Raw genomic sequence first — 124,206 nt, forward strand, 5'->3', positions numbered from 1 at the left:
CATAGCGTTGCCTCTATCGGCTCCACAGGGTGAGGCCTTCAACCTCTCATCTTTTTTATTGTTGAGCATACCAAAATATTAAAGAACGTTGTAATGATATTCTTTATTTTCAACAGAAACGATACTGAATCCCCCCGCATGTCTCCGACACCCCCCGCCCCGTACAGCGTCGCCGTCCTGGGTGCCCCGTCAGTCGGGAAGTCTTCTCTCGTATCTCAGTTTATGACCTCAGATTTCCTCCATGCCTTCGAGACTTTCACAGGTAAATGGAAAATACTGAGTAAACACTGACAAAAAGACACTGTTTTCCAGAGAAATGATGCAAAACTACTGAACACAATCTGAAAGAAGTCTAGTAGTTTAAAACTTGGTTTCTTTGGATAAAAAGCCTTATTATAATTTTCTACTTTGGACTAACTGGCAAATGTTTGTTTCCTCAGGTGACCGCAGTGACAAGACAGTTACCGTATTGCTGGATGGTGAAGAATCAGAGCTTACTTTCACAGATCTGCCGTACGCAATTCTCAAGGTAGGCTACCTAACAACATTTTCCTTTCGCTTACATATGATGTGCTGTCATGCTTTATCTTGCTTTATAAAGAAAGTGGACGTATTTTTACTATCAAAAGGTCTCCTTAATTCCCTTGTGTCCAACATGCCCAAGGATGGCCTCTTTGGATAAGTCTTGAAAGCCGTTGGTAGTGGCTTATACTCGTAGTTGTGAAAAGGACGTCCTGAAATATAAACCTTTAGTAAAAATATTTTTGTTTTCAATGTTTTTTCGTTGAGTTAATTCTTTCCAAAACTCAGAATTTTTAGATCTGTGTTGATTGAAATCCCTTAGAAAGGAATCTCTCAAAAAAGACGCAAAACTCTCTACAAAATCATTATTTCTAGAGATGCTCAATTAATTGTGTTTTTGGAGTATCATCAGATGATTTTGGATTCTTGGTAGATCATTGCATTTAGTCCCTTCGCTAAGATCCCATTCATTGTTACAGCGAAGGGACCTACTCCAGGCAATCCACGGTTTCTGCGTGGTCTACTCTGTCACCGACCGGGCCAGTTTCCACCAAGCAGAACTGACCTTGCAGCAGCTGGCCGCCGATGGATCTATCGACCACAAGGCCGTAATCTTGGTGGCCAACAAGGTGGATCTAGCCCGTGGCAGGACCGTCTCCGAACAAGGTAAGCTGAATCTCGCACTTTACCACTTTTACCAATTGAATTTAACCATAGCAAAATGCTCATTTATGTTCACGTTGGTTCATTTATATCAACTTCTTCCATGTATAATCAAACAGTTTTTTGATATCGGAGTTTACACACTGATGAGAATGTATATGTAGAGAACCTAGGATTTATAAAAAGTCATTTTGTAAAATCTTAGCTAGTGTCACTTTTTGCAAATCTAACCAAAGAGAAATTCTAAATTATTTACGAACGATATTTTCATCGTCTTTATGCTGACGCTAATTTTTCTCAATCTTACAGAGGGTCGAATCCTCGCAACGGCCTGCAACTGCAAGTTCATCGAGTGTTCAGTGGTGATCTGCCATCACGTGGACGAGTTGCTGGTGGGGCTGGTGGCACAGATGAGGCTCAAGTTGGGTGTAGCGGCAGTGGGGACAGCGGGATCAGTGGGGACAAAGCGTGGGAGAAAGTACAGAGGAGCCAAGACATCCTCAAGTTTCCGCGGCATCCTCAGCAAGCTCCGCCTCACCAAATCTAACTCGTGCCATAAGCTCCATGTCCTGTAGTTGAGGCAATTTTGAGGACACTCAATTAATTCCAGTTTGAGGGAGCACACGGTGAAAAAGACTGTTCATTCGGAAGAGATATTCTTTTCAGAAAATAATGCTTTTATTCTTCAAAGCTAATGCCACTGTAAAGTGTACTCAGAATTCTACGAGATGAATCTAAATTTAACTGTAATCCAACCATTTTCAAACTAATATTTTTATATTCTATTATTTTTTTGTATCCTGACGACACATCAATAGTCCTTTTGGATATATAAATCAACTATTGAAAAGAAGAAATAAGTACTTCAAGTTCCTATGCACAGTAATAACTGATTTTATTTACAGAAGATTATTAATAGAAGGTATATTGTAACAGAATATTTAAATTTTATAATATTTGTGTTATTCTATATTATTTACTTATGATTATTGTAATTATTGTACTTCTTAGAGACTAACACATTTTTATTTATTATGTAAATCAATATTTTATATTTTGTCTTTTTGTAATTCATACATCGTGAAGAAATATTTTAATAGTTTAAATATAAGTTAAAATTAATTTTAGTTGTATTTATAGTAATTTCATTATTAAATAAGTTATTAATTAGTAAATTAGCCTACTGCTAAACTACTTACTCTTACAAAGTACCATTTAGCATTGAAATGTAGTAGTTTTTATTGTTTTATGATAAGTAATAAATTGTGTACACGTTATACATTATTTATAAATAATTATTATAACAATAATTAATTAATCGTTTATTACGAAGGATGTGAAACAATTGTCAATAGAAATGCGACTGACTGTTAATGTTGTTACAAACTGTTGTTAATTTTATATCAATATTTTATATGTACTTTATATCGTTTTATAAAAAATATACTATTTTATAGTTTTTTAAATCGCAGTCATTTATTTACTCCCGATTATCCCATTGAATAGATCAGTTACATTTCAGAACAAAAAAAAGGATTTAAAATCAATCTCACAGAATTATTGTAGCAAATGTTTATGGCTGGATTCTTGTCACAAACCAAACCACTCAATTAAGGTATTTTTTTGTTTACTATGGGTTATCTGAATTTTCATGCCGAAACTGTTTATAAAATTACTTAAGAGACTCAGCTAATTTGTTACTTGTGATTGTTCGACGAAAATACCGTGCCCAAATCTGTATTCGAACCTGTTCTCTGTAGTGATAAGCTGAAAACCTAACTATTCTACCATCAAGGGAATCATTATGTCATTTAGATGTTACTATTGATACAGGAGGGCACTATGCATTTACAGTAAGATCTAAATAAACTTGCTTAGTCAACTTGCGATTTAGGGTTTCTGGCCCTTCTGACAAACTTGCAGCAGATAGAGCACCAGATAATCTTGGTCCTCAAAAATCTTTTTGAGTGGTGTCAATTAAAAACTGATCATTTATAACTTACACGAACTTTAATGATTCCACCACGTATGCCTATATCCCTTTTCAGTGTAAATCTAATCTAATATACTATACAGCCGCATGTGAAACCACTCACTCACTGATGGATGTATACAAATTCTAACCTACTTCTAGAAGTGCTGCAAACTTGAAATTTGGCACGCGGGTACCTTTTGCCGTGTAACCGACAGGAAAAGTCTGAAAACAAGGAATTTTTACTTTTAAACCCCTCAAAAAAATTCCCAAAAAATCGCGCATTCTTCAACCCTGCAGGCATTTTTTGTAAGCCCGATAGCGGGCGAACCGTTGGAGCTAGCTCGGATCTGATGAAAAATTCATAGTCAGGAATGAAGTGAACTACAAAAAAGGTCCAGTGACTTTTTGCTTTATCTTCCATGGTTAAGCGACAAAACGCTCGAACATTTGAAATTCCAGAGATTTTTTTCGATAAAAATAATGTTTCGAGCCCGATAGCGGCCGAACCGTTGGTCATAGCTCAAATCTGATTGACCAATCAAATTAGCAAATTGCGCGAATCTACAGAAAAGGTCCAGTGACCTTTTGCCCTATCTCCATTGGTTTGGCCGAAAAACGTGATTATGTGAAAATATTTTGGAAATTTTCGCCTACAAATTTACATTCCGGGCTTGATAACGGCTAAACGGTTGGTCGTAGCTCAAAACAAATCTTCAACGGAATTAGTAAATGACGTGATCTACAAATAGTTTCAGTAACGGTTTGGCCGAATAACGCGTTTTAAATTATTAATTTTTTCAGTTTTACTTTAGAATTTCGATTCTGGGCTTTATTGCGGACAAACTTCTAATTGTAGCACAGAATAAAAATTTTATTTTAATACTAAATAAAGCGATCTACAAAAAAGGATCAGTGACTTTTTACTCTATCTCTTTTAGTTCGGCTAATAAATGTAAATATTTCGTAATTTGTATTTAAGAACTTTGTTTCTAGAGTTGATAGCGGTCAAACAGTTGGTATTTTAAATGTAAAAGTTTTTATGACTAACCATTGATAAGATCTACAAAAAAAGGTCATGTAACTTTTTGTTGTACATCCTTTAATAAGCCTGGAAAACTCTATATATGGTAAAATATTTGTCGTGAATTGGCAATTTTTTGAGTTTTAAATTTATGTGCGATAAATAGTGTAATTCATTCCAGATTCAGACTGCACTTGCTTTGCTAGGTTAACGAGTAAATACAACCCCACATTAGAAATTAGCTGAGCGTTAGCTAAGCGTCAGTAGTAGATATGGACAGAGTGAAGTTTTGTTTTGTTCACAGACACAGCACCCTCTAAAATAGATCCCAGTGTGTCATTTACCCCCGGTAACATTAAACCCCCCCCCCGGGAATTTACTGGTAAGACCAGATAACCTCCTGGGTAAATTAAACCCCCTGATGTCTTAACCCCCGGTAACATTAAAAAACCCCCCAGGGAATTTCCTGGCATGACCTCATGTCCGAATTTTTTACCAATCACCAAATCCCTCTCATCCCCGATTTTTGCTAGCGTACATCAGATCTCTACCAATCACCAAATCCTTTAACCACGCCCCGGAATTTCCTGTTATGACTAGATAACATCCTGAGTAAATTAAACACCCCCTGATGGCATAACCTCGGTAAGATTAACTTCCCCCCTGGGAATTTCCTGGCATGACTATATAAACTCCTGAGCAAATAAAACCCCCTAAACAACTTTAAAAATGTTGACTTAGGGTAGGTTTTTTACTATATTTCCACTCAACAATTTACAATAGTTGACAGGTGCAGACTTTACTACCACGCTCTGTACCTCCTAAACCAGAACTCGTAGCTCAAATCTGATGGCATAATCGTAAGACAAAATTAAATTTCCGACAAGAAAGGTCCAGTCACTTTTTTGTCGTATCTCTAACGGTTTAGCCGCAAAATGCCCTCAAAAATCAAAAGTTTGGACGAATCCGGAAAAAAATCAATGAAAAAGGTCAATTTTTAAATCCCTTGTCATTTACCTAATGAACGGACTTAACCAGTCACCGAATTCCGCTTATCCCCGAATTTAAAGCATTTACTTTGGGGGCCTGGGGGCATAGCCCCCAGCGAGCCGAAGGCGAGTTTCTTTGATACACTGGAATACCTTGACAACAGAAGTGTGCGTGTATGTTATAACCTATGTTCTTTTTTATATCGTTTCCACTCTTGATTGACTTGAAAAAATTCAAAACCACTGCACTTACTTCATTTATGGACGTAATTAGTGAATATAGAGAAAAGTCAAATAAAAAAAAAACCAGTACGGTATAGTTATAGAAAGTTTAGTAGACACTAACTGTTATAAAACTTTTATTACAACTCCAACGATACTTGCTTCAACGAAATCCGTCAATGCATAAGCGATCACGACCACTTTAAATGTGGGCTTGCACAAGCAGGGAACCGCAAACATTTTTGTCTTTTGATAGGCATCAGCTGTTTACATCAGTTACAAAAAACTGTCAAGATCCCAACTATTTTGAAATGTTATTTATAACAATTCCAACAATACTTTTTTCAATGATATCCGTCAACGCATAAGCGATAACGACCACTTTAAAAATACGCCTGCACAAGCTGAGAGAAATAAACAACTGATGCCTCTCAACTGTGACATGTTTGGCGCTCCTGGCTTGTGCAAGCGCATCTCGATATATATATAGTCAGATTGCTTGATAATTACTCTGATCTTAAGATAACTCACTAATTCTTGATAATCATCTGCACCATCACCTCTGGTTTTCACGTGATATGTGGTACTCTTCCACGGTCGATATTCCAACAAGCATAATTGTCTTTGTGGTTGAAAACTTAACCTTCGCCTTGCGAACCCAGAATTCAAATTTGACGAAGATCTTGGCCACAGCTTCGACGATGGGTCGTGATTTTCCCTGGACCTAGGCAGTAATTGATGAACCTTCAATTCTTTCCTATGTTTGAGAGGCAAATTTTCATCCATCATAGAGTAGCTTCTGGTTGAATATCTTCCAACATCTTCTTTAACATTTGAAAGCTTTTACAGTCAAGTTATTTAAAACCTCATATCGTATTTTATTCGGCTTTGTGGAAAACAAATTAGGAGGCTTTAGCAAAGATTTTACGTGAGGGGCAGGATTATTTAAGTCTGTGTATTGATAATTAATATATTTTATTTTATGGCAACGTTCTTTACCAAATCTCGTTAATTTCTTTTTATTGGAATGGAGAATTTCCACTCTTTCTATGAAAAAAATCAATAGTAAATAACAAATTATCGCAAGGTTTATAGCAATTATTATAAGCTCAAACTGAAAATCATAGCAAATTATTTCTAATTACAACAAAATACTAAATTGCAAAATAAAAATATTTGTGAACTTAGAAACCATGTGCAATAGTTTGCAATAATACTAAAAATAAATCATAACAAACAATAACGCTTCATGAATTTCTGAGTAATTTATTGAATGAAATATTTATAAAACTTGATTCAACTATACTTAACTTACGTGATCCTAACTAGTTAAAACCTACGATACTACCAAGATATAAACACAAAAGATAAATCAATATTATTTATATATCAAAAAAATAATTGTATGTACTTTATAAGCTGTTTAAGAGTTCATTCCACTTTGAAAATAATACAAACAATTCCTATACAAATGTGCTCCATGATATTGTAGAGGACAAATGGTGCAGTGCATTAACACCATCAAAGAAGAGGATTCAATTAAACAGTGTTAATATGATAGGCTCTATAGCGAACCATTGTATGGGCTGTGTAGAATCAATTACACCAATTAATTTAATTGAATTAAACTCAATTCGGTCAGTGACTTTAACAACAGGGGTTTCAATAAGTACCTTGCTTGTGGTATTTGATTTGCACGCCAGATGTTAGTATGTTGAGTACAGATTTTCCCAGTTTATCTTTTTCTTTCTCTTTTTATTCCATTTCGTCCAGTTTTTCATTAAATTTATGCACCTGACAATTGAATATAATTCTTTCACTTTATCTTTCATTTCAGCTAGCTAATTAATTAATAAATAATATTCATTAAAGATCATTCAAATCAAAGATTTTTGCCGATTCTTTAGAAAATCGTCTTAAAATTTTGACTTATAGGATTAGAATAGAATATATCCTTATTGCAAAGATTCTTTAGAATAGAGCAAATGTCATAAATGTTTATGTTACAACTGGTGTATGTGTCAGTGTTTGTCAAAAGTTGTGTATACTCCATTCAGCAAACGCTTCAATAGTGTAGGTTGGATGCTCCAACAGCCAATTTCTCGAGAAAGTTTTTAAGGTTTTCTCTGGCACTCCTATAGATTCGGGTAGAATGTTGAACAACATTGCTCCTCGATATGAAATTTTCTCCAAAATAGGCTGAGATGATGATGATGTAGAAGGAAGTTGCTCCTACGTCTAGCGTTGTAGATAGGACTATCGCCAGTCCTTGATTTCCCTGTTTGTATTGTAAAAATGATTGACTCCAGAATATAGAGTCCTACAACAGTCATGATTTTCAAGGAAGTTTTAAAGGATTTCTCTGGCAATCCTCCTAGGGATCCTAGGGTAGAATGTTGGACAACATTGCTCCTCGATATGACATTTTCTCCCAAATAGGCTGAGAGGGTGATGTAAGAGGAAGTAACTCCAGCGTGTAGAGTCCTAAAACAGTAAGGATTTTCAGTTCCTTGTTCGGCATGTTTCTAATGGTCTTAATCCTCTTAGAGCTCTGATTGTCCTCTTTTGTATAATAGTATAAAACGCGTGCTGCGAAATGCACACACATTAAACCCTGGGAAAAAAGCTTGAAACCAATATTAATACGTTAGTAAAATACAGACTTGTAGCTGAATTTGTAAAATTCTCAATTTTGATTCGTGCTCATTCTAAATTGTTCTCTCGTTTAATAGAATTTAACCACATCCTTCTAGAGAATTCGGTTGTGCTTCATCTGCTTGAAAATCCTTCACTTAAATAGCACATGATCATTTTTGGCAATATATGTATTTAAATGATAATAAGATTTCGGACATTGGCGTTCTTAGATGTTTCGAGGATTGAAATCTACCCTCTTCTTCATCTTACAAAAAACTCTGAACATTAAAAAACTAAAATATTGACTGCGACTCATAGTTTAAATAATTATTAAATAAATCATTTAAAATTCATATTTCTTTCCTTGAAACGTAGTGTTCAAAACATATATCGATGGAAAATCTTCGAAATCCTTTTAAACCTTCCAACTTTAAACAAAGAATATTTATATGACTAACACACCCTTTCTAAAGATTAACCAGACCTTATAAGAGGAAATAACTAAAATCGTTAGGTTGCCTAGGACTTGTGTTAAACTTCAGATTTAGTATTTACAACTGAGAAGGAAACAGGAGTTTTCCTAACATTTGGCATCGGTTGGTGATGCAATACAATCAGCAACACTACGTTTCGAGATCTGCAATCTGATATAGGTATCCTTCTGGTAAATGACTTGACTAATGCATGAGTACAATCGAGGTCAAAATAAACAAAAAAGAGTGCTGTGACTCGCATAAGTCAGGAACCACAATAGGCATTTTGTGTGTTTATCCGTGAGGATTAAAAAACACAAAGAAAACACGAGAAAAGTGCTCAAAGAAAAGTAAAACATTTTTGGTCCAAAGACCATCTTATGAGTTGGGATGAAGCTAACATATTACATCGGGAACCTCATTGTTTCAAAAGGAAATTAATTTGAGGCTTCTTACATTAAATTTGCAAACCATCCGATTAGTCAACCCTCAGTTGAAAACAGGCCGCTTTGGTTGCCAATTTTTAAAAATGAACTAACAATAAAACCTAAAGTATCAAACAGATTAGAGATTTGTGATAAACCAATGCGGAGTCACAGTATGGTTCTAAGAAGTTCAACTAGACTGAACCAATAATAAAAAAGGCCGACTCCCGTCCCTCCTTTTGCCGCCCTCTTGTTTCTGCCGTGACGATCGCCATTTACTAGTGGCCTCTGGTCAGTTCTATTTGGTTGGCCGGTGAGTGCAGACCTGTATTCTGTACTTTAGTTTTAATAAGTAGTGTTTAGTTTGTATTAAGTGCATATTTTAGAGTTAGTGTGAATGGAACAGATACACAACATGGTTATTTAGAACTGTCTATCTCAGGATAGTATTGCTATAAATGGACGTACGGTAATTTAATTTTTTCGTTTTCTTCCAAAAACGCCGTGTGCGACAGGAACTTAACCTCAACAATTCCCTGCTTACTGCTGGCACAAAACGTTATCGTCAGCAAATCTGCTGTTTCCGCCGGCCATGACGTCATCAATCTTGCAGTGTATCAGTGGAGTACTGACGTCAGTACTCGGAGCCACAGTCACTAAATCTTCGCCAATGAGGCGACTATTTCTGTCTTCAACAGTTTACAGATTCTGTAACCCAATAGTCCACAGTGGTTCATCCGTTCTGATCTTTATAGCCAATTGTAACGCCTTGCGTGTGGCAGTGCTCTAGTTTTTCTCAGTATGACAGCATGTTTAGGTGGAGCCCCAGAAGGTGTGAATATCACACTGATATGAATCTACTTTATAGATAACACAATTAATTAAAATCCCTTTTACAGACTAGCCCTTTCTGAGATACAGATGGTTGACTGCCCAATCCGGTCAAGGTGAAAGAGCAAATGGAAAATATCTTACTTCACCTGAACAGTAAGAATTATTCACCATCACATTTTCATTAAGCCGGTAATATTCAGTTAAGGATAATTTTATCGAATCGAAGCTATTGGGTAGTCCTGATTGTAAAAAAATGTAGAAGTGGGTTTGAGGAATCAATTGATCAAGTATTCTATCAGTGTGTTGGTTATGTTACGGAATGTAAAAATATGTTTGAAAACTTGACGAAAGAACATTTTTCAACTCTGCCACATTTACCAACCCTTCTTCAAACAGATCGTTAACATTTTTTAGACATATTTTGAAATTACTAATAGACGCAAAAATAAAGATATGAAATGATAAATATATAATGGTACATAAATTTAACTGACCAGAGAATATATGAAATGACTTATAGAATCAATAATTACACTGTTAATATAAAAGTTGTGCGGCTTCGTGGTATAAATATAAAGCCCAAAAAAATAAAAAAAAAGAATAGTTCAATCAACTGGCTGCATATCGGATTGAAAAGTTTAGACCGTGTTCTGTAGTATTTCTGTGAATTTTAATCCTAATAATAATATAAATGTGAACGTGCCTTTGCTTGCTTTGCTTTTATGCGTAAACTACTGAACAGATTGCACTGAAATTTTACATGGACATTCTTACGGTTCCTGGGATGAATATAGGCCTATTCTTATTTCGAAAATCTCTCCGGACTACGCCTCACTAGTCTTTGAATTAATAAAGCCCCCCATCTTGGTCTCTGTGTAAACATTGTTTATTATTTCAATTTATAGTGTATATTGTACATTTAGAGTTAGTAAATTTTGTAATAAGTAACTATAATTTTTTAACTCCTTTTAGCGATTAATTGGTACTAATGTACCAATTCCAGCACTAAATGTTCTAAAATATTAAAACACTTTTACCATAAATTTAAAGACTATATAAAAGCCTTCTTAATTCTTGGACAGAAGTAGGCTTCTCTGATCTGTGTTATATATTTTCTTGATGGGGAAAAAACAAACTCAGCTATGGAACTAAACATACTAAGAACGAAGTAAATTACAATGCACATAATTATAAACCTTCAGGCGTATTTTCTTGATCGTGGCAACAAGGTAAACTCAAAATTGGCTTCGGAAATATAATTCACTCGAACCAGCAGCGGCCATAACCGTAAAAAGTTTAACTTTTACTATACATTTAAAAGACTGTTATGAAATCTATCTAAGTTGTATTTTTACAAAAGTAGGCTTCTCAGAGCTGTGTATGTATATATATATTTTCTTGATCGGGGGAGAGGCAAAACCAGCTTTGGAGTAAATAATACCAAGACCGGGTGAATTAAAAGAACCATAAATATACACTTTTCAATATATTCTCTTGATCGTGAGAAGAAAGCAAATTGAACATAAACGTTGTAAATCTAATTTACTCGAACCAGAAATGCTCATACAGGTGTAAAACCTGCGAAATTGTGAGCGAAGCCGCGGGTAACTGCTAATAATGTTCATAATTTCACTCATAAATAAACAATCAGTTCACGACAAAGATGCACTCAAACTGTGTACGCCTACATCTCGTACATAGCTTAACGGCAGACCACGATATGCACAATCTCCGAAACTTGTAACCTATGACAAAACATCATTTTTGTTTCATTTTCCGGGGGTAAGAATACTTAATTAATTAACTTAATCCAACAAGGGCATTGTCAATTAATTTAAATCATATAACAGTGCTGCAATTGTTACAAAGAATGTAATAGTGCTCTTCTTATTTTATACATACAGTAAAACTAGGCAAATCTTCAAAACGTACTTTTAAAATTCAATCAATGTATCCATTTTGGGTCCCTTAACTGAAATCGGTGGAACATTTGTTTATAGCGCATATCTATGTATTTTATGATGGCACGTGGTCTATGTTAAAGTGCAAACTTAAATTTTGTAATTTTTATAAAATTTGCCAAACATTTTTTATTTTAACAGAACGCGATCAGATTCCGTTATATGCCCCCAACGCTTGAACTTTTTCCAATGAACTTAGAACGTTATAAAACGATGTAGTTGAGTAACAGAACTAACATTATGCCCCCAACGCTAATTTTTCATTTACGGATGATTATAATGAATTACAATTGGTTACTAGATAAGAAAAAAGGGTACTTACGTATTATATCGACCACACCCCCACATTTCTCCAAACACAACAATTCAACAAAAACAAACATTACCAAACAAAAACTAACTGTTTATTGAAAAAAACACACGAAACTTGTTTTTATTCTTGATCACACTCCGCCACCCAAAATGCGAGTGCCTCCGGCCATCAGCGCGGGCTTTGGCAGTGCCCCGCGCTGATGTCAACGAAAGAAAAACATCCCTCGAGATAGTACCTATCAGTAAAATATCAAATTTTAGAGGGGCTGATCAGAAATATAAATTGAATTGTAATGGAAAGGCAATTATGTACCGTACAAAAAACTTAAATAATCATGTGATGCCGCACGGCCTGCCGTAATCGGGATTCTCGAGAAAGATAAGATAACAGCGACAACAATACCGATCGCAATACCTGTAAATGCTTGTTGATTGATGGAATGTTAGTTCTGTTACTCAACTACATCGTTTCATAACGTTCTAAGTTCATTGAAAAAAGTTTAAGCGTTGGGGGCATATAACGGAATCTGACCCAGAACGCTATATACAGAGTTGTAACTAGGCAAAGTAAACGTATTACACGTAGTGTCTATAATTTAGAAAAAATGGCAAAACAGTTGAAATACATTTAAAACACATTAACTTGAATAGGTACAAATTAAGTAAAAAAAAATGGGTTAACATTTTTATATAAACGTATGAGATAGGATGTTGAGTTTGATTGTAGACAAACCTTAAGATTACACGTAGACCACATGTTTATTATCCTTGCCACCGATTTGGCTGTTATTGTGAACCTTCTATTCAAGATCATTGCTTCGATATAGGTTATACCTATTACTGTCTGTTTCTTTTCGCCAAAAATAAACATTGGAGTGGAACTGTGACCGCCAAGCAAGCCATACATACCAAATTAAACCTCTTATGATCTTAACAACAACAAACCTAACTTGGATACAGCAGTTCGTTTATTCTCAGTTGTTTTTTGTAAACAGTTAGGGTGTTTTATCGAACAGTTAAAAATTCTGGGATTCTAAAAATATGAACACTGCTTAGTTTTCTGAATTAATACAATAATGATCATAAAAACTGGCCAGCTAGTTTAATTCCGTTCATAGTATTACACAAAAAGATTCCATAAAAAATGAATGTAATAAAAAACACTTTCAGTGTACTTTACTTACACCGTTTCAAGTTTTATGAAAATATTGTAATTGTTTCTTGGTGGAATAACAAAGTTATTGTTACCCAAAGATACAAACATGTAAATTTCACTCCAATATTTTGCATTTGACACTAGTTTTTCAAAAACTGCTTAACTTACAGTTCTGAGACATGTTTTATTCAATTTATCAGGTCAAAACCATAAGAAACGATCGAATTCTCCCCTTTATCTACCTTACCAGAATTTCAGGAAGACCTCGTTTTAGATGGTGAGGTGAAATCCGGGCGAAATTTTTCGCTAGCCGTAACTCGCTAACAAAGCATTTCCGGATCCATGTAATGTAAACTTTTTTATTACTTTTACTTGTTGAATGAGCTCCCACAGTTTCTTTGATTAGGGAAATAAGACAAAATTAGCTTCGGCACAAAAAATACTAAAACCGAAAAACATTGCACTTGGCCATATATATATATATATACTGGGTGATTCATGAAGTTCTCCCCCCACTTCTACAGCCACATTGTACTAGTTAAAAAATAATGAAAAAATTGTATATTAAATTATAGGTCCGAAAACGCTTCGTTAGATAGAAAATTACAGCTAGCGAAAAATTTCGCCTGAAATTTCCTGGGTAAAGAGTAAAATAAAGCCATACTGAACTTTTGGAAAAGGTTAATTAAGTAAGAAATATCGTGGATTCTTATGTATTTTTTACCTGATAAAGCTAATAAAAATAGGTTTCAGAACTGTACCTGTAGTAGTTTTTGAGGGATTCAGGGGTTAAATGGAAAAAATTGGGGCACGAAACAATGTTTTTTTAAGTTTGATGTACAATTAACTTTGTTAAATTGGTAATAAATACATAAAATCAAAAAAACATTAATTGTAGAGAATTTTAATTCTGAGAAAATTGATATAATCAAAGTCTAAAATAAAACAGAAATGAGTACCAAAAAATCGATTTTATTCAGTAGAATACATTATTAACTGTAAAGAAAATACCGTACGGTATTTAGTTAAAAATGAAACAAAAACAAAATGTTTGTTCCTTAATGATGAGATAAATTCAGAAAACAAGATTAACTGTTAAATAAATTTGTTTGTAAATAAAAAATCATGTTTTATTACGTTGTATTTTTTTTTTAAATAAAAATTACATCAAATGTTCGAAATAAAATGAAGCAAACATTTTCCCATTATTGTTTACTAATCATCGAAATGCAGTTTTTTGTTTTATTAAATTTCTAAGTTGGGAACGCGACGAATAACAGCCTGATCAACAATGGTATTCTGTACTGTTACGTTAGAACTGTGTATTAGTGGTGTTTTGCAAGCTACAGCAGGAGATCGGGTTCTGTGAATCGTGTTATTAAATGCAATTTTTCTGTGAGTTATAATTCGATTGTTTATTCAGCGAAAAAATGCCTTACTTATTTACATCAGAGGAATACGCTGATATGGTTTTTATTTTGGATTACTGTATTGGTAATGCTAGAGCTGCTGCTAGAAGAATATGAACGACGTTACCCCTTAATAGGAGGATTCCAGATACCAAAACAATTTCAGGAACTTTTCGTACTCTTCGGGAAACAGGATCACTACCAAGTACTAGAACCAATTATGAACGAGCTGTCCAACTTGATGATGATATTGTTATTAATGCTGTTCATCGCAGTCCAGGTGTAAGTACACGACGTATTTCTAGGCGGATAGGAGTTTCGCAGTCAACGGTGTGGAGGTCACTTAATCGAAACAAATTTTATCCGTTTCATAAACAAAAGGTTCAACATCTACAGCTAGGGGATGGTCCGTTTCGCTTGGAGTTTTGCAACTTTTTGAATATTAATAATCAACTCTACAAGCGTATTTTGTTTACGGATGAGGCAATAGATTCACTCGGGATTGGTGTTGAATAACTTGCACAATGAACACTCATGGGCAGAAGAAAATCCACATGAGGTAGTGGAACAGAACTTTCAACACCGACGATTTAGCCGTCAATGTCTGGTTGTGGCCTTTTGCACAATCGGCTGATTGGACCTTTCATATTACTGGACGCCTAAATGCTGAGTTCTATTTGCATTTCCTTTCAAGAATAGTTGCCGTAGCTGTTAGAGAATGTTCCTTTATATCTCAGACAAAATTTGTTACTTGCAGCATGACGGAGCACCTCCCCACTTTTCACGTGCCGTTTCTGCTTACTTAAATCATCATTTTCCTGGACACTGGATTGGTCGTGGAGGGCCTCACCCTTGGCCACCAGATCACCAGATCTATCTCCATTAGATTATTGCATCTTGGGGATGGATGAAAGACATTGTATACAAGACAAAAGTGAATTCTCGTGATGAATTAATTGCCCGGTTATTATGGATTCGGCTGTGCAGATACAAGGAAGTCCTGAAAAATTAAGAAAACTCAACAAAAGCAATACACAAAACGTGCTGCAAAATGTATTGATAATGATGGCCCTCATTTTCGAACATCTATTATAAAAAGGTGACGTACGGTTGGCCCAACCTGATTAATTTTGCTTAAAACTAGTAATGTATTATACTGAATAAAATAGATTTTTTCGGTACTTATTTCTGTTTTATTTTAGACTTTGATTATATCAATTTTCTCAGAATTAAATTCTCTACAATTAATGATTGTTGATTTTTATGTATTTATTACCAATTTAACAAAAGTTATAGTACATCAAACTTAAAAAAAAAAACATTGTTTCGTGCCCAATTTTTTGCATTTAACCCTGAATCCCTCAAAAACTACTACAGGTTTTTTTTTTTTTTTTTTTTTTTTAAACAGTTCTGAAACCTATTTTATTAGCTTTATCAGGTAAAAATACATAAGAATCCACGATATTTCTTATTAATTAACCTTTCCAAAAGTTCAGTATGGCTTTATTTTACTCTTTACCCAGGAATTCAGGCGAAATCTTTCGCTAGCTATAACTGCTAACGAAGCGTTTTCGGACTATGTTTATATAACATTTTTTCATTATTTTTACTAGTACAATGTGCTGTAGAAGTGGGGGAGAACTTCATGAATCACCCTGTACATGTATGTATACATACATGTTTAACAAATATTTTTTTGATCGTGGCAACAAGGCAAACTCAACAATGGCATGATAATATTATTCACACTAGAATTGTTCATACACGTGCCTACGAAATTGCATGCGAAGCCACGAGTAACTGCTAGTTATTAATAAATACCTTGTATAATAATAATTAAAGTAGTTTCAATTTAATTCCGGTCGATTTTAAAATTGCCTATTCCTAAATTACTGTTATATTCAATATATTTCGAAGTAAAGGCCGATCTCCTTTTAACCTTATTCTGCCCGTTCTCCTAGACTTCTGGGTTTATGTATATGTTTCACACAATGTAAACCCTCCCCCATCTTTCTGAATTAAAAAAAACAGAATTTGGAGACGTTAATATGAGTGAAAAGGAAAACCCGTTTTACTGTTGAAATTTAAGAGTAAAAACTCATTATTATCTGAAACCATGCCACGCCACAAACCACTGATGCCCAACCCTCCCACTACAAGCAAATAATTTTTATTACATTACATAAGCTATCCAGTAGTTATTCCTATCTCGTATTACGATTGTCTATACGTCTTATAGAAGTTAGTAAATACGGACAGTCGACAGTATTCGCTAGTGGTGCGTCATGTTCCTAGGTCTGGCCATCGGAAGGCGCTGTGAACAGTGTTCCAGTCTAATTTCTGTGCTCTATCTTGTCTGTGATGTAACAATTGTAGCTCTAATATACCGCAACAAAATAGCAAGTTTAGTGAGTATTTCCCTCAGACCATTGTCAGAACAAAATGAGCTATCTAAGATCTCGGAATTTGTAATAGGAAAAAGTTCTGTAATATTTTGCCTTCATTTATTTCCACGAATGCGGAAGGATAATAATTAATTTGGGACAGTAAGATAAGTACTTTGCATTCAAAGAACAATAGGAAGAGTGGTCATTGTTGAGTTTGCAATTGAATCATTGCCAAAATTGTCAACAGTAGTACTGTTATAGTACCAAGTTCCGTCACCTGCAATTCCTGAAAGAGATATGAAATTGAAAATCACGATTACGTAGAATAAATTGTGGTTAATTTGAAACAGCGTTGTTTTTTGGCACTTTCCAGACCTTGAGGACAAATCCAACAACAAAATCTTGTTTGCGAATATCGGTAGAGACGAGGCATACATTTTATCCCCTCCTACTTCAATCTGTTTATTTTTTCCTACAGACAATAAAAATATAAAACACTTTTATGGGTTCTGAACAAACCTAAAAGGTTTATTCTGAGCATACTGTTAATCGTTGTTCAAACATGGTTTCAATCGTTTAAATCAAACTTTCAGGAAATGTTCACTAAAACATAGAAATTGTAGGGTTGTATGTGAACTTTACCAAACATTAAAAAAATTTATATTTTACATTAAACAGAGTTAAATCAGGTTTCTTATATTTTAAATATATATGTTATTCGCTTTTGATTGACGTAAAAAATATGTGAAGTTAAATAATATATAACGACTAGCGGACCCGGCGCGCTTCGCTGCGCATTTCAATAAGTTTCCCGCGGCTTCGCACGCAATTTCCCGTTGAAAACAGTACACTATATTCACTTATTCATTTTCTATCACATTCTAAACATTGCTGAGATAATTGATAGTCGTTCCTTCGTGAGCTTCTTGGGCGCATTATGAAGGTATGTACCACATTCCTGATACTTCTGTCAAAAAAAACAACTAAGGTTGATTTTATAACATTCTTTATATTTGTAGCCAACGTAAGATAGTAATTATGATATCTGCATTGCTCTTCTGATCAAGCATGAGCATGGTTTATATTAAATAAATATTGCAGTTAAAGGTGAATTTTTACGTCAAATTTGAATTGTATTATCTGGATAGTAAAGTCTATGTTTAACAGTGATTGCAGAAACAGTTTAAACAAAATTTGTCGTTTCTCTTAAGCTTACTCTATGCTTTAAAACTATAAGTGTAGTAATTAAATTATATATAAATATATTTTTTGTCGCATTATATATGTTTACAAAGAACAGCTGATTAAAAATTTGAAAAGACTCTTTCACTTAATAACATATGTTTGCTGCAATGCATTTCTTACGGGTATTTCTGTAACCAGTGGGGCGGAATCCTGAATCGGGAAAGGGATAAAAAGTATCCTATAACCTTCTACAGATCAAGACGAACAAATTAAAAAACAAAATTAGGCGAATCCGTCCAGCCGTTTGTGAGTGATGCTGTTACACACGAACAGTTTCATTTTTATATAATAGATATATAATTATACATCAGGTGTGTATACACACTGAAGAGATCTACAAGATCTATTGGAAACTACAAGAGATACAGCAAAGATTAAATGGGTAAAGTAAATGGGTAATAATACGACTAACAAATTAATATGGTTAATTATGTGGTTCCGTCGTTCACTCGCTGCGCTCAAAATCTGTTTTTTAGCTCTTTTAAATATATATTTTATTCGCTTTGGATTGACGTAAAAAATATGTGAAGTTAAATAATATATAACGATATATAATTATACAACAGGTGTGTATACACACTGGAGAGATCTACAAGATCTATTGGAAACTACAAGAGATACAGCAAAGATTAAATGGGTAATAATACGACTAACAAATTATTATGGTTAATTATGTGGTTCCGTCGTTCACTCGCTGCGCTCAAAATCTGTTTTAGCTCTTTTAAATATATATTTTATTCGCTTTGGATTGACGTAAAAAATATGTGAAGTTAAATAATATATAATGATATATAATTATACAACAGGTGTGTATACACACTGGAGAGATCTACAAGATCTATTGGAAACTACAAGAGATACAGCAAAGATTAAATGGGTAATAATACGACTAACAAATTATTATGGTTAATTATGTGGTTCCGTCGTTCACTCGCTGCGCTCAAAATCTGTTTTAGCTCTTTTAAATATATATTTTATTCGCTTTGGATTGACGTAAAAAATATGTGAAGTTAAATAATATATAACGATATATAATTATACAACAGGTGTGTATACACACTGGAGAGATCTACAAGATCTATTGGAAAACTACAAGAGATACAGCAAAGATTAAATGGGTAATAATACGACTAACAAATTATTATGGTTAATTATGTGGTTCCGTCGTTCACTCGCTGCGCTCAAAATCTGTTTTAGCTCTTTTAAATATATATTTTATTCGCTTTGGATTGACGTAAAAAATATGTGAAGTTAAATAATATATAACGATATATAATTATACAACAGGTGTGTATACACACTGGAGAGATCTACAAGATCTATTGGAAACTACAAGAGATACAGCAAAGATTAAATGGGTAATAATACGACTAACAAATTATTATGGTTAATTATGTGGTTCCGTCGTTCACTCGCTGCGCTCAAAATCTGTTTTAGCTCTTTTAAATATATATTTTATTCGCTTTGGATTGACGTAAAAAATATGTGAAGTTAAATAATATATAACGATATATAATTATACAACAGGTGTGTATACACACTGGAGAGATCTACAAGATCTATTGGAAACTACAAGAGATACAGCAAAGATTAAATGGGTAATAATACGACTAACAAATTATTATGGTTAATTATGTGGTTCCGTCGTTCACTCGCTGCGCTCAAAATCTGTTTTAGCTCTTTTAAATATATATTTTATTCGCTTTGGATTGACGTAAAAAATATGTGAAGTTAAATAATATATAACGATATATAATTATACAACAGGTGTGTATACACACTGGAGAGATCTACAAGATCTATTGGAAACTACAAGAGATACAGCAAAGATTAAATGGGTAATAATACGACTAACAAATTATTATGGTTAATTATGTGGTTCCGTCGTTCACTCGCTGCGCTCAAAATCTGTTTTAGCTCTTTTAAATATATATTTTATTCGCTTTGGATTGACGTAAAAAATATGTGAAGTTAAATAATATATAACGATATATAATTATACAACAGGTGTGTATACACACTGGAGAGATCTACAAGATCTATTGGAAACTACAAGAGATACAGCAAAGATTAAATGGGTAATAATACGACTAACAAATTATTATGGTTAATTATGTGGTTCCGTCGTCCACTCGCTGCGCTCAAAATCTGTTTTAGCTCTTTTAAATATATATTTTATTCGCTTTGGATTGACGTAAAAAATATGTGAAGTTAAATAATATATAACGATATATAATTATACAACAGGTGTGTATACACACTGGAGAGATCTACAAGATCTATTGGAAACTACAAGAGATACAGCAAAGATTAAATGGGTAATAATACGACTAACAAATTAATGTGGTTAATTATGTGGTTCCGTCGTTCACCTCGCTGCGCTCAAAATCTGTTTTAGCTCTCTTATAACGCATATGGTACCTACAATGGAAAGATTTTTACATGCAATCTGCATGAATTTTTTCTATTATTTTTAATATTATAATGAAAGTTTTGTCAATACCATCAATCAGTAGGTGTAGGATTCGAGTCAAGTGCAACGACCCGTTTTCCCTCATCAAAACAAAGTATATTTTATCGATTTCAAAGGTAATTTTTATCCTACTATTGGGATAGTTGGTAAACCTGACTGATATTTCACTGCACACAGTGTTGGAATCAGCTGTTTAGGGAAATATAGAAATTATCAGACTAGGTCAGCCTAAAAATTACTGCTAATTACATGTTACTAACTTATTAGCACGTCTGTTTCAAATTGTATCATATTTTATAATCTTTTGAAAATAAATAAATACCATAATATAAAAATAACTAAACAATCTAATTAAATTTTCCGTCCTGAAAAATGGCGACACTGGAAGTTTTTATTAAAAAATTAAAAAAAAACACCAACAAAGGTTATACGCGCAGAACAGCGAGTGAACGGCGCAACCATTAATTAACTTAAATTATTTTGTTGGTCTTGTTATTAAGCACAACTTTGCCATTTAATCTTGGCTGTACCTCTTATAGCTTACAAGATCCCTTTAGTGTGCATTAAATTTGGAACACCCGGTATATATAAGGCCTAATATCCATATTTAACATGGAATAACAACAACGAATGACGTACGTAGGTTGATAACCTTTTCGTTTCTTTCCCACAGCAGAATTTTAAAACATTCTCATTGCCTGTGATTAATAAGACTCGTCGTCAATAAGTGTGAATTGTAATCATCATCTTCCCAGACCATCAATACAAAAGTTAGATATTTTTGTAAGTGGAACAAAAAATTATCCACTTTATTTAATTTTTACTCTAATGTGTATAACAAGTTCTTTTGTTACATTACTATATTAACAACTAAATATAACGAAAGCTGCGGTCAGAATCTTTTCAGTCACATTTGTATCGTTTTATAAGCCATAACATTGTGAACATAAATCATTATTTAATTTTTGCCGTCGATAGATTCTTTACATTCGGAATTCTTTCTTACGTTCCCGGAATTGATAATGTTTCCAATCATCTTAATTTTCGACACCATGTACAATCAGTAGCTTCCAAGAATGCTGCCACCTGTCACCAAACAGTTACCGAAAAAATAATAAGCCTATGTAAGCATCTTGTATTACATATCCTTTAAATATCTGGGGTAACTTGTTATTAACTCTGAAACGTAACACATTACGTAACATTCCCTCTCCCTTCAAAAGAATGCAATAAACAATAATAGGTCAGCGTAATGCATATCAAAAGAATTATTAATAATACACCGTTACTGTTTTGGGGGCTGCTATTTATAACAATGGCACAGCCTAAGAATCTGTTTTACGAGGGAGTAGAACACACATCAAACAACAAAGTCTGCCAAGCAAACGCGGCGAAAGTATATTTATTTCGTCTCCTGTTTTACAGCCTGACAAGGACCAGAGGCTAGCACAGTCCAAACTTAGCTCTGTAAATAATTACCGTGGTAACAAATTAACGAGGAAGACAAATTTGATTTTGAGGAGGCTCCACCCGACCTTCAACCAATAGTAAACCCTAAATGGAAGAATCCTGTTTTTTGTTTGTTATGCATCTTACAATTCATATCTATTTGTTTCATTATGTATTCTATTGCTTTTAAAACTTACTTGTTAAAATGGTTATGCCGTTGAAATAATAAAAATAAATAAATAAATCCTTAGAAAATCAAATTGTTAATATTTAAAAGACAAGAAATTTTGTCTAAGACAGGCATACGAACTATACGCTCTCATAGATACGGTAAAATCTGCCAGAAGAAAATGAACTTCAATCAAGAATTAAAAATTTTAGGTGTGCTACGGAGACTACAATTTCGTCAAGTTGCGCATATGTCATCCATATCATCGAATTTTAATCGATGTTATCAAAATTACAATTATCAACCCTATCTTAACTGCAGTGGCTTCTGATTTACTATGGTAAATACAGTTATATTCTGCTGCAACCACCAATAAGAGTAGTCTCACGAAGAACATGCATTTCCTATACCGGATGATGATAATGGCAATCTCTTTATTGCAAAGAACAATAGCACAATTGCATAGCAATATTTTTACTTATTTATTTAAAGTTTGTTTTTGACGATGGAAGGATTGCGAAAACAGGATTTTTTCCCGACATTTCCGAATCCTGTTTCCTTTCTTAGACAAAACAACAATAACGTTTAGGTCAATAGGGTTTCGGACATTTGCTATCGTTATATGTTACAAATGGTATAACACAACGCTTGACCCCTTTCAATTCTCGTCTTTTTTCATTTCTTTTCTTTCTTATTGCATGAACTAATTATATCCTCACCTGATGAAGTGGATAGATTTCAATCCTAGAAACGTTGTATTTTATATTTTTTTAACATATAACGATGGCATATGTCCGAAATACTATTAACCTTTCAAACCGTCCATCGCCATTAACAAACTTTAAACAAAGAATAATCTCTAAAAAATCTTTTTTTTTAATTTACAAAAAATAAAAGTTTTTTCAATAAAAAATTATTTATCTTTAGTATTGCTAGTCAAGAGAAAAAGTTAATTTTCTCACCTCAATGCGACTATTAGATCATAGAGAATTAACATATGATTACCATTTCTCAGGCCTATAGCAAGTTTAAAATTCTTAGTCTTCAAATAGTAGGTCCTATTAAGGACAACAAATCATTAAAACAGTTTAAATTCATCCTAGAATACTTAAAAAAGGTTAGTTAGGGTCGTTACTTAAGAACCGGCTTTAGGGAATCGACCTTAAGTTTTACACCTAAGTCTTATTTTTTATCGAATAAGATAGGGGGATAACTCTTTTTATAAACTATGATGTATATACATCAAAACAAATTTTATTTTTCTTGTAAAGTGTACACATTTTGAGTATTTTAATCTGTTAAATACAGAAGTTCGAGATTTCTTTTCTAAATAACAAATAAAAATATCGAATAAACGAAAATACGTTTGTATGCGAATTAATCATATCTTTAAAATTAGAAACATGTTCAACAACTCTACGATTGCAAAAAAGAAAAAGGTCGTAAAAGTGTTTGAAATGTAACACTGTTCTCGAGGGGTTAAAAGCAAAACAGCAACCAGTACCGCTGACTTTTGAATCGTTGAGCAAAAAAACTGTCCTTTCGTTATTCTTCCGTTTTATATAATATATACCCCTACATTCACCAGTACATTCCATCCATTACGATATAATTTTATTTATTGATATTGTAACGATATATAAATATATATCGATATATTTTATATATATATATATATATATATATATATATATATATATATATAATTATATTCTGTATGGATATAATTGATATATAACTGATTACTATTGTAACGATAGTTTTAACTTTAATTTATTCTAGTTTTTTAGTTATTTCCATTACTCTAACATTCTTATTGCCGATTTGTATACAACTTAAATTATGTTGTGCACCACAATAAATGAAGTGAAATAATTAATTTATCGCTGACGTCCATTGATCATGCTACATTTGACCCGCCTAATGTACGATAGGCCATTGTCTGTTGAACATTTGTGCACTACTTTACACCAGTCAGTGGGAAGTGGGGATGTATCTGTCGCAGAGCAATTGCTAGACAGTTTCTAGACTATTGCACGCCTTAGCCACAGGTGTGACCTTTGTTTTACAAATGTAACTGGAAATATCTGTCGTAGAGAGTATCCAGACAGTTGTGCAACTGTTGATCGACTTAAAGTCACAGTTGTGCTTACTGTATTACTTTACAACTGTCACTGGGATTCTTCTGTAACAGAGACAGTTCTCAGACAGTAGTGCAACTGTTGATCGACTTAAAGTCACAGTTGTGCTTACTGTATTCCGTTACAACTGTCACCAGGATTCTTCTGTAACAGAGACAGTTCTCAGACAGTAGTGCAACTGTTGATCGACTTAAAGTCACAGTTGTGCTTACTGTATTCCGTTACAACTGTCACCAGGATTCTTCTGTAACAGAGACAGTTCTCAGACAGTTGTGCAACAGTTGATCGACTTAAAGTCACAGTTGTGCTTACTGTATTCCGTTACAACTGTCACCAGGATTCTTCTGTAACAGAGACAGTTCTCAGACAGTTGTGCAACAGTTGATCGACTTAAAGTCACAGTCGTGCTTACTGTATTCCGTTACAACTGTCACCAGGATTCTTCTGTAACAGAGACAGTTCTCAGACAGTTGTGCAACAGTTGATCGACTTAAAGTCACAGTCGTGCTTACTGTATTCCGTTACAACTGTCACCAGGATTCTTCTGTAACAGAGACAGTTCTCAGACAGTTGTGCAACAGTTGATCGACTTAAAGTCACAGTCGTGCTTACTGTATTCCGTTACAAACTGTCACCAGGATTCTTCTGTAACAGAGACAGTTCTCAGACAGTAGTGCAACTGTTGATCGACTTAAAGTCACAGTTGTGCTTACTGTATTCCGTTACAACTGTCACTAGGATTCTTCTGTAACAGAGACAGTTCCCAGACAATTACATAACTGTTGCTCGACTTGAAGTCGCAGACGTGTGTAATGTATTCTTTTACAACTGTCACTGGGATTCGTCTGTAACATACAGTTGCCAGACAGCTCCCAGACAGTTAGGTAGCTGTTGCTCGACTTGAAGTCGCAGACGTGCGTAATGTATTCTTTTACAGTTGTCACTGGGATTCTTCTGTTACATACAGTTGCCAGACAGCTCCCAGACAGTTAGGTAGCTGTTGCAGACTTGAAGTCACAGATGTTCGTTCTGTATTACTTTACAACTGTCACTGGGATTCTTCTGTAACATAGACAGTTGCCAGACAGCTCCCAGACAGTTAGGTAGCTGTTGCTGACTTGAAGTCACAGATGTTCGTTCTGTATTACTTTACAACTGTCACTGGGATTCTTCTGTAACGTAGACAGTTGCCTGACAGCTCCCAGACAGTTAGGTAGCTGTTGCAGACTTGAAGTCACATATGTTCGTTATGTATTACTTTACAACTGTCACTGGGATTCTTCTGTAACGTAGACAGTTGCCTGACAGCTCCCAGACAGTTAGGTAGCTGTTGCAGACTTGAAGTCACAGATGTTCGTTATGTATTACTTTACAACTGTCACTGGGATTCTTCTGTAACGTAGACAGTTGCCTGACAGCTCCCAGACAGTTAGGTAGCTGTTGCAGACTTGAAGTCACAGTTGTGCGTACCGTATTACTTGACAACACTGTCACTAAGATTCATGCGTCGCAGGGACAGTTGCCACACAGGTCCTAGAAAGTTGTGATCTGTTACTCGACTTGTTCAACAGTTGAAGTCGTAGAGATGTGCACTAGGCCTAAACACACACCTCTACGCTGTAAAGTAGTCGGACACTAGAATGTAAAGGCATTGTTCACTACAGCTTGCATAGAGATTATATGGCCTCTTTCATTCTTATGTCAAATATTATATTATATTCACAGTAAACACTCCTCTATATCGAAATGTAACAAGACACCTGGAGTGAATGAAAGGTTCATCTGGAAGTGGAAAACGTGAAATAATTTAAATAATTTCGTGTAAAACTCGTTTCAATCAAAGTCATAAAACTTCCCGAAAAAGACCTTTGCCAAGAGGCCTTCCCATTGCATTGACGTAGGGATTGGCCGCGACCCAGAATCGTTGCCAGTTCTTCAACACACACGCTGTAAACAAATTGAGTATTTCAAATCTCCCCAGTTGCAAGTCCATGCATCTTCTCTGGCTTAAGTGTTCCGTTTGTTTCAAAACACCAGCTGGGCTTTGTCTCGACTTCTTGCACCACTTTTATTGCAGTGAGTTGCCAATTCTTCTCTCTATGGCCAATTTCATTTTTGTAGAACTAGAAATGATCAAAATTGTTCTATAACTATCATTATTGACTTTAGAATTACGTAATGTGTTTTATGGCTCAAAATTAATTGAAATAAAATACTATCGTTAATAGGCATTTTTATTTCTTTGAAAAAAGAGTTGTTCTATATTTTTAATTAGGGAGGAAAGTTATCATGTACTTTTCTTGAAAAATGAGTAGGGGCGGCCACCTGAGGAAGCATCTTCACAAAGTCGGCACTCTCCGGGACGTCCTCCTTTAGTATTACTCTGTAGGATGTGTGACGAACAGGAGGAAACTGCTGAACACCTGCTCATTGACTGTCCTGCTATAGCAAGGGAGCAATACGCCATCTTTGGTAGTCTGGGCAAGAGTAGTGAATTTTCCCAGGAGGACCTGATCGGTTGTTTTCAGTTGTTTCTAGAACTGCTGAAACTGTAAACTGGTAGACTACTTGGTATAATTCCGTGATGTGCAATAGGGCCTCGAAGATTAATCGGATAGCAATAGACCGCCCCTTAGAAGAAGAAGAAGGGGCAGACATCAATATGGGTTACAGCAGATGGATTCCAGTCATAATCGATACTATCATTCATTGATTCGACAGTTTAGGCATTCATTACTTCAATCAAGCAGCATCCACAGGTCTGTTGGTTAGTTCATGAGATCTATTTTAATTTTATACGATTGTATCAGAAAATTCTAGTCCTGATTCTCCTAAGCAACCAAATGTAAATCTAAATCACCCATGAAACTACGTGTTTTGCCAAACACCAACCCACATGGAATGTTATTGGTTATAGAACCAGCCATTTTCTTGAGATGGTTGCAAGTCCATGATCATAGCTCCTATTGCTGCGAACTGAGGGTTTTGGTGCTTCCCTAACTTTAAGTACACATAAAGTTACAGACTGTGACAGATCCAGAAATTTTCTGGAATCTGCCTCTCTCATAACCAGAGGCACAATCCATACCTACCAACAACAGAGACAACTGGGCAGACCATCCAGCAGTATTCTGGATATACATCACCAGAACTCTGCAGGTCTGAGATCTCTGGTGACTGATGACTCTTCATTGTCATCAGTCTTATTTTTTTTCTTTTGGCAGGGTCAAAGCCGTTGTATTTTTTCCCCAAAGGGTTTTAAACAGCTTTAACTGTGGTAGTCTGTGGGTATTCTATAATGTTGTGTTTTGTTCTCCCACTTCTTCACATCTTTTTTTGAAACTAAATGAATACTATTGTAAAAGACAAACACAAATTGTCCAATAATTTTGAATTTATTTTACGATACCAATCTATCATCAGGTGTGAATCATTGGATTCACAATAGTTATCTTATATCCAATAAAGAACTCCTCCTTCAATTGAATAAGGGAACACTAATGCGTTTCAGGTTTGTTAAGGGAGGCCTGATTCCTTTCTTGCCATAAGTTCTCTTTATCGTTTCATGGTATGTCAGCTCTAACTGATTGAATTTTTAATTTACTTTAGCATTTGATGATTGCTTATTACAAGCCATAAATCATTCTTGTAAACCTTGTTACCCTCAAGCTGTTTGGCTGTTTAAAGAATGACATCCAGTCCCTTCTCTTTTCAGAGGGGACACAGCTTCATCTCATTTTTTTTCTCATAAGTCACATTCACACTGGAAAATACCTGTAGTGCACAGGTATTTTCCATTTACTAATCGTTCTATAGGACTCAAAGGCCGGCTATGCTGGTGGCCATTTTGATTATAGCACCATAAGAACAATTTTAAACCTCATATATTTTTAGGACCGTATTTTAAGTTGTAGAATTATGGGAGGTGTCTCGTTTTAAAAATACAATAAATTAATAAAGGCATGTCCAAATGTTTTTTTTAAATATTTTTACCGGTTATACAGGAAAAATCTAATTTTTTTGCACTTCCATAATTTTAATTACCAGTATTTAAAAAATTTACTTTAAAAAACATCTTATGGATGTATCTTTAAAAAACTGCCATAATTGTAATCACTGCCATAACACTGCGAACATAAATAAGGGCGTAAAAATGAATGAGGTTAAACATTTTTTAAGAAAGAAAGAAAGAAATACTTCTTTATTGAGGTGAAATTAGGACCATATGGTCCTTTCTTACATTTAACCTCTTCTTTAACCATTGTTAAGGGGGAAAACTCAAGGTCGTTTCACTATAGCCGATTCTTAAGCTTGCTGTTATCTAGCTACACTTTTAGCTGAACTATACTCTACAACTCTTGGATTTTCCTTCTGTACATATGACATGGTGATTGATATGTAATTACAAGTTACTGAACATCTCATCCGTCCTATACCCATTCATAACTTTTCATGTTGTTTTAATGAAATGAGGCCAAGAATTATTGAGCAAAGTGAATAAAAAGTAATAGTTGCTAGGCGGTAGTTTCTACCAAGTATCAACTCTTTGTATGAATCCGTAAAACTGTAATAGTATTTACTAGCCTAGTGGTAGTAGTTGTTACATTGCATGATCTTCAAGCTGTTACCACAGACCAGCTGTTTCTGTCGACAAACATTACCGTCCTTGACGCTAATATAATTTGTTCTTTATGCAGTGAGCCCCTGTATGTTAGTTATGTAATTTTTGAGTGATTAACATCATGTCAAGTGATGAAGAATGTACCAAATGAAAATGAGAATAAGGTGGAAAGAAAACTGTTTTAAGATTGTTGGCAGAACATAAAATTATAGTGCAAAAGTCAAAATTCCTTAATTTGTTCACATGACTGAGGCAAGGGTTACTGATAAAGCGAACAAAAATTTCCATCTGTTTCCTATTAGACACTTCCTTGCTTTTCATTTTGTTCTGGTAAAAACTTTCTGAGAGGCAGAAAGTTCACACCGTCATTCTCGAACTTGAAAAGTTCCTTGATTTACACAGTTCTTCCTTCTTTCATCGTATAATTTACAGTCACGAATATGCATACACAGAGCTATAGTTGCAACAAACACTGATTACTGTAAACACAAAAAGCAACCTGCCTTTGTCAATCTTTTAAATATGAGTATTCTAGTACCTTCTACACAGCAAGATGTTTTTATTTTTTATTCAACACAGTTTTAAGTGAATACTAGTCTCAGAAAAACCCAACTATACCTAGCAATTTACTACCTCAAACAAAAGCATCATCAACTTAAAAAAAAAAAAAACACCTAGTAGTAGTAAATACTACCTTTTTATTAACTTCCCCAATGGTTTATTGGATTTAGCAACAAAATAAAAGAAGGATCTTACTCAAAGGTGACGCTTTCCCTCATTTATGAAATTGTTCATCTCCACAACTTTGGAATATACATTAAAAGTCACAATTGATGAATAAACACTATATTTGCCCCTCTTTACACTGTAGATAACAACGATTTTGCTGCTAGACCTTAAATGTTAAGGCATCTGATGTTCCCAACCACTTCATCTTTCTTGAAGATTTTAACCAAATTATCTTCTGGCTCACACTTCCAGCCATAAATGAAAGTTCCCCTCCCCAAGTACAGAAGCTTCAAGAATTAGTTCCCAAGCAGCAGGTTAATTGTTTCACTTCTATTTCTGCTACTAAATGATGATCCTTCTGTAAGACTTTTATACTCTTGAAGCTTCTGGAGGGGCTCCATGTTTACCAAATTTTCAACATGTTGGCTATGAATATGACTAATTTTAAAACGTCTTTGCAGCATCTAAAGAAACAATTATAAATACTGTCAGATAATGAAACAAGACTAGTGAAGTTACAGAAAGGAAAAGACGGTTTTGTTTATTATAGTGAAGCAATTATTTACTAAAATATTTAAATGCAATTTTTAGAGTTAAAAAAATTACTTCAAATCTTGCTTTAAGCCAAAAAATATGGTGCTGGTTGTAGGATTCAGCAAAGGAAAAGAAGTAATTTGAAGGATTATGTCTCACAGCAATAAGTCAATCATTTGTATTAACTCCAGTCTTCGTTACTTTTTTAATAGATCGCGTACTTGAATTACTTAATCAACTTTAATCACACCTGATTTAATCAAAGCTAAGATTTCAAATTGACAACACGTTTTGATTCCTACAAAGTGCACACAGTACAATAAGAGTTAAGGGATTACAAAGAAGACAAGTACAAATATTTGTAATGATTATTTATATACGACAACACTAACTATACAATATATACACTAAAGTCGTTCAATGGCCTCTGCTGCCCCATCATCATCTTCTTCCTCCTCTTCTGTGTCTTCGACCTTGGCCTTCCTGTTGTTGTAACGCGCTAGAGTCGGCTCTCGTCGTATGATCTCCGCGTAGACATGACACAGCCGGCCAAACTCGGGTAGAGTCAGCTGGAAAGGTCGAGATTTAGGATTTACCTCAGCCCTATCCATCATCTCCGGTATAAGTCGCTCCCAACTTCCACTGGGGAACAGTGTCCTGGAACAAAATACATAATGTAACGGTGAACAGAAAGCTACAGCTACGCTTATCATTTTGAATATTGTGATAAGAAAGTGATAAGAAAATGCCTTAATACAAATGATCAAAACTTATGAATCAACCTTAGTTTAAAACTTAAATTTCAGCTTATACTCAAGTATCATTTTGCTATGGCAAAAACTTTCTGAGAGGTATAAAGTTCAGACTGTCACCCTCGAACTTTAAAAGTTCCTTGCATTTACACTGATCTCCCTTCATTCATTCCATAATTTACAGTCACAAATATGCATAAACAGATGCATAGTGTTGCATCTAACCAAAAAAGCAGGCTCCTCTTTGTCAACCTCATAAATACTCAAGTATTCTTGTACTTTCTACACAGTAAGCTTTTTTTACTTTTTATTCAACAAATTTGTAAGTGTTGACTTACCATCTCAGAAAAACTATAACATCAACTATACCTAGTAATTATTACCTCACTTTATTCAAATAAGAGCATCATTATCTAGTAGTAGTAAATAGCGCTTCTTCAAAATAAGCTAACTGTGATTTTTATCAATAATTCAGTACTTTAAGTAACTATTTATAAACACAATTGTCTGCAAAATGTATTTACCAAACTTATTTAAATCTATATATAAATGAATGTTTGTCTGTATGTACTTTATAATCGTAAACTATATGACCGATCATTATGAACATTTGTACGCATATGTATTTTTCCACAGAGAAGGTTTATATGCTATGCTCATTGATGTAACTCAACACCAGGCAGCACTGCAAAATATAAGTTTTCAAAGCGCCTGCACATTATAAACTGCAATTATGAGACAGTTACTTATATTAAACAACCAAACACCATTTGAAGGCACTAAGTTATGATGTATATTTTTCTTTAAGATACATTTCTGGTTGAACTTAAAACTTGAGTGTTAGACCACTTTATAATAAAGTACATGTACATGTACAATAAACTTTTGACAAATTTTTAGATCGTGACATCAACGCAAACTCTTCATTGGTGTTGGAAATACAGGGTGCGGCAAAAAGATCTGATGTATTTAAAATATAAAAAAACACAAAAATTAAAAGTGATAAAAAGTATTTTATTGGTTAATTACATAAGGGTGTGGATGTAAATTAATGGAAATAACATCAGTACAACTTATTACACACATTTAAGACCTGAAGATAACGTCCTTCAAATGATGTCCTTCTTTGGCCAAGCATTCTTCAAGTCTTGCACTGAAGCTGTCGAACACCTTCTCTAACATTGCAGGAGGCAGGTTTGCAATTTCATGGCTTATGGCTTCTTTTAGTTCGACCAGTGTACGGGGTTTGTTTGTGTATACTCTTGCTTTAAGGAACCCCCACAGGAAAAAATCACAAATGCTAAGGTCTGGGGAGCGAGCCGGCCATGCAATGTCTCCAAAACGCGATATGACTCGGCCACGAAACTTACTTCTCAAGAAGTCCATCACCTCATTGGCTGTATGTGAAGTTACCCCATCCTGCTTGAACCACATCCTCCGGCGCACTAAACGATTCTTCTGGAGTTTCAGGGGAAATTAAGGAAGTTTTTCAGCATCAGGAGGTAACGTTGCGAACTGACCGTAACGGTTCGATCACCCTCCTCAAAGAAGTATGGTCCAATCACACAACTTTTAGTTACACCACACCACACAGTAACCTTAGGACTATGCAGAGGACGTTCATGCAGTTCTTCAGGATTTGTAGCTGATCAAAAGTTCTGTTTATTGACATAACCATCCAGATGAAAATGTACCTCGTCGCTCATCATGACAATTTTGTCATCAGTCGTCAAATCAATCATTGTCTCTGCAAACGCTTGCCGATTTGCATAGTCAGTAGGCTTCAACTGCTGGACGATAGCCATCTTGTATGGGTGGAAATGCAGATCAAAACGCAATATTCGTCGTACCGAGCGGTCAGACATGCGTAAAGCAGCAGCTTGTTTACGGGCCGGCCGCCGAGGACTGGCTTCCACCGCTTCTCTCACTCAATCGATATTCTCTGGTGTCCGGGCTGACTTTGGACGTCCAGTCGACTTACGTTTTAAGGCTGAACCGATAGCTCTCAAGTTACTCACCCATAACATAATCGTGTTACGAGTTGGGACTCTTCTCTGGGACCAACATTAAAACGTCTACTTTAAAATCATTAGGCAACACAGGAATCGCCACTTTAAAAAAAACGCCTCGACAACGAACGCATGATGCTCAGTCAACCACTGCTCCATGGCTACTGAAAATGTCCACATGTGGGCTCCTGAACGCGCTTATCCCCACCACCCCCCATCACTTAATCGCTCTACAGCACGGTGGTGAAAACCGTGAGATCATTTTGCCGCACCCTGTATAATGCACTTAAACCAGAAGTGCTCATACATGGGCAAAGCTTACGAAAAGCATGCGAAGCCATGGGAAACAGCTAGTGGAATATAAAAATCAATAAACTATTTGTATTATTCCAAAGAAAAACACTAAATACAATCTCTGATTACACTTAAAACTCTATTATTACTAATGTTTTAAATATTTAATTATGTTTAAACGTAGCAATTGATTCATAGTCATATCTTTAGTACCATACACTCATAATTGAAATAGTGAATTTGAACCTCAGGTAAATGCTTAAATCTTTTTTACATACAACTTGTTCTGTTAACAGTTTTTAGACTGGTGAGTCTATCGCAGTACATTGTTTTGTGTTTGTTTCTCTATCTATTAAATTTGTGTACACCTGAAGACTATAGATTCCAATCCTTAAAACATAGTGATCTATTCTTGTAATATATAATAATGACAATTGTACAAAATCCTGTAATCTTTTCAAGGTATCTCTGTTTGGACTTTAAGAAGTCCCCAAGCATTAAATATGGACAGTGGTTGTCATTGTTGTGGTCATTTCAATCTCTGAATTCTATCTCACTTCTCTATATTCACTCCAAAAAAATTAGTGAACTTTTCATGTTAGTGAGAATTTTTATTATTCCATAGTACACATACTAGATTCTTTTAGGCATTCTTGAGGTTTGTTATGGAGATGGGTCAAATATTCACCTCTGCAACACTTATGATATCGCTGCACCCTCCATAAGCTTGGACTCTTAACATTGGTGTTACAGGGAACCATTATCGAAGTTACACCTGATAGTTATACCTGCATAGAGTAACAATCATTGTGGAAAATCACTGCACTGCAAACTCATTCCATCTCTTACAACATGATCATGTCAAGCATCTTCATCTGGTTTGCAAGAGGTCTCCAATCATCCCAGATGTCATCTATAGTATTTGGGAGGAATTCCATCTCTTGGATTTATTTAAATTATTCTCACACTTATCTCATCTTGTTGTATCAGGTCAGGGAGCTTGGAGCTGATAAAAGATGTATCAATATCTACACTCAAGCAACATTTTATGTATCAGATTTATTCTCGAAACTAAGCCACATTTTAGACAAAAAAACATTCTCTGAATATTTTTGTCAGATCATTTGAACATCCCTTTTAAATAAAACAAACACTATGACCATTGTAGTACAAATCCTCAGTATCCTATCCTCCACCCATATTACTTTTAATATCTAATAAAGCAACACACCTTGTTTACCTTGCTCCTGAAATCATATCTGTCATCTATTCCTGCAGATTTTTTTCTTTGTTCTCTACAAGGTTTTTTAGTTCTATTTCAAATCCTTCTTTCCTTTTACCATACCTTAATCACATTTTAAATGTTTTAATCCACATGTCCTGTTTCATGAAAATAAAAATTAAATTAATTTACGAAGCACTATCCCCAATATGTTGTATAAAAGGTAGGGCTATTAGGTATTCATGTACTTCAGTGGTCCAGACTTCATAAAAATCAATAGATTAGACTGAATGAAGGTTTTATTGCCTATCAGTTTATTGTATTTATATGCCAGTTAATTATAAAAATATGTCTGTAGCTCTTACAAATCAAATTCAAGCTACAGCTTTGAGTTTTCAACCAGCCCTTTGATAATTGAATCTAAGGAACTTGGCAGTATCTTACATATATAATAATGACTTCATAAAGTTGTAGAGACAATATATAGAACTGTTATAGTGTTCATATTGATTGTATTATATTATAATCTAACTAATTTTAATGAACTACTAGGCTATACAATAAAATTAAATTGCATTCTTAGACTGCCTATTTTTGGTAAGTTCCAATAATTCATATTTATTATATTACTAATTTAATATATTTTGTTAGTTGAAATAGTAACATCTAATTATAACATAATTTGTGACTCTGTAAAACTCTTGTTTTATAAAAACCTTTGCTCTGTAACATTATGGAAGGGAACAGAAGAGTATATTAAAGGCCTAGTTATATATTTATGGCTCTTGGTACTATTTTATGGATCACTCAATTTAATTGTGATTACTAAATCTAAAGATAAGATTGACATATTTATAAAACAAAATATGAGTTACTCACTCCACGCCCCTGACGCAGTACTTCTGACGGAAGGAGAACACGCAACGGACCACTTTCTCCACCAGTTCAAACGGCAAATCGATGATCGGGTTCTCACAAGGCACCAGGTGTACCACCCCAACATTCACGTCCGGTTTGGGCAGGAACGCTGAGCCTAGAATCATCGTAAAGTTGTGAAAGAGTGTCACGTTTACCATTTACAGTGTATCTAGAAGCATAGATAAACAACACGTATTCATAGGCAAACAATATTTTTCTTACATTCTAGAAGCTCTTTTCTTAATTGGAATTCGTAATTCATTTGAAGGCAAACACTCCAATAATACACTTTATTTTTGTTTTTGTCAATAAGATAAAATGTAAAGTGTATTATTGGAGTGTTTGTTTTCAAATTAATATTTTTCTTGACAAACAACACATATTACAAAGAAACACATTTACAAACTGCTGTTTAGTAAAAAATTTTACTTATTTATACAGTTTTTAACAATTAATGAAGTTGTTTCTTCCCTTTGCCAGAATCGACAATGTGCCTGTTTGCTGGGTTACTGGTTACGAAGGGAACCCCTGGGAATGAAAGAGCTGATGTCCTGGCCAACCTGGTATCAGCGTCAATTACGATGGGTCCTCAACCGTTCTGCACTTTCCAAGGTGTGAATCCTTTGGGGCTGTCACGAAATGGGTTCGCGCTGAACATGAGAGAAGGTGGATGTTGCATCCGGGCTTGAGAGTGAGCAGAATGGTACTACTAGAGTCACCTTCCTCCAGAGTGGCATCTGACCTTCTCTCACTAAGTAGATTGATGACTTCTCGGGTTATACGTCTGATTACAAGACATGGTCACCTGAGGAAGCATCTTCACAGAGTCGGTATCCTTCAGGAGGATCCACTCTGTACAGTGTGTGATGAGCAGGAGGAAACTTCTGAACACCTGCTCTTTGTCCTGCAATAGCAAGGGAGCGGTATGCCATCTTTGGTAGTTTGGACAAGGGTGGTGAATTTCCCCAGGAAGACCTGATAGGTTGTTTTCGGCGGTTTGTGGAACTGCTGAAATCATAGACTGGTATGCCCCATGGTATACTACCAGGGTGTGCAAAAAGCCCTTGAAGCTTGAGTGCAAGGCAATAGACCGCTCCATAGAAGAAGAAGAAAAACAGCATAGTGAATATTTTGGTCACTTAAATTTATTTATCTTAAGTTAATTTTAACACCATGAGAAGTTTTTATTTCAAATTGCATATTTAAAGTTATATTTAGACAAATTTTATTTTATTTGAAAGTAGCTATTCAATTTCAAATTTTATAAATGTATATGTTTTTTGATTTTTTCTAGTTAATTTATAATATGGTCTTATTGTTGAAAATAGAGATTTAAAAATCATACTCACACTATAAACTCACTTGAAACTTTAAGGTAAGCCTGTTAATTTTCCTACCAACTATAAGTTCACATTGATTACTACTTCCATAAAACACTATGTATTTAATTACAATTGGTATTGTGAGAGATACAAACTTATTTAACACCCAGTAGTTTAATAAAGTTGCTAATAAAAGACCTTGGTTCATGAAGTTTAAAAATTTTTTATTTATATGACTAAATTAAAATAAGGAATTATTTGATTATGCCAATAGTAGCAAAAATCCGTGTACCTGGTATGTTGAATTTATGATGTACATGGCACCAGTTCTGACACATGATGCTCAGCCTGCAGCGTTGTGATGTCATCACCGGAGCTGCCATCCTTTCTGCCACCTCTTGTTGAAATGTCAGAGTCATCGGAACTCTACCAAACTTCCACGCATTTTTCCTGGAACACACAATATGTCACTTTGTAGAGCGCCCTTGCATCATGTTATGCAGGAGTCTGGGCTGCAAAGGTTTCGGAAGAATGGAGAAATGAAATTAAATGAGAAGTTAAATTGGAAAGTACAAGATATTTTCTTATATTAAAACTCAAATTATATAAAAAAACATTAATACTAATTACAAACAATTTTAACCCTTTAACCGCCGCATTTATGGATTAGTGGCAATACTCAAGTGGCAGGGGGAGTTTTGTACTAAGACCTCCCCAGTGCTGAGTATTTTTTCCCATTTTTTTATGGTTTTTGACTTAACACATTATTTAAAGTTTAAAAAATCTATCCTTAAAAATGTCATAAAGATTGTACAAACTGATGTAAATTTGTTACTACTCAATATACACCAAGGGTAACAATGCTGATCATGTTTAAGAAATTGTGTACAAGAGACAGTAAAAGAACCAAAAATTGATTACTAACTTAGGATTTCACCTGGAATTGTTCACAGCATTCTTCAAAATGATTTGAAAGTACATATTAACTTTTGCACGTTGTTTTGAACAAGTCATCCCTTGATTACTTATTGAGTAAACATGTTTAGGGATATAACTGATATAAATTACATTTTAAAGAAGCTTGTGACGTAATGAAACATGATGCTTTCTTTATGATCCTCACAAAAAATTGTCGATTACACAGACTTTTAAGACAATATTTCAAAATTCGACATACTCGTACACACACATAATGATTTTTTTCTTCTACCATTTGCAGATTTTTACACGAGTAATAAAAAAAAACTGCAAAATGCTTGCAATTTAACCAGCAGTGCTACCAACCGCATTATGAGGAAATTTCCCTACACTAACTGCTCTTCAAATATGGGTAAAAATTTAGGGAACTTTTTCACTCTACTTCATAACAAATAATATACAATAATTCTTTCATTCTTCCTTTCACTCAGTCTAATCCAACTCCATAATCAATTTCATACAAGACCATGGCTGCAACCATCCGATTAAAAAGATTCTTCTTCAGCCCAGGTGCAAACTATTGTCAGCTTTCAATGAATTTTATTGATATTGGTAGGAAATCCCATATACAACAGATAGTGGGGGAATGCTGTAAGTTGTGGTTGGTTCTGTGTTGAAGATGAGGAATGAATAGCCAAGATGATTCAGAGCATACAGTTTTTGTACTCATCCCTTTTAAACCCTTTCCACTCGTATGTCGGACGTTGTCCGACATTGCTATTTTGCCGTTCCGCTCGTATGTCGGACGCCATCCGACATTGCAGTGACGTCAGCTTTACTTTATTTTTTGCCGGCCTACGATGTTTCCGATTGGTGCTGCGATCGCACGGTATTCTCAGGAACTAATAAATTACAGCTGAACTACAATTGGTCGGCTGCTGATTTATTTTACTTTGTCATTGTAGTCACGTTTCCTAACCAATTTTCAGACGCGTTCGTATTAGTGACTCGATATGTCGTTACCAAGTACATCTTTTCTTTCTGATTCAGAAGTTATTGCTGAATTACTTAATTAAGGCAAGGATAATCAAATAAACATGCAAAAGCCAACAGTTATCTGTCAGTATAACAAATATATGGGTGGCGTGGACCAAGCAGACCACTATATTGCTTCCTACAAATTTCCCCGTAAATCTCTGAAGTAGTGGAGAAAGCTATTTTTCTGGATGTTGGCAGTGGCAATAGTAAATAGCTTTCTCTTGTTCAACACGAATAAACAAAACCATGGAGAAAAAACAATTCAACACAGGAATTTCAGAGAAATCCTTATCACTGAACTTGTAGGCCATGTCCGTAACCCTATGAGTTTGAAGCGGGGTCGTCCTTCATCAGTAGAAAAAGAAGAAAGGCTAAACAAACAACCTCACTTTCTTGCAGCTCATCCAACAAAAAAAAACTAAAGACTGTGCTGTTTGTAGCAATAGAAAGGTGCCAGGAGGAAGAAAGGAAACACTTTACTATTGTAAAACCTGTTCAAAAAATCCTGGTCTTCATCCTGCAGAGTGTTTTGAACGATACCATACCATGCTAAAATATAAAACTTATTAGTGTAAGTATCAAATTTTATATCTCTATAACATAAATTAGAAATAAAATAAAATTATTATACAATATAATAATGTATATACTTTATTGACTTCCAGTTTGCTAAAAATGGGTTTTTACTGAAAATATGCTAAAATAAATACGAGCTGAGGGGACAGACTAGTGAAAAAAATCCGAGTGGAAAGGGTTAAGTATTTAAAATTTACGGGGAGATATTTTGGGAGACCAAATATATATATATATATATATATATAAAGAAACAGTTTAATGATTTCAGTACATTATCAACACAGTCACTAGAATTGTGCATTCATCTCGTTCACTGACTTATGACACTGGTCTACCTTTGACATGATAACTTGCAGTTATATGATGAGCCCACATAATGAGTCTGTACTACCTATGCTCATCAACAGTATAACAAACATGGTATACATCTGACTTATGACACATAGTCATATTACGAGGTCCGGCTATTTGAAAACAAGACAATCTTCAGCTCACCAACCAATGAGCTGATAAATCAGGTAAACAGGGCACTGATAATCTCCTCAGTTACTGTTAAGTCTGTGGATCTCAAAATAACATCGCTCAGTCCAGTAGTCTGGTCACAACTGTCGTTTAAAGTGCATCGAGTGAAAAGTGTTTGCCGGGAAAATTGGTGATTGAGTTTTTGGTTAAACTTAAAAAATCAGTTGCTGAGTGTTTAAATATGTTGAATGAAGTGTTTGGTGACTTTTGAATGGCACAAACAGTTTCGTGAAGGCCGAGAAGAGGTGGAAGATGAAGAGCATCTCAGTTGCGCTTGCACTTCAACTACCGACGAAAACATCCAAAGAATTAACCAAATCGTGAGAAAAGATCGTCGTTTACCCATGATCAAGCTATTGCTCATGGTTGCTGATGATTTGCTGATTCAAACATGAATAAGGTAACTGTGAGACAGGTTTCACATGAAAAATTAAACATATCAAAATTTTGCTCAAAAATAGTGCAAAAAAATCTCTTGTACAATCAAAAGGACAAACGAGCTGAAATTTGTGTGGAGGTTTTGGAGCACCTTAAAAGTGATCAAAGTTTGTTAGATAGTCATTACAAGTGATGAAACTTGGATTTTTTTTAGTATAATCCAGAAGGAAAAAGACAGTCATGCACTGGAAAACACCATCATCCTCAAAACCGAAGAAAGCCAAAAATGAAAGCCATGTTAATCGTTTTCTTCAATGTTAATTGTATTTTGATGACTGAACGTGTTCATGAGAGTCAGACAGTGAATCAACCTAGAGGTTCTTGCAAAGCTCAGAGAGTAAGTTAGAAAAATGTGTTCAGAACTGTGGAAACACAATTTGTGAATTCTGAACCAAGACAATGCACTAGCCCTTAGTGCCTTATCAATTTAACAGTTTTTAGCTGATAAGAAGATCCCAGTGTTGCACCATCCAGCCTCTCCTGATTTAGCACCATGTGACTTTTAGTTGTTCCCTGAGATCAAAAGTTGAATGAAGGGAACTTATTGTCAAACCGTTAAGGAGGTGAAACAGACAGGTTGAGTACCATTGATTGAATACCACAGCAATTATGATGAGACCGACTTACCTCTGACTGATATCTTGCAGCCACAATATGATGAGCCTGGTGGCCACACTGAATGGTAGATTCCCTATGAGATGGATGTTGGGAGGTCTTTCACTCCATTCGTGCCGCAACTCCTTGTTGAACATCTCCTCCATGTTGAAGGTGAGGACGTCCCCTCGATACACTGACACTGGGCATGGTGCAGCCTCCGCAAGCATCTTTCACACAATAACTCTATATACTTCTTTGTACACAGAAACATCTTTGTAACCTAAGTTTAATAATACGTACAAAAATTGTTATATTAAAGATGTTTAACCAGCTCGTAAGTGCACTGAATGATAACCAAATGAGTACACAAGATACCAACTGCATGATCAACATGACTAATATATTTACTAATATATTATAACACCTAGAGGAGTTTTTTGAAATTTTTTCAGTCATCCTGGTACTATTCCGGTATAAATCTTAGTTCTATGCAGGGTGTCCAGTAAAAGTGTTCCAATACTATGAAATTTTGTTTTACACATAAAAATTAGCAAAAATGGTTCATATGAAGGTATGTACTAAAACGTTTAGTTTTCCATCTAACTGTCTGTATGTGTTTTTTATTTAAAAAATTATACCTTTTGAATCAGCTAAGATACAGAACCCTAGCTAAAATCATCTACTTAGAAGTTTTATCTGTACATCCTAGCAATTTACACAGTTAAAAGCTTTCTAAAAGTATACTAAATCAGCAATTAGTGCTCTATCGTGCTAATAATGACCTACAGATATGTTGCAATACTTTTCACTTTATATGTACTAACCTCTAAGGCAGGTAGAAATCGAGCATCTTTCTCAACAAGAATGACTTTGCTGGGATTTTTTGCGAGAATAGATCTTGTAATACCTCCAGGGCCAGGGCCTACTTCCATCACCTAAAATCATATCAAATTCTCAGGATGTTTAATGATAATATATTAGTATGCATAGGCTAATTGAATCAGCCTGTTTTGTGCGACAATCATGAAAGCAATACACTATTTAATATAAAGTACATCTACATGATTTCGAATCAATCATAGGTTTTATATACAAGTTGTTCAGATATTACAAGAGATGATAAGGTAGCTAATGACTAGTCCAAATAACAAAACATGACCTAAGCAAAGATTGTTTAGTTTCCAAGATACTAACAGTTGAAATCAGTAAGACTGCCAGGCTAGAATAATATTTCATGTAACACTGCTAACAAACTAGAAATTTGTTATAATCAAAGTCGCAATGATAGGAAATCTAGTGCATATGAAAAACAGCTGAAACCCATAACTTTTTTTTTTATTTAAGCAAAAAATATTTCATTTTATACAGTGTTGGACTTTCTTTTGTCGTAAAAAATGTGTGCTTTGAAGAAATCTATAATGGTAAAATGCCGTTTAGATTTGTTTTTTAATTTATATTTTATGGTGATTTCATAACATACATGGTGATACAGTATTAAAAATTCAAATTATTCTTGTTTCTGAAGTCGCAAGTAGTATTATTATATCATTTTGAAACACAAAATATTTATAAACTATTTTGGCTGTAAAAACAGTTATTTTTCATTTTCCAAATACTATATTCTACAATGCTTTTAAAAAGAAAAGGAGATGGCACCAACAAATTATTTTAGTAATAAAGCCAATTTTAGTGAGTAAAGTTGAGATACATCTCCTGAGTTCTTTCACAACAAACTGAGATAAGTGTATAAAAAATACTTTAGTTTTTTTTTATTATCCCTGACAGTCAATTGACTTGGAGCTAGCTCTTACTAGGCTTGAGATCATATTTACTTATCTTCCCAATCTATATATTTCCTTTTGAAAATCCAACCTCACGGGTTTCTTTTTCAACTTTTAGCATGACTCTTCAAACATGGCTGAAAAATGTATGGAAATTTTGCAAACTGCGTTTTTTAACATTGTTAAGATAACCTTATTTTATTAGAAATCTGGTTCCTGAAATAAAGAAGGAGGCCGAGTCTGTTTCAAAAGTTATAAAATGTATCCTTGGAGAGGTCTGAGAAGATTTAAATATAAAGGAAAGAAATAAAATGACGCAAATATTTTGTGTGATGAATGTGAAAATAAATTGAAAAACATTTTATAGCAACTAGATAAGACACAATAATGATCACATTGCACATTGCAATATTTTATGCAGTCACACTACAATATATTCAGCCAAGATAAGTAGGGTGTATAAAGATAAACAAAAACCAAAACCTAACAAAGAAACACTACTAGAGAGCTAGCATAGTACAAATTAGAGTGGTATAAACAAATAAGATATTTTTCAAACTCAGTTTCTTCTCTATCAATTCTAATACTACATGGTTCCTGTTAGTCCTAAATATATTGTAATTGTTCTTACCTCACCCCCTTGGAGGGGCCCTGCAGCTTTCACAATCTTGTTTGTTATCCGAGAGTCCAACAGGAAGTTCTGGGAAAGCTGCTTCAGTGCCCGAAGCTTGTACAACTTGATAATGTCCTTGATCGTGGGTAGAGGTGGCAAACGCAATTGTTGGATTGGTTTTAAACCAGGCTTAATCATTTTGCTTAAGTTAAACGATAAACAAATTTTTAAATTGTAAAAATCAAAAAATATAGTCTAATATAATTATAGTTATTAAAATAAGAATTACTGATTCAATTTACTTGTCTCTTTCACTAGTTTTGGTTCTTCAAAATCATCCAAGAAAGTTTCTTGTTTAACGGTCAGGATTGAATAAGAGTAGATGCCGATGACTGCTGTACCCAAGAGAAGGCCAGTGATTAAATTCTTCCTACGAACAACCTTCAGTTTCTGTACGCGCTCTAAGTTTTCTTTTTCAATGTATTTCATCCACTCCTTGGTTGCAGCATCGATCAATTTCTTGTCTTTGGTTAAATCAACCTTGGGCATCTGATCGTTATCTGCCATCCCCAAGTTTTTCCTGTAATCATAGAGTAATTAGATTAGAACCAATTAGAAAATCAAAATTATGGTTAATCCTAACTTTGAAAAACTTTTGATTTGGTTTACATAAATGATTCCAATTATTTATTTTTGACAGAAACTATATTAAATTTATTTTCGAACACACTACTGGTCTATCTATGAATGTCGTATTTATATACAGTGCAACCTCGTTAATTCGGAGTAGCCGGGACCGTGGCCGATCAGACATAATGAAAATCCGGGTTAAACAGAGAAAGAACATGTATAAACAATACAATATTGGTTTAATGCAGAAAAGCACTTAAAATACACATTACGATAAAGTATAAGAGTTTAATTTTCAGGAAGAATTTTGTTAATTTGAGTTGTGTCAGCTTTGAATGCTGTTTCCGTGCCGTGTGTTCACACATCCTTTTCAACATGAGAAGTTCTGCCGATGTTGTCTCTTCTTGTTGCTCAAAATAAACCTATTAATTCACCAAAATTAAATGCTGCTTCTGTATGGCTTATAACTGTGATATTTTCAATGTTTTCTTCATCAGTATCCTCCCTGTTATTGGCATCTTAATAGCAACAAGTCACAATACATGTAATTTGGTCATTAGTAAAAATACCGTAGCCTCCTTCGTCAGCTTCCAACCAACTTTCAATATCATTAATATCAAGATCTGAGCATCCAGTGACGTTTTAACCCTGGAAGCGTCAATCAGAAATTCTAAAGTGTGTGCTAACTTTTGTAGGTTTTACAGGGCCCCAATGTAAATTTCATAAGAAACATAAGAACAATACAACATTTTATGGTTGTGTATTGGGTGTGTATATGTATCTACTGGGATCACCCATTTTTAAATATTATAATCAACAGTGTATGATAAAGCTTTGCTCAATTCAAATAAAAAACTTCTGAACCAACAACAAAATTAATTTTTACAAACTACAATCTCTACTGCACATTAAAAGCAACTCATAGGCTTTTGATTGATGTATAATTTGAACAAATAGGCTAATGGCCGAAAGTACAATGGCGATGTACATGTGTTATTTGTCACAAATTGTCGGACCCTTCAAAATAGTAAAAAAGTAGCTAAATGTTACACATTTTTGTTTGTTACATTTTATAAATATACATAGCTTAGATAGTTTTATATTCATCATTAAATTATTACCTTTTAAGAAATAAAAACAGCCCACCTATACTGTAATTTGAAATACCTAACTTATAACATACTTTTGGTTTCAATAGTTATATCAAGGATTCATTACTCGTGAATATTGATGATTCAATAATCATGAGTATCGATGATTCGATTGTAGTGGTGGCCGTTTATTACAATGCAGATGTAAGTTGGGAAAACAATCTTTTTATGTTGCTTCCCAGTAAGTAGGCTATATAGCCTAAACATTAGAACAAATTATTTGTTAAAACTGTCAATTTTTATAAAAGGTGAGTCATGGAACTACCCATGAGGAATCGGTGATAAAATATATTTATTATATATACTACCAGGAGTAAGAACACACCTGCATTATGTCTTAATTGATCATGGGAAGTGGATTAATCACAGAGCCTGAAGGTCTCCAATGTATGTTGTATATTCACTGTTGGGAATATGAATACAAGTCTGCATATAAAAAAATAATGGATCTTGCGAAATTGGCTAACCCATGAACCGCCTTAAGTGACTACTTAGGCTCTATGGGCAGATGTAAGGTTGTCACAAGATGTTACATTGAAACACAGTTTGAGCAAATTTGAGCAATAACTCACGCAATTCACCTGCAGAAATTAATTTTGAGAGCAAGGTAGATACTTCATATGTATAAAATAAAAATAGTAAGGAAGTAGCTTTACAACTCCACTACGTTTATTCTTATAGTTTTATCTAAAATAAAATATCAAACTTACAAACAACAAAGCACATAAGGTTAATTATTATTCTTCATTAAAAAGCTAGCAGTGCAAATTTAATCCACAACAATCTTAATCTTCAATACAACATTAATCACATTCACAGGACTGACGACACAATAAACAGTGTAGGTCTAGGTAGAGGGTAGATGAACGGAATATACATTTTTCTAGGTTATCTTTTATTTGCTACAGGAAAGGCAATTTGCAACACCATACAGTTTCTTGGATGACAAAATTTTGTGGATGACCAGGAATGCTTGTAGCTCTTATGCTTTTACTGCTTATTTATTATGAATAACACACAACGTAGACAACAACAAGAATTTCACATAAAGAACAGTTTCAAAATAATGCTAAAATCATGATATAGAAATAATGGTACAGTATTAATAAGATTTATAAGACAATCTAACAATTTGAAGCAAATTTAATAGTAAAACAGTGCAAATTGCTAAATGCTCCAATATAATGTTTGGCATATCACCTATAGTTCATGCCAAACACACTGAAATCTGGAGTGAAATATAAGAATATCTTTGTGTACCTTTATTAACAATGATTCTAAAAACGGATGTGACTAATTCCTTACGACAATTACGATATCTGAAAAAATATAGAATAACAGTATGAAAATTACTAATACATTAGCTATTTCAGTGGCAAACAACTGATCCTGTAACACAGTCAATCAGTATCAGATAAAATCGCCGCCAATGTATCGCATACAGCATCATGACGTCTGATGCGTTGTCATGGTTTGAATAGCAATTCTATATTGCATAAAATAATACCTCCGGCATGTGGTAATTGGCTCAATACTAACCATAAATCCGAAATTATAATAATCCTTTTTCTAAGTTGATGGTTTTGGACTAATCTACTTTCGTCCAACTGTAGATTGCTCTACCTACGATCTCTGTACTTTATACACAGCTGTGTCTTTAGCTGTTCTCTACAGTCACGGGTGATTGTAAAGCCAAGAAATTTGCTTCCCAAACCAAACGAAATGGGACACTGCTGTAACAATATAATAATCTTATAAAATCTTAGGAAGCTATCGTGCATCAAGCGAGCGATGGTGTAAGTCAGGGATTAATCGTCTAGTACATAGTCGTATACGGTTGATCTATATATATATATATATATATATATATATATATATATATATATATATATATATATATGTGTGTGTGTGTGTGTGTGTGTGTGTGTGTGTGTGTGTGTGTGATGTGTGTGTGTGTGTGTGTGTGTGTGTGTGTGTGTGTGTGTGTAGGTCCCTTGGCGACTGCAGCCTCTTTCGAACAAAGGTTTGATGAATACATTCACAGAAACCAAGCAATTTCAAATTTTTCAGCGTTACTTAACCAAGGACTAACACGTTAGAAAAACGGAAATTCGAAAATGTTTCTAAATTTTTCTGAGATTTCAAAGAAGCCTTCGTTATCCCATCAAGATGCAAGTGAATGTATTCACCTATTTTCTTGGTCCCAATCAGGTATATACATGTTGGAAGTAATCATAACACTGGATCGAAAATTAATGTGAATGCTAGTTAAATTTGCCACAATATATTCGAGTCTGTAGAGCCCTATTTCTATTTTACAAACAATACGATTATCAGCCACAGTGAAAGAATGCTCTTACTATTTATCATATCAAAGCATACATCTTTGAAAATGTACTACAATATTGATGAAAATTGCAGTGTTATATACTGTAAGATTCACTATACACATCATTGTAAGCATGGGTATCCCATTCCCGCTGGTAATACTGCACCATAAACTAGGATTGCTTTGTTATATCTCGTACTATAATCACCTTACACCTAGAACTAAGAGGCCGTGTCCTCAAGGTGGCATTGCTTACAGAGCTTTGGTAAGTGCTGATATCTAACAGTGAAAGTCTCAACTGTAGTATATTGTATGAACCCAACAGATGGCAGAACAATCTGTATGAATAAAGATTTGTCTTTGTTACCAAGCTGTCAGCTGATTGGGGAACGTCAACATTCAACAAAGCCATGCGCAAAGTAATCATGTAAGAAGGAAAGGCCAAGTCCAGTTCTAGTTCAGTGTTCGCGAATAGTTTTTGGTGTCTTGCCTGTGAAGTATGCCATTTATTTCTAAAGATTGGCGATCTCCGGGAGAAGAGTGGGTGAAAACTGAAGAGGGCTGGGAAAAGAAAAAAATTTTAGAGTGCGGAAGACAGCTTAGTTTTAGCCAACAAGAGAATCTAGATGGAAGGTAAGTCGCTGTTTGTTTACTGTTCACAGCTGATCATTTCGCAATCGATAAACTTCCTTTCAAGTAGGATTCTTTGTTTACAATTTCGTATTAAAGTCTTGACGCGTTTGTTTCTGGATTGTTTAATACTTAAATATAAAGTAAAAGTGAGACTATAAAGTATTTAAACTTGTAATTTGTTATAAAGTGGTCATATCTTCCAAAATGGTTATAACTAATAACGTAAATATACCTTCTGATGAAGAATTGACTGTTCAGGAAGTGAACCTAAGTGGAGTAGTTTTGAGAGCAGCATCATTTCACTTGGGAAAGTATTGTGAAGATGCCAATAATGAATTTATGTTATGCAGAAGAGAATTAAATGATCCTCGTAAATGTCTGGATGAGGGTAAAGCTGTGACCAATTGTAGTTTGGAGTTCTTTAGAAAAGTGAAGAGTTCTTGTTTCAGAGAGTTTACTGATTTTTATAACTGCATTGACAAAAGCAGTCCAAGTTATGAATTTGAACCATGCCGGAAAACACAGAAGATATTTGACCAGTGTATGATTGATAACCTTAACCTCGAGCGACCTCCTTATGGGTACTTTTGTGAAGTCAAAATTGTTGACTCGGCCAGGCCTAAACCAGAACCACCCAAGAAACCAGTTTATTCAGATTTTACACCAGGTCTACCAGAAGATGCTCCCAAGCCACCGGCAAAGTATGGCGGAAGACAAATTCAAAACTAAAACTAAAATTTGCTTTACGGGGCTATGTAGTTTAAAATTTGATACCAATAGATCTACTTTAGAAATTTACTGGCTTGATTTCACATGTTTCTGGAGTTTTTAATATCATAGGTATACTAAAGCATTCCTGTACGGGATTTTTTCAAGTCGGCTATATTTCTGCTAATTGTGTTTTAATGTGTGTATCTTATGGTGTATTCAATTTATTTCTTAAGTTGGTTAATAATTTAATATGAATTAAGATTTTAACTGTTGTTTCTTCTACAGTTGTTATATAGGAAGCATGCTAATATAAATTGTGTACTGAATAAAATTATATGATTAATATTTTTGTCTGCATTTAAGTATCCTTATTAGTTATTTCTAAAATGTTCTGGATTATGTTTTATAACTTGCATAAGGTAGAGTACAATAGGTGGACCCGGTTTTTTGTATTGAAATTATCAAACTATATTCAATTATTATACCCGTTGATATAATCAATCAATAGTAATTAATTTTAAAAATAACTAAATCATCTGCACCAACTGTACACACATTTTCCTATTTTAAACACATTTTGTTCTACTAGTAACTTCTTTTAAATAATAAAAGATAGCCTAGTTAACTTTATAAAATTGTACAAAATAACACTAAAAGATGATTTACTGTGTCTTTCTCAGTTTCAAGATGATTGTTTTGTTGTTACGGTTTGTTTATTATTTAAATGACATTTTTTTTGTAACCTGTCTCAAATTTATTGTTTGATCAATGGTTATGGTGCCTATATTATTCATGACACGTAAATGTTTAAAATATTCTATTTATTTGAAATATGTGACTTTAATTTAATATTTGAGATAAATTGATATTAATTGATAGTTCTGTTATTTGATATATAAAGTACCGATGATTGTAGTAAGCGATATAAAAACCGGGTCCACCTATCATAATCTGCTCCTTGCACATAATAAGTAAACTATATCACTTGTCCTGAATCAATTTCATATGACTACTGATCATAAATTGGTTATTTTGGGGTAAAGTTTAGATTCCTAAAGATACAGACATGTGAATAGAAAAAAATAATTAAGTGTAGTATAAAAAGCAGCCACCACTACAATGGAATCATCAAACCCAATTATTGATTAGAAATACATAAACAATCAAATTAAAAAACATTCTAGTTATAGTTTATACAATTAATTACTACCATTTCTTTATAATGTCTTAAATTACAATAATGTTTAAAATTAATTCAAACAAAGTAAAATCATTTGTGTAATGGCAGTAAGTACAATCACGATAACATGGGTTACGTTATTTGTGTCACAAGCTGTTGGTTCCTTCAATAGTAAAAGTAAGTGAAGTTTTACACTGGTTTGTTTGTTACATCTAATGAACACACATGAATAGTTTGTATTCATTGTTAAATTGTTACTTTTTTAGATATAAAAACATAACTATACTATGAATTGAAATACCAATAACGTAATTACGTGATTTAACATTTTGTTATAATCAGAAATATTGAAGATTCGAAGATCATGGTTTTGAATTGACTTGTCATGGTGGCTGCTTATTATACTGCAGGAATGTTGCTGGAATATTCTGTGGATAATATAACTATATACAAGAAATATTGTTGTTTTTTTTGTTACAGTTTGTTAAGCAAATGACAAAACTGTAGATATTGCTGAGTATCCAAACTTATGAATAATAAAGCAAATCAAACAGTTTTTGCATAAGTATTTTATTTATTAGCTTCACGTATGTTTAAAAATACATCTAAATACATGAATTAAACATGTGAATTGCCACTCATATATAAGAAGTATCTGGTACATACAATGACCTTACACTTTAAAAATCTACGATCTAATTACACATAAAACAAACTGATTAACCATCATTTAAAAATTCAGTCGCAGAGTAAAATGCCTTGCTTATGAGCTGGTGTCCGAGGGAAGCCCTAAAAGATCTCACACTGCTTTCACGCTTCAGATGCATTGGAAGGGCATTGAAAAGTTTCATAGCGGAGTAATAAGCTCCTTCCTCGTACAGTTTAAATATATGTATTGGATACTGGTATTTATCCTGACAGCTTTAAAAAAAATCTTCAAATGGATCAACACCATACATACATGACAACAAATGTAGCCTAATGAAATGAGCAATAGACTAAAAATTTTGCATACAATCTCTGTGACGCCTGTTACGCGATACTGTAAATACTGTGGCGTACTTGTTTGACAAAATGTAGTTGATGCATATCTTGTAATTAACAAAACTTTAAATTTTTAACTCCTTATATGAATTTGGTGAATGGTCATGTTGCATAGTTAATTATAAACAATATTAAGTAAACTGAAGTTTCAGTGCATTTTAAAATAAAGTACCTATTACATAATGTAGTTTAAATACAGGAGGAAACGTGTATTTAATTTTGTGTCATCCTAATTGAAAACTTCCAATTTTGCTGTGAAGAGCAAATATCACTAGTTGCCAAAATATATTATAAAAATCTACGAAGACTGCTAAAAATAATGGAATACAAATTTAAATGATCAACCTTTAACTGTTCAGATGCTGTCGTATAATTAGGTCAGTGGTTTTTTGTCAATTTGAATATACAATTTAAAAACTTATTTATAATATATATAAACTGCTTCCAACCAATTCAAGTGTAGTACGTCAACATTATTATTATTATTATTTAATAACAAGCTTAGTTTCTTCAAGAGACACTTTAAAATAGAAATAGTACATCCTGGGTCCGCTAGTTCTTTGTTGCGTCGAAACGCGACAGTGCTGCTGTAGCTGGCCACTTCTAACGGGAAACTACGCAACTTTATCAACTTTCCGCTCAGTGGCCTTGAAACAGCTGTTGTTTATTTATTTCCAACTTGCCGCTTATCTTTATCGCAGTCACGTGCGGGTCTCCGACTGTCTGCTACTGTTGTCTTTTCTTTTCCTATCTTGCTCTTGTGTAGTGTCAGTGGTCGTAGAAGTTTATTGCGTTTGAACGATGACGTTTGTTTTAAGCCATTTACGACGACCTGTGATTTTAGTAGTCATATGTTCCCTTTGTATACAGACCCTTTGTACGCTGTACTATAGGATTGAAATATAAAATTCGTATATTAACTAAATAGGGTACTAAATATAACAAAACCAGTCTTTAAAACAGCGTGATGGCAGTCTTGTTCTTAAAGAAGGGGAGGAAATCTAAAAATTGCAGCTTTCTTGAGATTGAATTATTTAGGCTTATACATATCTCCGTTTTTTTGTACTTAGTCAAAATTGATGTCATTAATTTTGGTGTCAAGTTGTATTGAGAGAGGAGCGACTCACACTACCGGTGTGGCGTTAGGACTAAATTTGTTTTCTTCACGGGTGAAAGCGTTAACTTATCGGAAGCTCCCTCATCCGTCACAACTGCAACAATCAATAAGTTAACGACCTCAACATTTTTGTCTAGGATATGCATTCATTGCTTTGTCCAAGGACGAAACTGGAGTGATCGCGTTATTTTGTGGGATAATTGATTATTAATAGTATTTATTTGAGGTTTATGTAAGACGGTTAATACTATAACATTGATTGATTTGATATATAAATGAACCTACCGTATCGCTTTACGGACACCAACGCATAGCTTTACAACACATCGTCTAAGCGATCTCCCAGATTCATACACTAATTGAGATTAATAAATTACGACTACATTAGACATTAAACTTCATGAATTAAATCATTAGTCGTGTAAGTTCGATAAATTTTGTATTACGTTATTAGATTATTATATTTTAGGCCTACAACAGTTTTAGTTTTTTTTTTAGTACAGTCCTTATGTGTGTAATTTCTTGCTACCAGTTTCCGCTGCCCTGTGCACTTCAACTTTCGGTCGCGCGAGTTTTCATTAATTATTATTGTTTATGGAAATATGATCTAGCGGTGGTACTTAACCGTAACAGACCTGAAATTGACGTGCACGGATACTGAAATGTGATAACCCTAACTGATAATTTTATACTATCTTATCAGATTTCTTTTATCAGCAGAGCATTTTGTTTTTCTGAGTGATTTACTTTCTGAAGATAACTTACCGTGCCAGAGAAAAACATTCAACTTTAAAATACATCTGAAATATAAGAATTGTGTTATAAAATTGTTACACTTTAAACAGCCTACCTTAAATATCTGAATGCATAAAGTTTGAATACGTATTTAACTTATTGAGAACTTTAATCAATATAATTGGTCTAATCCTCTAATGGGTTAAAAGATGCCATTTAATCACAATTTCGATCAGTTTTAACATTGTGATTATTGTGAACAAAAACTGTTATTGTTTAGTAAGAAAAATGTTAAAGTTAATAAAGATTACAAAACCTTTGTAGGTGTTAAAATAAGTTATATATACGTGCTGAATTTAATGAAAATGACAAAATCCACATTATGTTATCTATCACTCTGTCACAGAGTATTATCCAATACTATTAAAGTGTAATGACCTTTGACTCAAAATTACTAATATTATTATTAAATTTGAATTACCTTTGAACAAAAATGTTCAGTGAGATTAAATCTAATATTTTTTTAACATAATGAGCTACAAGTAATGAAAGTTGAGTTAACATACTCTTAGCAAAGTGTTTGACTAAACCTTGTGTTTGTACTCAACAAAGTTTTTGTTGACAAAAAACGTTAAAAATATAACGTGTTCTAAATGTGAACAAACAGTTTTTGAGTAACAGCAAACTACAAATAAAAAACACTAAATTTCAAAGAAACCAGTGCCCACGCCCCTCCCCCTGTACTCTTACTCCATACACAATTATTTCATATCAACTCATTTTATTTTATTAACACAAATCCTGTTTTCCCATAGGCTATGTAATTTTTGGAAGGAAAAGCAAAAAAAGTTATAAACAGAAAAGTAAATGTGGCAGAAATTATTTTAAAATTAAAGCTGCAACAGACTTATTTAATTTAAATATATATTGTACCCTATCTAGAACCCAATTTTATGGCTTATGGCGAAATGAAAAAAAAATCATTTGTGGTACCTGTGAAATTTGTCTGATTTTACATTTTAGTGAAATTTCATGAACATTTGTAGTCCGGCAATATTTTAATTTAGAGGCAATAAATTTGAATTGGGATTAAAAAATGAATACAAAGTTTAGACCAATGCATATTTTTAATAGGAGCTAATTAGTTGTGTAATTGCATTTCATTATTAAATCTACTTTACGTGGCTTCCAAGGCAGCTGATTGCACAATGATTGTATAACCACAATAGAGTAGGGGGTGGGTATAGGGGTCTTGTGGCTTGATTTGGCTTCCCTTTCGCTGGAAGTATGAATTCGCCAAAAAATAGATACGTATTGTTTTAGAATTTAGAAGTAATGTTGATGTTGAAACTTAAAATACACTTTCTATGTGAAACACAATTTTATGTATGTGAATCAGACGTGTTGCTTCTGTTGTGTCTAGAATAAATATTCCAGGAACAGTTTCACCGTCAAAGTATTCCTGTACAGTAAAATTTAGTGATTATGCGCTGATGTGGATGCTGGCAGATACCAGTATTTCGGTGTGCTGTATGCTGTATTGTTATTACTGTAAGTGTGTATTATGATACATATGCTGTTTAGTGTGCAGTATCACTGGTTATGTATCTTAAACATCCAGTGGGAACACTAAAAGCCCTTGGCAATATCGCTTGTTATGATAGTTATTTCAACATTGCTTTGAAAAGTTGTGTGAAGCCAAAGAACATACTTTAAAGAATCATGATCTGCCCTTATACAGTGTGATTTAAAAGTATGGATACATTCTGGTTAGTTTTTGATGGATGAAGCTGGAGGGATAGAACTCGGGACACCTTTCTTGGAAATAGAAGTGAAGTTTTTAGTCACTGTTACAACTTTGCCAGTTTCCCAAAACTTGATTTCAGGGGTGGCTCAGAATCTTTAAATGTAAAGACCCATTAAGTGACACCTCATTTGAAAGGTCTTGATAAAAGAAGAACAGTGTAAAGCTTTCTATTTAAACCCAGAACAAAATGGCAGCTCATTGAAATTAATTAAAAATTAATTAAGGCAGTAAGAATTATCTCTTATCACTAAAAAGGGAGTTATCTTTAAAAAACCGGTTTAAATTGAACATAAAAAATATTTTTCAAACCTGCAATCAATTGCACAACCTATTTTAAGACGCGTTAAGAGGAAAACTGAATTTTGTATTACACAAAATCCATTCATTGCATATTGGTATTACTGTTAGGGTCTTTTTTAAAAGGTAGTAAAATAAAATTTTACGTTGTTTGCAAGGGAATAGTTATAATTTGTTCTATTAGTTGGTAGATTGGTACAACTAGTAGATTGTTGAAAACCTGGCTTGTTACTTCAAGTAAATTTACGATTAGTTGTTTGGCAATTAAGTATGAAACTATTATGAGTTCAAGATAAGTATTACGAAGGTAATTTTATTGGATATTTAATAATTATAAATATAATAATATGCATTGGGCGCATCATACGAATGGCTTAACTAATTGCAAACTTATAAACATTACCACTTTTGGTCTTATTGAACACTAATTTTTAAATTAAAATGGACCTCTTAAATGTTATGATTTCTCAGATCTATGTTGTTTGCGTAAAATTTTAGGATTTTTGTATATACAGTGTTGTCGAGTGTCAAAATTCTTAAGTTTTGGTAAAGACACCAATAAAGGCTTAAATTGAATTTTTATACAAAACAAAAATATGTGTAATGGTGGAGATTTGATTTGTGAGCAAGAAAGGTCTTTATTATAAGTGACCACATTTTTGTTCCTTCAAATTGGTGTCTCGTAAGTGGCAGATAACAGAAGTCAGTGCGTCAAGAGATATGGGACCGGGACGATTCAAAGCTCCCCAAGAGGTTGGAGGCAGCGAACAGCTGACAGGTGAAAGAGCGGAAACGGAAATGACTGGAATGGTGCAACACTGGTGTCAGGCTGGGCGAAAGTCGTTATCTTCATATTCTGAGTGTCCACCGCAGCTTCGCGCTGTGCATCGGCAGTGTGCTTCTCAACAAGATTCAAACGTCCACGCAAAGTACATAAATTTCCAGATTTTTACTTGTTCGCACAGTTTTACAACGTAAAAGAGAACCGAGAACGAATAATATCCTAAAGCAAACAGAAAAATAAAACACAGTTGTGTATCTACAATAGGCTTCTAGCTTTGTGATCTAGATTTTCCACAGTAATGTGATCGGAAGACCAAATACCCGTCTCAAGCGACTTTTAGTAATAATAAAAGTAAGTAATTAAAGTATATTTATTTTTCAGAGCTACAAAAAATACAAGACTGTATCGTAAATGAGATATGACGTAGTCGGTAGATTACGCTAGCGCTCCACTTGGTGGCGACACGAACTAATTCCACAATCGCGCCATTTAAATGCTTTATCTTAATAATCAAGGGCATTATTGCGTTCTCTACCTGTACAGAAGACAGGCTACTTCTTTCCCACAGAGCTCGTGAAGCTTATCTACACTACAAGAAAACTGTCCATTTTAGATGGTCAGCAGCATGAACGAAAACGAAAATAAAATAATAGCAGATGAATACAAGATTTATACAGGTACCCACAATAGGTACTGCAGCGTTCACTGATACCAACGCATGAGAAAGGTAGACATACTGTCAACCCCGCACAAGACTTGCAGTTCTGGTTATTTGTTGCACTTACTGAAGTTAAAATGGCTGTCTCGGATGACCATTAGGCCCAAACTGACCAGAAACTCCAGAAGTGATCGTGCTCGACGAGGAGACAATTTGATATTCCCCTCAATATTCAATTTTCAGACACTATTCTCCATGTCCGATTCAGACACTATTCTCCATGTCCGTTTCCGACACTCGGCCAACTTCGCAACGTACAAATCACACAACAGAGGCATTCACTCCGATACAACCTGCATCAGTGGCTTCGTTTACAGACCATATCAGGCTTACATACGCCCTTCATCATTGTTGAACAACTACCCTGTGCCATGGCCCAACTTCAACTGTTAAGCCATAGCCATATTTGACGTGTATCACCATGACGCTTGAAGTCAGTAATCTTTGGGTGTAGTCAGAAACCGGTGATTTTTCGTGAAGCAGAAAATTCGTCGATACAGACCTCAGTGGTGTGGGACAACTGTTAAACTACCACTGAAGCCTATATAATCAGCAAAGAACGCTAACACCGTCAGTCACAGTATATTGGTTCTCATTTTATAAATAGTTTGTTCTGTTGTCTAATGTTTGGAATTTGGTGAGTTCATATCATATTGATTTGTGCCCGCTTAAGCCTATCCATTAATTGTCTTGATACCCTACTCCTCAAAACATAGTCCTATTCTTTTAACATGTCCCTATGGCAGATATCCGAATCTTGTTATCCTTTTACATTGAATCGAGCTAGGCTATTGTTGTGAGCCCTTAGAATGCCTATACTGAACATGAGAGCTGCTAGCTCAGACCATTTCTACCAAGGCAATCAAATCAAGGGCAACCGTTTTATCCGTCAGCACTGTTCCTTCCCTTGGGAGCATTGATGTTACTACGAGATGTTCTACAACATAGTCGCCGTCTATTCTTTCAAAGAGCTCTTGTCGCTGACTATACCACTTTCTCCATCAAGCAAAGGTGTGACCTACGTTGTCGACCACCCAATGAATACACTCGGCACAGGGTGCCTTGCAGATCTTGTGCTGGTAAGACCGGAAGTATCCCGTGCCCATTGAAGTCACGTAGTGCCTGACCTCCCATGAACGAGATGAGAGCCATGGTCAATCGTGTTCTTGTCTCTTCGTCAGATAATCGCTGCCACTTTTTGGAAGGTTCCTTCCATCCTGTACGATTAACTCTCCTCCTGTATTCTTCTAAGTAACGCATAGCGCTGCTCTTTGGGCAAGAGAGATCTGAGTGACCCCCACGCTGAAGCTGAAGCAACCCTCGAGGCTCCACGCCTTTGGAATTGGAATGCGCAGCTCTCTGCGATTATAGCATTTGTCCTCGTCAAGACTTACGTATCATAAAGAGCCTGATGAACTACAGACATCTATAGATAGCGTTCCAAACCGAGTGACACTTTCGATTTCATTGTGCACAAATTTACTTACGTCCAAGTTTTATCGGGGTTCTATTATTTTCCTAAATATTTCGTTACTGTGTTACCACCAGAGCAATTAGAAAACCAGCGAGCAATTTCGTGTTAACAGTTACTGCTGATTTCATGTAACAGAGTCAGATCAGTCCTATTATTTCTCGTTGGGCAGTTTCCACATCAGACTTCAGAACTACTGGATTAAAGGATCAAGTCGATTAAGTTTAAAACATGTTGTAAAATAAATCTTTAACTGCAACACAGAGTGGACGTTCTTGTACGAAATAGAAAGTGAGGATAATCGTGGGTTAGTTCAGATGGAGTCCCTTTCCAAATATATCCATTTTGTAGTCTATTTCATGCCATGGAGCAACCGTCAAGAACTCCAAATCACTGTTGATTATAAAAGAATGTGACAGTGAAAACGTGATTTACAAGCACACTAATACAGCCAAATGGAATGGTTTTCAAAAACTCTGGATTCCGAATTAACAAACTTTTCTTACCTAACATTTAAAAAAACAAGATTTTATATGACGTTGCTAGTAGCTCAATTGAATTTTTCGAGACAGATGTGTGATTCTTACGATTACCCAGAACGCATAAAATCAAAATATATATTAGCAAGGACGTAGGCAGCGAGGGGGTTCGAGGGGTCCATACTCCCCAAATTTTCAATTACTTTTTTAGTAAACGATTATTATTATTTTAATAATTCATTATTATTGACATGTACTGCTGAAAGATCGTTCTCAACAAAGAAACGGGTCAAGAACTTTTAAGTAACAAAATGGGGCCTTACTCTGTCCACTACGGGAAAATTTGAGTTGCCTGGACGCCCCCCCCCCCCCCACAAATTGTTTCCTAGCTACGTTTTTGTCTATTAGAATTTAAAATCTCGAATTCAAAAGAGAACAAATATCAAATATTCGGACTTTTTGATCCATAGTGAATATTTTCCAGGTAAAAATAGTCTAGAGCCACAGTCGAAAACTCTAATACTTTGATCAGCAATTACTTCCGTCAAATAATTGATTCATATTACCAATTAATATTTTAAAAAATTGTAAAGCTAATATTTTAAATGCAGTGAACTGAAATTTTATCCACACGTTTTAGATGCAAATGGGAGCTTATCCCTTTCTCCTTGTTTTCGCCAATGTCTCACACCATCCTACAGTCACAATATCGTAAAATATTTACTTAAGTGTACCCCCTCCTACATTAGCCTATAACATATATATTTCCGTTAAATGCCCATACACACTTGTTTATTACTCTCCGTATTTTATTTGTCCATAAGAATAGCCCCATCCACTCTGGAAGATAGTTTCCGGTACGCCACTGGTACGGACCGTCCTGTTTATGTAATGGAGAGGCTGCAGCAACTAGATAATTGGCCTCGGTCCGTAGGCGACTTCCTGGCAGATGTAATGTGTAATGGACCAGATTGTAGCAGTCTTCATGCCAAGAAAAAGTGCTGTGTTTGTGCAATATGTTTTTACAAGCACTTCTTTTACACATTTGGTAACACTAGTTTACGTTGTGGACGGAATGGTGCGCAACTATGTCACAGAAGTAATTGATAAATGTTCCGTAACGAACGAAATTTGAACGCCAACATTAGCTCTTATATTCAAACATAACCAGTGGTGTAACTAGGAATTGGCTTTAGGGGAGATGAATATGATTGGAGAGCAGACCACAACGGGGGGTATGGCATAAATTTGTATAATTCTAGATGTATACAGACCTAATTCAAAGTCAAACCTTTAGCTCCTGTATTTCAACTGATGGATTGCTGTCATACGTATATATTTTTTACATTTTTAGGGGATTTTGATAAGGGTTCTATCCCCTCATCTTTCCCCCCTCAGTTACGCCAATGAACTAATATATATATTTTTTATTTGGCGTAGTTGATGGTTTAGTCGAAGTGTTAACTTTACCCTCTCTATACATTCTCGAGGTAGCCCTGTAACGTCGTTTCAAATGCGAATTGGTCAAAAAAAAAAAAAACAAATAATAAATCTACGAACGAAGACGGAGAAGAAAGAAGAAAAGACGAGATGATCAAGAAGACGAAGAAAGAAGATGAGAGAAGATTAAGAAGAAAAACTAAATTGTAACAAGAAGAGATTGAAAAAGATTAATGTTAAGTACTATATGTTTAAATATTGAATTTTCCACTCTGGTATGCCGTAAGGCTGGTACAGGGTTTAAGTCTTGTGTTGGTCAATGAAAAAAAAAAAAAAAAAAAAAAAAAAAAAAAAAATGGTCAAAGGCAGGGACGTCCACCAATATGAGACGAGAGGCAGGGACATCTTCAGAAATGAATACTTGATGACTCACATTGGCATGAAACCAATCAATAAGCTCCTTGAGAGTACTAAACATCTAAATAATTCCAAATAAATAATTCAAATCTCAAACGCTTCCTGGTGTCAAAGGTGTTTTACTCCGCTGAAGAGTTCATGATGGGCTGCTGAGAAGAATATTTGAATTTATATGAACGTGAAATTTCTGATGTCAAAAACTATGTCCAAAGCCTTATTGTTGGCGTTCTAATTACTATCATAGTTATATTGACGCATACTAGGCAATTGTATGATTGTTTATGCAATAAAGGATATTATTATTATTAGTTACAATTTATCATCATAGCATGGGTGTAGTGATGCATTCCTTTGTGAACCCATGACAGTTCCATCTTTGCATATTTAATATGTATAGGTTTTATCAAGGAAAATGCACTATCAAGAATAATGTAGCGTCTGTTGCGACTCGGTAGTTCTTATCGAAGCCAGTGCAATATAGATAAGGGCGGCAGTAAATATGACGAGGACTTTGACATTGTGGGAAAACAACGTTGATTGTAAACAAGCTACGGCAACACTGTACAGGAGATAATGCATCGTTTTGACTGCGGGGGGAGGGACTTGGGCTCAGAAAGTAAGCAGGGATTTTCTCTAATGAAAACCCGAATCTCCTGTAGTATAGAGTCCATTCGAACTTGCGTGTTGTTAACATAAAACATGTCTGTTTCATCAAACACTTTTATACTTTTTGGTAAATTTTTCAAAAATTTTTCAATCAGATGTTTTACTCTCGGATCAAAAAGTAATAAAACCTCCTACTGTAAAGTAAACTACAAACTGACTACTAACACAGAGAAACAATCCTATACTTTGTAGAGCTATAAAGTAAAGATTTTATTGTACCAGGCGAAGTTAGGGCTAAGAAGATCTCTCTAACGCTTAACCTGGGGACCAACGGCTTAACGGTGACCCGGATCACCACCAACGCCCGAGCAGGCGGGCTGCTTGCAAGGACAGGATCGCTCAGCGGTCACCCAATTAAGCAGCAGCCACGCTCAAACGTTGTTTGATCTGGTTATCTTGCGATAACCGTTGTACCCGCTGCATGCGCCATTGGCATAATAATGGGAGTTGCATTAAAACTTAGATTGTTTCTTTCTGTGTTGAGACCTATAAAGAAAGTTATTTGCGAATAATAACTTCTAGTTTTTATGCCGATAACAACGATAAAGCTAGAGGCTTTTGGCGATTTTTCAACAAAATTGCAACTTTAAAAACTCATAACTCGGAAACTTGTGATCCAATCTAGATAATATTTGTATACAAGACAGTTACAAACATACTGTTGAGTATGTAATTTTAGAATTGTATAAATACGTTGTTATCAAATTACTATCTTAACTTTTCTTTGACCGGACAATCCAAAAAAGACTGCATTGTTCTCATTATGGAGCTTTCAAATTCATTATAATGGCATATAATTGTGTAAACCGCAATTTAAATCGTGTAATGAACACCAGTTTACTGGGTTTCTTGATTGAGGTTGACTTTTCAGGAGTAATTTGGCACTTTCTGTGTACAATCCCAATTTAATTGAGCCAGTTTTGTTTTTTTTTTTTACTTTGGCCTGCTCATTTCAACGCACTAACCGCCTTGAAAGAAAAGCGCAAAAATCGGTAGCTTTTTTGTTGTACTCAACATAAAGCTGGAAATTATTGTTTGTAAATAATTTGCTTTATATTCTAAACGAAAAAATACAAACTATGTTTTAATGTAACTCTCTTTATTGTAGCTCCACTACTTAGTTTGTGGTTAACTTTCAATCTCGGATATCAAAACTTTCTTATCCTACAGTAGTGTTTTAGATGGCAGTCAGTTTGTTTTATACACGATTTCTTTGAAGAAAGCTATTTTTGTGAAATTCCACCAAACCGAGGACCGCTTAGCCTATAACAAACACGCGATATCTATTCTTATCGTTCACATCACAATGCAGAGCAATTCTTTGAGGACGTTTCGCTTTCTGCCGCCGGTCGTCCTCAGGTGCCGCTCTCTCGACATCGATTCGGCGCGAAAGTGACAATAATTGCGCTTTGTCTCGGTACTTTGACGTCACCGCTCGCGGCGCAAACCAGTTTCATTTCTGTTCTGGCTCGACCTTTTTTCTCAGGTCTTTTACGACCACCGTGTCAAGTCTCGCAAACTTGGCAAGACCTACATTGTACAACGACCTCACTTGTAGCCAACAGTCGGCATGCGCGGCATTGAAAAGGAAGTTAAAAGTAAACATTAGGTTAACTTCGCTTTTTGTCATTGTTTATAGTTAGGTATATATATATATATATTGATTAAGTAAGTATTTTATACACATTTTTTACAATTAACTATGATTGTATTTTTTATATTGTTATAATAGTAAGTAAGTTGTTCTGAATTATATTTTGTAATTGTTTAGCCTACAACATCCTAATAATATAAATGGGAAAGTGCCTTTGTGTTTGTTTTGTTTTCACGAGTTAACGACTCAACCGATTGTACTGTAATTTTACATGGACATTCTTACGGTTCCTAGGACGAACATAGGCCTGTTCTTATTTCGTAAATCACTCCGGGCTACGCCCCACTGATCTTTTCAGTAACGAAAAATACCATTTTGGTCTCTAAATTTGTGTAATATTAATTGAATCAGCCTGTTAAATGTAATCAACTGTTACGTGTTAAACATTGCTTATTACTTTCTATTTGTTTACATTAATAGCGAGTAAATTGTCTAAAGATTATATTTTTTATTAATAATTCTGAATTTAGATTTCAGCGATTAGGTAAGTACTAATCTTCCTTAGAAAATGCCCTAAACATAAGAAGGTCAGAATTTGACTCTCAACACTCCCTTTGAAGCAGTCAACAAGAACTACGTTAGATGAAATTTCGCTGGACAATTTGAACTAATGACACAATTTCAGCTCTAAGCTTTATAAAATAACAAAAAAGTCTACTATAAATTTAAAGACTGATATAAAACCCATCTAATTTCTCTTTTGACAGAAGTAGGCTTCTCTGATATGTGATATATATTTTCTTAATCGGAAAACATTGCAAAATCGACTATGAAACAGAACAAACTAAAAACGAAGTAAATCACAATGGCCTTAATTATAAACTTTTTGACATATTTTCTTGATCGTGTCAACAAAGCAAACTCAAAATTGACATTGGAAATAAGTTCACTCGAATCAGCAAGTACTGCAGATATAAGACAAGTACAATACTATAACTTTTACTATACTATATATATTTAAGCACTGTACCAAAAGTAGGCTTCTCAGATATATATATATATATATATATATATATATTATTCTTTATCGGGAGAGAGGCAAAATCGGCTTTGGAGCAAACAATACTAAGATTGGAGTAAATTATAATGACCATATATATATATATATATATATATATATATATATATATATATATTATTATATATATATATATATATATATACACTTTTTAACATATTTTTTTATCGTGTCAACAAGGCAAACTCAACTTTAGCGCCGGAATTATAATTACCTCGGTCCAGAAGTGCTTATAGTACACGTGCAAAACCTATGAAATTGCGTGCGAAGCCGCTGGTAACTGCTAAGTATTATATAATGGTTTTTATTTAATTTTATAATATACTTTTTCAAGATTTTAATCTTAAATCTTACCCCAGTAATCTAATTACTGGGGTAATTTTGTAAAGCAGTGTAAACTCAAAAGCGATCGACAATATTATTATGCTTTTGTGATATTGCCATTGCGGTGGTTTCTGGCGTAACATACAATTTCAATACCAACCCTATACAATTTAAAATTGTTTTGCAATAAATTAGGAATTACACTTTTTTAAATAATCGTTTTTTTTAAATTCCGAATGTATTCTCCCATTTCTATTTGTTCTGCATACAATCATTCTAATTCTCTCTTTTCCAATTAGGAGCCACGATCTAAGCGTTCCATTAAAAACTAAAAACCCCAACTGTGCAGGGTCAAAAATACACAACTTTTTAATTATCGTATCGGAACAGAAAACCCTAATTGATTGTTTGACTCCTCTCTACTGCAGGTAAATAGTTCAAAACATAGTAGTTTTTGTGACGTATTCCATTATTGCATCTCTCCCATTGTATTATAATCTGTGACCAACTTACTAGAAAGTATTGTCTCTTGATCAAAGTAAGTGCTAATGGGTGAATAATTTTCTAATGTTCAAAAGAGGGAAGTGGACTTAACAAAACAATAGAGTAGCCATTAGGATTTGCAATCAATTTAAAGTACTGCACACGGTGAAAACAAAGCGTAAGACGATGTCGGTCTCCGTTATATGTTACAACATGTATGACACAACGTTTTGAGGATTCAATCTACTGTCTTCGTCAGTGGGTGGGCACGTGGGAGGGGCGTGTGCCATACAGTTTGTCGTAAAAGGAATGAAAGTTGATAAAAATTTACCCTCACTGCTTACATTGCAATAAAGGTTTGTTTCTCTCAGTTTGACATATTCGAAGGCAATATCGAGATCTGAAGAGGGAATTTTGGAATCTTCCATTGACTATTTCGTTGTCAGGAGGATGATTAAGTTGGCGGCTGCTAAAGGAAGCATCAATTCGGATCTTCATATGGAGAAAAATTAGGCTACTGTCTTTATCCGCAAAGTTCAAACCAAGGAGAAGTAAACGTTTGTTTCTCTCATTTTGATTTATCCAAATTTCAACATCGAAATCTGAAGAGGGAATTTTGGAATCTTCCATTGACTATTTTGCTGACTGGAGAATGGTTACGGTAAGTTGGCGGCTCCTAAAGGAAGCATTAATAATTCGGATCTTCATATGAAGAAAAGTAGGCTACTGTCTTTATCCGCAAAGTTCAAACCGAGGAGAAGTCTGCCATCTGCAGTACCGCAGCGGTGTGTTGTGGTGTGGGTGACTCACTCTTTGCATTATAACGGGGCTTCACCTCTTTGTCTAGTCAGTGTGCCGGGGGGGGGGGAGAGCATTTGCCTTGTCAGTTGCCCCGTGCAGGCGATTTCCCTGTCTATTCATATATAAGAGCATGGCTTAATCGATCGCGTGGCTCGCCTGATTAGATATTGATGTAATTTGATGTAAATGTTTGCAGCAGAGACAAGTTCAATGTTGTAGCATTTTAAACTTAACTGGCATTCTTTATTTAGTTGTGGTTCCAACAAATATAGGTTGGAGTACTTAATGTTCTATTGATTTATATTATCACTATTTTCATTAGGTTTTTTCCTAAAATATATTTTTACAAGTGCAGATATAGGCTGGTTTCAGTCTCTTTTACTGTGAGGAAGATTGTAAACACGTCACAAGAAAGATTTTATGAGACGCGGTCATCGACGAAATGGTGAGAAGTTAAAATGTTGACAGATAGAAGACCGACAAATACATGTATCTGATATAGTACAGAATTGATATCATGATATAATAGTTACACGCATACAGTATTTAAGATGGTAAGAAATTAATATGGAGACCAGTAGTACAGCCGTAAGTGTTCAAGATAGTACAAAAATTATAGAATGACCAGTAGGAGATCCAAAGATACAATGCTTCGTGGGTTCTCCATGTAATATGGAGACCAGTAGTACAACCGTAAGTGTTCAAGATAGTACAAAAATTATAGAATGACCAGTAGGAGATCCAAAGATACAATGCTTCGTGGGTTCTGCATGTCTATCCACGATAAGTATAAATAAATATGATAATCAGTATCAGAACCATAGATACAGTATGCAAGGTAGTAAGAAATTAATATGGATACCAGTACTTGAGCCATACGTTAATACAGTATCCAAGATGGCAAGGAATTAATATGGAGAGTACTAGTAGAGCCACAGTGTCCAGGACAGCAACAAATATACGATAACCAATAGAAGATCCGAAGATAAAATGCAATGCTTCAGTGGGTTCAGCATATCTATCCAAGATAAGTATAAATAAATATGATAATCAGTATCAGAACCATAGATACAGCATCCAAGACAGTAAGAAATTAATATGATAACCAATAAAAAGTGAAATTGTGGACATCAAATTATTGTCGTTCTTCGTGAAGTTCTACTTGCTTAGAGCCCTTCAAATCATCTTATTTTTCCAATTTAGTACAGAGCTCTTTCCGTAAATCCAAATTTATGTTGACGAACTACATCAAAGCAAACAATAACTTGGAGGTTGTTTTCTCTTCGATGAACGTTCATTCTTTCTTAAGACTTAGTAATGAGGTAAAATCTGCATTTTAATTTTGTTGTATGGTCGATACTTAGACTTGTCCATTATAACGATCACCCTCGCCAACGGTCTCGTCGCATTTAAATTGGTTTTGCATCTATTATCAACCGGCGCTAGTCGAGAACCTGTTTTTGGGCGTGGGCAGCAATCGGGACCGCTTGGTTATTTCAATAGCCTATTCCAGATCCAGCCGACTTAATTTTTGTAGCTAAGGTTTGGATTGTTTGTTTAGGAGCATTCGATCTAATATCAGCCAATACAAAAATTTAGACCATGACCTCTTCACCTCTTTACTAACAAGATCCAGCAAGAATATTAAGAGCCCAACATTTTATATATTTAAAGCATTAAATTTTTGAACTGTAAACCGTAAAACAGGCAAAGGTCCAAATTTTGGAACTGTGTTGATATGTTGTTTAAATAGCAAACCCTCAAAATACTAATTAACCTAATAAGTTTAAATTGGTGTAATTGTCTTTAGCTTGAAAGGGATTTTATTTGACATCAAACGTAATAATACTGAAATTATTTTGTTTTTCTTTCGTTAAAATGATTTTTTAATATCAGAAAGACTTCTTTGAGTTTTGTATAAAAGATTTACTATTTATATACTACTAGCTGTTTCCCGCGGCTTCGTATGCTTTTCGTAAGCTTTGCCCGTGTATGTGCACTTCTAGTTCAAGTGAATTATATTTCCAACGACGATGTAGAGTTTGTATTGTTGCCACGATCAAGAAAATCTGTCAAAAGTGTATGTTTATAGCCATTGTCTACGTACGTGTACTTTATTATAAAGTGGTCTAACACTCAAGCTTTAAGTTCAACCAGAAATGTATTTTGAAGACAAATATACATTGAAGCTTAACGCCTTCAAATAGTTTTTCGCTATTTAATATACTTAACTATCTCTTAATCGCAGTTTATAGTGTGCAGGCGCTTTAAAAACTTTTAACATATGCAGTACCGTCTGGTGGCGAGATACATCAATAGGCATAGTATATAAACCTTCTCCGTCGAAAAATACATATACATACACATTTTCATAATGATCGGTCAAATAGTTTACGATTCTATAAAGGACAAACACACAAACATTCATATATATATATATATATACTAGCGGGCCCCGGCGCGCTTTACTGCGCATTTCAATAATTTTTTGCAAAAGTTGCCCGCGGCTTCGCACGCAATTTCCCGTTTGAAAACAGTACACTATATTCACTTATTCTTTTTCTATCACATTCTAAACATTGCTGAGATAATTGATAGTCGTTCCATCGTGAGCCTCTTGGGCGTATTATGAAGGTATGTACCATATTCCTGCCTCTATCTAGCTGTTACCCCACGACTTCGCACGCAAAATCTTAAAGACCCGAAGTCCTTATATTACTTAGTAATTTTTTTTTTACTATAAATAAATTTTAGATTAAATTAGTTATATCTCCGATGCCACGATTGAGCTTGCTTTGTTGTCTCGATCGAGAGAATATGTACACACGGAGTTTTGAGAACCATACTTCTGTCAAAAAAAACAACTAAGGTTGATTTTATACATTCTTTATATTTGTAGCCAACGTAAGATAGTAATTATGATACCTGCATTACTCTTCTGATCAAGCATGAGCATGGTTTATATTAAATAAATATTGCAGTTAAAAGGTGAATTTTTACGTCAAATTTGAATTGTATTATCTGGATAGTAAAGTCTATGTTTAAACAGTGATTGCAAAAACAGTTTTAAACAAAATTTGTCGTTTCTCTTAAGCTTACTCTATGCTTTAAAACTATAAGTGTAATATATGTTTACAAAGAACAGCTGATTAAAAATTTGAAAAGGACGTTAACATATGTTTGCTGCAATGCATGCATTTCTTATGGGTATTTCTGTAACCAGTGGGGCGGAATCCTGAATCGGGAAAGGGATGGGCATAGCTTATAAACCTTCTCCGTGGAAAAAATACATATTACGTACAAAATTTTTCATCATGATCGGTCCAATAGTTCACGATTCCATAAAGGACAACATACAAACATTCATTTTTATATATATAGATATATATATACTAGCGGGCCCGGCGCGCTTTGCTGCGCATTTCAATAATTTTTTGCAAAAGTTGCCCGCGGCTTCGCACGCAATTTCCCGTTGAAAACAGTACACTATATTCACTTATTCTTTTTCTATCACATTCTAAACATTGCTGAGATAATTGATAGTCGTTCCATCGTGAGCCTCTTGGGCGTATTATGAAGGTATGTACCATATTCCTGCCTCTATCTTAGCTGTTACCCACGGCTTCGCACGCAAATCTTAAGAACCGAAGTCCTTATATTACTTAGTAAAATTTTTTTTTTTACTATAATAAATTTTAGATTAAATTAGTTATATCTCCGATGCCACGATTGAGCTTGCTTTGTTGTCTCGATCGAGAGAATATGTACACACGGAGTTTTGAGAACCATACTTCTGTCAAAAAAAAACAACTAAGGTTGATTTATAACATTCTTTATATTTGTAGCCAACGTAAGATAGTAATTATGATATCTGCATTACTCTTCTGATCAAGCATGAGCATGGTTTATATTAAATAAATATTGCAGTTAAAGGTGAATTTTTTACGTCAAATTTGAATTGTATTATCTTGGATAGTAAAGTCTATGTTTAACAGTGATTGCAAAAACAGTTTAAACAAAATTTGTCGTTTCTCTTAAGCTTTACTCTATGCTTTAAAAACTATAAGTGTAATATATGTTTACAAAGAACAGCTGATTAAAAATTTGAAAAGACGTTAACATATGTTTGCTGCAATGCATTTCTTATGGGTATTTCTGTAACCAGTGGGGCGGAATCCTGAATCGGGAAAGGGATGGGCATAGCTTATAAACCTTCTCCGTGGAAAAAATACATATACGTACAAATTTTCATCATGATCGGTCCAATAGTTCACGATTCCATAAAGGACAAACATACAAACATTCATTTATATATATATAGATATTGTTATATGCATGCCAAGTCTCATTATTGGATTCCAATGAGATTCTATTAATATATATATATATATATATATATATATATATATATTTGTATATAATAACATTTTGTAATCAAACTGACACTAACAAAGTAACCACCAAAGACTTTTTATTAACACTTATACATTAATATACAATGTTAAACTTTTTTATCTATAAAAAATAATTAATTAGATATTGCAAGCTTTTGGTATTGCTGAAATTAACCACCATAAGCACAGCTTAAATTATACAATAGAACTTTCTGTTACAATTGAAAATGCAATTCCTTTATTTTATTTTATTACCATCGTATAGTAAAATATCGTTAGATAAATTTAAATAATGTATATATTTTGATTTTTTAGTATTTTAAGAGGAGAAACCAGCTTTGTGGATTGTGTGCTAAATTGGTTCTTCTCTTCCTTAGTACATAAAGTAAAGTGAAGGTGTTTTATTTTACCAGGCGAAGTTAGGGCTAAGAATCCCTCTCTAACAAAACTTGGGAACCAACGGCTTACAGGTGACTTCCGAACCACCACCAATGGCCGGGCAGGCGGGCTGCTTGCAAGGACAGGATCGCTCAACAGTAACCCATCCAAGCAGCAGCCACGCTCGACGTTGCTTGATCTGGTTATCTTGCGATAACCGTTGTACTAACTACACTGCGCCATTGGCCAGATATCAGATGTATTTGTGCAGTACATCAAATAGCATTTGGCTAAATTAGGTCTGTATTGGTTTGTCAATACTTTTATGGATCGGGTTCCACATTGAACTAGTTGAAATCCAAATGAGGACAGTGAAGAATTACCAAATTGTCGGAAGACTTTCTACCGTGAACTGTAGAGAGCTCAGGAGATAGGTCACGGGGGTAATGATGGGAAGGCCTGCGGTCATGTCGTTGCCATGGTGATGGACAGTACTGTACTATCCAGTCTAAAAAATAAGGTTCCGCATAGTTCATATGATCTTTTGTGCGTATCAGTTGTATTTTGTCTAAGAATGTATGCGGGACTGACAATAGAACTGTGATGCTTGGAAATGATTGTTAAGCTAAATCGCCGAAATGTCCAGATACGTATTTAAGGTGAACATAGGGAAAAGGATCTAATGAGCGAGTGACGTGTATGGCCTTGTTATTAGATAATTATTTCCTTAGCATATTTCCGGATAGTAAGTAGCATTAATCAAGAGCCAAATCAATAATTGGAAGTAATGGGTTTATTTATACTTGGGACTCCAATTCATGGGGTCAATATAGTCTAGGCTATTGATAGACTATTGGAATCGAGCTACCAGGTTTTTTTTCTCTTAGGACAAGAAGATTATAAATTGCACTTAGTCCTGTAAGAACCTTTGCGCTGCTTCCGGAGTGACAGGATATTCATTCAGGATGGGTAAGGTTAGGGAGTAGGAGCCGCTTCCTATCGAGATCCATGAGGAAGAATTAGGGCACTACATCTCAGAAAAAGTCTCCCCGGAAGAAGGGGAGGCCAGCTCTGCACCAGCCTCTCCAGTCAAAGTAGGCAGGGGTGGCACACCCTTGTTGAGGTTAGCGAGAACCTCTGAGGTTAGGGAACAAACCCCACCAACTCCAACAGTCATCTCCCACAGTAGACTAGACCTATCGAATTGCCCATGAGCCCCAGAATCTCGACATTTGCGGTTAGTGATGTGCTGCTCCTGGACATCCATAAGGTTGCTCAGATTTAAGTAACACATCGGTTTTTGCTGTGCCCAGTTAGTTCTGTTCATTAATAAAAGATGACTTGGACTCGTTTCATATCATCCAATATGATTGTGAGATTCATCATAGCATGGAAAGCTCTCCAATGGTGGTCTTTACAGCAACTAGATAGGAAGCTCAATCTCCATCTGGTAAAATATCAGTGACTTTTGCTACCACCCGAGGCAGATATAAAGTGGTATAATAGGTAAGGTCTGATCAGTGAAGTCTCGGAGCCAAAAGACTGTCAACGGACTATGCACGCGTTCCTTCCAGAACGGTAATCCAGCAGTTTGTTTTCGATGTCGTTACTTACTCCATTTTCAGTTGGGTCTAAGGACTGACTACCTTGCCGGAGCAAGGCTTTCAGTAGCATGATGCCTTCCGAATAAATCGCTCCCCACTTGTAGAGAACCGTCTTCTCGTGGAAGTGCCTAGACCACTGGAGTATCTCAACCCAACTAAGTTAATACAGCAACGGCTGCAGAGTATCCCAAATCGAAAAAGAATTGGAGAGGATTCAAGAGTGGAAACGGATGTTTTCAACTCTGAATAGCTTCAAATCTGCATCGCAGTGTTCAACAATTATTCCGTACCCATTGTATGTTACCTGGTGGAGAAAACCCTGTCGGGATACCACTAAGGAATCTTAAGAGGTTGTTGCTGGTGTCATATAACTCAGGAAGTACAATTCATCGAGCTTTAATCCATCCTCATAATCCTATCTCCAACCAAGAAGCTATATTAAAAGACCACGCCCAATTCCCCAGCAACAAGAAAACACATTTCACATTGTGCGTGACTATCTGCATAACCGTTGCATTTGACTAATTAAATTGCGACACGAAACACTCCAGTGTTTCACAGTGATCCTTATGTCTAGAACGAGTGATAATCGTCGACGCAGATATATCGTATTCCGAAGTTCAGCTTCGTAAACAGTCAATAAAGAACCTGAATTCCAATTGTAGTTTACTTGATATAAAAATTGTTTTCACCGCAGAGAGAAAGAAAAGCGGGGGAAATATTGCAGGAAAGGTCGCGTTGTTATGATCAGCTGACACATGTTTGACCGGAAGCAGAATTAGGTCAAGGCGCCTCCTCCCCCCACCCCGGTAATGGTAGGAAGGGTGAGAGGAGAACATCCCTATCTCCCCTTCAATCGCTCTTGCTGAATGCCAATGTGCTGAGAAAACAAATGCTACTGGCTCAGCACGACCTTGACTGACCTTCATAAGGTTTACCATCGATTAGTCTAAATGTACCAACTAGGCGGTACAATCCTTTTTTTATTTAAAAATTATATTTAGCAACAAAAATGTTCAGTAATCATAATGTGTATTAGAGCTACTGCATGAGTGTATTTTTAATTGTTATATAATCCAAACACAGTCTCTTAACCTTACAAATATATTCATATTGATAATTTACTATGTATTCATATTGATAGTTTACTATGTATTCATATTGATAATTAACAATTAAATTTAAAACTGGACCGTAGAGCATGGAATAAAGGGCTATACTATGTTTTTTTCAATTATGTTCTATAGCAAAACTAAGTACAACAAACAATTATAAGTTACTTTGTTTTAAATAAGACTGTATAAACAATCATTTAAACTTCAGCATTTGCTGCTATCAGAAAGAACTTAAACAAAACAAAAAATAACTTGGAGTAACAAATGAAAACTAAATAATAAATTGTTAATACAGATTTTTAAAAACGTATGTTAGAAAGCTAAAGTTATAAAATTGCTATTTATCAACAGAGAAAGATGTCCAATAAAAATATACATTATTTTTAGTGAGCTCTTGAATACATAACATAATCTATAACATTTGCAATATTTTTGTTGTATTTTATTTGAATTGGCAATCAATCTAATACAATAATATTTATTGTTATTTTCATCTTGTTGTGTAAAATAACATTTGTGTTAATTTCTATTGTATTATATTTTTCAAGTGAACTTTATATATTTATATTCCAGTTTTCTAAACATGGCCTTGATAAAGTATTATGGTTTAGTTATAGGTAAGTTCAACTTCCGATAAACCTAACTGACAGGACGCTTGCGCTGCTGCTAGCGGATATGAAATGAAAATGAAATGAAATGAAAAATGCCTTTATTTACAGAGGCGAAGTTAGGACTTAAAAGTCCTCTCTACCACTTAACCTCCAAAAAAACAAACAAAGTAAAATATTATCATACCTATTACAACATTGTAATTGACACTTAAACTAAATCACTTTAATAATTAATTACATATTGGATGTAACATAATAATGTATATATATATATATATATATAAATTATAATTAAAATTAACCATTTAGATTAAACTCTAACATAAATCTCTTTACAGGCAACTAATAAAACTATCCTATCCTAATCAGCTTTCATTCCCCATCCACGCAACTCACACACAGTCACCACAAGTGTGACCACAAGAACCACCAACCGTCACTCCCGCCGAGTCCGCAGCAGAAAGGCCCGAACCTCCGCCCCAAAGCGATCGCGCTTGTCAATAGTTCTGATGTTGTCTGGGATATGCGGACTCGGATAAGCACGTATTGACAACACGTCGCGTCGTGTCAAAGCGGACGGACGGTATCGTAGGTTTCAACTCCCGATAAACCGAACTGACAGGACACTGCTAGCGGATATGCGGACTCGGATAAGCACGTATTGACAACACGTCGCGTCGTGTCGGGGCGGACGGACGGTATCGTAGGTTCAACTCCCGATAAACCGAACTGACAGGACGCTGCTGCTAGCGGATATGCGGACTCGGATAAGCACGTATTGACAACACGTCGCGTCGAGTCGGGGCGGACGGACGGTATCGTAGGTTCAACTCCCGATAAACCGAACTGACAGGACGCTGCTGTTAGCGGATATGCGGACTCGGATAAGCACGTATTGACAACACGTCGCGTCGTGTCGGGGCGGACGGTAGCGTAGGAGTGGGACGTGTTCTGTTCCGCCACTGCGTGAAAATTCCAGATACGGTTATATCAATCTGTATCGCGGATGCCATTGAAATCTTTTCATGTGCTTATCGATTGAATTTGGATAGGTAAGAGTTCACTGTGGACTGTGGTTTATTTAATTTTGTAATAACCACCCTGACTATTGCAATGGTAGATCAATCAAAATCTGTATACTCAAAAGTATATTCAGGATAAAATTATGTGTATGATTATTTAATTTTTAAATTTATTTCCTATGCCCTCTAATTTTATCGTTAGTAATTATTAGTTTGTTCCATTCTCTTGACTCATTGATTTTATTTATGATTGAGTTGATCACAATATGACTTCTATTTAACATAATTGTTATTCATATATACAGGATATTCATATTAATATACTGAGTATTAATATAATTTATTGGTTTTTCAGATGTCAAGATAGCTATGGATCCAGTGAAGTCAACTCTTACGATATCAACACCAGATGGTGAGTATGTTTGACTTACTGTAATTATTGTAAAGATTTTTATCAGAAGGTACTTTTCTAATGACATTACATTCTTACTATTTTGTGAAAAGCGGTATTTGGAAATCAGTTACAATATACTCACCCACACATACTTTGGACAGTTTATGGGGACTGTTGTAAAGATCCTAATTGTTGGGACCTTCTGGAAAGGAAGTTCCTATATATTGAAATTGATATTGGGTCACATGTGGCAGATCACAATAAAATGCACTTTAACTTACTGGTATTCACGGTGAGTTTCAAAGAGACCCAAATATGTCATCTCCTACTTCAGAGCAGGGTGAATCGAACCCTGCTTTTTTAATATTATGTAATAAAGGTATTGTGGATCTGGAAAGTATACAACTAGTCATTTAAAAAATGATCAAATAAATTCAGAAAGAGTTTCTTCTACAATTAATTCATTTAGTCTTTTCATCGGCTTTATGGTTTACTTAAGACAAGAATCTGACTGAGGAAACCCCTCATTGTACTTAGTCTAAAAGAACCTTCGCACTTGCTTCCAGATTGATAGGATTTTCAGGATGATTAAGGCTGGTAACTAGGGCTGCCTTCTGCCAAGATCCCATTAAGAGGGATAGCAGGGTCTGAATCTCAGATGAATGTCACTATGGAAGAAGGAGATGCTAGCTCTGGTGCTAGTCTTCTTCAGTCAATCGGTAGAGGAAGATATTCCCTCATGTTTAGGCTGGCAACACTAAGTATTTAACACTAAGAGAACTCTACCCATTTGGACAGTAATCCTCTGCAGTACATTAGACCTTCCTTTCAATCCAGTATCTTGATGTGTGCCGCTCCTGGACATCCATGGGGTTTGGCTATGAGAAAGTGAAACATCTGTTTTTGCTGTACCCTGTAAAGGTTCTATTGGCAGGTGTAAACCAGCCAGAAGTAAACCCTTCTGGGGATTTCATCAACTTACGTAAAACACGTGATGAAGGTGCTGTGATGAATAATTTAAACTAACTGAAATATTTATGTCCCTTAACCTTATATGGATGGTGATCTTCTCTGGAATACATCCAATTCAGGATCCTGCTTTAATAACAATCCTAAACTGAAACACATAAAAGATATTTGTATTTTAACCAAGCACGTTATGAATAATGCCTAATTAAAACGGACATACAATTTCACAATATTCTTAATTTACGTATTTATGATAAATAGGGGTTCTAGTAAATACTGAAATGTGCGCTATTAAATTAAAACTGCTCTGTTGTACCATAATACATAACAATTTGCCATGAGAATCTCCTGCTTCAAGTTTGATCACAACTGTCTCGTACTTAACTGAATTAACCAGTGCAAATCTGTGTTTTCTTAATAAATATTTTTGTTTCCATTTCACTTAATGAAACTTAAAGGCATGAAATATACAATTTAATTATGTTTGAATGTTATTAATTTCCTGTAATGGGAGGGTGAGGATTAATTCCCCATTACCTCCTCTTAAAATAGCACTGTACCAGTGTTGATTAAATTGAGTACAGTGACAGTAATTTTTGGGAAAGTAAACATTATTGTCCACATCATAAAAAATTATTGTTTATAAATGTTCAAAATAAAATGTTGTTTTCTCAAACATTTCATGTATCAGAAACTGAAGAACATAGGTACAAAATTTCAAAATATAAACAAGATACATGTTGAAAATTATGTTTTGATTTATAAAGTGAGAGGTGGGAACGTTTAAGGTACACCCTTTATTGTCACTTAAACTTGAGTGTAAAATTGACAATTGTTTGACATTAGATTGAAAAGTGAACTTGTGATACATTGTTAGAAAACTTATTTCATTCTAAATAATTGTAGCATATAATTTGTAGTTTTGCATAAGGTTTAATACAAGAATTGTGTGTTTCTATCTTAATAAGACTGAAATTGAATTCGTTGCTCTATGTTTACATATTTGAATCTCTCTAGATTTAAGCCTTTGACATTGTTTTTGTTTCTAGTGTTTCAATGTGTCTAATGTGAGCCACTAAATGCTTTTACTGCATTTTCCATTGAATGATGTAATGAGGTACCTTTTCTGTTAAGTACTTTGCCTATTACCAGTTTGATACATCTTGTATAAAACACCAAGTATATTGGTGTTCTAAAAATGTGGACCAAGACTTTTGATGATTATTTGGGATAAAATTAAGGAAAAAGTTCACTTGACCATGTATTTTATTAATCTTAATTTATTCTATTTCTGTTTGTGTATGTTTTTTTTTTAATCTTACTTACTTACTTACTTACTTACTCCCATGGCCATGGATACCCTAGGTGGTATTTGGCCCCGCCAACCAGCTGCCTCCATCTCTCCCTGTCTTCACAATCCCCCTGACCCGCTCTCACTTTCCGCAAGTCCTTCTCCACCTGGTCCTTCCAGCGATTTTTGGGTCTACCTCCGAGGTCTTCTTCCAACTGGATTGTGTTTCCAAACCTCTTTAATCAATTTATCATCCTCCCTCCTCATCACATGGCCTGCCCACCGAAGTCTCCAGCTCTTTGCTTCTCCTACAACGTCTGGAGATTGAAACATCTCTCTGATTTCTTGGTTGTGCCTGATTCTCCATCCATCTCCATCTCTAATAGGTCCGAAAATTTTCCTCAAAATTTTATTCTCGAATGTAACCAATTTCTTTTCTGCCTTTTTTTAAATCATTGTTATTTAATTTTTTTTTTATTATTTCATAATAGCCTTTATAACTCAAATTGCAAAATTATTTAAGATTGTAATTTTGCATTTCATTAGTTAGCTTATTCACACAATTTATTATAGGAATTTTTAAAATTAAAAAAAATCCATTTTAATATTGGTGTCAGATTTTCTAATTACTGAAAAGATTTTGCACATATTAGAAATAGAATATTAAAATTAACACAAAAATTCCTTTTTTTGGTTATTTGTGATCCAAATTCAATAAAATTAATTATTGGTTCATTTTTTTAATAACCATTTTTATTCTCTTTAAGGTGTTAAGTAGGTTTTTTTGTAATATTGGGTTACTTTTTTAAAAAGTGGTTGTATGTCTGCTACTATTTTCCCCAAATTAATTTTACAATTAGATGATTATTTAATAGTAATGCTGCTACTTACATTTTTTTAAATCAGTATCAGTGTGTAAAGAAAGTTAGGATAGTTGCTAAACAAAGCAAATTATAATATATGTATTGTCAGGGATTTTTTTTATTACTTTACACCATTACACTATCTCTAGATTTGTAGTCAAGGGGATTATGGGTGGTTACAACCCCATAAAATCTTTTGGAGTACCAAAGAGAAAAATTGTTTAGATCAAGTCAATCCAAGCTACAACAGTAATACAGATGCAAGCCACTTCATATGTTCTTCAGGTAACACGCAAATATGGGGTTTTCAGTTTTGTTCCATTGTCCAATTCAAACCAGGAAATTTGTTCCATTGTCCAAAGCAAACCAGGTAATTTGTTCCATTGTCCAAAGCAAACCAGGCAATTTGTTCCATTGTCCAAAGCAAACCAGGTAATTTGTTCTTCAAATAACACACAAATATGGGTTTTTAATGTTGTCCCATTGTCTAAAATGTTAAAATTTAGATAATTCCCCTCTCTTTTTTTTTAAAATCTTAGCAAAATTATTAACCTTTTCAAATATGTCCATAATGTTAAAATGTTGATAATTCTCCCCTCTGTTTTGAAAATCGTAGCTAAATCATTAACTTTTTCCTAAAGATCTCTTTCAGGATTTTTAAACATCATCTGTATCTTTCATATTATCATTGTCAGCCACATACAGATTTATATTGAAATCAATTTGATCCAAATCTATATTATTGTAGTGTTATATACAACTCTCACTAGAAGTGTAAATTACTTACTAAAGATAGTTTTCATTTCACTTGGTATCAAGTCTCTCCTTGGGCCAACACAAGTTAGATTGTTCCATATTTGGACAAGTTAGATTGTTCCATATTTGGACAAGTTAGATTGTTCCATATTTGGACAAGTTAGATTGTTCCATATTTGGACAAGTTAGATTGTTCCATATTTGGAAGCAAATTAAAGCAATCTGCAGAACTACGACAATCAAGTGGAGCATTCACAAAGCACTCCCCCACTCCTCCCTAGCAATCAGCTCATCTACGCTGTCGCTGTCACTTGAAATGCGGGTAATTTCATGCTTTGTCATGTCCATGTGGCCTGCTGTACCCCAACCAATAATTCACCTAATTAAAGCTGCTTTGAAGTGATTAGTTCCATGGTTTCTTTGAAGTGTTAAGAATTTGTAACTGACACATGTGTTCAAGGAGTTGTTGGTTAAAACAACAGGATATCTTTTATTTTTATAAAATACTTATAAGTTCTCTTAAAATTTGAATAAAATCTTTCAAATTTCGTGACCTTAAATGATTTAAAATTAAATTAGCCACTATTCGTAGAAATTTGATAGCCAAAACACATAGTCTATCAGTATTAACAAATGTTTATTTTACAAGCAATGTAATTTATTATTGTGAATAATCTGTTTATACAGTTAATTCTGTTCAGATAAGATTAATATTTTCCCAGCAACAGGTCAATAAACTGTACAGTGTCAATTGTTTGTGAATAAAGATATTGTATCAACTTGAAAATGTGATGAAATAACCACATGAAATATCACGTGATGGAAAATTGTATCAATATTTACGTAGATACTAGTCATTCTGTCATACATGATGAAAGTAAACAAAGTACTAAGTACACTTCTCTCCTTACCTTCACTTCTCTCCTTACCTTCACTTCTCTCCTTTGTATGTCATTTTATGTAATCGATATATCCTAACATTTGAGAATATCTCCTAAATGATTCAAAGATTGTAAATTTAGTAAGCAACCGTTTTGTATAACTACTCCAAACATAGATGTACAAACCTCCAATATTAAATTTAAGAAATCCTCGTGATGTTGAATAAAATACTGTAAAATATGACGGCAATTATTCATAGTCAAAACTTAAACGGACAGTTAATATGTATTATTTAATTTTCTAGACTTTAGTACTATTTCAATTGTTGTTTTATATTCTATTAAACTCTACATGCTACAATCATTGTTAACAGTCCATAAATTACAATGATGGACTGTAATTAATTAAAATTATGCTCCTATCACCTAATCAATATCAATGACCTTAGTTGGAAATCTTGGAATGAAAAGGTCATACAGTATTTGTAACCTGCTGTCTAATGAGGTTAATTGGAGATATCAATTTGTTAAAGAAAATGTTAATCAAAATGAACAAATTATTTCAACCTTATCGATATATAACAACAGACCTGTTTTCTCAACTAATTCTAGTTTTATAACAGATCATAGTTAATGTAAAAAGATTGTTAAGTGAAGAAAAAACAAACAAAAACTGAAGTTTCAAGACTACGTTGTCTTTGGTTGGTTGTGGCAAGCAAACATATTGTTGCCTGTTTCTTTGATTTAGTTTAATAGTTGGTGTTTGATTTATCAATTGCGTGTTTCGGAGATAGTTTGCTTAGAGCTTATGCATAACGTGTTAGTAGTGACTTCTGACTTAAACTTTCATAACACGTTTTTATGATTTGTGCTAAGATGTGTTATGCTAGTTATCCTGCTGGGGAAGTGATCAGATTGAAGATCTCAAAAAATAGTGTTAATGTTTTTTGTTTCACTTAACAATAGCAAATGTCCAAAAGAGTCCAGTTACTCCTCATGTACCCTCCACCAATAAAAACAATTTATAGAAAAAAAAGAAGCAGGATTTTTTCGGACATTTGCCATTGTTCAGTGATACAAAATATCAGTGATTATTTTGTATTTCACTGGCGTTCAACAGGCTTTCAGTGAATTTTTTATCACCAAATGATGGCAAATGTCTGGAAAAATCCTTGTTCTTAAAAAAAAGAATTGATCGGAGTGATCAATAATAAGCAGTTTTAGCTGATGACTCAAAATCAACAAACATTTAATAATTTATTTACTTGCACACAGTAAAAAGTTAAGAAATGCTTTATGGAATGTAACTTAAAATGATGTAATATTGTAACCAATGTGCTAAAATATGAAATTTAAAAAAAAAATCTTCTCTTTAGCTAAAAAGCCTTTCTGTGAAGTTTGGTCACTTACAAAAAGGAATAAAATAATTAAAACTCCGTTAACTGTGGCAGTTACTAAAAAAATTAACCTTTTTTACTCTGAAAAATGGAGATACTCTTTGAATTTCAAATAGATTGTGTAAAATAAGGAACAGTAAAATAATATCCAAAGATTAATTAAGCTAGTTAATTAAATTGTATTTATTTATTTAACAAAAACCCAAACTGTAATATCCTTATTATTCTGAACTGGAAACCATGTAAAACCTGAAAGTTATGGAGGTAAAAGCCTTCGCTTCTGATCAACATAAACATCTTTTAGTTGAATTTAAATTGCAAATTGTATTTAAAGACCTTGCTCGTTAAATAGGCTGTTATGATGTGCACATTACGTAAAGCGTACATTGCGTACATTTACTGTAGTAATTTATTTGTTTATGAATAATGAGTATAGAGGTGTGTTGGTTGTCTGTAACCTAGAGACAACATGAGTCACCTCCCTTTACCCCCCTTCCCCCTCCACACAGCTGTCAGGTCAGTGACTTCTCAGCTGTTCTATTATACTGATCCTGACAATTTTCTCTGTAGTTTCTTAATTTTAATAGAATTTTATAGATGAAAGTTTGTTTAAAAGATTTAAAACAATATGTAGTGGAACAATATTGCATAATTGCAGATTCATCAAACAGTTTATACACTAGTACCTTGCTTGTCCTTTTCAAAATCAATTTCAGTACTTATTGAGTTAAAAATAAATAGGGAATGTCTCGGTTTTTGGCTCTGTTAAGCAAACCAATGAGTGAGAATAAGTCTGTGTAAAAGCCAGATTGATATTTATTATAATGTGACATTGTTTTCAAGTTTTTCTCAAACAATTTAGAAACAATTATGTATGTTACAGTTCATCAGGATTCGCTTCTTTAAATGAGAATAAGGCTTTTTCTTTCAATAATAGGTCTCAAACTTGTCTTTTTTTTAAGCCAAAAAATCCTAAAGTTTCAGGGAATGTTTCTTTATTTATTTTTGCATTTTTGACAAGATTAGACTAGAAGAAAAAATTTTGTTTGTACAAATAAAATCAAATTTTATATCCAAAGGCCTACCGTCCTACCCGAGGTTAAGTCCTAAACTGGATAAAAATTTGTTAGGGCCTACACATTTATGTATTCACAATGAATATATAAAAGAATATTGACTAGTATTTTACAGAAGAACATTTTTGGAGATTACAGTTCGTATTACACGTACTGTGTAAACAGTGGAGTTGTTTATTTCCTCGGTTGCTCCCTTTCTCACATTACCTAGGAGTAGGCATGGTCACATCGACATACAACACAGGTATTGATCATCGCTCATGTTACGCTTCGCGATTCTCCCATCAGAAATAAGAGTGACTTGATGAGGTCAGTTGTCCAGGTGGAAGGTTTTGTTCCTATGGTTATTGTTACTTGCCCCGGTTCACTCTCTTCCTACTGTTTCATAACAAAGCAATCTTAGGAGACTCTGTAGTAGCTGTTTTATTATCTCTTTGTGTTACCACACAATCTTTAATTAGACCTTTTTAATGCTGGTGCAATTTCAGTAAAAATTTTACGATTACATGAAAAATTACTTTGGTTTAACCTTGAACACTTTAGTGTAAAGCTGATGCCTGCATAATGAGATAGATTTAAGTTTTAATAAAATTTAGTATTATTAATATGAATATTTTATTTTTCTCACCTTAAAAAAAGTTTTTTTTATAAACAAGAAAACAAGCTTTTTTCCAATAAAGTAAATATTTGCAAGAATGCAAGTTATAAAATTGTGCTTCAGTCAGGAGTGTCTTGAGTCTATACTAAAAATACAGAAATCAAAATGTAATATTACAAATAAAGGCTCATTACTTAAAAAGAGCCTATTTAAAAAAGTATCCTTATTACATTTTAAGATAATAAGAAAAATATTGTAAGGCCTGTTTGGATTTGTAACCAGTAACTATTTCATTAATTTGTATAAATATTAAAGAACTATGCCTAGAATAATAGACTTGAGAAAATTTAAAACTAGTAAAACTATTTTTGATGCATTCAACAACCATTTAACTTACCTTGAGACTGACCACTGTGTTCATTGTACCTCAAGGAGTTCAAAAAATCACTTCATCACATTAATTAGTTTTTTGCATCTTTCATTAATAGATGTTTAAAAATTCAGATTTTTTTTTTCTATGCATAAAACTGTTATTGAAAGGACTTTACATTCGTAACCGCAAATCCAGGAATGGAATGCATTCCTTGACTTGATCTCCTTGTTTGTCTCTGTTGTTTATGGTACTTAACTTTTTTAATGCCCACCAGTTTTTAAGTACTTAGTGAACTATCCAGTGCCTAAGGTGAGAAAACAAGTCTGGGCGTCGAGGTTTAAATAAGAATAAGGAGTCATAGTTTAATTTTAACTCTAAATGTAAGTAATAAAATTTTACTAAAGCAATTAATTTCGTGACATAAGTGACAAAATACACATCAATACTTTGCTTCTAATAAGCACTATTCTTATTAGTTTCAGTTTACAAGATGAGGAGGATAAGGAGAATATGGAGGTTGTGGATAACATGAGCGAACGGAAAATCCAAGGTGAGTAGAGTGTCGTCTCTTCTCTTTTAGTCTTGTAAAAGCTTAAATTATTCAACATATCTATTTTATAAAGTTGTTGTTTTTTTATTGTTTGACTTCTTAAAACCTAGGAACATAACTGAAAATGTGCATAAAAATTAAACAAAAGATAGAGAACATGCTAGTACCTATGATACTAACTTTGAATTTTCACGTGTAAGATGGGATGTTCTGTGATATGGCAGTCATTTTTTTTTCTGTCGTAAAGTTCATTCAGTTGCTACAGAAAAACATATTTATCATTATCATTAGTGGCCTCAATATTACACGCTTGAGAGTGAGCCATCCACAATTGGGCATCTTGTGACCTATGTACGGTTGTCACAGAGAACCATAGTTGTGCTTATCGTAAGCGACCTCAATATTGCATGTTTGAGAGTGAACCATCCCTAACTGGGCATCTTGTGAACTATCTACGTTTGTCACAGAGAACCATAGTTGTGCTTATCGTAAGCGACCTCAATATTGCATGTTTGAGAGTGAACCATCCCTAACTGGGCATCTTGTGAACTATCTACGTTTGTCACAGAGAACCATAGTTGTGCTTATCGTAAGCGACCTCAATATTGCATGTTTGAGAGTGAACCATCCCTAACTGGGCATCTTGTGAACTATCTACGTTTGTCACAGAGAACCATAGTTGTGCTTATCGTAAGCGACCTCAATATTGCATGTTTGAGAGTGAACCATCCCTAACTGGGCATCTTGTGAACTATCTACGTTTGTCACAGAGAACCATAGTTGTGCTTATCGTAAGCGACCTCAATATTGCATGTTTGAGAGTGAACCATCCCTAACTGGGCATCTTGTGAACTATCTACGTTTGTCACAGAGAACCATAGTTGTGCTTATCGTAAGCGACCTCAAATATTGCATGTTTGAGAGTGAACCATCCCTAACTGGGCATCTTGTGAACTACCTACGTTTGTCACAGAAAACCATAGTTGTGCTTACCTTAAGCGACCTCAATATTGCAAGTTTGAGTGTGAGCCTAGTTATTGAAAATATAAGACTGGTCTTATAGTTAGTTAGGCATAGACAGTTAGTTAAGTCCGTAAAGGACTCTCCATTAGCTTAATTTGAGAATTAAACCACCACCCCTCTTATGTTCCCTTTCCATTTCAAGTAAAGCCATTATAGAAATTAAACTTCTTACGTAATGCACCCAATAACATAAAAAAATTGTCATTATTCTTCTCTTAACCTGTATGTGTACATTTTCGAAGCTGTCTAGAGAAAATGCAGAACTCAGATGAAACCCTCCAATTCAATATTGCACCTATTAAAATATCTCCTCCACTGTTTTGTGTATTTTTAGTAGTAGAGAGATAATTTTTAGTCAATAATAAAAATTTGTGTATAGATTGTTATTTACTGTAACTGAGACTTTACGGTAACCAATTGAATATGAAATGTTTCTCTAATCATTCCACATTAAAAATATTGTTTGTGAACCAAGATCCACTGAAGTATATAATCAACAGCTAATGTTGCCGTTATGTACATCAATTTACAATCCCAGTGACAGACTTCCAAAACGAAAACAAAAATCACGGAATAAATCAGTCACAGATGTTGGAGACGGTGTTGATATTTACATTCCTCGCCTGTACCATCTGCTGTGTTCAGTAAACCTTTCAGTTCCTGGCAAGAGTGTGTTTACTATGCACATTTTTAAAGAAATGTATATATTTTTGGTAGTGGAAAATTAATGCTTGATAAAACAATCCATCCTTCATATGAGACGAGGAGGTTTTTTTTTAATTTTCCCAACAATTGTATCCTTTTGTAAATAAAGAATTAGTACTTCTTCAAAACTAACACATGATTGCTTAACTGTCTCTAATTGTTCCTCTTAAAAGTTTTGTTGGGAATTCCTGGCCTGATGTTACATAAAGAGACTTCCACATAGTGATTATTTTAATGGTACATTTTGTAACTAAAACCATGTTTCTTGTATTTTTTATTTTTCCAAATAATGTATTCAAATTTTTTGGTGTTGAAATAGATTGAGGGAGAACATTAAATATTGTTTCTTTAAAATAATATTTCCTTCAAATAATCTTGTAAATTTCTCTGATGAATGTTATTTTTTCTTAGTCCATTTGACGTGTCCTGTGTTAAAAAAACTGATATATTCGTTCTATATTTGGGGCTTCCAGCTCTGAGAGGACTTTGAAAAATGTGTTCTGATAACCTCTAGAAGTTTTTCATGTGGTGTTCTGAAACACAGTGTTGAATAAAAGTTATCTTATATAAGTCTTCTTGCCTGATCAATGTCAACTGGTCTTAAAAAGGGTAATTAATGGATCAAATGCTTGCAAAATGGTTGTAAGAAGCTACATTTTACAGCAAATAAATACTTAGGATTTTCAATTTTGCTTAGTCTGTCTGTTCATGTTTTCCTTGAAAATTCTTATCTCTCAAAACATTGTTACAAAATTATTATTTTGAATGGATATTTGTTTTCTTAGTAATGCATTTGTTAAAATAAAAACCTCTTTAAGAAGTGGGCATTTAAAAATTGATCTCAGACTTTAAATGAAGCCGAACTAAACTATTTCCTTTCATTGGCTGAGCGTTAGCAAAGACTAAAAATGTTTCATATCTGTCTGTCTGTCTGCACGATATCTCAAAAACGAACTTTACCTAAGGACTTGAAATTTTGCATGAAGCTTCATTTCTATGTATGCAACACTGTATGTTACTCCACAGAATTTGGCTGAGCATTAGCAAATATTTTTACATTGGTCTTATGGGTAACCATAATGGGAACGAAAAAATAACAGATAAATAAGGTTGTAATCAATTTGAATTTGAAAACAATCAAGTGGAGTGTCAATTTTAAAAGTGGTGATGAGATTTGAATTCAACACGCTCTTGTGTTGCAGTACCCTCCCTAGCTCACAGGAATTTTTATTTTTTGAATACTGCTATGAAACCTAACGTAATGAACACAAACGTGATAGTATCATGTGGCAAGATATGTTGACAAAGTTTTCATCTGTAGACTAAATTTTGTATGAAACTTAATTTCTACATAGATGAGAATGAGTTCTGTGATGTATCATTTTTGTGGCAATTTGTGTCTGTATGATTTCCTGTCTCGTCTGTCTGTCCAAATGACATCTCGAGAATAGGAATGAGCTATAGATTTGAAATTTTGCATGTAACGTCACTGAAGCCTGTTACACGACACATGGTGTGGCGTACTGCTAACTTGTTAATGTTAAAAAGAAATACATGAGGAGTAACAGTTTAAAACTTCAATATAGGTTTTGCCATATGTAAAATGTTGAGTGAAACACCCCCTTGTACGTACCAAATATACCCATTAATGATAGACTACCTTAAACTTGCACAATCTGATACTATTTATTAGTGTATGGTTTATAGAATTGTCATGAAAGATAACAAGTACCCATGTCAGTGCAGCCATACAAATATGTCTTAATTTAAGTGGTTTATCAGTTCCACTACAGCCGGAAGAAAGGTAGATTTCATGTGTGGCTGTCGTCACCAAATATTAATAGTTTGAAATTTTAATTTGAACAACACTGATAGAATGCAACATTATCGGTTGTCATTAATAAACTTACAACACTATTAAACACTTAACTCATCTTGAAACCTTGCAAAGTTAAAATATTAATCAGCATACATAGTGGTTTCTAAAATCATGAAATGAGTTTATTCAAAATTATGGTCATAAACATATTCACTTGTATCGATTCAATCTAAATTATATGCTCCTCTAAACTTTGTACGTTTGATGTCTTAACATCCTTTGGTAATATAAAAGAATTTAAGAATAAACATTGTCGTAAATGGTGTGAGAATTATAAAATACCTCTTGTTTTACTCTACGATGGTTAATAACCTAGATATAACCTTTTCTTTTCCAAACTTTTGATGGCTGCCACCTTAAAATTTTAGATAATATAAAATGTGTCTTTAAAAATATCTTTATAAAAACAGTAATATTTTTGTTTATGTTAAGTAGTTGAGATCAAAACTTTGCACAAATGCAAATTGCTGCCATCTTAAATTGTCTCTATACTGAAACAATTATAAACTATGGCATTTATCCTGTTGAAAAGGCTACATTGCACTGTATGACCGCTTGCGTGTGAAAATTCCAAATATTTAGGAAATTCCGTGATGAGAGTAATTGCAATTTGCATATTTCTATGAAATCTACCCAATAACAATAAAACTGAAGTGAAAGTCTGAGATGAGACAAGGTAGCGATAAGTATTCATGTATTACTGAATTCATTTGAGCCGTTGAACGAACAAAGATGATTGCCAATTACACAGTAGCAATGTGGCGTGTCAGACGTGTAATACGAGTGTGAGAATGTGTGACTAAACAGCTCAAGTCATACAATACTGTACAGGGAAAGTACGGTGCCGAGTCTTACAAAAGTTACATAAGGTGTTAAGGCTCCCCTTTCACTAACAGAATGGTGCCGTACAGTACTACTGTACCATGGTGGGAACTGCCTAGACATATGGAGTCTCCAGTGGATTACATTCCACCGTTACTAATGCTGAATCGGTTCAAGTTACACAAGCTCTTTTTTGGTTATCCACAAATATAAATTCTCAGTTTTTAATCTTGAGATTAAAAATTCTACAGTCTTGATATGTGTATAATCTTAAGATTGAAAAGACTACAGTCTGGTATGTGTATAATCTTAAGATTAAAAATACAGTTGTGCAAATTGTATATTCCTAAGATTAAAAAACTACAGTCTTGCATATTGCACAATCTTAAGATTAAAGATAGTACAGTATTGTACAGTGTATAACCTTAAGAATAAAAAATACTACAGTCTTAATCAGTGCTTAATTGTACTCCACCAGAATCAATTAATAAAAAAGTCAAATAAGAAAATTATAAAATTTTATTTATTTTATGTAAAAATGTCTCCAAATGTTCATTTAAAAACAGGTTATTTTATAAACTTCATATAAGCATTATACACTGAGTTTGACTTTTCAACTTAAGGGCTAGGTCAGTAATACAACCTTGAGTTTTTTTTCCCATAAGAACAATGTTAAACCTCATGGAGTTTAGCACCAGTATTTTTAGTCATAGAAAACTAATATGCACCTGAGCGCTTTTTAGTTATTTAAATATTTTTGTAGGTTATGCAGAAAAAATTTCAAACTTTGTTGTACGTCATTGTTTAAATAATCAAAAAGTAAAGAACCTACACTATACAAAGCAGTAACTACCCATTCGCTGCCAAATCTTATGTAAGTTTTACCAAACATGAAATTTGTAGCCACTACAGTACGTAACCAAAAATGACAAATATTGAAAAAGTGATTATATAATCTTTACTGTCAAATAATTGAAACACAAATTAAATATGTGTTTTATATTCTATTATCATAATGTAATAAAAATATGATTGTGACAATGTTAGCAAGTTTATTTATTAAAAATTGCTGTTTATCTTTTTCAGTGTTTAATTTGCCAAAAATGTATATACAATTAGAAAACTAGGTATATACATTGAATTATTTCTGAAAAAAAGCCAGATAACCATTAGATAGCAAATTTGAATGAAGTTTCTACAGAAACAAAGATTTTTCTGAAATAAATGGATTAAAAAGGAAGTAAATAATATAATTGTATTAATTTAACCCACTATAGTATATTTCCAATGGTATCTGAATGTTAATACTTTGACACTTAAGTATCGTTATTTGAAAATCACTTTTATTTACTACTTAAAAACTTAACACATGCCAGGGAGGGTGTTAAATCTCATGTAAAAATTAAAGAAATATTGGGAAACTACAATTAAGAAATTTACGATTGTAATAAAAAAGCTTTTTCTATTTTTACAAATTAAATTAATAGCATAAGTAAATTTTTATTATTATTATCGTTATAAATAAGTATAAAACATTAACAAAGCCAAAAATACAGTATAAATTAATTTATAATGTTTTTGATCAAATTCAAACAAGAAGTTTTATTTTTGTAAACAAAAATAATTGGTAATTATTAGTATTTATTTAGTAACTAACAATAAACCTCCTACCACTTATAAAAGTCTGACACTACAGGCAGGCCACTGTGTACTTAAAGCATTTTTCCACCTCTCCCTAAAAGAAATTAATGAACTCTTTGAAATATATTATATTGAAAATAATTTAGTATAATGGATTTAAAAATAAAATTTATTTTGAAAATAAGTGATCTAAAGAGAGTGATTATTTAGTTGACTGTATTTCAGCTACTGGATTCGGAATTTTAGGATTGATTTGAGAATAGGAAATATTGGAATTAGATTTCTGTTATCCAGATTCACTATTTCAGTGACAGAGATCTTTATTGAGATGTCCTCATCACCTTTGGTAGGAAAGATGAAAATTGGAATTGAAAAATAGTTTTGTGTTGTTAAAACAAATATTTGAGTGATAAAGGTTTCTGTCAAAAAAAGTAAATTTTAAAATTCATATTTCATATCTTCAATTTGAACATTTTTCCAGACTTCACCTTGTACTTAAGGTCATTTCACATTTCAAGATCCTCCATTAGTTATTCCTTTCTCCTTTTAAAATATACACTGGAGTCGTCACTGCCCTTCCAATCCAAATATTAGATTTCAGGTTCTGTCTAGATTTAGAAATGAAAAATTGACCTAAGATACACTCAGCAAAAGATTGGTAGTAAAATTGCAATCCTCAAACCTTTAAGTAACAGGTCTGCAAGTAGCCGGATTGTAGCACTTCAATGTGAGCAATTGCAATTAAACAGTAGCTGTACAATCACACAACAATGTAAGGAAGTTGTTAAATTATTAGGGTGATAATTATCCCCAATCAAAATTCTCACTTGATTTCAACAAGATGAAAAAATGTTAATTCAAACAACACCATGAGTCAACGTCTCATGTTGCGAGATACAGTTACAACAGAGAGATGTGTTCTGTGCTGTTAATTAGGAGCACTATGCAAGCTGGCATGCTGCTCAGAACTCTACCACTGAGATATTGGTCCTGTTGCGACACAGAGAAAGTGATGGGATCTGTTCAGATAACCTCCTGCAGCTAATTGACTCGTTACTAATAATTCTGTCTGCTGTGTACAATTAGTATTTCTGTTTCATTGGTCATTTGACCTTTTTGTTTTTGTGCTGATTGAAATGGTTATTTTTTTCAATCGCTTTGTGACTACAGTATCAATAAACGGTAAACTGTGAAAATTGTTTGAAAATTTTCAGTTCACTTTTTTGTAAATTATTCATTTTGGAATATCAGTATTGAAAACAGTGGGTCTAATCAATATATCACGTACTATTAATAACTAAACGTATTCTCAAATTTGTAATAAATGTAGTATAAATAATGTATATGCCTAACTAAATAAATTGTATGTATATATTACAATTTTCTGAATATTTTGCTTGATAAGGTTGTGAAAATAAAAGATGGTTACAATATGAGAAAAGTTACATCTTAATAACTCTTTCTCTAGCTTTTTCTTCCCTACATAGATTTTGCATTCACTGATTCCCTTTGTGAAGAAAGAGCTCAGTGAATATATTCACTATGGTACACGCTTTTTAATGATAGCAGCTGTGTACAATATTTTATTACACAGAGGTTAAATCACGATTTAACGGTGAATTGTGTTTTTATATGTAAGAACAAAGGGCACTTAAATAAAATAAATATAATGTATAGGGATTGTTTAGGTGAAAAGTAGTTGCACTAGTTTCAAGTACTTGATGTCAGTAGGTAGTACAAGTACAGTTGTCTACATGTTATGTCTGTTCTCCATTTGTAAATTTTATATACAGAGTGAGTTTTATGTCCCGGCACACCTGGATATAATTTAAACGGCCCGAGATATCTATGTGAAACCTTGACCCTACCTATTATAACATATTTTTTTAATTTTTCAAGTTGTTGAAAATTTCCCCCCCCCTTTTCTAAAGGGGGGTAAAGGGAGGCAACTAAAAATTTTCAAATACAAACCCCTATCATGTGACCCCTCATTTTAAAGGGAATAAAAAAAGAAATCCAATAATACAAACTAGAGGTCTCTACGTTTATTTTAACAGATGCTATGATAAATTTACAATTGAGTAAAGGGGGGCAACTAAAAATTTTCAAATACAAACCCCTATCATGTCCGAAGTTTTTACACACGTCTAGCACACTGTCAAACAGCCGAAGGTGAACAGTTTGAACACCTGCTACATTAAAACTGGTAACTGTTTTTAGAATTTGCGTTAGTGTTGACTCATGTTACGATAAACAGGACGAGACAGTTACTGATTTTATTATTGTAATTTTGTCATAAAATCTGTTAAAATAAACGTAGAGACCTCTAGTTTGCATTATTGGATTTCTTTTTTTATTACCTTTAAAATGAGGGGTCTCATGATAGGGGTTTGTATTTGAAAATTTTTAGTTGCCCCCCTTTTACTCCCCTTTAGAAAAGGGGGGGAAATTTTCAACAACTTAAAAAATTAAAAAAATATGTTATAATAGGTAGGGTCAAGGTTTCAAATAGATATCTCAGGCCGTTTAAATTATATCCAGGTGTGCCGGGACATAAAACTCACTCTGTATATATATGTATATATATATATATATATATATATATATATATATATATATATATATATATATATTCATATTTCATATCTTGAATTTTAAAATTTTTCCAGACTTCACCTTGTACTTAAGGTCATTTGACATCCTCAAGATCCTCCAGTAGTTATTCCTTTCTCCTTTTAAAATATACTCTGGAGTCATCACTGCCCTACCAATCCACATATTAGATTTCAGGTTCTGTCTATATTTACAAATGGAAAATTGACCATATATATATATATATATATATATATATATATATATATATATATATATATATATATATATATATATATATATAGCATGTACAGGGGGTGGCAGAGCTGTTCCCACCTTCCTTGAAATAAAACTAATAATAACATTATTATAAAGTGACAATAAAAACAACATTTTGTATAGTGACAATAAATCAGTTGTTTACCACATTGAAATGGCGTATAAATAAAATAGTATCTAGAACCACCTAGATGGTATGATGGTAGAGGAATCTGTTACAACTTAAATGACCATGCTTGCTCCTCTTCTCTCCCCTTGTTTTAATTATTCTGGTTACGCCTATGGATTTATCCACATTGCATTCATAGCTATTAGATATTATGTATGAGTTTAAATCTTGAAGTTTTAAAAATCGCAAAGGCTAAAAAGAAATTTGTGTGTTTAAAAACAGATCGGAGAGATGGAAAGGGAAGGTGAGACAGGATATTAGGCTGAGCAGGTTAATGTGGCTTGAATAATGTATAAGCAACAGGCCGCAGTGGCACTGAGGTTTTGTAGAACAGCCCCTCCCCCCCCCCGCACCTGCCTTCCAGCTGAGATTGCTTCCTCCTTGTTTGTGTTGCCCATGTTGGTACTTAAGTCATTTTTTGGCCCCAACTAATTATTAGTGCTCCATAAAAAAATGTTGTTACTTTATATTCATTTATTTTTATTTCTGACCTTAACACAATAATCTTTATTACTATAATATTATTTTTACTGTTACAATTTAATTATTGTGGGATTTTTAATCTGAAGTGTCAAATCTATGACTAAATGTAAAAAATAGCTTTGTAACGAATTTTTGCTAGGTTACCGTGTTTAGAAGTTATTAGAATAATAATTATAATCCTCCCATCAACTTTTACTTCTTCAAACGGAAAAAAATAATTATAAGCCATGGTTTAATTTTTTTAAATAATTTGACGGAAATCAACTACTTTTATTAACAAACAAACACTTTTAATATTAATATTGGTTAAATGAAAATAGGTGTTTCTTTTAAAGAGATTGCTATAAAGTTGATCAGTTAATGTCAATCTAAATGATATGCGTAGGATAAACTGTACGGTAATATTTGTTTAAAGTGTGGTCAGCCAATTGAATTATTTAAATTTTATTCTCAGTAAAATTTGTCTCAACTAACCTTTGTTCTGTTAACAATTCTATTGATATAAAGAAATAATTTTAGTAAGATCTTTTTTACCTTTCATAATGACATTATTAGATATACATCATATTAACCTATCAAATAATGTTTAACTCAATATTAAGCAGCATACTTAATAAATAAATAATTTAATACTACATATACAAATTATTTGAAATACCTGTATATGTAGTATTAAATTATTTATTTATTAAGTATGCTGTTTAATATTGAGTTAAACATTATTTGATAGGTTAATATGATGTATATCTAATAATGTCATTATGAATGTGAAATAATTGTGAATTTCCAATATCCATTCAAAGTAGTTTATAGTCATATATTAAGTTTATTATAATAGAATAATATGAAATTTGATCAGCAATATATACAATAAAATGTAATTTATACAAACAGTTCAATTTTTATAAGTGAAGAAACATGTTTAATTTGTATGGTTGGTTATGGTGTACCAACAAAACCAAATCCCCCAATCTCCTCTTCCTGTTTCATTTATTATGAGATGATAAATCTGGTAGGTTTATGATACCAAGCTTAGAGTCAGACGATTCAGAGTGAAGAAGCCGGAAAGCCGTGCTCTGATTCCTTCTCAATTATCATCGGTCTGTAACGAACACAGCTGTCCTTACATAACAGGGGGACCCTGCCTGCCTGTCTGTGTGCCCTTGTGTAACTTAGGGCCTGCTGCAGCAAAATTACCCTCATTACCCTTCATTTGCGGTAATGTGTGAATACTTTAGGTGGAAATTACACCTTGGCGATGAAGGTGTCCACGTTTGCCGAGTCAAGTTTGATGACAATGATTATCATTCTCTCACCCAACATTCTCTCCGTACACTGTTGAAAGTACTACAACCCTTCTCTTTGTTCATAATTTTTTCATCCACTTATTTCTAGCAGATTACAGCTACTGCAGAAGTGTCAAAATAGTATTTTGTAAGACAATATTTCAAATGATCAAAAATAACATTGTGTTTTCTCCAGCCAATATGTTAAAAAAAATTTATTGTGCTAAACCTGGGGGAGAAAATTAACAGTCGATCAATCAATCAATCGTTTCAATCTCTTCATTATTTTTATTTCTTTAGGTTACAATTTGCTGCACGGAAAATTTTAATAAAATTAAATATTATCAGTAGTGCTAGTATGTGTCACAAATTTCTCCCTTTGGGCACTGCAATGTTGTATTTCATAGATTTCACACTATCAGAGAGTTGTCTAATGCCTAGGTCAAGACTTTTGGGTTCTGTAATGTCATTTGTATTTTTGTGCCAAAACAAAACTGTATCTTGTTTTAAAAGTTTCTGCATATTATTTTTATTCCATTTCTACCCATTTAATGAGTTAAATATTTATGTTAAAATATAGTCAGTCTTTAGTTAAAAAAAAAATTGCATGTATAACTATTACTTTATTGTGTGTATATATTTAATATGAGATGTTTTAAACAAATGGATGGATCTCATAGTATTTATAAATGAGAGTTACATGACAAATTTAAAAAAATATATATTTCTTTTACGATTTTAATTGAATTTTATTAACAATGTCAATTTATTATTTTGTCAATTTTCTTTTAAAAACAGCTATAGAAACATTATTTTTCCGGACATTTGCCATCATTCAGTGAAACAAAAAATCAGTAACACCGTTTTGTTTTTTGTAACTAATTTTAACAATATAATTTTAATAATTGTAAAATTGTAACACCGGTTTGTCATTTTGTTTCACTGAACTATGGCAAATGTCCGGAAAAATCCTGTTTCCTTCACAATTCTTCCATTGTCAAAAATAAACTTCAAACAAAGTATAGAAACATTGTCTGTACAATAAAAAAAATATTTATTACTTATATTTATATTTAAACATTCTTGGCTGATCAAACAAATCCTATCACTCGAGAGACTGGAAAAATGTAATTTCTGTCCGTCTGTCCAGCTGTCCGTCCGCATAATATCTCAGAAATTAAATGAGTTATAGAGTAGAAATTTAGCATGCAACCTTAATGAAACCTGTTATGCCGCCGCCAGATGTTGTGTACTCTTACCTTTTTATTTATAACACACATGTAGTGTTTTATAAAAAAATAAAGTGTTTTATAAAAATTTAGTGTTTTATCTAATATTGTTTAAATTTTAAATTTTGTTTCATTTAGATTTTAAATTTTGTATTTTTATACCAATACATGATATTTTTGGAATTAAAATGTAAAAAAAATACATATTCTCTTGGTAAGATGTCATTCTAAAACGGTTAGTTCCACTAAAAACCAAAACATGTTTTCTTACTATCACAATAGGTACTTTCCACATAATTATGAAGACAGGAGAAAATTAGGAGTTACTCTATGGAAGTGTATGATACCTTTGTGTCTTGTATCTATTTTTTGTGGTCTAGTTAAAAAATACTGTAATTCTTATCTGCTCTGTGGATGGAATACAGTAATTATCTGGAGGCTTTTTATCAAATGGATACAATCCATTGTTTGGAAAATGTAGACCAAACCTTGAATAATGATTTAGTTACGAAAGAAAAACTAAATAACATTTCTTTAAATCTTGTATCTAGCTCATTTATCATCTCTTTACAAGTATTTTTAAATCTATAAACTTATAATTTATTAACAGTTTGTTTATATCATTATAATTAGCATGCTTCTTGTCTACGAGGTCTAAATTTAAAGCTAAAAAAGTGAAAATATTTTCAATAAACTTTTCAATGAAATATGTTTCCATTGTCTTCTGCATTTCAAATTTTAGTTAATTAAGATAATATGGTTTTTATTCCCACTGCAAAAATGTATTCCTCATTTATTTGACATGTGATACTAATTAGTCAGAAAACAAACTTTTGTTTCACTGAATATTGTTTTATGTTTTAAATGTCCTATTCCCGTTAGTTGGTTTTATAACATTGTACCATAACAATTTTTAAATAATTTGAAATATTTTCTTAATTCTTATCAAATATTTTGTTTTTTTAAAAAAGCTTTATATACTAGCTTAATGTAGCTTTGTCGTAACCTAACAATACAAACAAATTTAATTTTATAAATTAAATCCTTAAGTTAATCGTTTTACTTATATAAAAACAAAACTCTACCTACAGACAAATTTTTTTGTAAAGTAAATAATTATACATCCAAAATTATTTATCTGCATTGTTTAAACAAGTAGCATATCCATTTTATTTCCGATGCTGGATTTTATTCTAAAACCTGAAATTTGAGTGTATTTTACTATTTGACATTATTAAAAAAAGTAATTTTATAAAATGGATGTTGTTTTAATAACGTAATTGTAAAATCCAAACATATCTGTTACAGACGGAGCAGTCCAACCTCATTGTCATATCACCATAAAGTGCACCAAGGAGGTAGGTATTAGCTACTGACTTTTCTACCCTTTGAACACCAGTATCCAAATGATTTTTTTAAATATTTTATAGAGTTCAGATACTTTTAGGGGTTTGCCTGTGTTTTATAATTGATGTATATAAATTAAATATAAAATATCTCCTTAGTCGCATTGCAAATTTAACCCTTTCCGAGCCAATGACGTTACTAGACGTCATGCCTAAACTAGCGCTAAATGCCAACGACGTCCACTGACGCAAAATCAATTTTTTTAAATATATTATTTAAAAGCATTTATGTGTAACAAAATTAGTAAAAACTGTTAAACAAGGTTTATTTAAACAAGGAACAACCGTTTGTGTCTATTTTGAAGATCACGGCTATTGTTCGAGCGACAAAATGGCGGGCGGGCCGGATGTTTATAGTCTCCCGCAGAGCCAACGACGTCTATTGACGCGCGCTCAGTCTGCCTGTAGACTTCCGTGCGGTAGATGTTTATTCGCCCTTCCATTTTCGATCCGCGATTTATCTTTTAAATTTTGATGTTAATCAATATTTTTAATCATTGTACAGAGTAGTTTATGTATTATTATCATGATGTAGGGCTTTATTGTGCGCAAGACGTGCGCGTCGAAGCCTGCCTTGCATCCTGACCTGTGTTTTGAGCTGTACCACACAAAACAAACCTACGCCTAAGGATCACATATATATAGCTCATTTTCAATAATTATCATTTATAAGTTTTCTCATCTTATAATATTGTAAAATGTAGTGTGTTCTTAATTTTATACTTGGAAAATTGAAATTTGTTGCAGTTTCATTGCTTTTGTTTAATTTGTATATATACATTTTTACTATATTCTTTATATTTTTTTTTTTTTTATAAAAATTACTATATGCTTGTTTTTTGTAAAATATTAAAATAATTGTGTTCAACTATTGTTAATTTTATAATATATGAACACATAGAATGTCAAAATTAATTTTTTTTTCAGTGAAATTATGATTTTAAACCATTTTTTGGCTGTAAATTAACAATAAAGAGTAAAAAAAATATTTTGTCGTTTTTCTTACCTCTTATGTTATAAGAATTAAAAAAAAAAAATTGGTTTTGGTATGTGGGAATTTTTTTATTTTTAAGGTGTATGGCTCTTAGGAGTAGTTTTGGTTATTTATTTGTGGCTCGCTAAGGGTTAATTTGTACAAAAAATAGCATTTCTAAACAGTCACCACAAGAAAAGGAAGAGCTAGTGGCTACAGTGATAAATCTCCAATATTTTCAATATACTAAGAACAATATTTTCACACTCTAGAATTATGGGAAATGTTTCATTTTTTTAGTATGACTATTATACATTCAATGATTTTAAATATCATTAAATTATACAAGTTACAATAAAAGCTCAAAAATGTTTATTAATATTACGTTAAAATGTTCCTCTTTCATAATCGTATGACCGAAAATTAGGGTATAAAAGTCGGAAGTTTAACATTGTTCTTAAAGAAAAAAAAAACAGAAAATACTAGCTTAATTTTAATAATAGAACCAATACAAATGGCATCCATTAATAACTTATGTGTTGTAAGTTATACAAAAAATTGCTTTTAGTCTTAATAATTATATAGCTTGTATGCTAACTGCCATGTGGTAAGAGTATCAAATAGCCTAGACTATTAGAATGTTCTTTGATTATGTCACACCAATAGTTCTATGGTAAGAGAAGAGTTTTTAAGCTTAACTCACAAAACTTAGGTTTTCAAAAAAAGGTACCTTCAAGTATGAACTCATTTGAAATTGAATGAAAATAGTCCAACTAAATTGTGAGGTTCATTAGACTCATATAACCATTTAAATACATTGTCGAGGATATTCCTATTTCTCATCTCACAACTTGTTCAATACTATCATCATCAACTATCTGGCCAACAGACGGCAGCTTTTCGTTCCTAACTGGCAAAGTCAGTAAGAATTCAACAATTTGTTTCTTAGTTGTTTGAGCGTTTTATATTCTTCTACATCTCTTTCAAAGTCCAATTCAACACTAGATAACAAACTATTATTAATAAACTTGATTTTAATCGTGGGCGTATGTAATAGTTTTAAGTAAAGACCGTTCAAATCCCGTCATTCTTTTTTGGAGACCCTGAATAATAAAATCAATGTAGAATACTAAAACAGCTGTGATTTTTGGCTTTTTCCGTATTCTTTTAATTCACACCATTCCTTGTATGGAGTGAAATTATATTACAGAGGTTTTTTTGAATAATTGAATATTGATGTGGAAGTGTCTTGTTCAGATTGCAGGCTTCAACGGACTCAGTGACGCGTTTAAGAGGCTAGACTTCCGGTCGGCAGTTCATGATGTACGGAGGTTCAACTACATCTGTAAGCTGCTAGATCTCTTGATCTCACAGAAGTTGGCAGCTCTGTCCGGCTGTGCCCAGAAGGTGCTGTTCAATATGCTTGAAGAAGTTGCCTATCAAGGTACTGACAGTGTAAAAAGTTGTGGAATAAGTGATAGACCAATTAAAATATGTTTTGTCAGCACATACAGATAGAATGTGTAGTCTTAATTGATACTCATTTATTACTGGTAAAGATTACTTGGCAATTTGTCATACATTGGCACACTGAAAACACATTATTGTACAATTCAATGTTAAGAGCAATGCAACCCTCCAGTTTGTCCAAACTTCTAAAAGAAGCAATACATTAAAATAAATAAAAAATACATTTACAAAAAATGCAAATACAACAAATAAATAAATTAAAACAACAACCCTGTATAGCACAGATAAAAGAATTTCCTAAGATTACCAATTATTTTTTAATTCATCACTGATCTCATATTGGTAGATGTTCTGGTATGTTAAGTTATTTGACGTAGGCATATAAATCAATAGTTTATACACAACTAATCAAGGGACTGTCATAATATAAAGTTCTTGACATTTTTGTTCACATAAATCATTATAACCAATACCAGAGATATAACTTACTGCTTTTGTATTAATAAATTTGTATTAATGTCCTATTTAAACAAATTTCTCCATATTTCAATACCATAATCCAATTGAGAGTAAAAAATGCATAATACACCAATTTGGTATTACCATTGGAAGCCTTGAGGTGCACAAAAATAAATAAATAGTATGTGGCAAAACAGAGCCTTGTGGTATACCATAAAATTTTTTATAAAATAAAAGTTTTGAAATTATTCATATTATCTAAATAAATTTGGTTATTGATCAATTTCTATCTTTGAGTGCTTTTCCTTATTATATTTAAAGTGTAAATTATTAAAATTTTAGAAATACAGATCTAAACTTAATGGAAAAATTAATGAACAGAAATCCACTGTAGAAGTTTATCATTGACTGTGTCATTCTAGTGTCGGCAAGTCAGCAAAACATCCATCTGCTCCACAAACTGCTGAGACAGCTAAGGGGCATGATCGATTGTGCATGCTGGGGGAGACCTCTAGGATCGACACAGCTGTGGGAAACACATCTGGTCACCATCAACCGAATATTAACCATTGCTAACACTATCCAGATCAGGGAGGTTAGTAGTTGAATTCTAGTCACAGCTTTACTATAGACAAATTTACCGGTTAAGGTTAACCACTTTCCGAGTAGTTTAAGAAAATTGGTGATCCTAGAACAGATCCTTGTGGTATACCATATTTTATTACCTTGCACGTTTGGACAAAATATTATAAGTCCCAATTTAAAATTGATTTTGAAGTATTATTTTTTTATGGTATGTTAGTGTAGAGATTGATTACCAGTTACATTAGTTTATATTTCAAACTAATTTTCAGCCAGGAGATGATGTTTTTCCCAAGCTACAAAACTTACCTGAGGAATGTGTCAGAGAAGTTATGCTTCGGCTGGCAGACCATAAGGACTTGGAGGCTAGTGGGAAAGCATATAGGTATTTAAATTTTCTTTGCATCTTATCACTATACATGGATGTTTAACAATATATCAATATAAACCACGGTGGTTTGTTGCAGTGTAATGGCGAGACTGTGTGACGAACAGCGTATCTGGCGTGAGTTGTGTCAGTTTCACTTCTCCCCTCAGCAGATAGCCTTCATCACAGACCAACAGCATGGACCTTTAGACTGGCAGCAGGTCTACCACAAGTTGCGCAAGTCAGTATCAATTATTGTAACATCAGTTATAAATGGCAATGTTATGAAGAAATTTTGTACATAAGAGTTGGTATTAGCTGATGTATGAGTGTTTTACTTCCAAATTACTTGGCTTTTTGCTATAAAAACATTTTGAAACCCAACGTGATGCGCTTTGGCAAACAGTGTATACAGAAAAAGTATAGCTGAAATGCTGGTGGTCCATTTGGAAGACACGAGATTCAATTTTTATGTAAACTGATTTTAGATCAAGATTTTATGGCAGTATAAGATTTTTCAAATGCCACAGGTCTGTATGTTGCGATGTTCTGTAAAACTTCTCCCTAAATCAAATTCTATCTTTTTCCACCTGGAGTCTTAAATAGTTCAAAATCATTGTATGCAACTGTCATTAAGAACAAACAGCAATATTTTTTACAGTTAAAGGAATAAAGGTACAAGCTGAGTTTTGTAAATTTTAAAAAGAAAACATTTTATCAGTTTTTAATTTTAAAGTTTTCCTCCCTGAAACTTCCATTTTTAGAGGTTTGGCCATTCTTTGTGTCGACATAAAATTTAAATATTAACATATTCTTTTCTGTGACAGTTTTAACTGTAAAGGTAAATAGCATGTTAATTGAGAGGAAAATTTTGCAGAAATAGAAATATCCATTGTGAATTTTGATTGAACTTCAGTTCAAATTATAACAAGGTATGAATGTATGTTCTTGTACAAAAATGTTTTTTGTGATATCATATTATTAGGTAATTGATCTCTTTTACCACCAACTCTCATGTATGCAGATCATTCGGGCTGCGTGAGGAGTATGCCGAGATGATCCAACTGTGTCGTAACTGCCGCTGCCTCTTCTGGAAGTCCATCGGTCACCCTTGTATCGCTGACACGGACCCTCAGTTTCAGGAGAAGCTGGAAGATGTGGACAAGAGCTCTCTCCATGTCCCTATCCCTCCACAGGCCTTCCTCAAGTTCTTCTCCCTGTAGGTGAGGTCTGCAATCAGTTGCCAACCATTTTTATTTATTTCTTTCAATGAAAAAGAATAATTACGGTGTACCGAATGACGATAACACATGGGGGTGGTGACTTCTGAGGTCGTAGTAATAAATACTCGAATTGCAAAGTTTACTTATAAGTTCAATTTAATCAGCGAAACTTACAAGCACCACTTTTAGTTGGTAAATTAAATGTATACCTTGCCACGTTGCTTTACAGTTGCTGTACAGTTTTCTTCTCCAAAAGGTGTCTTATCAGGTCTGGTAAAAATCCAAAAAACTGGCTTGCACCTTCTATCAAACCATCAAACAGATAACGTTCTCTGAACCGAACTCAAAGCCTGTGTATAGGGTGAACATTGTACATTTTACGCATGTGCAATCTATCTAACATACCTCTTTTCGAAACGATGTATTCATTCAATAATAAGAATTGGAGAATTTTTTTCAGAGACCCCATTTCGGTGACTGAATAAAACTTGGAACACAAAAACACCGCTTGTATCGTAGCCACTACCGTTTTAACCGCTTACAGCATACCACTCGTATAGTGGCCGAGGTCGAGATAATCAGTCAACCAGCTTCAATTGTCCAATGGATTGCTAGGTGTGGGGGGGTCTTTCCGTGACAAAGGGATAGAACTAATCGAAATAAATTCCACTACACTAGTGGAGACAACCTTGGGTCAATCAGTGTCAGATGGGGCTTTTAAAAAAATATGTCGATCTTCATTCACAGTTTCATGGGCCATGTCATATAAAATGTGATTTTTTGAGATTAATCAGATCCTGATTCAAGTAGCTGTTAAACTATTTCTTGATTTCATAAGATTTTAAGAGATGAAAAATTGTTTTTGTGATTTTCATGGTTCTACAAGAAGATTCCTGGCTTATTTACGCTGCATTAAATTCTTGGCTTATTTCCAGTTTTCCCGGTCGGGTGGTTGCCCTGAATTATAAAAATAATTTAACAACAAACTGATCTACAGTATTTGTGGAGACCTAAGAGAAAATATTCCAATCATCACAATGATTAGTGCTCTGTCAGAATATATCTATTTATTAAAATTCCTATAGAGGAAGTTTAATGTGTAAATTTTTTCACACTACGTCCACTTTATTGGCAAATGTTTGTTTTTGCCAATTCAGACGTTTTTGCCTTAGTGGCAAACATTCATTTCATTGTAGTAGAGGAGAGTTGTTGCTATATTTTCATTCTGTATGTTATCATCACTGTTATGAATGGAACTAATCTTCAATTACGTACTTTACAACAAACTAACTGAATCATACATTCGTGTTTTCCAGATGAACAACGGTATCAAAGAGCGTACGGAATACGAAGAACGTCCAACGTCCAGTGGCTCGCTGCAGCTGGTTGTAAATTTAACTGTAAAATATGATAAAATTGTTTGGTATGAATTTATTCTTTATTACTGAGTAATATAATGAGTTTTCGTGTCTATTGTGCACAATAATCCTGTTAGCTTTTCGGTTTGGAAATGGAGACATGTTTGTTTGTTTATACTTTTGATACGATCGTGGTTTTTGTTGTTAGTGATTAGTTTTCGATTTATGTTGATATTCCTGCTTAATACTCGTTCGTACTTATGTAAAATAGCAGAGAAATCACTGCAGTTGTTAATAATATGTAACATAAGCGCAATTATTATTTTGGTGCAAATGTTCAATGACATGAAATTAGGTAAGGAATTGAGGTAATAATAATTTTACTACCACAAGCATAATGCAAAGCTTTTGTTCTTTAAGAGGCTCCATAAAAATAAATATAATTTTGCTTTGATCTTGTTTGGTGATTGGATGTTAAAATGTGATGTTTGATTGAGTACCTTTAGGTTTGTATACAAGTTATTTCTTCTACCTGTTTCATTTTGAATATCAGACGCAAATGTGAAGAAAACGTATTAACTTGTATAGTCATAACAGACTGTTCATAGTTTTAAAATATAATTAACGTAATAAATTAATAATAAAGGATATTAAAATTATTCTGTAGTTGTTCTTTTAAGGTTGTGATATGTTTTTTCGTGCTACTTAGCGTTGTTGTTGCTTGTTTTCATAGTTTACATGTATATCAAATCAATCTTTACAATCCCTACATTCACATTTCATGTGTTGGTATTCAATTCCAGTGTCCAATATTGTTCATGGACATATGATTTTTAATACCATTTTTCATAATATAAAATCAATTAAAAAAATTGGTACGATATTATAGAGTTGTTTTATCATAATTATATGTGTGATAATTTTGTATTTTATGTTTGGTATGGACCTAATATCTGGTTTACTTCTGACTGTAATACAATGAAATGTTGTGCTCTAATTATTTAAAAATGCAATTATATAACAACAAACTTTATACATAATTCATTGTACATACAACATTTTGAATCAAATGTCTTGGATTGTCTTTAACATAAAAAGTATTTGTGCGTGAATTAGAAGTGGTACATTGTATATTGCAGTGGACTCTTGGTAGTTTGACTGTTATGTAAATGGTGGGAGGGGGGATTGTTATAGATTGCAAAAAATGTGTGACTACCAAAGGTTTGCTGCGGTATTTCACTGAATTTAACCGTATAAATAAAAAACTTCTATTTATTATGTACTATGACGATATCACTGTCAAGAATATAAAATATACCATTTTTGCATTTTTTACTAAAAAATTTTAATTTATTTTATTTAAAAAATACAAAAAAAACTTAATTCTATTTTTATGTACTGTACTCATAGGCCAGCAAACTGCTGGCTCAAACATCAGACTGTAAAGAATCAAGATAATAATCCACACAAACCAAAAATATGATTATTTATCAATCATAAAATACGCATTGCACTTAAGTTAAATGCTGACTAATTGCTGGAAGGAATGTATGCAGTTATTCAATAATAGCAGCTGAGTTTTTGGCAAATAACTGGCCAAAACCTCTGGTATTGAAAAGATCACCGCAATAATTAGTTCTGTAAGTAAATAATTACTCATATTTTTCTGTTATGTTGCTACATGTTTTCTTACCTTATTAATAATAGTTTATTAGCTGTGATTCTTTTGCAAGTTTTGTGAAACAAAGAATGTAGTTTTAAAAATCACTGTTGACCTGATCAATGTTTCATTGGTACTACGATGCCAGATTTGGTTCATTACACCTTAACATTTTAGTTTGTAAGACATAAGTCTGTAAGGTTCTATACTTTTACCAAAAATATTAGGAAATCATAGAATTTCTCAAGAGCGGTAAATGACCTTTATCTCTACTTAAAATAAATCCTTCCTCCTTTCTGACAAGAAAGTTTTTCCCTGATTTCAACCGTGAGTCTATGCTAGTATAAATTAAAGTTAAAACAAAATTCTTGCTGAATCGCCAATTTGCAGAGTTTAGTTGAGTACTTTCTACACTTTTTTCAGTATTGCCATCATTGCATAAGGGGAGGAGTTAAAATAAAGGGCATAAGATAATTAGAATTGAATTATTTTTGAGGAACCCCTTGTTTCTAGGACTGATCAGTACTAAGATATCGGTTCCTCAAAGTGTGTTGTTTGGTGCCTAAGAAAGTCAGTCCATTGTTAAAATTGATAAACACGGTAGCTGTATTAAGGTTAAAATAAGTTTCAATTAGAAGCTTAGATATTTACATGTAGTAATAGGTGACTCCTCTGTTCAGACTAAAGAGACCTTGAAGCAGTTTTACTGACTATGCATTGTACTTGAAGTTACAGCACGTGTTGAAGCTGTGATAAAGCTCTGGCCAGTTCTGTGTTTCGGTGCCACCTTTGTTAAGAATCATCAATTGACTGTGAAGAATGGCTGACATTGTGGCATACCTACATCCTTGTTGTGTATGTGTGTGTTGCGATTTAATTGTGATTTGAATTTACAAATTGTGAGATAGATAGCTATCCAGATAGGTGCCCCAATAAAACTTCTGGTGGTGAGACTTGATGGGTGGGAATGTTTTATCTCTTTTAATTAAAGGTAGGAGTACTTTACACCACTTGTTGCATAAACGCTTCGCTAAAGTTGCATGCAAAATGTCCTGTGGTCAGAGGGACAGACATCATACAGAAAAGAAATTTTTACATCCACCCTGTAGACAAACAAAGAAATTTTGTCAACCTACTGAGTGATTACTTCAATAACGCTCAGCCAAATTCCATGAGTGGACTTTACTACAACGAAAAATCATTGAACTCAGTGTTGCTAATATATAAATAGCTTCATTTTATATATATAATATATTTTAGCCTCTTGCAAAATTTAAAGTCTGTAGGTCAGTTCGTTTTCATGAGACTGTGCAGACAAACTGACAGACAGGAATGAAATTTTTAATCCCCATGAGTGATAGGTTTCACTAATGCTCAGCCAATAAATTACTGGAATCCCTTAAAATATTTACTATGGGTTTTGGGCTGGATAGGGATTTATATCGCAAGGAACTTGTTTTTCTTTATCAAAGATATTTTTATGAGAGACTAATTGTGTAATATTTACCACACAACCATCATCTCTTCCATAGATCAAAAAACGAGATCCAGTCGCCTTACTTGGAGACTGAGGGCGTAAATAAATTTGTGATATATAGAAAGTGGGATCTCTATATTGAGATTCTTTTCAAAGATCTTTAGCCTTGCAAATGCTCGCAGGATTTTCAACATCATAAATTATGTACTTTAAGATCTACCACCTACACTCCTGAAGGAAGCTACAAGTTTTTGGATACCCTTGGTCTAAGTTCTTCAAGTGGACACCACTGACAACAGAGATGAGACCTAAAATGGAGTTGCATGTGACACAGTTGTTATAATGCAGGGTAATTAGGCCAAAGCTGCAGTTAACAGCTAATAAGCAGCAGAGCTTGTTTCTTTGTAGTATTGTTCAAGATGTTTACAAAACAGTGGGCACTAGACCAAAGACTCTAAGAGAGAGAGAGAGAAAGGGAGGGAGGGATGGTGGGAGAGAGAGACTTATTCAAAAATCATTAAGATTTGAAAGGCTTAAAAACGTTGCATTACATCACATTTTTACAAGAAAAAAGTTACATTAAATATATCTGTCAAAGTTTCTCTAGGACAGGAACTCATCCACTGTGTAGAATAGGCGTTGAGCAAGCCATTTTTCAAATGGAGTTTGAGATTATGGCTGTTTCGACTCCTCAGTTCATGTGGGAGAAGGTTTTAAAACTTGGTGCCAATATATGCTGGTTTCTTCGCGAACAATGCTGTGCAAATGGAATATTCCAGTTGTTGGCAAATCTGGTATTGTGTTGATGAATAGCAGCAAGTCTTTGAAGTCCATATGTACAGGCAGACGACGAAATCACTGCCAGAACGTAGTGAGAAACCACTGTCAGATTTTCAATATCTTGAAAAGTTTTCCTATCACGTATTCCCAATCCAGCTAATGTTCTTATTGCCCTCTTTTGGAGAAACAAACCCCTTTCTAAGTTGCCACAGGACGAGCCCCCCCCCCCCCCAATAAGATGATTCCATAGTTCATATGGCTCTCAAAAAGGGCATGGTAAGTAACAGAGCTTTAGTGTACCACTTATCTACACATCTCTTGTCTGTTTGAGATGTAACGGTAGCCAAAACTTAAGTTATAATGCATAGACTGTACCTTACGTGTCTCCCCAACTCCTACAAAAATTTAATGATTCCTAATTATCCATATGTCAGTCAGTCTTCAAGTCATTTTATTATTTATTGTTGCATCTTGTAAAACACTTTGTTGATAATATAAACTTAAATTATCAAATGTGTGATTTTTCATAACTAGTAACTTTCTTCTTAAGCATAAAAAACACTTATTATTAGAGGATATTTTATAAAATGTTTCAGAATTATTAAATAGCCTGAGCTTTAATTTATAAAAAAATAATATAGCATAACAGTATGTTTATCAATTTTAACTCTAATAATTAAGCTATCATTTGTCAAACCACTGTAAACAAGTCATGGTCCAGTGTTGTCTGATCTTTCTCCATTTCCAGTAGGTTAGGTTAGGTTAGGCCAAGTCGCACCACGAGTCACTAACCCTTGTGATATCCCGCTTGTTGTGATCGTCCAGGCAGCTACGGTCGTAAGGGATCAAGTAGGCTAAGCTAAGCTAAACTCTAGGTTATGTTTTGTCGTTTCTTTGTCTAAGAACTATTTGTGATCGTGTCGCTAAGCACCACTAATTTAGTTTATCGAGTGATTTTTTTCAATAAATACCCTCAAGTTGAATAAATGCACTGTGTTTTTATTCCTGCTCCCTTTTCCTATTGGATGAGTATATTTGTGTCCAGTAACTTTAAATTCTGTTTACTTAACTAGATACGATTTTCAAAGACAAATACTTTTGAGTAAAATTGTGATTCCCAGAGGATCTTACCGAAAAACCTTATATTGAAAAAATAAACAATGAAAGTCATACACACACATGCATGTCAATATGCAGAACATTTAATTTGGATTAGCAACAGTATGGTATTGTTCAACAATAGTGAAAATTGACTAAATTTTTACCTGGATCAAACCATACTGTCTGTTTGGCAATGTTATATGTTGAGAGTGCGTTTGTATATTTGACAAGTATGTTGTACTATGTAACCAATTTTTACCAGTATTCAGATTCAGAAATTCTTTATTCACAAACAAATGCACAGAATGTAGACTGAATAGAGTCACATAAAGAACATTATAATTAACCCAAAATTATCTAATATCAACTTATAAAATATTCTATATTATGTTAATAAATAGTTTTCATATACATATACACAGACACATACATACATATAAATATATTGATACATATACAGGGGTGCTGAAAAGTCCCGGGACGGTCTAATAACTTTTGAACTAATTACAATATAAGAACCAAAATTTACATCAAGCTTTTGCTCATATAAAACTATTATTTTATGTATTTCACCATGATATCCTGCTTATGGGGGACGTCCCGCTAGGGGTTGGTGAAAATTCTTAAATAGAAGCATAGGTCGAGTCGTACATCAAATTAAAGCTCTTTTAATTAGAAACATTTTGGCGAAAATCTGACGTAAAACAGTTGACGCATTACAAAATGGCGGACACTCAAAGATTATAAAATACAGAATTTTTCAAATGCAAACATTCTGGCTGTTAGAGAAAACTGAGACACTTAATCTTTTATTTTACTTCTTTTACTTCAAATCACTTACCAAAACAGTTATAACAAATGTTCAAAGTGTTTATCTTCAGTTTGCTGACAATATCCCAATCGATTGTAGAACGCTGATATCGCATTGTTTAAAGCTTGGACAGGAACACCCTGAGCTTCTCTTACAATACGGTTTCTCAACTCATCCAATTTTTGAGGTTTTGTTTTAAACACATTTTCTTTGAGGTAGCCCCAAAAGAAGTAGTCTAAAGGGGACAAATCTGGAGAACAGGCAGGCCATTCTATTGTTCCCCTTCTACCAATCCACTTATGTGGAAAGACATTGTCTAAAAAATGTCTTACATGTACGCCATAATGTGGAGGGGCTCCATCTTGCTGAAACCAGATATTTTCATTAAACAGATGCCTTACCTCATCACATGATCTAGTACGGTCACCAAACCCGCGCATCATTAATAAAGTTATTCTTTCTCTCTCGGAAAGCGCCATAGCAAAATAAACTAGCACTACTGTAACTACTTGCAAAATTAGGGCTTGAAGACTTCTAAGTGACTGAGTTGATAAAACAACTGTATCTGTCAGCTGGCAATTTCATTGTTGTCTTTTTGGTCTTGTTTGCTCCAGCTGATTACCTTCCAGATAAGGAAGGTAATAACCTTACCTGCTGATAAGGAATTTCCAGATAAACAATGCGATATCAGCGTTCTACAATCGATTGGGATATTGTCAGCAAACTGAAGGCAAACACTTTGAACATCTGTTATAACTGTTTTGGTAAGTGATTTGAAGTAAAAGAAGTAAAATAAAAGATTAAGTGTCTCAGTTTTCTCTAACAACCAGAATGTTTGCATTTGAAAAATTCTGTATTTTATAATCTTTGAGTGTCCGCCATTTTGTAATGCGTCAACTGTTTTACGTCAGATTTTCGCCAAAATGTTTCTAATTAAAAGAGCTTTAATTTGATGTACGACTCGACCTATGCTTCTATTTAAGAATTTTCACCAACCCCTAGCGGGACGTCCCCCATAAGCAGGATATCATGGTGAAATGCATAAAATAATAGTTTTATATGAGCAAAAGCTTGATGTAAATTTTGGTTCTTATATTGTAATTAGTTCAAAAGTTATTAGACCGTCCCGGGACTTTTCAGCACCCCTGTATATCAATAAATTATTCCTTTCAAAAAATTCTTGGAATGAACATACAGGTTTATTTAGTAGGATCTTTTAAGTGTTGAGTGTATGTATGCTTATTTGACATAAATATGTTCTATGTGGCCAACTTTTACCAGGATCTCTTAAATGTGCGTTTGTTTATTTGACATAAGTATGTTTTACTATATATGAATTTCAGAATATTTGACATTTTGTGTCTGAGGGTTTTGTAATTTTACATTAAAACTGATAATACGCTTTAAAAGTAAAGAAGATCACCTGGTAGGTACTAAGTATTGTAAACCAATATTGTAATCTTTTTGTCAGAAAACAGCAATGAAACCCTAGAGGATGTATGTTGCAATAATAATTGTCACAATATTGCCAAACATAGTCTTCAGTTTTAGAGAGTATATATCAAACAAAAGCTAAAAATAGAACAATGAAAGTGTAATTCATTTTCTTAGCTCTATTCCAGATGATTAATTGTAATAAAGCAAGATCAGGCTAATTTTAGTCTCACACATTACCATTTTTAACAGTGTCCAGGTCTCTTTTTGTCTCCAACTTCACTATTTTCCTATTTTTTCAACATTGGTTAGTATCAGGAAAGTAAAGGAATCATACTTTTCCCAATACAAAGGTTATAAACCTTTATACTTGCCAGCGACTCAATTCAAGTTCCACCTAAATTCACTTTGTAGTGGCAAGAGACTCATTTTAAGTCGCTTCTCTGACGTACTTAACATTATGCTTTAACCCCAACAATAATAATATCTACGTAATCCCAATGATCCAAACTGTCCCAAAAAAGTATTGAAATTTCTGATAAACCTCATCACTTGACTTAAACAACTTATAAAGAGTTAGCCACTACCGTTTTTAACCGCTTACAGCATACCACTCGTATAGTGGCCGGAGGTCGAGATAATCAGTCAACCAGCTTCAATTATCCAATGGATTGCTAGGTGTGGGGGGGTCTTCCCGTGACAAAGGGATAGAACTAATCGAAATAATCTCCACTACACTAGTGGAGACAACCTTGGGTCAATCAGTGTCAGATGGGGCTTTGTAAAAAAATATGTCGATCTTCATTCACAGTATTCATGGGCCATGTCATATAAAATGTGATTTTTTGAGATTAATCAGATCCTGATTTAAGAAACTATTTCTTGATTTCATAAGATTTTTAAGAGATGAAAAATTGTTTTTTGTGATTTTCATGGTTCTACAAGAAGATTCCTGGCTTATTTACGCTGCATTAAATTCTTGGCTTATTTCCAGTTTTCCCGGTCCGGGTGGTTGCCCTGAATTATAAAAATAATGTAACAACAAACTGATCAACCAGTATTTGTGGAGACCTAAGAGAAAATATTCCAATCATCACAATTGATTAGTGCTCTGTCAGAATATATCTATTTATTAAAATTCTGTAGAGGAAGTTGAATGTGTAAATTTTTCTCACACTACGTCCACTTTGTTGGCAAATGTTGTTTTTGCCAATTCAGGACGTTTTTGCCTTAGTGGCAAACATTCATTTCATTGTAGTAGAGAGGAGAGTTGTTGCTATATTTTCATTCTGTATGTTATCATCACTGAGTTATGAATGGAACTAATCTTCAATTACGTATTTTACAACAAACTAACCGAATCATACATTTGTGTTTTTCAAGATGAACAACGGTATCAAAGAGCGTAAGGAATACGAAGAACGTCCAACGTCCAGTGGCTCGCTGCAGCTGGTTGTAAAATTTAACTGTAAAATATGATAAAATTGATTTGGTATGAATTTATTCTTTATTACTGAGTAATATAATGAGTTTTCGTGTCTATTGTGCACAATAATCCTGTTAGCTTTTCGTTTGGAAATGGAGACATGTTTGTTTGTTTATACTTTTGATACCATCGTGGTTTTTGTTGTTAGTGATTAGTTTTTCGATTTATGTTGATATTCCTGCTTAATACTCATTCGTACTTATGTAAAATAGCAGAGAAAAACACTGCAGTTGTTAATATATGTAACATAAAGAGGAATTATATTATTTTGGTGCAAATGTTCAATTACATGAAATTAGGTAACGGAATATGAGGTAAATAATAATTTTACTACCACAAGCATAATGCAAAGCTTTTGTTCTTTAAGAGGCTCCATAAAAATAAATATAATTTTGCTTTGATCTTGTTTGGTGAGATTGATGTTAAAATGTGATGTTTGATTGAGTACCTTTAGTTTGTATACAAGTTATTTCTTCTACCTGTTTCATTTTGAATATCAGACGCAAATGTGAAGAAAACGTTATTAACTTGTATAGTCATAACAGACTGTTCATAGTTTTAAAAATATAATTAACGTAATAAATTAATAATAAAGGATATTAAAAATTATTCTGTAGTTGTTCTTTTAAGGTTGTGAAATGTTTTTTCGTGCTACTTAGCGTTGTTGTTGCTTGTTTTTCATAGTTTACATGTATATCAAATCAATCTTTACAATCCCTACATTCACATTTTAATGTGTTGGTATTCAATTCCAGTGTCCAAATATTGTTCATGGACATATGATTTTTAATACCATTTTTTATAATATAAAATCAATTAAAAAAATTGTACGATATTATAGAGTTGTTTTATCAATAATTATATGTGTGATAATTTTTGTATTTTATGTTTGGTATGGACCTAATATCTGGTTTACTTCTGACTGTAATTACAATGAAATGTTGTGCTCTAATTATTTAAAAAATGCAATTATATAACAACAAACATTTATACATAATTCATTGTATCATACAACATTTTGAATCAAATGTCTTGGATTGTCTTTAACATAAAAAGTATTTGTGCGTGAATTAGAAGTGGTACATTGTATATTGCAGTGGACTCTTGGTAGTTTGACTGTTATGTAATTGGTGGGAGGGGGGATTGTTATAGATTGCAAAAAATGTGTGACTACCAAAAGGTTTGCTGCGGTATTTCACTGAATTTAACCGTATAAATAAAAAAACTTCTATTTATTATGTACTATGACGATATCACTATCAAGAGTATAAAATATACCATTTTTGCATTTTTTTACTAAACAATTTTAACCCTTATAACGTCAGTATATCTTTTCAACGACTTTCCAGCAAACGGCACAATATATAAAAAAAAAATTTAAATGTGTAAAGTTCATTTTTATTTTTACTTTCTATAATTATGGTAAGTATAAAAAAGTAAAAATTTTAAAATTATCTTGTACGTACATATATTTATGGGACATTAAAAATTGTAGATATAAATAAAGTCAAAATAAAAGGCACACACAAAATTTTATTAGCTAAACTATAAACATTACCAGACAATTATATAAATTACACTTGTGATAAATATAAAAAAGAAATGCATGATTGTAAATATACAACTAACCTAATAGTGTTTCTTTTATATAAACAGAAAACACGACGAAGGAAACCGACTCAGCGATGGTTAGACACGCACTACCTGAAGCCAAACTGCAAACAAAAGCGCGTGCGCTGTACGGCGTCTGTGCCGTGTGGCGGGGAGAGTGTCTAGACACTGCGTCTATTGTTTCAAACAATGTAACGCGACAGCTATATTTTGACGCTTGACATAGGTCAATAACCACACACATGGTTGACGCATACCGTTAGTGACATTGATCGGATTTAAAAGGAACTTAAATTTGCTAAAGACGCAGTTTTGTGTCGATGCGCCGTACTGCGTCTTTGCCGTTTGTCTATGCGCCATACTCGCGTCTGTGACTTTATAAGGGTTTAATTTATTTTATTTAAAAAATACAAAAAAAACTTAATTCTATTTTTATGTACTATACTCATAGGCCAGCAAACTGCTGGCTCAAACATCAGACTGTAAAGAATCAAGATAATAAATCCACACAAACCAAAAATATGATAATTTATCAATCATAAAATACGCATGCACTTAAGTTAAATGCTGACTAATTGCTGGAAGGAATGTACGTAGTTATTCAATAATAGCAGCTGAGTTTTTGGCAAATAACTGGCCAAAACCTCTGGCATTGAAAAGATCAACCGCAATAATTAGTTCTGTAAGTAAATAATTACTCATATTTTTTTGTTATGTTGCTACATGTTTTCTTACCTTATTAATAATAGTTTTATTAGCTGTGATTCTTTTGCAAGTTTTGTGAAACAAAGAATGTAGTTTTTTAAAAAGCACTGTTGACCTGGTCAATGTTTTTCATTGGTACAACGATGCCAGATTTGGTTCATTACACCATTAACATTTTAGTTTGTAAGACATAAGTCTGTAAGGTTCTATACTTTTACCAAAAATATTAGGAAATCATCAGAATTTCTCAAGAGCGGTAAATGACCTTTATCTCTACTTAAAATAAATCCTTCCTCCTTTCTGACAAGAAAGTTTTTTCCTTACGGAATGATTTCAACAACCGTAGAGTCTATGCTAGTATAAATTAAAGTTAAAACAAAATTCTTGCTGAATCGCCAATTTTGCAGAGTTTAGTTGAGTACTTTCTACACTTTTTTCAGTATTGCCATCATTGCATAAGGAGGAGTTAAAATAAAGGGCATAAGATAATTAGAATTGAATTATTTTTTGAGGAACCCCTTGTTTCTAGGACTGATCAGTACTAAGATATCGGTTCCTCAAAGTGTGTTGTTTGGTGCCTAAGAAAGTCAGTCCATTGTTAAAAATTGATAAACACGGTAGCTGTATTAAGGTTAAAATAAGTTTCAATTAGAAGCTTAGATATTTTACATGTAGTAATAGGTGACTCCTCTGTTCAGACTAAAGAGACCTTGAAGCAGTTTTACTGACTAATGCATTGTACTTGAAGTTACAGCACGTGTTGAAGATGTGATAAAGCTCTGGCCAGTTCTGTGTTTCGGTGCTACCTTTTGTTAAGAATCATCAATTGACGGTGAAGAATGCTGACATTGTGGCATACCTACAATCCTTGTTGTGTATGTGTGTGTTGCAATTTAATGTGATTTTGAATTTACAAATTGTGAGATAGATAGCTATCCAGATAAGTGCCCAATAAAACTTCTGGTGGTGAGACTTGATGGGTGGGAATGTTTTATCTCTTTTAATTAAAGGTAGGAGTACTTTACACCACTTGTTGCATAAACGCTTCGCTAAAGTTGCATGCAAAATGTCCTGTGGTCAGAGGGAACAACATCATACAGAAAATAAATTTTTACATCCACCCTATAGACAAACAAAGAAACTTTGTCAACCTACTGGAGTGATTACTTCAATAACTCTCAGCCAAATTCCATGAGTGGACTTTACTACATAGAACAATCATTGGACTCAGTGTTGCTAATAAAAAATATAAATAGAGCTTCATGCAAAATTTAAAGTCTGTAGGGTCAATTCGTTTTCATGATACTATGCAGACAAACTGACAAACAGGAATGAAATTTTTCCATCCCACAAGTGATAGGCTTTGCTAACGCTCAGCCAATAAATTACTGGAATCCCTTAAAATATTTACTATGGAGTTTTGGGGGGGCTGGATAGGGATTTATATCGCAAGGAACTTGTTTTTCTTTATCAAAGATATTTTTTATGAGACTAATTGTGTAATATATTTTACCACACAACCATCATCTCTTCATGGATAAAAAAAAGAGATCCAATCGCCTTACTTGGAGACTGAGAGCGTAAATAAATTTGTGATATATAGAAAATTGGGATCTCTATATTGAGATTTTTTTCAAAGATCTTTAGCCTTGCAAATGCTCGCAGGATTTTCAACATCATAAATTATCTACTTTAAGATCTAGCACCTACACTCCTGAAGGAAGCTACAAGTTGTTGGATACCCTTGGTCCTAAGTTCTTCAAGTGGACACCACTGACAACAGAGATGAGACCTAAAATGGAGTTGCATGTGACACAGTTGTTATATTGCAGGGTAATTAGGCCAAAGCTGCAGTTAACAGCTAATAAGCAGCAGAGCTTGTTTCTTTGTAGTATTGTTCAAGATGTTTACAAAACAGTGGGCACTAGACCAAAGACTCTAAGAAGAGAGAGAGAGAAAGGGAGGAGAGGGAGGGATGGTGGGAGAGAGAGACTTATTAAAAAATCATTAAGATTCGAAAGGCTTAAAAATGTTTGCATTACATCACATTTTTACAAGAAAAAAGTTACATTAAATATATCTGTCAAAGTTTCTCTCTAGGACAGGAACTCATCCACTGTGTAGAATGGGCGTTTGAGCAAGCCATTTTTCAAATGGAGTCTGAGATTATGGCTGTTTCGACTCCTCAGTTCATGTGGGAGAAGGTTTTAAAACTTGGTGCCAACGTAATGCTGATTTCTTCGCGAACAATGCTGTGCAAATGGAATATTCCAGTTGTTGGCAAATCTGGTATTGTGTTGATGAATAGCAGCAAGTCTTTGAAGTCCATATGTACAGGCAGACGACGAAATCACTGCCAGAACGTAGTGAGAAACCTCTGTCAGATTTTCAATATCTTGGAAAAAGTTTTCCTATCACGTATTCCCAATCCAGTTAATGTTCTTATTGCCCTCTTTTGGAGAAACAAACCCCTTTCTAAGTTGCCATATATGATTAGCCCCCCCCCCCCCCCCCCCCATAAGATGATTCCATAGTTCATATGGCTCTCAAAAAGGGCATGGTAAGTAACCAAGCTTTAGTGCACCACTTATCTACACATCTCTTGTCTGTTTGAGATGTAACGGTAGCCATAACTTAAGTTTATAATGCATAAACTGTACTTTACGTGTCTCCCCAACTCCTACAAAAAATTTATTGATTCCTAATTATCCATATGTCAGTCAGTCTTCAAAATCATTTTTATTATTTATTGTTGCATCTTGTAAAACACTTTGTTGATAATATAAACTTAAATTATCAAATGTTTGATTTTTTCATAACTAGTAACTTTCTTCTTAAGCATAAAAAACACTTATTAGAGGATATTTTATAAAAATGTTTCAGAATTATTAAATAGCCATGAGCTTTAAAACAAATAATATAGCATAACTGTATGTTTATCAATTTTAACCCTAATAATAAGCTATCATTTGTCAAACCATTGTAAGCAAGTCATGGTCCAGTGTTGTCTGATCTTTCTCCATTTCCAGTAGGTTAGGTTAGGTTAGGCCAAGTCGCACCACGAGTCACTAACCCTTGTGATATCCCGCTTGTTGTGATCGTCCAGGCAGCTACGGTCGTAGGGATCAAGTAGGTGCCTAAGCTAAGCTAAACTCTAGGTTATGTTTTGTCGTTTCTTTGTCTAAGAACTATTTGTGATCGTGTCGCTAAGCACCACTAATTTAGTTTTTCGAGTGATTTTTTTCAATAAATACTCTCAAGTTGAATAAATGCACTGTGTTTTTTATTCCTGCTCCCTTTTCCTATTGGATGAGTATATTGTGTCCAGTAACTTTAAATTCTGTATTTTACTTAACTAGATGCCGATTATTCAAAGAAATACTTTTGAGTAAAATTGTGATTCCCAGAGGATCTTACCGAAAAACCTTATATTGAAAAAATAAAAAATGAAAGTCATGCACATGCATGCATGTCAATATGCAGAACATTTAATTTGGATTAGCAACAGTATGGTATTGTTCAACAATAGTGAAAATTGATTACATTTTTACCAGGATGAAAACCATACTGTCTGTTTGGCAACGTTTATATGTTGAGAGTGCGTTTGTATATTTGACAAGTATGTTTTACTATGTAACCAATTTTTTACCAGTATTCAGATTCAGAAATTCTTTATTCACAAACAAACGTGCAAATATAGACTAAATAGAGTCACATAATGAACATTATAGTTAACCCAAACTTTATCTAATAATATCAACTTATAAAAAATTCTATATTAGTTAATAAATAGTTTTCATATACATATACACAGACACATACATATACACATATTTGAGCACATATATACCAATCAATTATTCCTTTCTAAAAATTCTTGGAATGAATACACAGGTTTATTTAGTATGATCTCTCTTAAATGTTGAGAGTGCGTATGCTTATTTGACATAAATATGTTCTATGTGGTCAATTTGTACCAGGATCTCTTAAATGTGCATTTGTTTATATTTGACATAAGTATGTTTTTACTAATTTATGAATTTCAGTATATTTGACTCTTTGTGTCTGAGGGTTTTGTAATTTTACATCAAAACTGATAATACACTTTAAAAGTAAAGGAAGATCACCTTGGTAGGTACTAAGTATTGTAAACCAATATTATAATCTTTTTGTCAGAAAACAGCAATTAAACCCTAGAGGATGTATGTGTGCAATAATAATTGTCACAATATTGCCAAACATAGTCTTCAGTTTTAGAGAGTATAATATATCAAACAAAAGCCAAAAATAGAACAATGAAAGTGTAATTCATTTTCTTTGCTCTATTCCAGATGACAATGCTTTGTAATTGTAATAAAGCAAGATCAAGGCTAATTTTAATTAATTTTTAGTCTCACACATTACAATTTTTAACGGTGGTCCAGGTCTCTTTTTGTCTCCATCTTCACTATTTTTCTATTTTTTTCAACATTGGTTAGTATCAGGAAAGTAAAGGAATCATACTTTTACCAATACAAAGGTTATAAACCTTCATACTTGCCAGCGACTCAATTCAAGTTCCACCTAAATTCACTTTGTAGTGCCAGAGACTCATTTTAAGTCGCTTCTGTCGTATTTAACATTATGCTTTAACCCCAACAATAATAATATCTACATAATCCCAATGATCCAAACTGTCCCAAAAAGGTATTGAAATTCTGATAAACCTCATCACTTGACTTAAACAACTTATAAAGAGTTGCATAGTTAGCACCAGCTGTAAAGTTAGAGAAGGTAAAAACTACCTATATTTACTACCGTCCTACCGAAAGGAATGTTTGTTTTTGTGAGAATAAAACTTACATCGCTGAAAAAGAGCAACTCTTCCTCAACAAGGTTTTTTTTTACAAGTCTATACTTTTAGCGACTGCCATGAGTGTTTTTTAATGGCAAGTACCTCAAACAAGATGAATTTTGAGTTTAACCTTCAGTTCACCTTCCTTTCATTGCAGCATCTGTATCTGCCACTGTCTCAGACTTGACTCCTGGATCCTGAGAGATCCAAAGAAAGTCGACAACCGAATAAGCTCAAAACAAAACACTTACATTGATTTGACATCAGAGACACCTATAGATAAGTGAAGTGGTAGTCTCATTAAGTACACAATTGAGTGCTCTACGATGTGATAGACACGATCTTTAAGCACGATGGAGAAACCAAGTTTTCTACACATAACGTAGCTATGGTAGGAAGGGTTTTGATAAAGCAGTTTGTGGGTTTTGTTTATTACTGTTGGCCCCAAATGAAGAACATATATTTGCCAAAAGTGTACATTTGCATAAAGCATGTTGATTTAACAGCATAGTTAAAAAACCCCTTGCAAATCAGTCAAAATGAACTTACCAGTATAAAAGTTACTATACAGCCACTTGGAGGGTTAAACCCCAATTGTAGGAAATATGATGACTACCTGATTTGTGCAGCCCCTGCAGCTCTGGTTGGTAATTCTATTCCAACCATTAAAGGCGGTATGGCTGCCCTGGAGTTTGTAATTATGATTTCCCCAAGTAGTCCAAACTTATAAACAGAGTGTTCTAAGATAAAATCTCTTGACAAATGATCATGCATAGGAAAAATACATTGTCTTTGGACTCATTGCATTGTCATTGTATTTTGAAACATCAAGCACAATATTGGTTATTCTGATATTCTAAAACCTTCACAGTATAGAAACCACTCATTACAGATAGTAACATTATTGGGCTTTCCCAAATGTACATCCAGTACTTGGTGGTGAGGAGGGGGAGTGCTCATTAGTACATCCAGCATCTGGTGAACCCAAGATCACCAAATGACAGACCAACACCTGTTCAAACTATTACCCTTCATGGCTACTAGATTATACATTTTATGTTGTATAATAATTGTTTGATTTCCAATGGATTCCAGCCACTTGGTTTAAAGGAAAAACGCATTGGCTTGTAAAGACTGCCTTTGAATAATAAAAATTTAGTATATAAGTCTAATTGTTACATGCTAAATTATGTTGTGACAAATACAGTGGGAATAAATGTTAACAAGGAAGCTAAAGTTATGTAATCTCTCAGAAAAAGGAAACTGGTTTTAATATATGCAGCAAGTAGCTCAGAGAAGACTGTAGTGTTGACAGTTAGAAGAGAACAGTAACAGTGTTTATCTGTTGTCTGTAATATAGCTTTTTATATGATACCTAATGGTATACAAAATTAAAGAACTTCCATAAGTCTTTGAAAGTTATTTTTTTAACAAAATATGAATAATTAAAACACTATTGGAGTGTCCAAAAAAGGTACAAAAAATAAATGTAGGAAAGAAAACCAAATTTATATATCTTGATTGCAAAAATGTTTTTGAAGTAGTATGGGTTTGTATTTTGTATTATTATACTGTGAGTTCCACATTTTATACACACTAAAGGGATCTTAGAAACTATAAGACACAAAGCAAAGATTAACTGGAAAAAGTTGTGCATAATTACATGACCATAAAACTAATGTGGTTAAGTTGATTATTGGTTGCGTTGTGTGAATGGAATTTTAATTCTACTATTCGATAGTTGGTAAATCTGTCTGATACTTCACTGCACACATTATTAGAATCAGTTGTTTAGTAAAGTATAGAAAATATCAGACAAGATCAGTCTAAACATTACTGTTACTGACATTTTTGTGACTGGTTAACATGATAGCTTGTTAGTTTGAAGTTGTATCATATCTTATAATTTTATAAAAACTTAATATAATCATATAATAATAATTAAACAACCTAATTAAATTTGAACACAGCCTATATTACTCTACCTTAAGCCTGCTGGCCCGCACGTTCACAAGACTTGTCACCATTGGATATTTATATTTGGTTATAAATCACCAACAAAGTTTATACATGCAGAATAACAAGCAGATGTGCATGGTGAAAATGCGTTATTAAAAATATTTAGTAAATTAAAAGCTATTTCAAAACCTCAGTCTTTACATTAAATTACTATTACATAAAATACTTTAGTTATTTATTGCAATATTTTTAATTAGGATAAACGTAGTTGCTTTAAAATTGAATTATGTTGTTTCATTAGTTTTATATAATAATATTCAGTTTTTATAAAATAATAAGATATGATATAACTAGAAACTAAAAAGCTATTGTGTTAATCAGTTACAAAAATATCAGTTACAGTCATTTTTAGACTGACGTCTGATATTTTCTATATTTTACTTAACAGCTGATTATAATAATGTGTGTAGTGAAATATCAGACAGATTTACCAACTACAGAATAGTAGAATTAAAATTCCATTGACACAACCACATGAAAACGGGTTTTAAAACAAATTAATTAATGAAAACAACAAGGAATGTATAACGTACGTGGTATTTTTGAAATCAAAAACCACATTAATTTTTTGATATTGTACTACACACAACTTTGTCCATCTAATAGTTGATCTCTCAAGAGTTCCAAAGATCCCTTCAGTGTGCATAAAATTTGGAACACACTGTATATTTCAGGATAAAGTCAATGAGTTTCCAGCATCGTTAAGGACCTGAAGTACACGTTCCTCTCCCCGCTGTTTTCAGCACTGCTAATGAAAGCACCAAGCCCTTTGCTGCTTCTTTCCAGTAGTCCATTCAAAAGCTGCAGATTGTTTCTGACAAAAGAGCTGTGGCTGTTCATCGGATTAAAAAAAAGTCTTAAGAGCAGTGTAATATGTCAGTTATATCCCTGTATATTTTTAATCTCACTTCTCACATGTTGAAAACTATGTGCAACATTCATATTTTAATCATTAGAAAGATTGCTGTAAACAATCCCATGTGAATTTCCAAGCTAGTCATAGATTAAGTTACCGAGGCAGTAACATTGACATTTCTTTGATTTTCCATGCAAACAATGTCATCTCCAGTAGAAATAGAGGGATTTTGCTTTCAAGATTATCTGTCATGTTTATACAATCTTAAAGAAAACCTTATGAAACTCTTACGTTTTCATTTTTAATATTTAATTCTTTCCTTATGCTCTTTTCAGCATCGCAAGTACATTCTCAATGATGGTTTTTAAAGCAACGCATAATTTTATGGTGTACTGTTTTTGAAGATGTTATTTCAAAGTACAATAATCTGCAGAATGTGACAGTAGTAAAGGAAAGAAGTGTCAATGGGCTTAGCAATTTAGTCAGCAGTGCAGTAAGTGGACTTTCTCCCTCAACAAACTGCTACTCAAATACTGTAATGATTCTGGCAACTTTTTGACTGCTTTGAATTTTAAATTCAAATATTCCTGCAACGTTTCTTATAAAAAGATTTATATGAAAACACTTAATTAATATTCTTAGACTTGAAGCTTGTACTTACAACAAACTATTAATAAAAATTCCAAAAAGAAAGAAGATGTTAAATTGCTTAGGAAAAATGCCAATAATTTAGGGTTAAAATTATTATATTAAGTTTAGAAACAAACTAAATTTGGAACCAAAACATTCAAAAGTTTGAAAACTCCTGCTATGACATAAAATCTCAGTGGAACACTATCAATGAATTAATAGGCGATTGACAAAAAATAAGATTGAAGAATTTGTTGGTGTTCATAGAGTTGTTAATGAGAAATGTGATATAGAAAATTAATTTAATTCTCATTTTTTAAATGTTGCAGATCATTTGAGAATTATGATGAATAACTCTTACTTTTATGAAGTTTCTAGATTTGATGAAATGTTTGCTCAGCGAGTTACTTTTAAAATACTATTTTATGCATCTTACTTCAGTAAATGAAATCTTAGGAGTAATTAATTATGAACTTCTTCGGTACATTAGATATCCCAAATTTAAGAACTAGACAAATCAATAAAGTGTCAAGTTAAAATTAATGGATGTATTGGTTGGCTACAGAATTGCTGTGCTTGATTTAGGCTTTTCAAGTGCTCTTTTAAAAGCTGTTAAATCCATGTACAGAGCAGGATTTCTTAAGTTAATGAATCTAAAAAATGGAGCTACTGCAGATTATGTCCACGTACCTAAACTATAACAAATTCAAAAGTTGCAGTTTTAAAAATATCTTTTTATCGAAGTGAGATATTCAACAATGACCCGAGTTGTATGTTAAATTTTACACTTAATACGAAGATGGCCACCAAAACTCAAAATTGGCAATAATAAAAGTAACTTATTTAGTACTAAAAATTAGTGTGTAATTGTGACTCATTATTAAGATTTACCAAACATTCCACACTTTATGACACATTGTATTTGTGTAATGCAATTGTTTTTGCTTTAAGAACATCTTGCATGAAATTGAATTGTGTTCTATATACTCGTATGATAACGAGTGTTGGATAACTGTCACCACTTGTTAATAATCATATGCCAACCTCTACTTTTGAACAAGCAGGAATTTCAATTCTCATTACATATCAGTTTTTGATATTTTACCTTAAATTAAATTTTCCTTAAATTGCTGCTCTATACTCATTCTCAGAAATTGTTTGATTCCAAAACGTCCTCTACAGCAAGTTCATGAATAATTGTTGACAAAGTTCCCTGGTTATTTCTTCAACCCAGGACATCCTTATTTTACTTAGTGTATATTACAACTCTTCACTTAAAACAATCTAAAACCACCAATAGCCTCATCAAAAGCTTCCTTGTAATATTCATCTATTGACACAAACAATG

At 33.6% G+C, this 124,206-nt stretch overlaps 5 protein-coding genes across 8 annotated transcripts in view; 3 read left to right on the forward strand and 2 right to left on the reverse strand.

The window, feature by feature from the left end:
- Positions 1-2,221, forward strand: part of LOC124356227 (ras-related protein Rap-2a-like) — a 7,766-nt gene extending 5,545 nt beyond the window's left edge. Inside the window, exons 2-6 of the mRNA XM_046807412.1 lie at positions 1-29; positions 117-262; positions 441-529; positions 1,002-1,188; positions 1,495-2,221. The exon at positions 1-29 is cut by the window's left edge and continues 103 nt beyond it. Coding sequence (XP_046663368.1) covers positions 1-29; positions 117-262; positions 441-529; positions 1,002-1,188; positions 1,495-1,760 — 717 coding nt within the window. The 3' untranslated portion in view covers positions 1,761-2,221. The remainder of the gene's footprint in view (positions 30-116; positions 263-440; positions 530-1,001; positions 1,189-1,494) is intronic.
- Positions 2,222-30,703: 28,482 nt separating this feature from the next.
- LOC124353724 (dimethyladenosine transferase 1, mitochondrial) lies at positions 30,704-43,680 on the reverse strand. The gene is made up of 6 exons (XM_046803698.1): positions 43,366-43,680; positions 41,778-41,888; positions 40,984-41,180; positions 37,157-37,314; positions 35,504-35,657; positions 30,704-31,004 (listed from the first exon to the last, which is right to left on the reverse strand). The coding sequence occupies exons 1-6, from the start codon at positions 43,543-43,545 to the stop codon at positions 30,755-30,757; spliced, it is 1,050 nt and encodes a 349-aa protein (XP_046659654.1). The 5' UTR covers positions 43,546-43,680; the 3' UTR covers positions 30,704-30,754.
- LOC124353725 (cytochrome c oxidase assembly factor 3, mitochondrial) lies at positions 43,633-46,004 on the reverse strand. Of its 2 annotated transcripts, none has more exons than XM_046803699.1 (2): positions 45,839-46,004; positions 43,633-43,927 (listed from the first exon to the last, which is right to left on the reverse strand). In XM_046803699.1, the coding sequence occupies exon 2, from the start codon at positions 43,912-43,914 to the stop codon at positions 43,633-43,635; it is 282 nt and encodes a 93-aa protein (XP_046659655.1). In that variant the 5' UTR covers positions 43,915-43,927; positions 45,839-46,004. The 2 variants fall into 2 exon arrangements, with proteins under 2 accessions (XP_046659655.1, XP_046659656.1); XM_046803700.1 differs by lacking the exon at positions 45,839-46,004 and adding an exon at positions 45,454-45,815.
- A 1,839-nt stretch (positions 46,005-47,843) lies between these two features.
- Positions 47,844-112,177, forward strand: LOC124353726 (F-box only protein 32). 3 transcript variants are annotated; one of them, XM_046803702.1, is made up of 10 exons: positions 47,844-48,090; positions 74,716-74,772; positions 83,435-83,508; positions 96,925-96,974; positions 99,253-99,439; positions 100,347-100,519; positions 100,779-100,891; positions 100,974-101,114; positions 101,898-102,101; positions 103,413-108,358. In XM_046803702.1, the coding sequence occupies exons 1-9, from the start codon at positions 47,957-47,959 to the stop codon at positions 102,094-102,096; spliced, it is 1,128 nt and encodes a 375-aa protein (XP_046659658.1). In that variant the 5' UTR covers positions 47,844-47,956; the 3' UTR covers positions 102,097-102,101; positions 103,413-108,358. The 3 variants fall into 3 exon arrangements, with proteins under 3 accessions (XP_046659658.1, XP_046659659.1, XP_046659657.1); XM_046803703.1 differs by lacking the exon at positions 103,413-108,358 and adding an exon at positions 112,101-112,177 and having other exon boundaries at positions 47,845-48,090; positions 101,898-102,096; XM_046803701.1 differs by having other exon boundaries at positions 47,845-48,090; positions 101,898-102,096.
- Positions 48,109-49,146, forward strand: LOC124353727 (NADH dehydrogenase [ubiquinone] 1 alpha subcomplex subunit 8). The gene has a single exon (XM_046803704.1). It carries the CDS (start codon positions 48,295-48,297, stop codon positions 48,817-48,819), a length of 525 nt encoding a protein of 174 aa, XP_046659660.1. The 5' UTR covers positions 48,109-48,294; the 3' UTR covers positions 48,820-49,146.
- Positions 112,178-124,206: the final 12,029 nt, after the last annotated feature.

This window comes from Homalodisca vitripennis, chromosome 2 (assembly GCF_021130785.1).
Source record: "Homalodisca vitripennis isolate AUS2020 chromosome 2, UT_GWSS_2.1, whole genome shotgun sequence".
Taxonomy (NCBI): domain Eukaryota; kingdom Metazoa; phylum Arthropoda; class Insecta; order Hemiptera; family Cicadellidae; genus Homalodisca; species Homalodisca vitripennis.

Bases quoted from the DNA above. Each gene is read 5' to 3' on its own strand.
- LOC124353724 (XM_046803698.1), bottom strand. From the start codon at position 43,545: ATGATTAAGCCTGGTTTAAAACCAATCCAACAATTGCGTTTGCCACCT. The intron at 41,889-43,365 runs GTAAGAACAATT...ATATGATTTTAG, and splicing joins GGCCCCTCCAAGGGGGTGAG to GTGATGGAAGTAGGCCCTGG. The intron at 37,315-40,983 runs GTAAGTCGGTCT...TGTGTGTTCCAG, and splicing joins CTGCAAGATATCAGTCAGAG to GAAAAATGCGTGGAAGTTTG.
- LOC124353725 (XM_046803699.1), bottom strand. From the start codon at position 43,914: ATGGCAGATAACGATCAGATGCCCAAGGTTGATTTAACCAAAGACAAG.
- LOC124353726 (XM_046803702.1), top strand. From the start codon at position 47,957: ATGCCATTTATTTCTAAAGATTGGCGATCTCCGGGAGAAGAGTGGGTG. The intron at 99,440-100,346 runs GTACTGACAGTG...GTGTCATTCTAG, and splicing joins TGAAGAAGTTGCCTATCAAG to TGTCGGCAAGTCAGCAAAAC. The intron at 101,115-101,897 runs GTCAGTATCAAT...TCATGTATGCAG, and splicing joins GTCTACCACAAGTTGCGCAA to ATCATTCGGGCTGCGTGAGG.
- LOC124353727 (XM_046803704.1), top strand. From the start codon at position 48,295: ATGGTTATAACTAATAACGTAAATATACCTTCTGATGAAGAATTGACT.